At 39.0% G+C, this 119586-nt stretch overlaps 11 protein-coding genes and 1 non-coding gene across 15 annotated transcripts; 8 read left to right on the forward strand and 4 right to left on the reverse strand.

Moving 5' to 3' along the window:
• Window positions 1-9325: 9325 nt before the first annotated feature.
• Window positions 9326-24258, reverse strand: LOC122657756. Its single transcript, XM_043852553.1, has 2 exons — window positions 24078-24258; window positions 9326-9668 (listed from the first exon to the last, which is right to left on the reverse strand). The coding sequence occupies exons 1-2, from the start codon at window positions 24185-24187 to the stop codon at window positions 9461-9463; spliced, it is 318 nt and encodes a 105-aa protein (XP_043708488.1). The 5' UTR covers window positions 24188-24258; the 3' UTR covers window positions 9326-9460.
• An 8999-nt stretch (window positions 24259-33257) lies between these two features.
• LOC122658297 (phosphoprotein ECPP44-like) lies at window positions 33258-34004 on the forward strand (the record flags this gene model as incomplete). The annotated part of the gene is made up of 2 exons (XM_043853219.1): window positions 33258-33455; window positions 33567-34004. Coding segments are annotated over 2 exons (636 nt in total), but the record flags the coding sequence as incomplete, so codon positions are not given.
• A 3538-nt stretch (window positions 34005-37542) lies between these two features.
• Window positions 37543-37614, forward strand: TRNAT-UGU. The gene has a single exon. It is a non-coding gene; the product is annotated as a tRNA-Thr (tRNA).
• Window positions 37615-37974: 360 nt separating this feature from the next.
• On the reverse strand, window positions 37975-40396 carry LOC122659723. Its single transcript, XM_043854834.1, has 3 exons — window positions 39892-40396; window positions 39507-39692; window positions 37975-38296 (listed from the first exon to the last, which is right to left on the reverse strand). The coding sequence occupies exons 1-3, from the start codon at window positions 40321-40323 to the stop codon at window positions 38009-38011; spliced, it is 906 nt and encodes a 301-aa protein (XP_043710769.1). The 5' UTR covers window positions 40324-40396; the 3' UTR covers window positions 37975-38008.
• A 2382-nt stretch (window positions 40397-42778) lies between these two features.
• Window positions 42779-46024, reverse strand: LOC122658822 (alcohol dehydrogenase-like 7). The gene is made up of 10 exons (XM_043853947.1): window positions 45903-46024; window positions 45671-45807; window positions 45532-45578; window positions 45093-45421; window positions 44896-44978; window positions 44682-44757; window positions 44512-44576; window positions 43384-43479; window positions 43124-43288; window positions 42779-42995 (listed from the first exon to the last, which is right to left on the reverse strand). The coding sequence occupies exons 1-10, from the start codon at window positions 45976-45978 to the stop codon at window positions 42864-42866; spliced, it is 1206 nt and encodes a 401-aa protein (XP_043709882.1). The 5' UTR covers window positions 45979-46024; the 3' UTR covers window positions 42779-42863.
• A 6210-nt stretch (window positions 46025-52234) lies between these two features.
• On the reverse strand, window positions 52235-55233 carry LOC122658298 (alcohol dehydrogenase-like 7). Its single transcript, XM_043853221.1, has 10 exons — window positions 55182-55233; window positions 54954-55090; window positions 54794-54840; window positions 54272-54597; window positions 54062-54144; window positions 53869-53944; window positions 53690-53754; window positions 52799-52894; window positions 52533-52697; window positions 52235-52390 (listed from the first exon to the last, which is right to left on the reverse strand). The coding sequence occupies exons 1-10, from the start codon at window positions 55231-55233 to the stop codon at window positions 52256-52258; spliced, it is 1182 nt and encodes a 393-aa protein (XP_043709156.1). The 3' UTR covers window positions 52235-52255.
• A 2864-nt stretch (window positions 55234-58097) lies between these two features.
• Window positions 58098-71889, forward strand: LOC122658535 (ubiquitin-like domain-containing protein CIP73). 2 transcript variants are annotated; one of them, XM_043853543.1, is made up of 20 exons: window positions 58098-58210; window positions 58757-58803; window positions 58852-58937; window positions 62091-62208; window positions 62354-62461; window positions 62559-62677; window positions 62821-62904; window positions 63001-63189; window positions 63272-63341; window positions 63432-63583; window positions 66344-66508; window positions 66605-66676; window positions 67119-67239; window positions 67331-67729; window positions 67803-67945; window positions 68180-68452; window positions 69103-69488; window positions 69797-70052; window positions 71232-71387; window positions 71603-71889. In XM_043853543.1, exons 2-20 carry the CDS (start codon window positions 58761-58763, stop codon window positions 71669-71671), a joined length of 3009 nt encoding a protein of 1002 aa, XP_043709478.1. In that variant the 5' UTR covers window positions 58098-58210; window positions 58757-58760; the 3' UTR covers window positions 71672-71889. The 2 variants fall into 2 exon arrangements, with proteins under 2 accessions (XP_043709478.1, XP_043709477.1); XM_043853542.1 differs by lacking the exon at window positions 69797-70052 and having other exon boundaries at window positions 69103-69744.
• Window positions 71890-75057: 3168 nt separating this feature from the next.
• On the forward strand, window positions 75058-80732 carry LOC122657572. Its single transcript, XM_043852315.1, has 3 exons — window positions 75058-75462; window positions 80000-80009; window positions 80455-80732. The coding sequence occupies exon 1, from the start codon at window positions 75125-75127 to the stop codon at window positions 75443-75445; it is 321 nt and encodes a 106-aa protein (XP_043708250.1). The 5' UTR covers window positions 75058-75124; the 3' UTR covers window positions 75446-75462; window positions 80000-80009; window positions 80455-80732.
• A 3477-nt stretch (window positions 80733-84209) lies between these two features.
• LOC122658299 (cation/H(+) antiporter 1) lies at window positions 84210-87770 on the forward strand. Its single transcript, XM_043853222.1, has 3 exons — window positions 84210-84372; window positions 85437-86498; window positions 86534-87770. The coding sequence occupies exons 1-3, from the start codon at window positions 84214-84216 to the stop codon at window positions 87755-87757; spliced, it is 2445 nt and encodes an 814-aa protein (XP_043709157.1). The 5' UTR covers window positions 84210-84213; the 3' UTR covers window positions 87758-87770.
• A 5107-nt stretch (window positions 87771-92877) lies between these two features.
• LOC122660494 (L-ascorbate oxidase homolog) lies at window positions 92878-96339 on the forward strand. The gene is made up of 8 exons (XM_043855825.1): window positions 92878-93042; window positions 93173-93282; window positions 93906-94176; window positions 94291-94393; window positions 94467-94812; window positions 94903-95268; window positions 95889-95967; window positions 96101-96339. The coding sequence occupies exons 1-8, from the start codon at window positions 92893-92895 to the stop codon at window positions 96311-96313; spliced, it is 1638 nt and encodes a 545-aa protein (XP_043711760.1). The 5' UTR covers window positions 92878-92892; the 3' UTR covers window positions 96314-96339.
• A 3868-nt stretch (window positions 96340-100207) lies between these two features.
• On the forward strand, window positions 100208-103795 carry LOC122657620 (MDIS1-interacting receptor like kinase 2-like). Of its 2 annotated transcripts, XM_043852381.1 has the most exons (3): window positions 100208-100627; window positions 100844-102655; window positions 103401-103795. In XM_043852381.1, exons 1-3 carry the CDS (start codon window positions 100291-100293, stop codon window positions 103781-103783), a joined length of 2532 nt encoding a protein of 843 aa, XP_043708316.1. In that variant the 5' UTR covers window positions 100208-100290; the 3' UTR covers window positions 103784-103795. The 2 variants fall into 2 exon arrangements, with proteins under 2 accessions (XP_043708316.1, XP_043708315.1); XM_043852380.1 differs by having other exon boundaries at window positions 100208-102655.
• A 1908-nt stretch (window positions 103796-105703) lies between these two features.
• LOC122658698 (T-complex protein 1 subunit beta) lies at window positions 105704-118513 on the forward strand. 2 transcript variants are annotated; one of them, XM_043853773.1, is made up of 12 exons: window positions 105704-105730; window positions 106262-106355; window positions 106446-106502; window positions 107419-107484; window positions 107596-107707; window positions 108084-108212; window positions 110112-110183; window positions 112775-112890; window positions 114625-114701; window positions 115715-116200; window positions 117427-117742; window positions 118214-118513. In XM_043853773.1, the coding sequence occupies exons 2-12, from the start codon at window positions 106350-106352 to the stop codon at window positions 118358-118360; spliced, it is 1584 nt and encodes a 527-aa protein (XP_043709708.1). In that variant the 5' UTR covers window positions 105704-105730; window positions 106262-106349; the 3' UTR covers window positions 118361-118513. The 2 variants fall into 2 exon arrangements, with proteins under 2 accessions (XP_043709708.1, XP_043709709.1); XM_043853774.1 differs by having other exon boundaries at window positions 105709-105730; window positions 106268-106355.
• The last annotated feature ends 1073 nt before the right edge of the window (window positions 118514-119586 follow it).

Raw genomic sequence — 119586 nt, forward strand, 5'->3', positions numbered from 1 at the left:
GTGGGAAAAGGACTCTTTTTGGGAGTGGCGAATTGATCACTCCACCATTTACCAAAAAAATGAATTGATCACTTCACCCCTATGAAGGTGAAAATCTCACCCATGTTAACGTTCTTCACATGCATGTTCATTGGCTCCCACACTAGTGTATGTGTCACACTTTCAGACAAAGAACTATTTTCCTAATCTTTCAAGAAAAATAATACTATCAAACTATGTTGCATACGCTAATGCCTCGTTTATCAAAAAACCCATACACTAAATGCCTCCATTGACTATCTCTCTTCTCCCTCTTATGTAGTAATATATATGCCCCTATTTTAGGAAGAGAGAGATAGACACAAAGGTGCTAGTATACACAACCTAACCACATTTTTTCTCCCTAATCTTAAAGATTTTGAAGTGTTTTGAAACCCATCCCATCAAATTTAGTAATTCGTCACAAAATCAATTTGAAGAATCATCCCATCATACCTAATAATTTGTCTCGCTCCCAAAACCATCCCATTTACTAATGGAAATTGTTGCTCTTAGAATCTGAATTATAACACTAGGTGGACACCTGTAGACCAAATAATCGAATAGCAAAGGAGGTTGGAGAAGACTCTGAGGAGGATTCTCCGATGTTCAAGTCAATACTCATTGAGCTGGGAACTGAGCAAACATTTAAGGTGAATAAATAAAAGCAGTTGGCAATTAATGAATAATTAAATGATCCATTTACCTCGTATTGGGTCCTTCTATTTATAGGATGGACAATAACGGCAAAGGAGGCCCCTAACCTTTGTGCCGGTGAGTAAGGTGAGATACGAGGTATCATAATGGCAGTTGTGCTCCATCGATTTAGACTTAGATATACTCCACTTGCTTTAAAATAGCCACGTGTTGACTATTCATAGGTTGGATTTATGCATACCACAAACGATCCCATCACAATTAATAATTTGGAGATTTACCCTCCCTCCTACTGCATCCCAATTTGAAATTCCAGCTATTGATGATGAGGTAGGTATTGCTGACTCTTCTTCTCTTCCTTATTTCAGTTATCCTATTTTAATCTGTGCAGGATACCAGAAGTTCAAAGTACTTTCAGCAAGATGATCGGTTGTTTTTTTGCTAGATGGTGGATTCTTTTTGCTTGCGGCAAGCTATATTAAGAATTGTGGTGGCATGGATCCAGGTGTGATTAGTATTAAAACTAGTCTTGATCTTTCAAGAAATCTGGGGTTGAAGTTATAAGAAGTGTGATGCTCAAATCAACAGATCGATGATCTTCTTCCAACTCCAACTTCAAATCCTTGGATCTATTGTGTATACATGACCTACGACCTGATATTTACTATACTACTAAGAGAGACCTTTTTTGTTACACTGTAGCTAGCAACCTTGTTAAGTCAGCTCACTTAACTAAGTCTATGTACATGGTTTCTTTTTAGTTGATTAATATAATTTTATTTTCTCATAAAAAAAATTTCACAATTAATAATTTGTACCAGAACCAGCTCCTAAAATCATCCCATGTAATATGGAATCATCTCGAGACGGTTTCGATTCAATTCAATTTTACACTCTTAATTGGGAATGAGATTTTCATAGTTTGGGAAAATCCATCCCAACAACCAAACCTGGCCTCCTCCTTTCCCCACACCATTAAAGCACCACTAACGAGTAAGTCTCTAACTGTTGTTATTATTATCACATATTTATGAATTAATGGTTAAAACTACTCCCAACTTTTACCAATTTTTATCCATCCAGAGCCATCAAGACCCTGCAAGCCTGCAATGAATGAAGGGATTATCCTTCACCGTGGATGGAGGAATATTGCCCCCCATTAGTGTCACAATAAAGCACCTATTAATGCGTTTAAGCGTGTAAGTCATACAATACTTATCACCTGTGCGGGTCATGGGAAGGATGTGTCACTATCATGGTTTGTAATCTTGGATTGGATTGGATCGGATCGGATCGGTATCTGTCGAGACCAATCCAATACACGGTACTTACAAAGGTAAAAAAGTAAAAAATATTTTTAAAAAAATACCAAGATTAGGAACCATACTCACTATGAAGGTATTCTCCTTCACCATTGGTGGAGGAAAACTGCCCCATTTATGGGTTAAAACGTGTAGTCATACAAAACCTACCACCTGTGCGGGTAGCAGGAAGGATGTGTCACTATCATGGTTCGTAATCTTGGATCGGATCAATCCATATTAGTCATATTGGATGGATCAGATCGAATCAGTATGGGTTGAGACCAATCCCAAGATCAATTCGATACACCTATATAGACCGACTATTGTTAAACATTCATAATAAATATGTGGGTAAATTACACATCACCCTTTGATTTTCAAACGAAACTCAGATCAACCCTTGATTTTTGAAAAAACTCAAATCACTCCTTAGTTTTGACCCCAATATGACAAATTAGTCCGTACCGGTAGTTTTATGGTGTTAACTGATGAAGGAAGAATAGTATTATAAATTTAATTCTAATGTTTTAATACAAAGGTAAAATAGTCCTTTCACGCCAATAACTAACAGTAGACTAACACCATTACTGTAGAGGGGATGATTTGAGTTTTTTCAAAAATTAGGGGATGATCTGAGTTTCGTTTGAAAATCGAGAGTGACGTGTAATTTACCCTAAATATATCACTATCGTATGGAATCAAATCTACAAACACTGAGAATTGTGAAGCATTGAATTATGGTGCACGATCGCCTACGGATTAAGACTTTTTCGTCACTCAGTCCGAGTCACGACCCACTCCAACAAAGCTTTTTCTCTCTATTGTGGAATGATGACGTCTTCAGCCTTTCGTCGTCGATGATCTAACCGTCCGCTAATTAACTCGGTTGGTTCATCCATCCATCCATCCGTCCATCCTCATGGACCTGCATGGGCACTCAGCAGTGGGCACTACTAGGCTGTCATACACCACCCCCTCTCCTCTCCCCTGTCTCTAGTCTTCATCACCAGTAAAAAGCAAGAAAAGAACAAAGTGCAAAGGGAAGAAGAGATTATAAAGTCGTAAAGCATCAAAATATACATAGAAGAAAAAAAAAAGAAGCAAAAGCAGGTTCCGTTGAACGGGTTTGTGACACGGTTTTAAAATACATTGTAATATGTGAAGGTTAATCATCACTTCTATGGATATTTCATGATCAATGCACAATCAACGTGAGACTAAATTTCGTGACATAACATGAATTGAATTGTATTTTAATATATCATATACATATACAAAGTCTCTCTTTCTCTGCGCGCGTGAAAGGTCACTGTAAAGCCGTAGACATTGCTATAACAAAGTAGTCAGCCCCATTATCAAGTTGAAACTCTAATTAGGTAAAATGAATAGATCGGACACTAATTAGTGGACCTGGATTCTTATAATAAAGCCCACTTTATCTTTCTTGTTTTTCTTTTCTCTGTAATGCTACGCTTAGTTGCCTTCCCAGGACCAGGGGGAAAGGAAATCTTGACAGAAAAAAAATGTACGCAAAGGGGTGCCCTATGCTTGTATGGTCTCAATAATTAAGGAAAAAGAAATACGAAAGCAAATACCATGAGAAAACAACTGGGAAAGGGTGGACATGCATATAGGGTTATAAACGGACCGGATTCGACTCGGATAGTGCTATATCGGGATCCGCATCTGATTAGTTATCGGACGGATTCGGATAATGCTAAACAGATACGGACACGGATACGGACACGGATATTTTATCTGTTTACATGTAAATATAGCTTTCCGGATAGCTATAGCCTATCCATATCTGCATCTGCATCCGTTTAGCTTTTGGACGGATTCGGATAGTGCTAAACGGATACGGAAACGGATTTTGACTATTCATTTACACCCATATATGCATATGCATGGTTTGCATTGAGTACAGTTGGATGGGTATTTATTTGAAATGACCAAATAACCCGTTCCCCCTATTAGACAGGTTCAATTGGGGAATCTCTCGTGCACAAGTCTTGTCCCTTTCTTTTTGGCAATAGTTTTTATCAAAGGTCGTACACATGTGCACGACTTGCATTGAGTACAGTTGCATGAACATATATAATTGTCCATCCGAAATGACCAAGGACCCCTGGCCCCTACAAGACAGGCTTTATTGTATAATCAATCCCCTTCATTAGTATGCTAAAAACCCTAGCCTAAAAGGCTATTTAACACTTCAAACTGTGCTAGCTACCCATTGTGAGTGGTTGCAAAAATATATACACTTTGGATCGCGCGAGTTTCCTTCAACCATGGTGGGAGAAAACCTCTTAAGTGACTACATCTAAGTTTTAGATTGGATTGGAGATATAAAATTTTGATCATGTACATTAGAGGGTGAAAGTTGTGGGCAACATTCCAAAAAATTAAATACGATGAATAAAAACTTACCGGAACTACAAACAAACGCAAACGGTCAAGTCAATGATAAACATCATATATAGCATTACGAACCTGAATATAAGAACCTTAAAAAAATCGGTGGGTCTGAGTCATGTCATCGCTCACCTTAAAAATTGAAAAGTAAAAATCCCATCATCATAACAAAACATTTTGAAAATAAATTAAACTAAAGGATACAATGCATGGTATGCATGAAGCCATGGAGAAAACACAAAGGAGAGACAAATCATGGAAACTTAAGAAAGTGAAACCTTCATGTAAGATGGAATATATATATATATATATATATATAACACCAAAAAGAAGGAAATCAAAGCACTAAGATAACCTATAGATGATCTGCAAAATGAGGAACCATATAGATGAAGGAGAATAGAAGAAAGGAAAAAAACTAAAGTCAAAACCATCACTCACAACATGAAAGAAAGGATAATATAGAAATATATAGATAGCATCATTGTAATGGCTTTGAAGCCAATATTGTGTCAGCCACCAATATCTAATGAGGGGTAGAGGTTGTCCACAACTCAGAGAGGGTGTTAGTTAACTTCTCAAAACACTCAAACTCGAGTTTTATATTAGGGTTTCTACTAGCATTACGTACTCTCCAAGGACTTCCAAATTATAGTTCAAAACTAGTTTTAAACATAGGGGAATTAAGGGCTATTTAAAGACCAATTAAGGAGGCTCCTCAACCCTCCTCTCATTGTGAAAGATCAAATTCTACCAAAGCCATTAGAAATATTTTGGGTGAGCTTGAGGTAGTTAGTGGTTGAAGATCAATGGCTCACAAAGGGATAAAAACCTTTGAACCAATTATAAACCAAGATTAAACGTGATAAATCATGTATTGGGACTTTCTTGGGGGCCAAGGAACTAACCTAGACAGGTTTTGGGCTATTCCAAATATTAATGTGAAAGAGAAATTTCGAATCATGATCACACCATTACCAACAATAAATCTCATTCTTGTTCTAATTATGATATTGGTAATCAGGATTTCTTTTACTCTTTCTTTTAATCATCGGTTTTAGCTAAAGACCAACAAAGAGAGAGACTGAAAGAGATACAAACGAGGGTGGAGATATGGTAGATGTGGTATGAATGGATGAATGACTATGTAGGTGGATCAAACATGATCGTCATTTCATCAAGCTGTCTCCGTACCTTAGACAAGGTAAATTCCTCCTAAGCTAAATGATGATGAGATCTTCATCGATAGTTTAAGCTCACTCGATTATGACAGAGCTGTGGATTCTTGCCCTAGCTATTCTTTCTCTCTTCTACTTATATCATTTAGACTTGATTTCCTCCTTTTATTTTCTTCACACCCCCCCCCCTTTGACCTTTGATCATTGTATTTTATTTTATTTTTCTATTTTTCTTCATTTTCCTTTGATTTCCATTGCAGTTTAATTTTTGTTTCCTTCAAATCCCCTTTTACCTCTTGCCCTAATTACTTCTAGTGGTAAGCTAAAGGTAGGGCAAAAGAGGCTCCACAAGAGTAGGCCAAGACTCAAAAGGATGATTAATTAGCAGGTTTTACAAACCTAGGATTATGTGGGATAACTAGTGGCCAAAGATAGCCTCCCTTAATGGATTGAGTAGGATAAGATCTTATCTCATGATTTATCGTCATTGACAATTGATCAGACGTATGAAAAACTCAATACCTTTTATCATTGAAACTTTGATATCTAACTTCATTATTAAAATAATAAAACAAATATAAAATAAAATTTACCCTATCTTTTATAAGCAATGCCATGGTACCACCTACACGGTTGTTTATTTTTTTATTTTATTTTCTTTTAACACCACACACTCTACCAAACTGCACTAAGCAATTGTTCTGGTACACTTAAATCTTATCCTTAAGCCAAAAGGCCGAGAAATGACTTATTGCCTTTCCATGGTTTCCCTAAAGGCTAAAGCTATCTATTTGTTAAACTGGGCATGAGCTCAATTATAGATGCTATAGGGCAGCCCATGTGTAATCGGGTTGGGAGGACATCAGCATTGTACGAACCCTAATAACTTTTTTTCCCCCAAAAGAAGAAGAAAAACTTATCTTATCCTTGGTCAAAAAGGCTGAGAAAGGGTATTAGTGCGTTGCTTGCTTGGCCTAAAGCTATTATTTGTTGCCCTTATTTGTTAAGTGGACATGAATTCAATTATACATGATAAAGAGCAGGTCATGTGTAATCTGATCAGGTAATAAAGAATTTGTTCGCCTTTTCATATTGGGTGGGGGATTTGGTTGACCGTTTGAGAGGACAGTGACATTGTATAAACCACTGACTTGTTTTTTCCCCCTCTAAAAGGAAGAAAGGGGATTTGGAACACCCAATCAAGAAGCTTTTTCTGAAACTAATGGAAGTAAATCTTTTTTTATTATTATTTTTTTTTAAAAAAAAAAGAAGGATTCTTTGAACCACCAGTGTTTCCTATGCCTCTTTACATACGATTTTTTTATTATTATTTGAGAAAAAAAAATGAATAGAAAATTAAGGACTGTCAATAAGAAAATTCTATTAAATAAAAAATCTATTTGAAAACTTTATATCTAGTAAGAGTTTAAGTGTATATATATATATATATAAAAACTTTCATTTCTATTTCAAATTAACTTCACTTCCATCCATATATATATCCCTTTTGATTGCAACTAGATGAAACCTTAGAAAACTAGTGATATCATGATCATCAAATTTATGATCCACAAATACAACTATATATAAATATATAGATAGATAGATAGATAGATACATAGATAGGAGAGAAGTGTTTTTTTTTTTTCTTTTTGATGAGTAATAGATGAATTAAACAAGTAGCAGCACATAACAAAACTAAAAACAAATAACATAAAGGGCGAGGGTTCTTTGAGCAAGCAGGATACTCTTCACCCTCTCACATAAACATTGTTTATTTATTTGTTGAAGGAGAGAGAACAAAACAATTAAAAAATAAATAAAATTTAAGGAAACGCAGTCTACGTCTTAGGCTCAGAGAGCCTATTCCCTAACATAAAATAGAATAGGACAAAAAGTAAAGGGATTTTTTTATCGACACCCCTCAAGGTATCAAATAATTTTTTTTTTATTTTACTTTTTTCTTACAATTGTTTTACAATGAGGGTAATATGATTTCTTCACATTTATATTCGAAAAATGTGCATAACAATAACACATTTTGATAGTAATATAATGATATACCACTTTCAAATTTTTTTTGTTTTCTTGAAAACTTTTTTACATCTATCTTAAAGAACTTTTGGAAATAAGACAGAAAGCAATTAAAAGAAAATGTCTAATTCTAAATACACCTATAGAGGTCTCATTTAAGTACTCCCAAAATTAAAATTAAAATTAAAAATTAAGAATATCCCCCTACTTAGTTAAAGGTCCAAAATATTCCTTACTTCTTAACATTCATCTCATGGCAATTATGGGTCCTAGTGAAGGAATACCTCGTTCGCGGTAGGTGAAACCTCCTGGAGGGTGTGCGTCAACTGTCTCCCATCTGAATTGTATATTCAAAGGAAAATTAGGTTAGAATGGCAGATTGTAAGTATGCCAAATGATTGAGTTTGATACGTAGTAAGACCATCCAAGGCAGAAGCAAAAAAGGAGAGCTAAAACAAAGGATTTCCAAACAATGGAAATCTTCATTTGGATCTACTTTTTATCTTCTCGTTGAAATGTTGAAACAATGGAGGCTACGTGACAAAAACCTATGGAAATCCTTCGTTTTTCTGATATTCACCTGCTTTATGTTCTTTCTTCTCCTATACAATGGAGAGGATGATTCACATAAAAAAATTAAAATAAAATATCCAATAGAGTGGATATGGATTGCAAAATCCATTAAAAATAAAAGAGGGAGCGTTCTCTATCAACAGCATGACCCCTACACATGCACAGGGGCCAATGAGAATGCAAGCACACACATCATGGGGCAGGATTTTCAACTTTCACAAACAGCAAAAATGTACCCATTTGACTTGTTTATAAAGCAGATTGGACTACCCGATTCCAAAAGGTGAAACAATAACACATCAAAATACCAGTTAATGGGTCCGCCAATGCTTCACCACTAGAGGCTCTATGTAACTAACAGCTGATCTTTGCAACTAGACATCTCTCTCCCTCTCTCTATTATGTGCAATTTATATCCATTCTTTAAAAATAATAATAATATTAATAATAAGGGCAAGAGATCGCAGTCTGATCTTGTCTGGTCGGGGTCTGAGTAATGTGGGGGCCAATAAGAGCATGCGCAAGAGCATTTGATTAAATATGATTTTTAAGTTCACTAGGGACTGAACAGTAATTTCACATAGTCGTGTCTGGACACAGGAACCAAGCGACTGGTTAGCATTCTTTTTCCCTAATAATAATCTCTGGATATTACTTCATACTGCAGAAACCTGGTTTCATTGACTTGCACACAACTCAGACGTGCTGGACTCAACACTTTAACTACGACGAGCTGCATACATCAGAAGAAAATAAGGAAACTTGGAACATCAACTGCTAACTCCCTAATACCCAACTAAAGAAAGAGATTATCCAGAACCATTCCTCCAATCTTTCCATGCCCTGCAGATCAATAACAGAAATACCACCATTGACAATGGCCTCATGGGCAGTAGTAAGGATGATATTCACAAATCTTACCCCTGAGATGTGTCTCCCACCCTAATGAAGGTGCTGCAAACAGAGGATTATAGATTTTCTCAACACACAAGTTCTTGCAGACAGTCATACCAATTCCCTACTCCAGTGTTTCCGCTTTACCCTTTTTCTCTCTCTTGATGGGCGTAGGCTGGTTTTGTTACAGCATGAATTGGTGAATGTCCTCTGCAACATTACCCTCTCAAATAATCAATCCGTCTCCCTTTGTTTCAGCAAAAAATAGTATGAATGTAATTTTTTACTCAACTTGATTAGTAAATACATATGCCATGAAAAAAAAATGGACAAACCTTTACACCAAATTTGGACTATATCTTTCAGAAGGCTCTAACTTCCCTACTATTACATGGATAATGGAAGAAGCATTCTTCCTTTCTTCCTGCGGGCCAATCTTACTTGTTTTGTAATTTTCATGCACACAAGCAACATCATTGTGACGCATATTAAGATAAATGCTAATCGCATATACCTAAAATATAAAGAAACTGCTGAAAAAACCAGGAAAGCAAGAATTATGAGTTCCCATACGACATAGATTACACCATCCGCCCTGCATACAAGAAAGCAAGTAGAAGCAGAAGTATTGTCAGGGCTAGTGTTCAAAAACAAAATTTTAATACGCAGAGTGTATACATCTGAAAAAGTGTTGCATTATAGACTTCAGAGTACCGAAAAAGTATACAGGCAATCCAAGTTGAAGGATTAAAATCCTAGATGTTTTAGCAAGTATTTATAAACTAATTTATCTTTTGAATTTTGGGAGCAGTAATGGCATAACAACAGAATTTTTTTTTTCCTTGAAAAACTCAGATTGGGTTAACAATACCATATTACCTTCTCACGGCTTTATATAATTCTCTTTATTTTGATTTCATAAAAACTCTCACAGACAATATATCCCCAGGACCACATTCACAGACCATTTGCCAGTATTTGTTAGCACTAAACTTTGTTGCTTCATGGTGACCCATACAGTCTAGAACTTAAGATAGGCCACTAAGTTTAACATGTGCCTATGTAATGGTGTCAATTGGGACGGTTCCCGGTATTCGGGACGGATCCATACCAGTACCAAAGGTAAGGATGTCAATCGGTATGCTTTTGGGATACCAGTATTGTTTCAGTACGGTACACTGAACATATATGATATACCCATACCGATTCTGTTCTGAATACCGATTTGGTAAAGATATCTCATACCAATACCGTATCAAATCGATTCGGTATTATTCGGTACAGGATCAATATGGTAAGGTGTATTTTCAGTATTATGTCCATACTGATACCGTACTGAACACCGACTCGGATTCGGTACAGATATCTCATACCGACACCATACTGAATTTATTCGGTACGGTTCGGTATAGATAATTCAATACATAAACAGTTTCAGTATTCAGTACACATTGACACCCTTAACCAAAGGTGCCAATCCCAGTACCATCCCATTTAGTAAACAGGATCAAACCAAAGTCCCAATCCTGATTATTAACGGGACCATACTGGTTCCTAGATGGTTCTAAGCCCAATAAAAAAGGAGGGAGAACTTTAATGGTTCTAAGATGGTTCCATTATTAGAAAACAACTTAGAATACAAAGTAACATCTGTGTGGTACTCTCTCTAATGCCAGTATGAGAAGAAAGAGCATCAAACTTTTGCATGTACTCAGATACAATCATGGTCCCTTGGTGTAGGGAGTTGAATTGATCCTGTAACTGGGCTCTGTAATGCCTGGGCAAATATTTCTCTCTCAAGTCATATCTCATTTCACCCCATGTAGTGAGGGCATGACCATCAAGTTCCATGTCCCTTTCTGCAGTTCGACACCATTCTTAGGCAGGACAAACCAGCTTGGTACGTGCTTGTTGAAGTACTGTTCATGCGACACTGTTCACGTGAACAGTGATTTGGTTGATATGTGTATCTTCTATTTTCCTAGTCCTAGTTGGGGTCCTAATTTCTAATTATGTCAAGTCCTAATTCTACTATGAGTTGTTAGTCTTAGTTTCAGTTTGAGTTGTTAGTTCTAGTTCTTTTCCTATTGTAACTTGGAATCCTATCATGATTAGGAATTCCTAATCTGATTAGGAGTTCCCCTTTCTATTTGTAATTTCCCCTCTATTATAAATAGAGGGGCTTTCCTATCAATAAAAACAAGAAGTTATTATTCTCTCATTCTCTCTTTTTTCTCTTCTCTCAAGTTACTGGTTACAGGTCCTAAGTTTTCTACATGGTATCAGAGCTAGGCAACTAGTGATTGATTCTCTCCAAGATTGCTGTTTTGAGAGTCGTTTAGGGTTTCTTGATTTTAGAAAGAAACCCTAGTTCATCGAAGAAGAAGAAGAAGAAGAAGAACTAGGGTTTCGTACATTGAGTTGTTGATTTGATTTGCTCAGATTCTGATCTGCCTTTTATGGAGATCTATTTTCTGCAGTGTGTTTTTTTGGAATCGATTGCTGTTCTGTTTGAAGATTCCTTGGAGATCGATCAAGGTTATTATTGGGAATAACTCTTTTTCCTGGCCAGTTTCAGATCTGGTTCTTGTTTGCCGCTGTTTTTATTCGAGGAGTTTTATTCCTTGTTGGGTATATGATACGCTGCCGCTACTACGATACCACTGCTTCTGCCAGACTCAGTTGCAGGTTTTTTTTCTTCTCCATCTTGCAAGGGTTTCCAATCTGGTTTTTTGAAGAACAGACATCGATTTGCTGAATTGATCTGTTGGAACTTTTGTTTTTGCTGCTTCCCCAACTCTTCCCTACTTTACCATACCGTCGGTTCAAAGACGAAGGTTTCTCGGTTCGACTAGATCCTCTCCTCCTGAGAAGCAAGTGAACAGAGAAGAAGTTGTTCTTCGATTTCTGGTTTCCAGGGTTGATTATTGTTGTGGGAAATTTTATTTGGATCGATTCATCAATTGTCGCTGCTGTTGTTTACTTCGATTGCTATCGAAGGTTTGTTTGTGGAATTAAATTCTGGTTTGCAGCTGAATCGATTTGATGCTATGGTTGCTATCGGTTGATCTTGTTCGATTGCTGAAAGTTCTTCGTTTGCTGGCGGTTCCCCGATCTGGTTTGGATTGATTACTGCTAGGATTGAAGACGTGGTTGAGAATAAGACTAACTAGTTTCCTGCTGGGCTGGTTGCGGTGTTTAGTGCTCTGGTTGTATGGTGTTTGCAGCAGCTATGGTTTTCCTCTTCCCTTTGGACTACTTCTCTTCCTTACGAGATTTTGATGGGTGGCCGTTGCATCCACGACTACCGCCCCTAGTTTCGTGAAGGTGACGATGGGGTCTCGAGGTTAGTGATTTGGGCAGATCCTTTTTTCCACCTTTGTTGGTTTCGTCCTGAGCTTGAAACCGTGGTTGCGTAAAGGTTTCAATCTCCCTGGTTTCTCTGTCGTAAGGTTGAAGACAACCTTCGTAAGTTGGTTTATTTAAAACCTTATTTTATGAGTTCCAATAATACCCTTGTCTTTGTCTCTTATTCTCTTTTATCCATTTTTTACATTCCTTTCCTAGCTTACCCTTTCTACTAGGGAATTAAATTATTTTCCAAATCTGTTCCCTTGCTTCATTATTTTCCAATAACCCCTTGAAAATTTTTGGTTATTTACCAAATTGCCACCCTCCATAGCCATTCACGAAATTTTGGTTATTTTACTCATTGCATCCCATTGCTTTTTGTTTACCAAAACCCCTTGCAAAATTCTGGTTATTTACGGAACTGTCATTACCTTTAAATACATTCCCCTATTTGACTACCCAATTGATCCTTGAAAATTCTGGTTTATTACCAGTTTGCCCTTTGGTTTGGTTTGTATTTAAAAATGGATTTCCACCGAATTATAGCCATGCCATCCTTTTTTTCCAACACCGTTCCCTTTCAATAATTCTAATTCCCTTCATATCCCATACCTTTGGTATTTACCCATAACACCTTTGGAAACTTCTAGTAAATTACAATTTTGCCATTCCTTCCTTTTTTCATACCCATAGCACCTTTGGAGAATTCTGAAAGTTTATACTTTTGCACTATCTCTGACATAATCTCCGTTATTTGTCCACGTGTACTACTACACGTGAGGGGGGGATTATGTACAATACACCTGCAGACATTGCAGAACGCAAAACTTGCAGGAACATTGATGCAAAACATAGAAGATCAGTTTTCTCCACCATTGCCATTGGGTATCCTTCGTTATTGGGTTGAGTTTGTCGTAAGGGGGAGATTGAAGTATTGAAGAGTATTGAAGGTATTTGGTTGTTGCCTATTTGAGGACTTTCAATTGGGTTGATACAGTTTTTTTTCTGCTGCCTGATTTAGTTTGTTTTCGCTGCTTGCTGCTCTAGTTATTTCACGTCAAGATTCTAAGTCACTATGACAATCTGAGATTCATCACTGGATAGCTATTGAAGATCGTTGAAAGGTGCCTTTTTTGGAAGACGTTCCAATCCCAGTTTGCTGATCATGTCTGTCCAAGTTTTGAAGATCTATTTTTTCAAGTTCTTGAAGGTTTATTTGGGAGTTGCATTCATATGTCAAGCTTGATTCTGCCGCACCTTAGTTTTTTTTCCCCATTTTGTTCAAGTTGGGCATTAGTACCTTGTATGCGCCCACTTGAGGGGCAGTGTTTGCATTATTATGGAGTTCTTTTTTTTTTTTTTTTTTTTTTTCCTTTTAGTTCAAGCTGGATCTTCTTTCTTTACTTATTTGTATAATCCAGCTTGAGGGGGAGTATTGAAGTACTGTGCATGTGACACTGTTCACGTGAACAGTGATTTGGTTGATATTTATATCTTCTATTTTCCTAGTCCTAGTTGGAGTCCTAGTTTCTAATTATGTCAAGTCCTAATTCTACTGTGGGTTGTTAGTCTTAGTTTCAGTTTGAGTTGTTAGTTTTAGTTCTTTTCCTATTGTAACTTGGAATCCTATCATGATTAGGAATTCCTAATCTGATTAGGAGTTCCCCTTTCTATTTGTAATTTTCCCTCTATTATAAATAGAGGGTCTTTCCTATAAATAAAAACAACAAGTTATTATTCTCTCATTCTCTCTTTTTTCTCTTCTCTCAAGTTACTGGTTACAGGTCCTAGGTTTTCTACAGTGCTAATTTCATCTTCTGGTCTTCAGGCAAAGCATACCAATCAAATAATCATCAAGGGCAGCAAGCCAATCATAAAATACCTGAGGATCATGGTTCCCATCGAACTCCTTCAACTCGAGCTTAACCTTCTGGGTGTCATACCTTCGATTAGGTACTTCATCTGTAGTAAAGTAGGATCTCAAGTACTCTTCAAAATTAGGCCTCCTAGGCTCTTCTCTGTTTCTGTACACCTGTCTTCTCTATGCCCATCTCTGTCATACCTACGCCTGTCCCTGTGATCTTTGTGATCTCTATGACCTTTGTATTCCCTGTGATCTCTGGACTGATCTCTGTGATCCCTAGATCTATCTCTTCCTAGGGTCCCTTGTACTTTTGATTGAACTTGATATCTGTCCTCTTCTAAAGGATTGTTGTTGTCCCTAACAAGTGTGACCTGTCTTTGCTCAATTATTTGCAACCTTTCAGTGATAGTCCTCTGTTCAGCTCTAATCTCTTCAGATATGGCCTTTTGTTCAGCAGTGAACTTCTGAAACAATTCTAACATTGCAGCCAAAGGATCAGTTGTTGCTAGTAAAGATCTGTCATGCTCATCCATGGCTCTGAGACCACTTAATGTAGTCCTAGATAGATGAGAGATCTACAAGGAGCCAAGTAACCAGGACCTTCCAAACAACTGGCCGATTGGACAGGTTTAAGGACTTAGATCAAAATTAGGGTTAGGTTTTAGGGTAATGGGGTCAAGTCTTATATGATATATGAAGGTTTAATGATATGTGAGTGAAGATTTAAGAATTAGAAAATTAGGGTTTCAGGTTTCGGGTTCAGGGAAGATGATAGTAATGAAATTTAAGGTTTAGGTAAGGAATTTTGGGATAGGCTTGGGGTCAACTGCTAGAGGCAGTGAGGGGATAGTTCGAGCGTACTTTGGAAGGGTTTTGATGGCTGGATTGGTCTAGGTAGGTTTTTAGGGTTTTACTGGAGTTGAGGGGGATTAGGAATTTAACGGTGGGATGGGGCTGTAAGCTGGATCGAGTGTAGGGTGTGGTGAGAGGGGGCTGTGATCCAATTTTGATTGGATTCTGATGGTAGAATAAGGTTGTGGGAGATTAAGGATCTAATGGATCGATGGTTTTTTTTTTTGGAATTGGGAGCTTATATATATATATTACTGGGGGATGGGGGGGGGAGGCCCCAAGGAGAGTTGATCTTATAACCTCTTACTTTTGAGGTGTTGGTCTTTGCTAACTGAGCAACCCCCTTGGGGTATGGATCGATGGTTTTTAATAGGGAATGATACTAAGGATAGATGGGGTTTAGGATGGAGGATTAGAAGAAGGTCGATTTCTGAAACAATAAAATACTTACTTGAACAGGAAATCTTCAATGGCAGCAACTATGAAGATAGAATTTAAGTTCTCCCGATCTACAAGATGCAAGGAGATGAGTAGAAAATCCTCCCGGTCTACAAGACGCAAGGAGTCACTTGGAGATCCACCAGTCCCTTCACCTTGATATTATTCACAAGGCACACTCAGGATGGAGCTAGGCAGCAGCAACAATGCCAGCAAGCAAAAAAACTATTTTTCAAAGTCTGAATTGTGGGGGAGCCTCCCACCATTTATTTATTTATAATTTGGCCTAAGGCCCAAATCCTATTATAAATATGAATCACCCTCTACATAAATCATGGAGGGGTGGGACAACTTAACTTAAAAGCTAAAGCGTATAAGATTCCCTAACTACCAATAGGAAATAAAGCACTTAACAACCAATAGGATTAAATCACTTAACTTGAACCATTGTTTGAACCGGTTCAATTTAAGTTTACAAATTTACTGGAAAATAAACTAAGTATGGAATGCAAACAAACTAAAACTAAAATAACTAAGTATTGAAATAAACTAAGGCTCCAACAGTCGGTCCTAATCTTAGGACTGCTTCTTCTTCTTGCAGATGTTTGGATCTGCATCAACTCTGGTGGATGATATCTGTTTTACATGTTCTTTGTGCCCAGGAACTGACACTGACAAATCAGCAAGGTAGCTGCGGTTGAAATATCCTTCAAATATCATTTAGAGCATTGTATGTGGATTGAGATTCATATTTAAGTTCATAAACTCGACACCTCCCCAATTATAGTCATCAACTCTGAGAATTGATCTAAAACAGACAAGGTCATGGTGCCACTGAGTTTTAAACAGTCAAGTCAGAGTCTCTTTGTTGGAACCCAACTTATAATGGATCACGGAAGGCAATTGCACAGGTAGAGAAAGTCAGAGAGATCCCCAGCCGCTCTAACTGTTTCCTTAGGTCTACCGTTTCCACATGCACCCAGGGTGCATAAGTAGCTAGTCATACAAACCAAGACAAAACCAGTAGCTTCGCGGGAGAAAAACAAAGAAAGAGCTGGCAGGGTTTCTGAGAGGGGTGGTGATGCAGCTCCAAGAAGGAAGAAGAAGAAGAAGAAACCCTAAACTTAGGGTTTAAATAGGGAGCCGTAGGCTAGGATTTCTATTTTTCATACTTAGTTATTTTTCTGTTTTTTAGATTGAACCGGCTTAAATTTGTTGCATCCAATTGGTTCAATTGGTCTAATTTAAGTGAAATGTTCCTATTGGCTAATAGGTTCTTATATCCTATTGGCTAGTATGGAATCTTCACTTAAGTTAATTGTTCTAAGTTAGATTCTTTTATTTTTAAGTTAGTACGGGTAGTTAAGTCATTATACTGTTTTAAGTAATTAATTAGACTTAAACACTAAATATTGTTACACTTTTGAATTAACGGCATTATAATTTCTATAACATCTAAAATCCCTCGGCCACCCTGCCACGTTGCTCCTCACGTTTTGTGAAGGAGAGGCATTTAATTTGTAGTAGGAATTGGCCTATGGCCTTATTATAAATATAAGAGATCGTGGGAGGCTCCCCCACAATTGAAATTTGAATTAAAAGACTGTTTTCTGCTGCTGGCTGACTGCTGCTGCTGCTCCTTGCTCTTCAAGAGTGTTTGCATCCTTGTGAGTACATCAAGGTGGAAGGGTGGGTGGAATCCTGCGACTCCTTACGCCGTGACGGCTGGGAGGGTCTCTCTTCGAAGGTGATTTCATCCTTCATCCCTTAACTTGCTGCCGGTGGAATCCTATGGTAAGTTGAGATTTAAATTTCTGTTTTTAGTTTCCTTCCCTCCCCCATTCGATCCCTCTTGTTTTTCTATTTGAATTTCCAAAACCCTAGATCATCTAGGCATTATCCAGCCATCATCCTACCTCTGTTTTACACCAAAATCAGAGCACAGCCTTCCCATACCATCTCCCCCACTCGACCAGACTTGCTGCCCATTCTGTCCAGCCAAACCCTAAAATCCCTCTTATCCTTTAAACCCTTAAAAACCCTAATTTTCTGCTGGGACATATTCAGCCATCAGAAAACCTCCCTGCTGCAGCCGAACCTTCCCCCTAGTCCCTCTAACACTCGACCTTAAGCCCTGCCCCTGAATCCTACTGTAAACCCTAGTTTTGGCTATTTTCTTAATTTAAAAAACCCTAAATCTGCAGAATTTTGAAACCTAACCAAATCCAGATATTTGTATATCATAATGACCCTCTAAACCTGCAGATTAAAACCCTATAAACCCCATTCCCAAATTCCCATCCTAAACCCTAATTTTGCCCTAAAACAGCCCCTAATCAGCCCTAAACAGCAGGCTTACCCTAAGCTTGGTTCTACTTGGTTCCTAGTGGGATTAATCCCTATTCTAGGACTACATTAGGTGAGGCAGGAGTTGCTGAGGGGGGTGGAAGCAGGGATTGTGAAAGGATGGGAAGAGGAGGCAGGGCGGGGCAGACAGGGGCGAAGGGGAGATGCAGAGGGCAGAGGGCAGAAGGCAGGGTAGGATTGCGGCAGGGCAGCGGTGGGCTGCTTGAGGAATACGGGAGGAGGGAGGTGGGTACCAAGGGTAATCTGGGGTTTTTAAAATACCAGGAGAGACGGAGAGATGGAACTTTGGTTTTCTGGGGGAATCAAAAAAGAAGTTTAGAGTAGGGGGGTTTGACTAAATATATGTTGAGTATAGAGGAGTGATAGTAATTGCCCCTTAAAACATTTTCTGGGCATAATCAATGTCCAACCTTGCCACTGTCACATAACTCATTCAAGCAACCCTAGCACAGGATATCATGATGTTGTTCATATAAAAAAGAGCTGGTTTGAACCATAATATGTGGGTTCTGATGAAACAGTGAACCATTCCCATCGGTTGTCATCAAGATTTGTGCACAACTACAACAACAGACATCTTTTGTTGTTTCTCTCTGTTGAGAGAGAGTGATGCAGTTGCATTAGACATTAATCTCATAAGGAGTCAATGCAGGACCATGGTTGGTGTGGTTAAAGTTGGGTTAGTCTAGTTCAAATCTGGTCTGACAAATTGAGTAATCACCGGTGTCCGGATTCAATGAATCTGGCCAGCTCAGAGTTCAAGTCGTTAGATAATTTACCAGCACTATTTCTTTCAATTTTATTACTGTAATATTACTTGTAAAGACTGAAATAAAATAACATAAATTTGAGATCTGACCTGGATTTAGTTTTCAGTTGTTTGATCTCTTTAGGACACCCAAACAAGGTCTGTGCAAGGAAGAAGTCTTCTTTTTCAGGTTGGTTTTATCTTTTATTTATTAGTCAAGAGTTTGGGTGAGTTTGGATACAATCGCATGTGCAGTTTATGAGTCAGTCTACTCCTATTTTTGTAGCCTGTGATAGGATGAGATTTCCCTTATCTATTTGGGTTAATTTTAGGTAGTTAAGTCAATCCATATTACTCCTATGGTTTCTCACGCATGGGAGTTTTCTTTTCTGTTTTATTTTATTATTTAAAGAAGTGTAAGGCTGTTCAGCCCCCACAACTTGATTGAATGGATATAATTAGCTTATTTTGTTAGTGTGGTGGTTGCCTCCTATATTCTCTCTCTTGTCTCTCCCCTCTCCCTTCCCTCACGTTTTCCCTATATTCCCCCCACCCCCATTCTCTGTTACCAGATCTAATGTAGTCCTAGGTACGTAGGAGACCAACTAGGAGCCAGACAACAGGATCAATAACAAAAGGGGTTGCTGGTTCGAATGGACAGCACTAGAATATAGGTTAATTCTAGGATTAGGGTTGGATATTGGGAAAGGGGTTTATAGGGTATTAATGGGCAGGTCTAGAGGGCTATTATGGTATAAAAAGGTTAGGGTTTGGATGAGTTTTGAAATTCTGCAATTTTGGGCAGAATTGAATTTTAGGTCAAAATTAGGGGTAAGTTAGGTTTAGGTTAGGGTTGTCTTATATGGTAATGATAGGCAGGTGTAGGGAAGTCTAATGGTATAGGTTTTATGATGTTTGAGTGAATGGAAGTAGGTTAGATAAGTTGGACAGCAAGATAAGGTTATTGGAGACAATTCCTAATGGAGGTAGGAGTAAGGGGTTCCAGGGTTTAGGGTGATGGGGGTTTGATGAAACTTGGATCAAGTGTCAATAATGATGTAAGGGATATATGCTGAAAGTTTCGTTTGAAACTAATGGACAGATTTGAAGTTATGAAGGAATCCTAGTTAGGGTAGGAATGAGAAGAAGAAGGTTTAAACAAAGTTCAGATTCAAACTTATTGGGTTTGAAGAGATCTTCAATGGCAGCAGCTTTGAAGATGAACAATGGGGTCTCCCGATCTACAAGATGCAAGGAGATAAGTAGCAGCCCTCCCGATCTTCACAATGCAAGGAGTCGATTGGAGATCCACCAATCCCTTCACCTTGATATTACTCACAAGGCAACCTTGATATTACTCACAAGGCACACTCATGATGGAGCAAAGGCAGCAAGCATAAAGCTGAGTTTTTATTAATCAAATTCGTGTTCAATACTTGGCCCCCTTAGAACCTTATATAAAAGACTCAAAATTAGACTTAGACACTAAAAAGGAATGGCCTAACCCAATCCTTAACCTATTAGCTAACTTAAACTGACTAGGAAACTGAAATAGACTCAAAATAGAGTCCTAATGACTTAAAAACAACTTAAACTACTTAAAATAAAGAAGATTCCCTACTAGCCAATAGGATCACTTCACTTAAATTAGACCAATTGAACCAATTGGATGCAACCAATTTAAACCGGTTCAATTAAAAACACAAAATAAAAACTAAGCATAGAACTAAAATAAACTAAACTAAGGCTCCTATTAAAATCCTAGGCTTAGGGTGGGTTCTTCAATTCGAAGAGGCTAGGATCTGCATCAACCAGATCTGAAACTATTCTATCAGATCTTGCACGTATCAACCATCAAATCAGAATTATTCCCCTCTATCTTTAAAGCAAGCCCATCACTAGCAAATCATCTCTCTGATACAAATTCCTTGGTCAAATCTTCGTTTATTGTTCTGGTTCTTTTTTCACTTTAATCACTGAGTCAATATCCAGGTAGAATTCTTCACTTACTTCAGGCCTTTCATACTCTGTTTCTAATGTAAAAGACCAAGTCACAGTGACCTAGTCCCAAGCAGGATCTCAATAATAATACCCAACAGGTTCTAATTTCAGACTCTCAGTCAATAAAAGAAACCAAAATCAGTTCTGTAAACAGTAGGTATTCAAACCCTAAATAATCGTCACTAGATGGGTTTAATCACCAACTGAAAGTAGACCTCGAAGGGCTGATCAAACCCTGGAAGTCTCAGTCTCTCAGACTAAAGGGGTTACAAGCTGCTGAGATATTGCAAACTAATGAAAGTAGAAACTAGGTTCAGATTAGAAGGTTAAGGAATAGGACTCAAACCATCAAGCAGATCTAACCCAAATTGGGATCAAATGGAGGGGATATTGATAGAAGTTTGTCTTCCAAATATTTCTGGAAAACAATGGAAACAGAAACAAAGCCCAGGCGCAGGTGTGATTTGACTGTCAGATCAGCAACTTTGATAGCAGCACTTGGGAACTTCAATATTGATTTCAGTAGATGATCTCAATTGTGCACAGGAAATAAACTCAGAGTAGGGATCAGAAATCGATGAAGAACTTATAAGAATGCGGATAGGGATAGGAGGGGTTGGCTATCTCAGCCTGGGCAACTCACCCGTCTCATCCTCTCTCAGGACAATGCATTGCAAAACAGCAATATAACTTTATTCATTAAATCGTGGGCTCTCAAGAGCTGATTACAATGTTTATATAGCCTACTGGCTGAGACAAAAAAAAATAATAGAAACTAGAAACTAGACTCTAACTAGGATTCCCAACAAAAATAGAAACTAGACTCTAACTAGGATTCCAAACTATACTAGGATTCGCAATTAGGATTACAACTCAAATAGGGAACTAAATAAAAGTCTAATAAAATAAAACATAACAACTCCTCTAAGGCAGCTGCCCAGGTGGGGCCCATATCACTGTTCATTTGACAGTACCCAGGTACTGCTCTCGTGAACAGTAATTTTGTGAACAGCGTTTTGCCCTTTTCTTCATGCCTTGATCTACATCAGTTTCCCAATTCATATACGCTGTTTTCTTAATTTTTGTGCTCCATTTCTGCTGCCACTGAATTCTGCAGTCATCTTCAGTTGTTCTAATAATTACAGTTTCCATTTTGTTTTCTGAAACCTTGTTATCCAGCACCATCAGATCTGATTCATATTCCCTGTTTAAGAACACATCGACTGCTATTCTGATATCCTGCTTCTGAAACCAGGCAATCAGACCTGTACCCATCATAAGGACTGAGAAATCAGTTCCTATTAAACTTGAAGGTAGAGGGACACCACAGGACCACTCAATCTGGTTTTCTGGTCCAACAGAGTTTGGCTTATAAAGCTCCAGATTTTCTCTAAAATCCCTCGGTTTTTTCTCAGTTTTCTTGCGCTTTCAGCTTCAGATTTCTTTAAACTCTGCTATATCCAATTCATGTTTCTGTTTATGTCTAATCTTCACATCAATTTATTCTACCTTCTGCCCTAAGCCCTAGCAGAATTTCATACCCTAAAATCCTAATAAGGGATAGGGTTTTGGTTTGTGCATTACCTTGTCACCATCTTAACCTGCTGTCCATTCCCCACCCCTGAGAAGAAAAAAAGTGGGGTTGAGGAAGATAGCCATGTACAATCAACATGAGGATACAGCACATACCAATTACTTCTCAAGACAACACAAGTCATTTTGGGTGAAGAGAAGGATCCTCATAACTGAGTTGTGTGGTTGTTCTTCTCAATACTACCTTTTCTTTTTTTAAATTCGAGGGATGACTTCAAGGGTCGTAGAAAAGCAGACTACACAAAAAACATATCTGATCAACCTTGAGGCATAAGTTCTTCTCAGATTGGAAGAGAATGATGAAATTTGAAGAGACATATGTCCATACCACATGATCAGAGGTTAGAAATGAAGAGATGACAAAAACAATGAAAAGCGAATTACTAAACAAAATGGAAAATACTTGATCAGAAGTTAGAAATGAAAGGATAACAAAAACAGTTAAAAAAAAGCAAATTCCCAAAAAAATGAAAAAGTGGCCTGTTTCGACAGTAATGCTGGTTTGGGTGGTTGTATTTGTATAGTGGAAATCAGAAGCATCTACATATACAATGTAATCAGTTTTGGGTATTCAAAGTGCTTAAGGTTATAACAGTAATAGACAATTATGTCTTATATCTCTTAAACTCTCCCCTAATTGGTTAAGAAACCTCAAATGACTAAACAAACAGCATAACATATGACCAACAACGTTCTATCATCCATCCTCAATACTAAAATTCAATATTCCAACTTCCAATGCCTATGCACAAGCATATCAAATCTTCAAAGAGATCAGCATTTTGAATTATCAACAACCCCTGCACTTAACCAGATGGACTCATTAATGATCAAATTTGTTCATGCAAATGGAAACATCACAACTGATGGAAAAATGTGGTCATGTTAGTAGAAACATCAGAAGTGATGATGGTGATAACATCTGCATTCTAAACCATCCGCTCCATGTGACCAATCAATGTATTAGAGCTCCCAGTTCTGAAGTATTATTTTCTAAATTCAGTTGAAAATAAATCCGTTTAAGCTCTTGCTTTAATCAAACAAAGTCCAATTTACTTTTACCAATTCAAAGCTACTTGTCCCTGTATGCTTCTCCCTTTATTAACACAACTACCTCTAGCTGTTTATTATACATGTTACAAAGCTTAAGAAATCTGGCCCTAGAGGGCTGACACTTCCAATAGCTGAATCCCTATTTTCTTCTCTCCTTTTTTTTCTTTCAAAATTTCACACATAATGGTTTAATTTTTAGTTCACAAGACTTAATTCCCTTGATCCAACTCCTAAAGATATTAAAAATAATCTAAGGAGCTAGTTTGATTATTCCCAACCCATCGCCACAAATCAATAAAAAATACCAACCAGTGAGATCTCACGAGAACAAGTACAAGATCAAGATTTCTGCATCATCCTCGAAAACAATGATCTGATTTTATTTAACAATCACGGGATGAGATTCACCGGAGGGTTTAACTACCAAGTTTCAAATGTTTGTTCCTCTTTCTTCACTCTCCCGAGTATTTCAACAATTACTACAGGAAATATCACCCTAAGTAAAATAGTTCCAGTTCATCAAAATACAAAATCATCGGAGGCACAAAATTGAAATTTAGAGGAAGTTTTAAAAGGAAGAAGAAAGAGGCATGCAAAACCATAAGCTAATCTGAGTCGGATGCAGCAACCGGGATGCCCAAAAAGGATTCAAATTTAAAGGTTTAGTGATAAGAAATAATCAAACAGGGCAAAATATGAAACCCTATATTGGGGAAATTATTTGGATCTTGAGTTACCTTGAAATGGGATTTGCAGTAGACGTGAAAAATGAAACAGAAGCCCAGTCGTGCTTAGACCGAATCTGATACTCTCTAAGCTGTTCCGCTAGATTCGAACGCGTGATCATGGCGTTCCCCCGATCAAACTGGAACTCGTCTCGATCAGAAGACTCAGTCCTTGGAAGTCATAGCGAAGGAAAACGCCTCGTCGGCCTGACAGAATGGTTGAAAGTGAAAAAAAAATTGGTAACGAACGGTGTAATAATTTTGAACGACATTAATTTCGCTCCAATATCTATCACGTGACAGATCAGATTAGCACAAATTTCGTGGGCAGCCAGCAGATTGAGCCTAAAATACCATAATCACATGTAAAATACGGTTACAACTTGAAACTACGGGTGAAACAGGGTAGGGTAGGGCCGAGAATTTTAAAATCCTAGCCCAATCCTGAGTTCCTCTTAGTTCAACTCAAGCCCAACCCGATCCTAAGTCAAGCTAAGATATCTTAGTCCGGGTCCAACCCTGTCGGACCCTGATTTTTGTCATTTACATCATCCTATGCATTAAAAAAATGAGACACATATAATTGGGTATTGGTTTGTTTAAACTCAATTGACTATTGGACTTTTCTTTGGGTTAAAAATTGAGCCCAATCTTAAAATTGTAAATACTTTCGTTCAATATATAATTAGTTTTTTTTTTTATAAATCAACATATAATTTATTTTTTTTTGTAGAAAAAAAGGCTATTCATTCATGCGCACCCAACGCCAAACAAAGGATATCCAAATACATAAGATAGATAATGGACATGATAAACACAAGGAATAGATAAACAATATCCAAAACCAAGGAGTGGAAATTGACTCAGTCTCACATGCCATTGATTGGGTCATCCAAGCTAGGGGTCGGTTCACAAACACTTCCCTAGAGAACAAGCTGTAATCACAGCTAAGATTCGACACATGCACTAACGTGCCAAGAAAGGGATCCTCATACGTGCCGAAAAGAACAAATCTACACTGCCCACGCGTGCCGACATACAACCACAACCTACTTTCAAACAGACATGCCGAATAGGCAAAGGTCTGATGGATCGATGAGTGGAACTTCGATTGATGGCAAGAAGACCACCAAAGTTGCTGCCACAACCTACTTTCAAACAAATCTGCCAAGATCTGCTGTATCGGCGAGTGGAGCGACATCTAGCGACAAAAGGTGGTTGGTGAAGACTGAACGGTCGTTGAGTCATCCAAGCCGATGGTAGCCACGGTGCCATCAGCACCAGAATCGGCTTCACCTGCAAACACACACACACAAAACAAAAAGAAAAAAGAAAGACCTCCGAGGTGGTTATCGACAATGGGGATACAAAGCCAGACACTATAGACAAAGTGGGTGCGATGATGCAGGGTAAACATGACGAAAAAGCAAGGCTTGAGATCTGCGTCAATGGCGGTAGAACTCCCAACATCGTCGGCTCCAACCCCCTCTTCTGTACAATCGGACAAACAGAAGCACAAATCTAAACATATCATTAGGCCGATAAATTGAAATGAGATGAGTGATGAGAAAGAGAAGAAAGGGAAAGGGAAAGGTAAGGGAATGGCGAGTGAAAGAAAGGAAAGAAGGTAACGGGGAATACGAAAAAACCAAATCTGGTTCAGATCTGAGAAGAAGGAGAGTAAAAGCGTGATGTCGTTGACGAATACGGCGGAGATCTAAAATAGATCTGAAATAGATCTGAGAAGAAGGAAAGAAGGTAATGGGAAATACGAAAAAACCAGATCTGGTTCAAATCTGAGAAGAAGGAGAGTAAAAGTGTGATGTCGTTGACGGATCTAGCGGAGATCTGAGCTGAGGCGGTGAGAGAGTGTAAAGAAGGGAAAGGAAAAAAAAGAAGAAGAGGACACGCCACTGGGGCGGAAGGAATCACGCCACTATGGCGGAGACAAAACACGCCACAGGGGCAGAAGGGCTACATTTTGAGCCGATCATTCAAATGTCAGTGACCGCTGCAACTCTATGATGAAGCTTCTGTTGTTAAAATTTTCCTATCGAACAATTGACCCATAACTATAACCAACATATAATTAGATACTAAACAAAAAGTGCAAAATTAAAGCAATAAATTGTGAAGCATAACCTAACATAGAGCCGGGCCGGGCTGGGCTCGAGGCCTCAACCCTGGCCCAGCTTGACCCTAACCTAGGGCCTGAAAATTTCAACCCTTTTTTCCTTTTTCCTTAACCCGTCCTTAGGGTTGAAAAATCCAGCCCAGATACTATTTGAGCTCAGTGCAGGCTCAGGTTGACAGGGCCAAATTTACACCTCTAGTTAAAATAAAGTTGTTCGGTGGAAATAAAGCTTCAGAAGTTTCATTGAATAAAAAAGAGTTTTATGACTTTTATCCACGTAGTAAAGGATATGGCGTTACTATAAATCACAAAATAAATCTGAAGCATCCATTTTTTTAAGGTTTTTAAATTTAATCTTTTTGTTTCCACTAGATGGGACTAAGTGTGTCAAACCCAAATCAAAACCTAATCGAATCAAAATCGTCAAACCATTTAATAAATGGTTCGATTTTGATTTCAAATTTGATATCATTTAATTTTGTGAATTAAATCAAATCGAACCTTTAAAACCAACGGTAAACCATTTAAAAATGAATAATATATACGTAGTAAGTTAGGTCATTCAGGGTTAAAATAAATATTATTGTAAGAAAAATCAAATCCCACTTAAATTTTAAGAGGCATTTCAAAAATTTTAAATAAAAAGTTATAACGTATAAAGAATTATAATAACCTTATAATTATTATAAGAAAATATATAATAATAACTAATTCAATTCAATATTAAGTTATGGGAAAAGCTGTTTGTAACCACCTTGGTTACAAGTTATTGTTGTAACCATGTTTTGTTTTCCAGTTATATCCTTCATTTTATATACCATTCTTCGTTTAAAATGGATATGTTTCGCAATTTCCCCCCTCTACCTTCTTTCTTTCCCCTTCTTCTCAATCTCCGGCTCCTCCTTCCTTTCTCCTTCTCCCTCTCCCCGCCCTTGCTTCCCAACCTTGCCCCCACCTCCACCTCCACCTCCACCCTGATCTTGACCCTGCAACCCCACCCCCCGTTGCTCTCTCTCTCTCTCCCATGCCACTGATTTGGTGCAGAAGACGAATACATTACAAATTGTGAAGCAAAAGTTATATCGGTTACTGCTGGGATTATGGACTGCAGGAATCCACTTGCTACTGAGATGGACGAAGCCATGGCCGAAGTTTGGGTTGCAGCGGTAGAAGAAGTATGTCGGTACTCGGTGGTGCCCGTTCGACCCTGATCTCCCTCTATCTCTCTCCCAGTACGAAATTACTTCTTTGGTCTTTTAATATATTGCTGCAACATTTTATAGAGGGCAAAAGAGTCTGGTTATGGAGTCTGTCTCTATAACATGCTACTCATAAGTTATATATTTCAATAAAAGTTAAAAGAGAAACAACTTGTTTGAATAAAACTTTTAAAAATCGTTTAAAAGCATTTAAAACCATTTAAAACTGAAAACCATTGAAACAAAAATGTTTAAAACCGAAACTGGATCATTTAACACCCTTAGATAGAAGTGTGCACAATCCCAATTCCCAAGTCTTGCATCCAAGCCTCCACCAAGAACATTTCTTCTCTTAAGCTTAAACTTGCAAATTGTGAGGCGTTTTCACTACATAAGAAAAAACCGGAATTAGATCTTTGAAATGATCAACTCAAATAGATGCTCATCATAAGTTTTTTTTTTTGCCTCCTCTTCCTATTGATCCGAAGCATCTAGCAGCGCCATGCCAGTAGAAAACCAAAACTCTTAAGGGTCTACAATCATAGGTGATCATAGATCAATTTACTCAAATAGGGGCAAAAGCAAGCCTTTGGCTGGTATACATGCATGAAGGTGGCATTGCGATGTAGGGATTTAAAGATATAACTGCAGAGTTGTTGTGAACATAGATATCCATGGGTTGAACATGGAGTTGATGCCCATGACACAAAGTAATTACGAGTCCATTAAACCGAGGTGGATTAACAAAAGTATGTATTCGTTGGGAGTAAGGGTGTTAATCGGGTTGGTTCCGGTTATTTGGCCCGATTTTATTGTGATTTATATTTTGACAAGTTGGAATCAAAATCGAATCGAATAGGAAAAATTGTTTTGCATTCGTTTTGGTTTCGATTCTTATTCAATTTTCATTATCTAATTTACATGTGGTTTGTATTGTCGATTTTGGAAAATGGTAATGAAGACAACCTTTGCTTTTCAAAGTTCAAACCTTATATATTATCATGTTTCCCCCTTCTTTTCCGAACTCACCCCTATCATATTTCACATGTCTATGTGATTTTAAAAAAACATAAAAACACCCCCTCTTCATTCCTCATGCTTTTTCTTTTGAGTAAATTACACTGCCACCTCTTGAGATTTATGCCAAATATACTGTGATTCCCTGTGTTTTCAAAATATACACCCAATACCCTATAAATGGATGGTGTTAAATATAAAATATAAATGACAATTTTGCCCTTCAATTAGAATAACTCTATTCTAATTTTTTATTTTTCTAACATAAAAAATGGGACCCACCACACTATTTCTTCCTCTTCTTTTTTCTTCTTCTTCTTCAACCACCACCCCACCATTGTAAACCGAGCATATGGTGCAGTATTATCCGGGAATGCTGTCAGGGAGAGAATCATTGGGGCATCTTGGTGGAAGAGCAAAAGATTGTGATGAAGGTATTGAAGATCCAGAAAGCTAAGGAAAAGCAAGCCCTCAGAAGCTGAGATTGTGAGAAGGGAGGAAAAAAATCAAGGAATGATTTTCTGATTTCAGTCTTAAGTCTGTTAGAAGAAAGTGCAAGACAAAAAGAAGAAAAAAAAAACCCCATTAAAGATTTGAGACCATCTTCAGTTCGAATACCCATTACAGGACATCTGAACATGGATGGTAGTTGAGTGGGAAATAAGGGGTTCGCCGGAGTTTTTTAAAGCCATTGACACTGCTCCGCCGCAGAGATCGCAGCTGGGAAATAAGGGGTTCACCGGAATTTTATAGCTGCAGGGTTTTCGGCCGCCGCTCTGTTCTCCTCCCTTTCCACAGGCCAATCTTGTTAAGAAGAGAATCTCTGTAGTTTGTGATCGATGGGCATCATTTCTTGTTAAGAAGAGAATCGATCGAACACATGGGTATGAGCTTGGCCAGTTGGGAACATAAACAAATGCACCCAACCCAGCAACAACAACCACGCACATTCTGGTCATTAGGCTTTGGGATTAGATTCAGAAACCTCATCACCTGGTTCCTCCTCATCCTCTCCTTGCTTTACATCATCTACTCCTCCAATCTCCTCCTAACCAACGAACACCGGAATTTGAATTGCTACGCCACTCATCTCTCCTCTTCTTCTCAATTCCTTCCCATTTCTAATTCCAATTCCAATTCCAATTCCTTTACAACAACATCAACAGCAAAAAAGCCCACGGAGCTCAAATGAGAAGTTGAAATCAGAAAATCATCTTCAGTTCTCTTTGATAAGAAATCAAATGAGAAGTTGAGTGGTAAATAAGTGGTTCGTCGAAGTTTTTTAAAGCCATTGACACTGCTCCGCCACAGAGATCGCAGCTAGGAAATAAGGGGTTCGCCGGAATTTTAAAGCTTCAGGGTTTTCGGCCGCCGCTCTGTTCTCGGTGATGGGCTTGAAGATGGCCTTGAGGAAAGAGGTGTGAAGTTTGGGCGGCCCTATGGGTAAAATGGTAAGCTCACACCTCATTAAGGATATTTTTGTCATTTTAAGACATCAATGGCCAACACATCAGCAACTACCAGGAATACTCTAACGAAATGGGGTTGAATGTAACAATTACCCTACCCTCAGGGGGCAAGGTATATATTTTGAAAACATAGGAGGTTACACTGTTTTTAATACAAACCTCAAGGGTAACAATATAATTTTTTTTTCTTCTCTATTTTCACATAATAAATAAACTATTTCTTCTATAAATACATAGGATTTTGTTAATCCACTTTAAAATGATCTATCATTTTCAATTCATACTCTAAAATATATAGATATTATATAATTAATTTCAAAATATCTTTCTTATTTTATGTTTTTAATATATGTTAGTGGCAGCGGATATGGTATAGCACCAAATACATAACAAAAATTATTGAGAAGGATCTCAATAAACACCACTAAAAAAAATAAATTAACTAAAGAAAACATATTTCTCCATTTGAGAATTTTGAGTAAATATAGGTCGACTGTAGGGAAGGGATAGTAATTGCCAATACCTAAAACCAGACTCATTTGGTCAAAGTCTAAGATTCTTAGTTGGCCCTTTTCTCTGTTTTTGGTATTAAAATAGGCCCTCACGTCAAATCATACCCAATTGGTAAGGTGTTATCCGACATGTGGACGGTGTCCCCATTGTTTAAGAGGCAGGTCAAGACTGCCATTGGCCACAGTAGTTGATGACAACACTTTCACACGTATCCTTTCTTGTATATGGTAGAATAAATATATCATTAATAAGATGCTGACGGGTCGAATTTACTTTCTTAGTACAAAGAAAAGACCGAAAGAGATGATCCTTGATTTTAATTCGGATAGCCACTTGTCCGGACTCAGGAGTCGAGGAGGTGCTTCAAGGAATTAGGGAACTTATCCACATCATCTCCCCTTACGTGGAGAGTAACGTTTCTTTATGGGAAATAGAACGTTATCTGGTCGTGTGTGGCTCCACGCCCACACACAAGACACCTATGGATATAGATAATCGAGCTTCCATTCTAAAGGCCCTCGACCGTTGAGTGACTCTGGTTCATCTATTACATGACTACCCATCTATAGGGTTTCATTTGAACTTTGAATTCAAAAGATTCCCAAAACTCCTATCCAACCATTTATTGAAATATCAAATCTAATTAACAGCTAATTTACAGCTCTAGGATATTGGATCATGGATGGACGGCAAATATGGTGCTTTGATCATTAGTCCGTAGTGCTTAATATGTATTACCATTCATGTGAACAGACTACACAGGATTAATTAAGGCACGCGACAAATATATGATGAGTAACAAGTAAATTAAATTTCACAAAATAATAATTCTTTTTCTCTGATACAATTAAAAGTTCTCGATAATGCTTAATCTTTTAGTGCCTTTGTAGTTCAGATCTGCAAGTCCGACACGTAAAAGATGCTTTATCCAACGATACAGAATTAATCAAGCAAACAAAAGGAAAAGAGTATATGAGAATTTCAAAGGGTATTGCTACAGTAAAATGGGTAAGGTCATGCAAAAGTGATCTCGCATTTCCCCTAATATTTATCTCAAAACTAATTAAACATTCGAGTTTCACCAACTACTTTCAAAACCAAAAGCATACTGCATTGTTTAGGATCGAATGAGACTTTCGTGAAATGAATAAATATCCTGAAACTCATTCATGCATGTACATGCTCTAATATCCATTTAGAACTTCCCAAAGAAAATATCTAAAAAGGGTGTAGTGGCTCCTCCAATGGTTAAATAAAGATAGTGTCGGTACACGCTGAAATACTTAATCATGAAAATTTGGAAACCAAGCCGAAAGACCCACTCCACTGGTCCCCTCCATCCCCCCAAAAAATGTCCTTCTCAATCAAGTTTTAGATTTAACTAGTTGGAGTTTGTGATCATCTCTTTTAACAGTGAAGGCAGATTTAAAGAGAGATAAGATACGGTTCTCGTCAAAAGCCTAAGCCGACATGGACGTAATCATTCAAATCAGCATCAAAAGATTGATAAGGTTGTCAAACGATCAGTTTGCTCTGGTTTGAATCGTTATTTTATATATCAGTTTATAAAAACCAATTTGAACCAATAACTAATGGTTCCATCGGTATCGATTTGTTACCGGTTTTTTCTGGTTTAAAATTTTCATTGATCTATCTACTCAATTTTAATTTTCTAATAATAACTTAAAATCAAATTCATACCAAACATGATAAAGAATTGAATCCAATCAGTTTGGATCAGAACCAGCCGATTATACTTCTTGACCAGAATCGACACTGGCCGATTCGATTCCGTGTTTTTTGAAACCTTGGGCGTGAAGCGTGATTGCCTGACGAACCCTTAAGCATAAACCAACGGCAACTCCCACCCACCACTCTCCGATCTCGAAACACCGACTCTCCAATGCCACCGCCACGTGCCCGTGTATTGATAAGTACGACGTGTCCACACCGACCTTCAAGATTGATCTTCCCGAAGCCGACATGTCATGTCCTTATTGCTTGCTAACCTACTCTCCACGTTATCTTACACCTGTCAACGATTCTATTGGTTGTCGACAGGCTCCGTGGGTCCCGTTCGTCTTGTCTCGTCTCTCGTCTCTTCCTCTTCTTTATTTTTCTTTTTTTTTGTCGGTTACTATGGTCGAATGGCCCACCAGTAGCCCAGTTGTTCTTGGTTTTCATTTTCTTAATAGCGTTAGATCCGCGTAAGCAAGGATCTTATTCCACTCTCCGTCTACTATAAAGGTCCACTCCTAACTCTCTACAGACATCAAAACCACTCTCATAGTCATACTCTCTCATCTGCTAATTGAAGCTTTTCTCATTCGGACAAGTTTTTTAAAACTGCGAATATAATCTCAGTCTCTCGTTTCTGTTTTCTCTATAAATCTAGTTTTTACGTCCTTTCCTGTGTTTCCAAAGGTGATCAGCAATGGCGCAAGAAACCCCGAAAGATACCAACGTGGAGACCACGGAGCGTGGGATGTTCGATTTCCTTTGGAAGAAAACTGAGGAGAAACCACAAATACAGGAAGAGAAGCCACAAATCCATGAAGAGAAACCACAAATACACGAAGAGAAGCCCCAAATCCATGAAGAGAAACCACAAATACAGGAGGAAGAGGTGATCGTCAACGATTTTGAGAAGCTGAAGGTATCGGAACAACCCGAAGAAGAGTCAGAGGAGGGCAAGGTGTACAAGGTGTCGGACCAAAACGAAGATGAGTTTGAGAAGGTAAGGGTGTCGGAAAAACCCAAAGATGAGTTCGAGGAGGGAAAGGTGTTCGATGTGTCGGAACAAACCGGAGATGAGTTTGAGAAGGTGAAGGTGTCGGAACAACCCAAAGATGAGTTTGAGGACGGCCAGGTGTTCAAGGTTTCTGAAGAACCAGAAGACGAGTTTCAGAAGCTCAAGGGGTCGGAACAACCCAGAGACGAGTTTGAGAAAGTGAAGGTGTTGGAACAAACCGAAGAACACAAGGAAGAAGAGGAGGGTAAGAAGAAGCCTGGTCTTCTTGGGAAGCTTCACCGAACTAACAGCAACTCCAGTATCTCGGTAATTAATTTCTCCTTTCCTTTCTCGTTCTTTCAATGCATGAGAATAGAATGGACAGTACTATTTTAGACTTAAAATTTTCTGACGTAATTTCCTGAAATTAATATTCAGTCTAGCGATGAGGAAGAAGTAGAAGAGGGCGGAGAGAAAAAGAAGAAGACGAAGAAAGGATTAAAGGAGCAGATGGCGAGTGACAGGGAACAGGAGAAGAAAGAGGAGCAAGAAAACTACTTGGACACCAGCGTCCACATGGAGAAGAGTGATGACGTCAACCAAGCCCCACCACCACATGTTGAGTTGGTGGCATATCCAGAGGAGAAGAAGGGTTTGCTGGAAAAGATCAAAGAGAAGGTACCTGGGCGACACAAGAAAACCGAAGATGCCAACGCAACTTCGCCTTTACCTTCTCCGGTTAGTCCGGCGGAGTATGCCGGAGAAGGGCATGCTCACGATGGGGAGGGCAAAGAGAAGAAGGGATTATTGGAGAAGATCAAGGGAAAAATTCCTGGGTACCATAAGAATAGTGAGGAGACTACGGGTGGGCACTAAAATTAATTAAGAAGGTAGTCCCTAAAATTGTTACTTGCTTCCTTTGTTTCAAAAAAATAGGATGTTATGTGATCTTTTTCAATCCCGTAAATATATATAAGTGCTTTACGTGCTTATGTATATAAGTTTGTTTCGGATTTTTGATTTAGTTTCTTTCTTCAGTGTGATTATAAGGGGGCGTTTTATCATTTTCTACATTTTCTATATATATATATATGGTTGTTTATTAAACCGTATTTATTTCAATGAAAGTGATTATTACTTCCCTTTTTCTACTTTTGTATGAGGAAATTGATGTTTCTCTCTCTCGCTCTCTCTCTCTCTCTATATATATATATATATATATATATATATATATATATGCTCTTTTTACATATTGCCTTTGCCTGTAATTGAATCGATGCTCCTCATCGAGAGAGAGAGAGAGAGAGAGAGAGAGAAAACTTAAATCTCAACTGGGTCATGTGAAAGTTCATGATGAAGCAAGGAAGAAAAGATTGGCATTTCAATTCCCGATTTACGATCTCACTTTAGTCCTGTGGAGAGTGAATGACGAGGTAGAGCCGAGGGCACGGACCACCAACCAATAAGGCGTTAGAGAATTGCCATTGGTGCGCCTATTGATTGATAATACGAGTACTGCTACAACACGTTGCAAGTTCCAACTTCTGGAGATTCAATCCTCGGAACTAGTGTTTTGGTCAATGGAAACGTCTTCACGGACTAATTGACGAGTTCTTCCTCTCCCCATTGGCTGGGTCTGGATTCAAATCTTCTATGGTGCGAGCTGCCTGTTCTGCTGTACTGCACAGACACAAGGTGGTGTGCATTGATCGTTTTACATTTGTTTGAACAGGGTTAAGGCGATCATTGCACGTAGTCCCATGTCTGCAACATGTCGTAGAAGATCTGTCTTGGTTGGCTCTTGCTTGTACGTGGATTTTTATCTCCTCTAGCTCCCTAACTCGGGCTAATTCTCCAGTTCCTCTAACAAGGGAGAGCTGGAATGATCATACTACCCCTGTCCAAGAATCGTTATCCTTTCCTATTACAGTACGGTGCTGTAACGCATTATGCGGCGTTGCAGAGGCCATGTGGCACAACGAGCTCCACATGGTGTACATGGCCTCTGTAGCTACCGCACGATGCGTTACAGCATCGTGCTATAATAGGAGAGGATAAGAATTCTCTTGTCCAAACACTCTGCCCGAGTGGGATCCACCACCTTCCTGTTAGAGGAATTGGACAACTGGGCCGAACTGGAAATTGAAGGAGATAATTTTCCAGGATGGGGGACCTTTGGGCTGAAAGAATCCTCTAACCTGTCCCGCTAGGTCAATTCCTGACGTGCAACGAGGCCATAATAGTACCATTCAATGTTATAATGATCGAACATTTTATAGAAGTAGAATCCCCATTCCCAAATATCTTTTGGTTTTTTTTCTTATAATGATATTACACAAACTACACATTAATCTCAAAAGGTTAATCAATATTTAGGATTGTGAAATGATGGATATACACACCACACAACATGACCCAAATATCTTCATTGATTGTAACAATCGGTATCGAAGCTTTATTGTATCCAATCTTGTTTACATACAAGATATTTTTTCTTCTGTCCAAATGGTGGTTTATTCGCTAATTCCTGGACCCATATCCTCTTCTATGCGTCTCGCGTGCATCAGGCAGCTGACCACACCTAGCACACATCCCAACACCCATTGAACGGTTGGACGCATGTGACATGCATCTCAACACTGCACAGCCATCCGATGGGCGCTGGACACACTATTACGTTTGAGAGGATCTGGTTCCATTATTGATTTCCTATAAACCCTATAATATTCCTCCAAATTGGAATTGTAGGATTAATTTTGTGATTCTTAGGTACATACTTTAAATATTAAAACGACAAAAAAAAAAAAAAAAAAAAACTCCTTGAGAGCGTAGTGCCTGCACCCAAATAAAAAAAGAGATGAAATGATTGCCCCACCCCTTTGAATGCAAAAAATCTAGGGTTGTAAACGGATCAGATTTGGCTCAGATAGTGCTATATCCGCATCCGCATCCGATTAGCTATCGGACAGATTCGGATAGTGCTATACCGATACGGATACGGATACGGATCGGATATTTTATCCGTTTACATGTAAAGCTTTTCGAATAGCTATAACCTATTCATATCCTCATCCGTTTAGCTTTCGGACGGATTCGGATAGTGCTAAACAGATGCGGAAACGGATTTCGGCTATTCATTTATACCCCTAAAAAAAGCCCGTTGCTCCCATGCACGCCGTGATTGACCCGTGTACCGACGGCCCACGTTGCTAGGGAGAGAACACTGGTTTATCAAAAAACAAGACCACTCTGTTATATTAAAATAATGTTCTTATTGTATGTTTACTATATATAGATTTTAAAATATTAATAACACGACTTGTTAAATGGTGTCATTAGTAAACCAGTTTACCAGAAGAAAAGTCACTATGGGGCGGCAAAGGAAACCATCCAAAGAAGATAAAACAAAGTAAAATATCAGTATCAATAAGCCCAATTAGATCCATTCCTCTTGTACCTTCCAAATCATCCACGTAGCATCAAAAGGGTTTATCTACCTCTCAATGCGTTTGGATGTCAAGCAAAAGACTCAAAAAAAATTAAACTTAAGGAGAGATAGAAATATAAATCAATGATTGCATCAATTTTTGTCACATTATATTTTATCTTTTTTTTTCTTGACATCCAAACACAGCCTTATAATTTGTATTCTTTCCTTGGGGGGTTTTGGGTCGGGCGGCTGGGGACTGCTATATAGCTTTCATGGTATGAAACCTGTTTTTTTCTGGAGGAAAACCTATAAAAATATAGAACGTTAGGCCCACATGAGAAGATATGTATTTTTATGGACACTTGGCTACTGTATAGAGTTTGAATTATGTTTGAAACATCTATTAAAAGCTAGGGAAGTAGTTTTCTGTCGGGATTGTAGTCTAATAATAGTCTATGCCAACACTCTCATGTGTCTATCTCTTTCCTCCTCAAAATAAAAGGGCAAAGATGTCTTTTCATACGCGGAAAAGAGAGATTGACTCCCGGACAGAGTTATTGTTCCCTAAAAGCTAACTTATGTGGAATGGTTTTAAGTCTCAATAAATGTTTATATGATTGGAAGCAAACTGGATTAGTCACCATCTAATTCGAACCCTATTCATCAAGACCTTCGAAATTGGAATTGGAAAGAATTTCATTGAGTTCTATAAGTTTAATATTTAAAAATAGGGAAAATAACCCTGAAAGGCAGCATCGCATCTGCAACTAGACACAGGGACGCGAAATGACTATCCCACTCCCCATAAAAGGCAGCAATCCCACCCCTGTTGATGCAAATGTAGACCCTCTCATTGGCCCTAGAGGCCAAATCAGAGAATCCATTCCTTTAAAAATATAATAATAATAAAATATAAAGATAAAATATAATTATACTTAAATGATTGATAAAATGAAAATTATTTTTCAGCTAAGTATTGTCTCTGCCTCTATAGCTCAGTGGTAGAGCGTCAGTCTTGTAAACTGAAGGTCTGTAGTTCGATCCTGCATGGAGGCAATTTTTTTTTTTTTGGTTTTCTGCCTCAGAAGAACCTGGAGATTTCGTAACGATTCCAATCCCAAAAAAAAAGGCCAAAACTTGTGGTGCCCAACCAGTTTTAGAGAATGAAGAAGCTTGAGAGTTTGACTTTAAGCCCATATCCCATAGGCCCACCATACTGTATGATCAGGGCAATCAAGCTCGGAAGAACATGAGGCCCAAATATTCAGAAATACCAGTAATGCCTTCACCAAACCAAAACACTATGCCGCTAATAAAGTAATAACTAATAACTGGCTAACAGTCAACAAGAAGCATAATTAATGTAAGTATAAACCTAAGGTAATAAACACCTAAGAACTTGAAAATGATTTTGAGAATTGAGAGTTAATTTTTCATTCATAGAGAGAGTTCATTGATAATCACAAGAATGGAGCAAAGAGATGGGCTTGCCGAGTAGGTTGCCTTGCAATGTGACGGCACAACGTATGTTCCGATAGAACTTGGGCCTCACCAGCTTCCCGAGAACATAAGCCCTTGACCTCACTAGGAACGTCAGGTTCAGCGGCACCACCATGCTCTTCAGGTCCTGCTCTCCTCCGTTCACTACCGATACCCCTCCATACAACGGCACTTGGCTTCCCTTCACTGTTACCGTTATCATCCGCTGGCTCTTCCTCGATTGGTAGAACTTCTCCATCTGCAAGTGGCCACGTGTCACTCATTAATTTTATCATCCCACATCATTTTAACTGTAGGGAAAAAGCATGATATCTGGTCGCGTGTGGTCACGGCACCTATGCCAGACATAGGGACACATGAAATGACTCTATACCCCTCAAGAAGTTCCACCTTTCTATGGGGCACAGCGATCATTTCACGTGGCCCTGACCCTGTGTTTGGATAGAGGGGCCACAAGCAGCACATGACCAGGTAACGTTCTCTTTTACCTTAACTTCAAAATCATTTCATTTCATATATTATTTAATGGTTAAGGTTGGGCTCGCCAATTTTATGCCCAGCCGAGTTACCAGCCCATATGTAATGCACAAAGATAAATATGGAAAGGGGAAAAGAACTCTGTTGAGGAGTGGCCTATAAAATTTTTAGCCATATCACCGTATCATATATAATTAGTGGATTAAAAAAGAAAGCTAACCAAGACTTTAGGGCCTGCACATGTATGGTGACCAATGAGGGTGTACAAAGGCATCATGAAGGGGTGGGATTTCTACCTTTCCATGGAAGCGGAGTGGTCACTTTGCACTCACCCAGTGTATGGGGAAAAGGTTCTAGCCGGGTTAGCGTTCTTTTTCCTTTAGTTTTTTTGATTTTTTCAGTAAATTTTTTTTCCTTTAGTTAATTAATGATTAAAATAGCGCCGTGGGTAATTGATCATAAGATCATAGATGGATGAACTACAATCACATTATCGTACAATAATGCAGGGAGCACCACATCAACATCTCAAACATTATCCGACTTACGTTATTTCCTAGGTCTCTAGTGTGGATACTGGACTCGAGAGCTAAAAATTAAAATCAGCTTATGTGGGGACCATTTGATCATTGATATCCCCTAAAAAAAATACCTTTCCTGTATTAGCGCAGAATCTGCACTAATGCAGAGTACAGACAGGAAAAGGCTGCAACCTTATTAAACGTACGCCAAATATATATAAATGCATGGACGGAACGGTACATAGCATCTAAACTAACATCTATGCCCAACGGCCCCACCCCAATACAGAGATGAATCATACCTTTCAAACAGCCAGCGTGACAGCTGGTTCACGATATCGGATCCGATACCATGAACTAAAACTATATCCGTAATCCGCTACCATTTCTCTGTTAAGGTCAATTGTTTAAAGCAAAAAAAACAATCGAGGATGTTTGTGTTTGACTTACATATCCAGCGGCTAGCTTGAGCTGATAGTAGTAGAGTTGGAGTGGGGTGGAAGTGACGTGGATACCGAAGAAGGTAGCTGGATTCCTGAACCAAATCTTGACCGTCGAATTCAATGACATCATATCCGTCGGGACTCCTGAACCGTCCATCCCTGCTTGTATGTTAAAGCTCTCGAACACTATGCTCTGCACATTCCCCCAACACATTTAATTAGGCCGACTCGAGAATGTAGGTTTTAGGGCGAGTCAAGGTCAGAGTGGTCTTTTGTCAACATCCGGCCTATGCCTAAAATGTGAGTTGCCTCGGACGATTTTGGAGTCCACACCGAGTCGCAACTCACAATAACCAGAGAAAAACTAGTTTTTTAAGCTATTAAGCACAAACCTTAATGGAGATTTTGGGTTTGTATGGTTTGCTTGCGCCCCACAAGATCAACGAGAACACCGTGAACAGAACGACGAAGGAGAAAATGAAACAGAGCACATAGAATCTCGCAACCTCGCCTGAACTCCTGCCACCTGCGACGACATCGTCTTCGTCTTCTTCTTCGTTGACATCTCTGTGGATCTTCTTCCATGCGGTGACATTTCTAGGGTTCTTTAGAGAAGCCGAGAATCGGGTGGTGGACGATTCACGGGAATGATGAATGGGAGAACTATGGTAGTGATGTGGAGAACCTATGGGGCTCGATCCGTACGACATCTTCTCCACATCATGCTGCGATGGGCTCTGCACGTAGTAGAGGGGCCGCCGAGGGGACCGTGGCGGCGACGATGCGTCCAGACTCGTAACCTCCGAGTCAGATTTCACGTGCATTGTTTCAGACGAGGCGATAGGACTAAATAGCGAAATCAGTGACTGTTACTGTTACTGTTACAGATGATTAAGGGCGAGAGAGAGAGAGAAACGAAGAAGAGGGAATAGGGTATAGCTTTTCTCTTTGCTTTATAATTTCTGCATTTAAAACACTGAGAAACTCTGAAACTGAAAGTTCGGGATGTATTTGACAGCAAGAACGTTTCTGGCTACTAAGATGAGTTTCCTTCCTGGGTTAAGCTCTCTAAAATGCGCCCATGGTGCTTATTGTACACGCTTTCCTTTCCCTTCTCTTCTTCACTCTTGTAGGCTGTGGGCCTGTGGCTACCAGTTTTCCCTCCTTACCCTTTTCAGGATTGCTCCTGCCTTGTAAGCAAAAGCTGGCTTTAACGGTTTTGGAAATTTTGGTTTGGGGAATCGAAGTGGCCACTGGGTACTTTGGGTAGCGGAAACGACGGTATATAGATGCAGGCGCCAGGCAGTTTCATCTTTTTTTTTTTCCTTTTTTTCTTTCTTTTGGGAGACAGGAGGGGTATCCGACTTTAGGCCGACTAAATCCCCCCGGGCTCGGCTCGTACATGACCCCCGCGCCACGCACGAACCGGGAGCTTCTGGGCCCTAGTAAACCTCAGGGGGGTGGCCCCAAGAAATTATGCAGCGGCGAAGGTTTGATCACGAGACCTCGCTTCTTGAGGCAGAGTCTCATGCCCCCTCCAAGCCAGCTACGCTAACCCCTTGAGGTGCAGTTTCATCTTTTTAATGCTAGACTAGGGTCCTATCTCTCCGTGATCGCTCATTTAGCTAATTGGGCAGGGACTGGCCTGGACGGGCTCGATCGGTCTCAAATTATAATCAGGTATTAGAATCGGGCTTTAACCAGGTGTGGGTATGTTTAACTTTAAATGGTCAAAATGTGTAACCCTAAAATTGATCTCTAAAGTGGGTAGGAGGAAAAAAATAAAAAATGGTTGGCCGTAAATTCCCAATCCGCAATACTCATGGATTTTAAATGGTCTCCCCATGCTCTTGTCATGGACGAATCCGGATCAGCTACCCACATGGGGACAGGTGGGGACAAATTTGACCCCTCCATGGGGTAGGGGTCCCACACCCCCATGGAGGGTTCAGATCTATCCCCACCCGTCCCCATGTGGGTAGCAGATCTGAACTCGTCATGGACTGGGCTCTCATGTCGAAATGAAATCCGATTTCTAATATGTTCTGAAACATTATATAGTGTAACTCTCTTAACAATAATATATAAAAGACAGAGGGCTAATCTCCGTAAAAGGAAAAAATGAATGAGACAACACAAACAAGTGTTAGCATTAATGTCATATCTCATGATCATTGTATACTATTCACAACAGTAAATAACAGTGATGAGCCATCCATCTTTTTTAATTTATTTTAATACATATAAATATTCAGTTCACAAGTAAGTGGTACTCCTTCCCTTTGTTTTCTGATCTTTTCTTAGTGAAAAATGATCGAATCCATTTAAGTTTGAAATTTTTTGAAAATCACTTTTCCCTTTCAAAGAATAATTTAAGATTCATGTTTGGAAGGCTCTTCATGATGGTATTCCGGTCCAGGATATTTTGGCCATGTGGATCTCTTTAGATTCTTCTTGTGTGTTTTGTAATGGTTATAGGAAATCAATTTGGCATGTGTTTTTTATTTTTTTTAAGTTTTCTAAAAGAATATGGGTTACAGGTCCGATGGGTTTAAGAACAGAGTTTCTCTCGGGGCTCTTCAGTCCTATCCATCTTCTTTCTTTTCGAATCCTCCGGTTTGCAGCTTCATGATCTTCAGTGGTTCTACTTTGTTGTTGCTGTTATTCTTTACCTTATTTGGTTTCATTGAAATCAAGTTGATGCTAGTAATGTTAAACCTAATCCTTCTTTGGTCTTGAACAATGTTCATAGATGGATCTTTGACTTATTATTGTCTCCTGCCCCTCCCTTATTGTTTTCCTCTGACGAGATCGTACCTTCTCTAATTGATGCGTCTGATCTGCCCAATTTGAGTATATTGATATGCGCTGGCACAATTAACAGCAATTTGAGTATTTCAGGTTAAGTCTATGGAGTTTTGTTTCAAAGCCATTTTGAGTCTAGGGGTGACTATACCCCGAAAAGTGTTTGGGCAAGTATAGGGTGGTCATTGCACCCCCTTTTGTTAGGGGCACTAGGGAACTAGGCCGGGCAAGGAATTGGAGGACATAAAGATCCAAAGTCAACCTATGTACCTTCTAAGAGTTCTGTGGATATTGTATCTATTTTCAATTAAGGGAGAATGTTCTCTGTGCTTGTGTCCGGGCACATGGGCAACCTGTGCAGGGGGCAGGGTGGTCATTGCGCCCACCCCCATATGCCTGGGCGCAGACTTCGCTGTGCCCCTTCAATTAATTAGGGTTTTTATTGCTTTCAACGAAAAACTACAGATTGCCTCGTGGAAATAGTTAAATATCTCTTATTATCCACACAAATCATACATTTGTATGTGTTATTTAAATGTGGCAAACCATCGTTATCTCATTACATGGGAGGGTTTAACTTGTCCATCCAAATAACACAACGAATGCTCTTTCCGGTGAGGAGTAAATCAAAAGCTTTATTAATGTCCTCAAATTGCACCTCATGTGTAATGTACTCATCCAATCGAAGCTCCTGTCATTACCAAAATAGAGTGTGAATTATCTTCCAACGGTTATAAATTGGAAATCAAAACAGAAGTGAAGGGAGAGGGGTGAGAACTGAGAATATATAGCTCTACTAAGATACAGAAAACATCTAACCTTGTCTAAATAAGATTTTACGAGAAGTGGAATGTCAGTTTTGGGTTTAACATCTCCAAACAGAGAACCTGTTATGGTTTTACCACTGTAAAGAAGTTCATATGAATTGATGCTTAATTGAGAGGTAGGCTTGTCCACACCTAACATAACTGTCTTTCCCCAACCCTGCACAATTGACAAACAAGTGACTTATGCATGTGAAGATTATATAAACACACACAGAGAGAGACAGAGAGACAGAGAGACAGAGAGAGAGAGACCTTCCGACAGCTCGCGAATGCTTGATGCACAACAGAGGTCAAACCAACGCACTCGAAGCAGTAGTCAGCTCCCCCATCTGTCATCTCACCAATCACCTGAGCAACACAAAGCAACCCAAAATACAAAATTCAAAGACTTTGAATCTAGACATCCTGAAGGCCTAATCAACGATGAAATGGTATAAACCTCATTATGCTCCAGTTTCTCCCCAACCCATCAAGAGAGGTGTAATGTGCTTAATGGGACAGGATCTAGTGTATGGGCATTAGATTTGGATCAGTTAGTGTGAGATATGTTAAAGAGTTTGATTTAACTTGTTCCATCAGTTCTGGAGTTTTCGACGTATCGGTCAAATACCTAACATTTGATATTAGAGTTGGGCACCACATAATATGTTTGAGGCACAGAAAGTGCTATCCAGATTCCAGGAGAAGTTTACTTAGAGTAGAGTGAAAGCCGTCAAGAAAGTACTACCTATTCTAGGCAAAACCCTATAGCAAAGTGGAGCCGTTTGGAAATGATAATCTACCGTGAGAGTAAGAGCTGCCTAGAGTGAGAGCCACCGATGACAATGGCTATGGAAGTGTGGTGATCTATTATGTGCCTAATGAAACCCAATTTAGTGTATTGGCATTAAATTGGATCAGTCTAACATGGGATAGGTTGAAGGATTGTTTTTAACGCGTTCCTTCAACTCTAGAGCTTTTGACGTATTAGTTAAGTACCTAACGGAAACCCATAAAATTTTTGTTTTCTCTTCAATTGATAAAAAACAATATTGTAAACCATTTTGCTTAAAAAAAGAAACCCTAAGATCCAAACACCCAAGTAGGCCCGAAAAGAAAGAGGAAAAGAAAAGCCAGTTGGAGCTAAAATCCAGTCCAATCTCATGATTCTTTTTTTACCTTGGATTGGGCTCCTCTCCCGTGCAGCACAGTATGCGCTATTATGTGATTGGGGAGGCCTCGATCCACGCATCAGCACATCAGGACATGTGCTGACATGTAGATCGGAGCTCCTCAATGCACGATGTGTGCTGCAGACCGTGCGGGGCACAAGTGCGCTGGAGAGGAGCCGGATCCTTGCACCTTTAGTTAGAGCTAAATGCAAGAATTGAGAATAAATACCTCGTGGACAGGCTTGTTCGCGCAGTCTGATGGGTTAATGAAATCTGTGACACCAAATTTCTTCCCTGCATGCAACAATAATCCAGTAACTCGTTATCTCAGTATCTCTTTCTTGTGGCCACTATCATACTTTCTTGTACCCAATTAGGGAGGTTGGGTCAAACATTTACCAATCTCAAACTTGTCTGGATTCAAATCCACACCAATAATTTTGGTAGCTCCACGGAGTCTTGCTCCCTCTGCAACCTAATAACACCAAATTATAATCTTTACCTATCAGCTCAACATCACCTTGTGAGCTAATGATTTCTATTTGAAGCCCATAATGCGAATCGGAAAAGATAATACAGAAAAGTAACTTCTTCTTCTTTTTTTCCATCTTACCGCTAAGCCAATAGCTCCTAAGCCAAAAATGGCAACATTGGTCCCTGTTTCCACATTCGCAGTTTTCCATGCTGCTCCAACCCCTGCAATGAGATTTCCATATTACAAATTCTCAATCTCAACTCTGATTGCCTAAAGGAAATCAAGAAGAAGAAGAAGAAGAAGAATGAGAATTTTGGGTTTGATTTTTAGTTTACCAGTTGAAATCCCGCAACCAAGTAAGCATGCTCTGTTAGGAGGAATGGAAGGATCGATCTTGGTTACATTAGCAACGTCCACCACAGTGTATTCGCTGAAACTGGAGACATTTAAAAAATGGTATATCTCCTCTCCTTTGGAGTCAGTGAATCGGGTCATCGTGCCGTCTCTGGGTAAGAATGGAGAGACAATGAAAGGAAATTTGGAGCATTTGTTGCTCTTCTTTGAGTTGCAGTCCTTGCACTCCTGGCACTCTGTTAACAGTGTTGGAATCACTGTGTCTCCTTCCGTCACTTCTTTCACATTTTCCCCAACACTTTCCACAACCCTGGAAAAAAGAATTTGAAATCAGATTCTTATACAGAGAGACTTTCTCTTAATGCTTTATAAATAAAGGATCTATTTTATTTTCTTTTGGGGATGAATAAGTCAGATTACCCGACAGCTTCGTGTCCTAATATTATTGGAAAAATTGCAGGTGGAACCTGTAATGAAACATTAAAAATTTAGAAAAGAAAAAATAATTGATCTGGTAATAATCCATGAAATGATAAAGAAAAATATAGTTTTGCATTACTTCCATCTTCCAGAAGGTAACATCGCTGTAACAAAGTGATGTGCAAATGATCTTAATCCGAACTTCCCAAGCTTTTGGTGGAGCGACTTCCACCTCCTCTATTTGTAAAGGCTCCCCTGCTTTCCTACATATTGCCGCTGCAATTGTGGATCGATCATCATCATTCAGTTAAATGCGAAGCCAAGATTCCATTAAAATTTTGGAAAGGAATTGCATATAAATCATCAACTACCTCTACATCGAATAGGCTTCCTTCCTCCTTTGGGCTTCTGCTCCTCCTCCATGCTCATGCTCATGCTCATGCTCATTCTCTATCTCTCTCTCTCTCTCTCTGCTATGGGAAAGAACTAAGAAGCCAGCGTTTTTATAGGATTGTCACCTACTAGTTGACGAAATCTGTTGTAACCTTAGTTATTTTACTCAATCTGTAGTAGCGTAAGTTATATTTTCTTGTTGGGAAAAGATAATATAACCATATGGCGTTCTTTCTCCTAACGTCACCCGGTCGCTCATTCTGACCGCCGTACCCCGTGGAACACCGGAAATGACCAGGGATGTAGTGGCGGGCCACCAATATGTCTGGCACGACCGTTGAACGGGTAGGGGTGTCATCTGGTCTGGTTCTGAACTATCGGTCCAGTTCTCTAATGGTTCCGGCTCTAAGATGTCAAGATAGGATCTGAACCAATAAGCTCATCAGTTCCAAATTTGAGATCCAGGACCTTAAATAATGGGTGGTCTGGTTTCAGTTCCTAAGCGGGTCCAATCATTATTATAATATAGAGTCCAAAACAAGGACAATAGGAGCTGCCCTAGAAAAACGATAGATGTTCCAATGTGTTTTTTTTTTTTTGGGTACGAAGATGTTCCAATGTGTTAATGTATATATTATCATCTCATGTGAACATATATGTTAGATTTGAACTAATTTTGATGTCTACAACTTTCACATAATTTCTCATATTTAGATTTTGTTTATGCAGAGAAATAGGGGGAGAGAGAGAGAGTTTAGAAATAGCAAACCAGTATAATAATTCGTCATCTGTCATCACCAATTTGGTGATTCGTGAATAAAATTGTTATTGAAATAATAATCTATACATTGCAATTGTTAGGTTGCTATTTTGCCAAAATTTAGGTTGTACTTGCCATTTCAAATAGTTACAGGGGGTGTCCGTGAAATTTGCCCTTTTCTGTATTATGCAGCGCATGGGGCGCAACCCGCAACCAAACACATGGGGTGAGCCGGTGAGGTGAGGCGATCATTTTGCCCACCCCCATGTGTGTGGGTGCATCTAGTAGAGAATATTTTCCTATATGATTGTGCATTGATCACCCAATTTTAGGTAACATTAAATGTTTTTTTGGGATTATGTCATATATTATTAAAGGGAAGCAGTTTTCTGCATAGGAGTGTGGCCTACACCAGCACTCCCATGTGTCTATCTCTCTCCTCCCTCAAACAAGAAGGCAGAGATGTCTTTTCACATGGGGAGGAGAGAGATAGACTCATGGGAGTGCTGGCATAGGCCACACTCCCGGACAGAGATCTTTTTCCCATTATTAAATTATGGGAAGTAGTTTTTTATCCAAGAGTGTGGCTTACACCACTCCCATGTGTCTATTTCTCTCCTTCTTAAAATAAGGGGACAGAGGTGTAGCCCACACTCCCGCACATGTCTTTTTCCCTTAAATTATTTTGATGATTATGAAAATTTTAAAACTTTTACTTAAAAAAAAACCCATCATTCAAATCCATATTTAATGTGATCAATCAATGTTAATTGACTTTATACTAGCACATTGGTCAATTAGCTAGTCTGATTAGCCAACCCATGTTCACTGATAAATTAACTGTTGACCGCAGAAGGTTATCCTATGCGAGGGTTTGTTACGAATTAAATCACAATTGATTTTGAATTCCCAGATGAGGTTTGGTAGTGTGGTCCTCGACCGATCTACTCATGTGCTGTGTTGTCCCGAGTATAAAAATGGAGATTTGGTGAGGAGCTACGGTCCGATGGTTGACAAGCCAATCTAACGGAGGCGACTCGATTGGAGTAATATTTAATGTTATAGGTTTAATGGTGATCGATAGCCATTTGATATATTAATAATCCTTTTTTGCAATTTATTTATTTTTTCAATAGAGCATACTATGGCTTAATATTAGTATTTCTCTATAAAAATGTTCTTTTTCTATTATTATTTATATTGATAATTTTATACTTGGGATTCTATTTTTTTTGGCATTTTTAAATTTTAATTATTTAATTAATTTCCAATCAATTCCTAGCTTATCCGAACTAGTTGGCACTGGTGAGCAAGGTTCGTAACCAAGGTATCAAACTCGGGATCAGTCAAGGCTGATATTGATCCAGATCAATCAAAATCGATTTGAATTAAAAATGATCAAAATCTGGGTTTTACTGGATAGGGCTTGGATTGATAAAAATATTAATTAAATACTAAAACACGGTATGGATCGATCAAAATCTCCAAAATATCGGTTAAAAACCCAAAATAAAATTTTGACAAGTATCACATCTGATCGGCCAATTCGGTCTGAGATTACGAACCATGCGTAGTAAGCAATTGTGTTGTTGATTCCAATTTAAGTCTTATGATTGGAAAGAAAAACACATGCCCCATTCCACCCGGTTCCTCTCCTCTCAGAAAATTATCACCTACCGTTTCTGTCCAGCCTGTAATATGGGGATAGATCCCACCCAAGCAGGGGTAGGGCCTCCTCTGTACTCAACTACTACTCATTGATTTCGAAGTGAGTCATTGCCAACGCCAAACCGGTAAATCTCACATGTGATTGACTGGTTGGGTGATATAATGATTGCCCCACAGCCCAATTTATGGCAATGAGTTACATTTTCTTTTTGGGAGAATGTACCGCAACGTAGGCTGTGTTAAGACACATGGGCCTATCATTGGCGGGTAGGGTGATCATTGCACCCATCTCGTGTCTAGACACAATAGACGCTGCGGCACAAAGAACAGCGCCTTTTTTTGTTTTTTTTGGGTGCAAACAATGAGTTAAAATAAAAACAAATATAATTAAGACTGCTTTATTGACACCTTTGGTCTCGCTGTCGACACCTAGATAGCACTGCAGCAGCGCTCCTCTTTAAATTAGTTCCATTCGCAGCACCTGCATTCGTCCACACTCTGCGCTGCCGACTAACAATAAATAGTCTCGTTTACTAATAGAAATATAGGGCGGTACGGTTTTATTTTTTAATGATTCTAAGTATTTAAAGTCTCAAACAATGAAATATGTAAAAAAATCCTCAAACTACAAATAAATTTATCAAGTATATAAATAATTGAATATATTTTTAAATATAAAATAAACTAACACTCAATTAAATCCAAAATAATAGATAACTCTTAGTTTTTTTTTTATAATTCTTATATAAGCGATAACTATTAAATATTAATTAATCCTAAATAATTAATTTAAGCATGTTAAATAGTCCCTAGTGGGTCTGGTTCTAGCCGGTTTCTTATTGGGCTTCTGATTTTGGATATGTTGAGGAAACCCATTCCACCGTCCTACCACATTTAATAATCAATCCCAAAACTAGTTCTCAAAACCATCTCATTTAGCAATGGGATGGGTTAATTCTAGGTTTTAGCGGGACAATTTTGGGGTGATTTTCAATTCCAAACCCATATTGACATCCTTAGACTCACGTGGTCACAATTCATAGCTCAAACCCAACAAGATAAGGATGATATTGTTGGTTCCCACTTTCAGCCAAGGGTAGGCCAAGAAACATGCGTTGTTGATTCCCACTTTCAGCCAAAGGTGGGCCAAGAAACATGGCCACATGGCTGAAACATGAGAAGGACGGCTGAGATAAAACTGCATAATAGTTGGTTATTGGAAAGGGGCTCACCTCATTAGGAAGCAATTTGAAAAGTAAGAGATGCAATAGTGGGAATTACTTCACAAATGGGTCATGTACAAAATTAGAGACACGTGGCACCGGAACAAGAGGATGGTAGATACATGGATACGGCGATTATAGCAACTACCAAGTGGGAGCCTTTATGTGACCCATCTATAAAAGGTAAAAGTCTCCATTGAAGAAAGGATACCACAATCAACAACACAACACTCTATTATCTTTATTCCTTTTTTTATCTTTCAAGATGTAGTCTTTCATCTTTTCTTGTAATTTTTGCTGGAGTTGGCTTACAGTCACCGATGTCTCATTGGCTTGTATTTTAAGGGGCATTCAAGTCGGTCTTGCTTGGAAAATAACTCCAGTAATCTTGTCTTTTGGCCCGTGTTTCAGAAGGCAACCATCATCATCAAGTTGTAAACTTCATCAGTCCGTGGTTGGCAGAATTGCGGAGACTTCATCAAATCCGTTTTTGGAAGATGCTTGGAGAATAACTCCAGCAATCTTATTTTTTGGCCCGTGTTTCAGAAGACGACCATTAACATCAAATTGCAAGCTCCATCAATCCAAGGCTAGCAGAGTTGTAGAAGCTTCATCAAATCCGTTTTTGGAGAGATTATGCGATTTGATCGTAGAATAGTTGCAGTGTAAATACCAAGTTGTAAACCTCATCAATGTCGGATTTCGCAAGTTGTACTGACTGCAATTGGATACAGACTGCAAGTAAGCAACTTTGATTTTCAATCTCCTTCCTTTGCTTCGTCCATCACAATTTCCTTTCACTCAGAAGACCTTAGAGCTACTCAGGCACGGAAAGATTCTATTTTTGTCCTGGTTAGAAGTCAGAACAGGCCGTTTTCGACCTCTTAGAACAGCCCGTTTTGGCCTGGTTGGAAGTTAGAACGAACCGTTTCATCTTAGAACAGGTCGTTTAGTCATTTAGAACAGGCCGTTTCGTCCTGATCGAAAGTTGGAACAGGCCGTTTCTTCCTGGTTGGAAGCCCGGACAGACCGTTTCCAGTTCCGTTTGAACCTACGTCAAAGGCTCTGGCACACCTGCATTACCTCCACCACATGCGTTGTGCCCTGTGTGTAGGTGTTGGATTTTCCACCAACAGATATATAGGCTCATTAACTACATAAACGATGAAGTTCTCCTTGAATTGTAGAGTAGGGTTCAACCACCTATCTATGGTCATCATCACTCCCCTCTTATTACAAAGTTGATGATATTACCTAACTGTTTTTTTGTACTTTCTCCATACTATCTGACCTTTCGGTCTCCCTTAACTATGAGAGTGGAAAATTTGACTCTATAATAAAATCTTGTTGTAATCAAAGTGGGTGGAAAAGAAATTAGAGTTTAATTCATGGGCAAGAGATCATTCTTTGGTCATATGGCCCCCTTATATCAGCACAAGACCAATGAGAGCGCACGTAGGAGTATTAACATAGATGAGATCTTTTTTTAATTTCACAGGAGAGAGGTTGAGAAGAAGGAACGGGAGGATTTTATTTTTTTGAGGAGCTCAGCACACCTGACCATGAGTATCACCTCTCATTGCTTAGGTGAAGATCTCCGCATGCACTACCTTATCCCTCTATATTTCCTCAGGTTTCTCCTCAAGTTCATTCAACATTTTTGTCTACAAGTCATATTAAAGACAATGAGAGAGTGAAATAAACATATTTATAAAATTAATTCCAAATTCTTTAAGCTGAAAAAAGAAAAACAGATTTTAAGATAAATACAGACTTGGATTATGGCCACACAAGAAGGGTGGCCATTTCATCATCATCCAAGTGGTCAAACTAACACATGTCAGTTAACTTCAAACAATACAACTTAATTGATAGACTAGCATAGAAATGCAAAATAAAAACCCTATCAATGGTCAGAAAACTAAGGCTGCGTTTGGTATACATTCTAGGTCAATTTTACAATCTCATACGATAAAAACAACTATTTTTTATTGCTCAAGAAAGCGAAATTGACCTGGAATGCATTCCACCAAGCACAGCCTAAGTTTGCCAAGATATTGCCATGCTCACACACACAATTGAACAAGGGGTTATCCAGATTTTCAAGAAATTGATCCATTTGATTGGCCTTAGCAAGCCAGTCACCAATTATCTAAGCACCAACCACATCCAAGTTCCATCTTACAACACCCAAAGGTTCTCCATTATCACCCTATATTGGATGATACAGAGATTAATAGGCCTCTTGAGTTTTCAGGAGTCTGAAGTGTCACAGGCACTAGTAAAGTCTCTGAAATATTTCATTACATTCTCTAAGAAAAATCTGTTAAAAGCATATTGACAAGTCTGATTTCAGATATTCCAGATTTTTAAGTTCCAATTTGTTTGAAAGAAATCTTGAGTTAAATTTTTTTTTTGAACTAATAGCAGTTGTACTTTTCCAAGATACTTCTAAGAACTTAAATTCAGAATTCTGGGGGGGTTTTTATTTTATAATTGTTTCAGATTGGTTCAAGATTCAGAACGATGGCTTGCTCTTGCTCACTTATTCAGTTATTTCCCTTCATGGAAACGATGAAACATCTCTTATTAGTTTCTTTTTTATGAAATGAAATACCTCTTATTATACATTCAAATCTGACATTGTGATTTTGACATGCAACAAACAAGTTTTCGCCCATTACACAGGAGGAGGGATATGCTTGTCCATCCAAATTACACAACGAATGCTCTTTCCAGAGAGGAGTAAATCAAAAGCTTTATTAATGTCCTCAAATTGCAGCTCATGTGTAACGAACTCATCCAATTGAAGCTCCTGCCACCAATAGAATGTGAATTATCATATTTCCTTCTAGTAAAGAATAGCAAGGCCAATATCTATATGATTAAATTTATGGTAACTGAGAATTTGAAATGTGAATGAGCTACTAATCAATATGATACTGAAAACAACTAACCTTGTCCAAGTAAGATTTTACGAGAAGTGGAATATCAGTTTTGGGTTTAATATCTCCAAACATAGAACCCATGATGGTTTTGCCATAGTGAAGAACCTCATATGAACTGAAGCTTAATTGAGCACCAGGCATGTCTACACCTACCACAATTGTCTTTCCCCAACCCTGCACCATGACAAACAAGTGACATGATTGTGAAGATAACAATCATACAAATGCTTGCTGCACCATATATATACCATAGAGAGAGAGAGAGATCGAGCGACCTTTCGACAGCTCGCAAATGCTTGCTGCACCACATAGGCCGAACCAACGCACTCAAAGCAGTAGTCAGCTCCCCCATCTGTCATCTCAGCAATCACCTGAATAATACAAAGCCACAAAAAAGGGGTTAATCTCTGCATAACCATGTGTGGTGCGTGGTGACAATAAGTTGTAACCATCTTCGTAGCAAAGAAAAGATAAAACTCTTTTGCGTGTAAGACAAAACACATTAACTAGTCATATACATTAACTACCTAAAATTCTCCTACTATAAAGAGGTTCAAACTGAGATGATGCCAAGCTCTATGTAATTAACCGTAATTACACCAAGGAAAACCCAACGTTCAAAGAATTTGAAACAATACATTCGTTTATCAAGGAATTGGACACCCTAAGGTCTAAACAAAGATGGAAGGGTATAAAGTATAAACCTTACCCTCCATTTGTTTTTTAAGTCCCTCACTCCCTCAGGGAGAAAATAATCCATGCATTGATGTCATAGGTATCAGATATAATAACACTAGAAAACGAATTTTTCTCCTCTCAGGTTCCTGCCCGGTCAGGTTCGTAGGTTCCTCTCATAGGGAGGGCAGAAATGACGACCTCACCCTATGAGAGGAACCTACGACCGGGCAGGGAACTGAGAGGAGTTAAGTCCCTAGAAAACAGCGTCTGATGTATCACTTTATTAGCTACTGAACTTTATCTTGTGGTGTCAACTTAGTAAGTTATAGACCAAAGAGAAGAGATAAGCTTTATTGGGCCATGGCTCTCTCTCTCTAATTAGGTATTTGGATCTAAGAGTATCTCTATTTAATTGACGTGATATACCATTGGTAATGATTCCCTGTTATATTTAGTTAGAGTGAAATGCAAGAGTTGAGAGCAAAGACCTCACTGAATGGCTTGTTCCCGCAGTCTGATGGGTTAATGAAATCTGTGACACCAAATTTCTTCCCTGCAGGCAACAATAACTAGTAACTCGTTAACTCAAAGGTCTCTCTCATGGCAACAATCATACTTTCTTGAATCTAACAGGAAAGGGGTAAGGGACGGTTGGATCAACGTTTACCAATCTCAAACTTGTTTGGGTTCAAATCCACACCAATAATTTTGGCAGCTCCACGAAGTCTTGCTCCCTCTGCAACCTGCCAACACCAGATTTATAATCTTTACGTATCATCTTAAAGTTCTCCCCTTTTTTTTTTTGCTTGTAAATGTTAACATTTGTTACTGCAAGTCGATCAGGAGCTTGTCCATCTTACCGCCAAACCAATAGCTCCTAAGCCAAATATGGCCACGCTGGACCCTGCTTCCACATTCGCAGTTTTCCAGGCTGCCCCAACCCCTGCAATAAAACTTCTATATTACACAATTCTCAATCTGAATTCTGATGGCCTAAAGTAAAGAAGAAGAAATTTTCAATCCGACAGAATAGTGGTTCAAGAGCATTTTGGATTTGATTTTTAGTTTACCAGTTGAAATCCCGCAACCAATTAGGCATGCTCTGTTAGGAGGGATGGAAGGGTCAATCTTGGTCAGATTGGCAACGTCCACCACAGTGTACTCGCTAAAACTGGAGACATATACAAAATGGTATATCACCTCCCCTTTGGAGTCGGTGAAGCAGGTTGTGCCGTCTCTGGGCATCGATGGGGAGACCTTGAAAGGAAATTTGGAGCATTTGTTACTCTTTTTTGATTTGCAATCCCTGCATTCCTGGCACTCTGTTACCAGTGTTGGAATCACAGTGTCTCCTTCCTTCATTTCCTTTACATTTTCTCCAACACTCTCCACAATCCTTTCAAAATCACAGATGATCATTAGGAGAGAAAAATATGTGACAGAGCAGGGGCAGAGAGTGAGAGAACAGAAAAGGAAAAACAACAGTAACAACCAATACAGGGATAAAGGGAAACCTCACAACTAAAGTTTGATGTTAATTATCAAAACAAACAGGGAAGCCTTTTTCTTTGAGAATGAATAAATAATTATACCCAACAGCCTCGTGTCCAAATATTCTTGGAAAAATTGCAGGTGGATCCTATCATGAAACAAGAAAATTATATAAAAATTAGTCTATGAAAAAGCTAGACAAAATAGATAATTGAGAAAAGATAAATCCATGGAAATTAAGATAAAATAGTTTAGGCTTACTTTCATCTTCCAGAAGGTAACATCGCTGTAACACAGTGATGTGCAAATGATCTTAATTCGAACTTCCCAAGCTTTTGGTGGAGCAACCATCACTTCCTCTATTTGTAAAGGCTCCCCTGCTCTCCTACATATCGCAGCTGCAATTGTGGATAGATCACTTTTCAGTTAAATAAGATGGATTTCACTAATTTTTTGAGAAAGGATTGCATATAAAATCATCAACTATACCTCTGCATCGAATAGGTTTCCTTCCGCCTTTACCCTGCTCCTCCCCCTCCATTCTCTTTCTCTCTTTCTCTCTCTCTCTCTCTCTCTCTCTCTCTCCAGAGTGCACACAGATTGTTAAGAGAAACCAAAAGAAGCTTATAACCTCTTTTGTAGGAAAATGATGTGGGAGAGAGCAAAAGAAGCTACCTCGTTTGTAGGAAGATGCTGACCCACATCGTAATTTTTTATTTTTTTTTTGGGTAGAAGTCCCACATCGTAATAACCGAAAACAAAAAAAGGCAACCCAAATGGGTCCTTTAATATTGATTGGTCAAATTGACTCAATAATGAACAATTCTTTAAGAACCGACGTGTAGTCACATCGATAGACCTCAAAACGTTAATATTTTTCTCATCACGCGGTGACTTTCTCGAGTTGGGCTCACGTTCACGTACGTGAGCGTACGATAACGGTTGACAGCCGTCAAGATGTAATTCACCCCTGGACCCATACGGGGTGGATTCCATCTTGACGGCTGTGAGCCATTCTTATACGCTCACGTATTGCACTCGAGTTTCTCGGTTCATAGTCTTCACTCTTCATGCGGTGAGTTTCACGCATGTATGTCGTTTTATACGGTAGATGGGATGCATTTGATACGGATAATCTACAATTAAATAAAATAAAAAAGAAAAGAGAAATATTAAGGAAAAAAAATAACGGATGGGCTTGACTTAATTAGAAAGAAATTGATTCTCTTGTCGTTTTCAATTGAGAAATTTTAAGGAGTCAATTCATATTCATTCATTTCGTATTTATCTATTTAGCTAATTAATAATAATAATAATTGAAATGATAATTGCTAAAATTATCTTAATTATTAAAATAAATACAGCACTTTTCTCCCCCTCTTTGTTAAAAATTAAATTTCTCAGTTTTTTTTATTCAGATGGATCAATATTCTCTATGGGGGAGAGTGACCCATGTGCACGTACAGGGCTAATGAGTGTGCATTGACATCATGGGGGTTAAATTTTCACCTTTCATGGAGGTGGGGTGGTCATTTTGCGCCCTCTTATGACTGGGCATGGGCAGTACACACCATATAGAACTTTCTTCCATAAAAATATATTCATGTACTGTATTTGAATGTAGTTAACAGCGAAGGGCAGACAATAAATTTTTGCATGAAATATAGAAATATCTCTAAGGGAAAAGGTTTTGCACACCGTTAAGATGCCCATCGTTTGTTTATCTCTCTCCCCTCCTTATGGGACAGGACCTCTGTGTGCCACCCATCCCACCTGTTCCATTGGGCAAGGCCACCTACTTGCCTGGAGTGGGCGGCATGTCCAACCCTCTCCCTACATCTAATTATACAAGAGAACTCTCCATTTTATTTTTGGGTGTCAAGATCTACCACCAACCTACAAGAAAACCTCGAACAACTGATTGACAACTGGGGGTTTCGCCATAAGTGATCATAGGGGAAAGATCTTAATTGCTCATTACTGGGTTCGAGCCCATTAAATTTTCTAATATCCTTTAAGGTGAAGCAATAGCTATTTGGTCTGGTGTCCTATGCCTTGCAAGATAGCTTCAAACAACTGATTGTGGAATTGGACAATAAAACATTGATAGCATGTATCAAAGATCACAACAGTCGACCTTCCATTGATGTCCTCTCCATAATAAGAGATATCCAATAGACAAACACTAAAAGAAGCAAGTAGTGCAAGAAAATCGGACTAGGAATTTCATCAATGATCACCTTATTAAGTAAGGCTTAACAAAAAAGCCTTTGCCTCGATTGAGTTGTTGCGTCAGACTCTGCCCTTGCGTCTTGACATAGGGGCGTGCAAAATGACTGTTGCATTATCCTGGAATCCCAAAAATGACCAGGGTGAGGCGGTCCTTTCGCATGTCCTTGTGTCATGGTGCAGCCGTGCAGGACCGTGTGACGTTCTCTTTCCCTTATTATAATAATGCATAGTGGGCGAGCCGTGGAGCAACGGTTAAGTTGCATGTTGGAGCTGATCAAGACTATATTCTTTGGGCTGGGGTTAGGGGTGTCAATTCGTTAGGTTCTTTAGCGGTTCCGGCTCTAAGATGTCAAGACCAGATCCGGACCAATAAGTTCACCAGTTCCAAATCTGAGATCCAGGACCATTAAGTAATGGGTGGTTCGGTTTCTAAGCGGGTCCAAACATTATTATGTAGAACCCAAAACAAAGACAATAGTAGTTGCTCTAAAAATACGGTAGATGTTCAAATGTGTCAATGCATATATTATCATCTCATGCAAACAGATATGCTAGACTTGAACTAATTTTGATATCTACACTTTTACATAATTCCTCATATTTAAACTTTGTTTATGTAGAGAGAGAGAGAGAGAGAGAGAGAGTTTAGAAATAACAAACTATTATAATAATTCGTCATCTGTCATCACCAATTTGGTGGTTCATGAATAAAGATTTTTATTGAAATAATAATCTATACATTACAGTTGTTAGGTATGACTGGTGATAATACAAAAAACACAACTTCAGAAGTTGTTTTTCTTTTGTATGACATCATTCGTCACATTTTATTAGATGATAATCCAATTCTGATCATTTCTTTCGGTTCTAACGGTTCCTAGAACCTGACTAGATCCAGACCAATAACCTATCACTATGACCAGATCCGAACCAATAGGCTATTGGGTGGATCAATTTCGGTTCCTAGCGGAACGGTTCCGGTCCAAAATTAACACCCCTAGTTGGGGAACGAGTAACTGGCCCGACTCTGGGTGGACATCTGGACCAGACCGTTAAGACTGGGTTGACCGGCCCAAGTCCAAAAAATTGAGATGCTCTATTGCGCAGAGCGCAGTGCGCAGTGCTCAAGTACGCGCATTGTAGCACCTAGGAGGAGTTTGCCAGATTGACCAAAAACCGAAGCCCAGAGAGAGAGGTTTCTGCTATCGCTGCCCTCCTTCGTAAGATCACCTTGTGTCCGAAGATTCAGATTTTCTCTCCGAATTACAGGATTTGGATAGCTAGAGGTAAAGTTTTCAATCTGTTTGCTTCTCTTTAGTCCTATAAAATGAAGTTTCCATTGCTTTGTCGTAACCCTAAGACTAACCTTGGGTTTGTTCTGCTCAAACGAGGGCAGTTTGCTCTGAATGTTGACCAACCATGTTTTCCCTTTTTGTCCCTCTATCCTCTGCACCCATACGTTCATACCCCCTTGTTTTCATTTATATCAATCTCTTGGAGCTCTTGAGTTAGATGATAATGGTGAAATTATTAACACTTCCGTAAACTATTGGTCGACAATCCTCATAATCATTTGGGGGCACACTATTGGGTGTCTGGATTTGTCATCGTTGAAGCGCTTATAATCCCTTTAGTTCATGTAAATGGTCGCTGAACTTCCAATGCGGAGGCGAAGGGTTGGTTAGTGAGTATCTTGACAGCATAACCAAAGATGGCGAGTTGTCCACTTTCCTGTTTTATGTTCTTGGTTGATAAATAATCAAATACTTGTATTTTTGGGTTGTGTTGAATTTTTTTTTTTTTCATTGTGTTTTGGCTACTATCATTTTCAGTAGCATGGCCGATGAAAATTCCTCTGAAATTGCAAGTACAAGTGAAGGTACCAGTGGAAGTTCAGAATCAACTGTTGAGCTCAATGTGAGTGAAGGTACCAGTGGAAGTTCAGAATCAACTGTTGAGCTCAATGTGAAGACCCTTGATTCAAAGATATATGCATTCCTTGTCGATAGAAATGTAACGTCTTGCTAACCTTCCTTCATACATATATTTTTTTCCTGAAGCGAGCTGGTAGTTTTAGTGTTCTAGACAATGAATCAATGACAATGGATTGTTTATTCTGCAACCAGACTGCTTCAACTTATGGAATCCTTCAATGTCTATAATGAATGATACAAGAAGTATGTACAACAAGTAAATGAGAAGCTGTTGACGCCAATGAAAGACCTCATGTGCAACACAGTTAAACTTGTGCTGATTTTGTGGGAATGCCCTTCCTTATTGACAAATTAACTTTTACACATAAGATGCATGTGAGAATGTTATTGAATTGCCAAAAATGGCTATATTTTTTATAATTGTTATAATCTTGTGTCTTTTTATCAAACTTTCAATTTGCCAATTGCCACAACAGTTTCATCTCGGTATTAGTGAGTTCTAAAATCTGGGTATGCATTCGCCTAATTTAAATATTTCTCAATATGTTTACACACTATCACAGACTTGTGATTTCCTATGTTCTATTTGAGAACCAAATTTGAGTTATAGGTGATGCAGATTACCAAATGAAGATTGGGGCCTATTCTTATCCTGTGGTTGGTTTGAACCAGTTTTCTGGTTTAACTGAATCTGTGCTCGATTCTTGTTCGAACCTGGGTCGCCCAGCTTGTTTGGCCATAAATTGGCTTTATTTCAAGGCCCCAGTGGGTTATAAGAGCTTTGAGCACTTTATTTTTGGGTTATTTGTTGTAAAAGGGTGTTTTAATTGGTTAATATTACGGGTAACACCAAGGTTCACGGGATTGGGGCCTAGTTTCTGATTTCTAGTACTTTCTATTTTTTTTTTTTTATTTTGCTTTAGTTTACAACATATTATATAAGTATGTAAGGGTCTCCCAGCCTAGAACGATTTTATGAATGAGTGAAGATGGCTTTTGCCAATTGTTCTGTGGTGATTCAGAACTTGGTATGTGGTGGGTCAGTTCCAGCTTTCTTGTGGTGATTCATCAGGTTGATTGCTGGTGATTCCAATTGGCCTTTGGTGGTGATACGACTAAAATTGAATTGAACTCTACCTCCTATGCAATCTCCTCAGAGTAAAACACAATAAGAATAAAAGAAATAAAGATTACAAGATAACTCTAAATAAATAAATAAACCCTACCAACCTGTGTTAGACCAAAAACCTAGGCTGAACCAGTTCCATTTGGGTTTCCAAAGTGGGTCATGTTGGTCCAACCACGCTAGCGCCACTGCATCATTATGATTTATACATGATTCCCCCTTTATTTCTCCCATTTAGGTGGTATATTTGCATTTTTCTGCAGGGTGTAAATATGATCTATTAATGGTTTTCAAGTCAACTAAGGTTTAGGTATTGGAATCCAGGAAGAGATCTATAACTACAGGTAAGGATTAATAGGTCAAACTGGAGAAAACCACATAATCAAGTCAAAATTGATCAGATCTGGTCCAAACCCTGGTCGAGTGGTCTAGGAGGGATGAGGAACTATTCATCAACCTTTGATTCAAGTCTGGTGGTCAGATCTTGAGATATCATGAAGCCACAGTTATAGCAGGTAACAAAATAGGAAGTCCAAATTTAGTGACTAAAACTCCAAAAGTAGCCCCTGATTCCTGCTGGTTTTAAGTGAACCAGAAAACACCCACGCACTGAGTTAACTCCGTAACAGCACTGAGTTAAGACTGAGTCAAGTCCTGTCATGTTCTTCTTCTTCCTTCTTTGGAACCTTTCAGAGTACCGTCCTTGGTTCTGATATGCATCAAGTAGACTCCAAACCCAACTAATGTCTCATTTGCTTCCTTCACGGATAGGATCAACGACATTCATCTGCGATGGCAAGACTGCCTATATCCCTACCATTTTCTTTTCTATTAATGAACTTTATATTCAAATGCATTCTGGATTTATATCTAGCTCAGTGAAAATGGCTTTGTAGATTTGGACTATGTTTCCAAGACATGGCAAAAGGGTACAAATTGGATGCAGCAAAGATTCCTTTTCTATCACTCTCATTGGCTTAGATAAAGTGTGAGACATGGGTAAAGCTCATAATTTAAAGTGTCAAGGTGGGAGGTTGATGTAGCCCTGGACCTGGACCATGCCGCCACCTCACACCCTAAGGTTCTTCGAAGATCGGTCCAGGTCAAGGAGAGGCATGCCAGGCAAGGCCAGCACCTGCAGGGATAGACCATCCACTCCTTATCTTCCCAATAATTTTAAGGAAAGAAGTTGCATCTAAAAGAGGGAAGATTTGGACTGATTTGGGATTATCTCAGTTTCTAAATAAATTATGCCTAAATAAATAAAGGATCAATCAGCTAGCTAGTATATTGGGTTGATTGAAGATTTGATTGAAGATTGGAATGAAGAGTGGATTTCTGATTGAGAGTATTTTGGGTAGATTGAAGAGAAGGTGGGATTCTGATTGGAAGAATATGGGGCTGATTGAAGATTGGAGATTGGAATCTTATTTTCTTTCTTTTCTTCATTACACTTGCTCAATTCTAAGTCTATATGTAATCTTTCATGAGAATGTAGAAAGTAGATTATGAAGTTAAATGAAATTGCTCTATTTTGAGCTTTGAACTCGGTTGGAGTTCTTGCAAGTCCCATTCTCTCTTTGTTCGATTGATCAACTCCCGGTCACGTAGGGAACGTGATTTCGACTCTCCCGATCCTTAGCTTCCAATGAGGCTGCACCATTTGGTTATCAGAGCCTAGGATTGCAAGAGCGGAAGACTGTAATGGCGCCCCGACAAGCTACCTGTACAGTCCCCGTCGAGGATATCAATGGTTAAGAGAACGATTCTCTTCCAATAGTTCTTTGATGGTCATGTTCTACCACTGTTAAGGTTAACAGTCCTCTACTTCTCTCGTTCTCCAAGTTTGTATGGTTTTTTTTATAGCGTGTCTTCTATTATGCACATGCTATCAAATTATCCTGCATCATCTTATGCTATCAATGACACGTGGACTATAAAATTGATAGGGGTATTTTGTTAAACAATAATACATTTCGTGATTTATTCTATTTGAGTAAGTATTTCTCATTAATTCACCAGATTTGTTCTTCTAACAACGAAATGTAGTCCATTGTAGATGGTTTATGCCTAAATTTGACATGTTTTTATTTTGAACATTTTCAGATATCTGTTCCATTGTTCAAGGAGAAAATAGCAAATGCAATTGGTGTCCCAGTTGAGCAGCAACGACTAATTTTTAGGGGAAAGGTCTTAAAAGATGATCACCTCCTCTCTGAGTACCGTATCCTATTATTTTGTACACATGTAATGACTTTGTGACTAGACATAATTTCATCTCTGTTGGAGGGAGGGAGGGAGGGTTTACTGTTTATTGTATAATGTTCCTTTTTACTGTTTATTATATAATGTTCCTTGACCATACATAGACCTGGAAGATGGGCACACACTGCATTTAGTAGCAAGACAGCCTGCCCAGTCACAGCCTTCCCCTGGAACAGGCTCTGGAGAAACCAATGGGAATAGTGACATTCATGGTATTAATTCTTCCTTTACAGATACTGAATATCAAATGCATAGCATATGATATTAATAGCTTGCCTTTTATTTAGGACATTTTATTTTGTTTTTCAGGAAATGATGGCAATGCTGGCGCTCCACGTAACCAGGTTGGACAAGTTTCACATAGTGTAGTTCTCGGAACCTTCAATCTTGGGGACCAAGGTGATGGAGTTGTTCCTGACCTTACTCGGGTATGCTCTTTTGGGTTTTTGGTTGGTTGGTGCCCTTCTTGTGTCTGAGCTGCACTTAATGCTGAATGTCATTATTGGTGGGCTTATGCTCATCAATCTGCAAGAGAATACTGTATGGTTCTGATTTATTGCTTCACTTTTAGATTGTTGGGGCAGTGCTGAGCTCTATTGGACTTGGGAACCAGACTCTCACTGCTGGGACTAACAATGTGCTGCCCAATATACCAGTGAGTAACTCCTCCTCCCTTCTCTTTCTCTTTTCAGAGGCTGTACGTTCACTTATGTCCAGCCTAATTCTAATGTTGCTATTTGTATTTCTTTAGTCTGATGCTTCTGGTCAGGCCTCCCAAGGTGTTGAAACAGAAGGAACAAATACTTTAGGTGCCAGGAGCCAGACAAGAAATCAAGTCCCTTCTATGCAGACATCTTTGAATCACTCATTCCCATCTCTGCCTCAATCTTTGCAATTCCCTATGACAGGGGGCCCCTTACCTCTTCCTTCACTTCGTGTGGTAGTATCCATTCACCCCTCATGTTTCTTTTACCTTCTAAATGGCTTCTTCTAATTCTTTCTATGGGTTTTCTGTCTTTCAGCCAATTCCTGATTCATTGATCACTCTTTGTGAGTTTATGAACCGCATGGAGCAGGCATTATCACTCAATGGTGAAACTTTCAAATGTTTTACCCAGTTAGGATGATATAATTATGAATATTTGTTTATTTTTTAATCTTATCTTGCTATGATTTATGCAGTATATCAATCAAATCTTTCACCTTCCTATGTTGGAGATCCACTGAGGGAGGTACCATCTGATACGAGGGGATTGCCAACTCCCCAAGCATTAGCTATTGTTGTTCGACGAGCACAACAACTTCTCAGTGGTCATGCTACGTCTGCACTTGCTGTATGTACTGTACTTTCTTAACCCATGTCCATAATGATATACTTTTGTTCCTCGTGCAAATCTGTATGTGTATGTTTATACTTTTGTTCCTCATGCAAATCTGTCTCTGTGTATATTTGCATACTTGTTTTGTTTGACATGTAAATTGGAGCTTTTAGTAGCTTTCATCTAACTGTCAGTGATCTCCTCCAGTAATCATAGTTCAAAAACTCACCGAAATCTAGGTGAGATCTCGAATATCTCGAGAATCTTGAGCTCCTCTAGACAAGATGACATACAAGACACAAAACATGCACAGTTTCGAATAACTCGACCGGAATTTTGAATATTTTGAAAATCTCAGAGAAATCCTAGATAAATTTCAAATATTTCAAGAATCTCGACCTCCTCAGTACTCATAGAGTCATAGTATAATACTATTTGTACTTGGGTGTCTATTTAATATGCATTGTTCACTGTACTTTGTATTTTTTTACTTTAAGTCCTTAACTATTTCTTAAATAATTATTCAATATTATGTGTCTTCATCCATTATGGCATAATTTGTTTGTTTTACTTGTCAATTATGTCTCATATCATTCAAACAATAAGTAGAATAGGCAATATTACATTAAGGGTTCGACCTTTACTGCCCACCAAGGGTGCAAATCCAAAACACCAAATTGGGTTTTTTTTTTTTAAAAAAAAAAAAAAAAAAAAAAAAAAAATCAATTTGAAGATTTAAATATGTTTATAAAGCCTAAAGCAAGCTTCCCTTAAAGTTTCCGGAAAAAAAAAAAATAAAAAAAAAATTAATGCACTGTCTTGCCGAGATCTCACCCAGATCTCAAGAATCTCGACCTGGTCGAGATGACTGTTCTAGACGAGTTTTCAAACTATGCATGTCTTTCCTCACCACTTCTCCTAAGGTCATTTTAGGTCTGCCCCTGGCTCTTTTGGTTCCTTCAATCTGAATCAAATCAGTCCTCCGTACTGGAGCATCCAAAGGCCTCCGTTGAACATGGCTATGCCACATCAAATGACTTTCTCGTAGCTTATCATGTATCAGAGCTACTCCCAAACCTGCTCTAATATGATCATTCCTAACTTTATCCTTCCTAGTTTTTACACTCATCATCTCAACATCCTCATGTCCGCTACACTGAGTTTATCTAATGTTGTTCTTAACTGCCCAACATTCCGCACCGTAGATCATAGCCGGTCGTATGACCATCCGTGACAATGGCGAGCATTGCTTTATTAGCATCAAAGCTTTACACATATTCTGATGTTGTTGAAAGAGTTGTTGCCAACTTGGTTTGGATGATCCATCCAAAATTAGGCTCACATATCACAATTGTTAGTCTCAGCAGCTTAAACCCCAACCAGTTGAGTACTAGGGTGGAGCATTTATCAGACATGTTGGTCCACTACAGTCAGGTATGTCATCACTTGGAACCTGATTCATTTTTACGGTTTTCATGTCCTTTCATTTTAGGTAACCTCGTGTTCTCTCTCTTTCTCTTTATCACTTTACATGAGTTGCAGCAAGCCAAAACCGATTACGCCTGTTAACTGACCGACAGATCCTTTTTGGTCTCGGTTTTGGGCTTTGCAGACTAATTATCTAATTGATCGGTGTCGATCTTAGGGATCAGCTATGTATGATTGGTTAAAGCCCGACTGAGACCTACCATTTGACACCCCTACTCAGATGAGTCATAAAAGATAAATATTAATATATTATCTGAACTCAATTTTATTTAATAAAAAACAACTGCTCCTTTGTCAATTTAATGTGCTCATTTAGAATGATTAACTTAAATGTCGAAGAAAGACAAATTGAAGTACCAAAGAAAAGTTCATACAAGCGGGGCTGCTTGGCAGATGCTTCATTTTTGCCATGTGGAAGAGTGATGTGTGAATGTTGACTTTTGGATATCTAGGGAATGGTTTTGATTGGCCTCATGTCAAATTTCATAGCCTAATTCAATTAAACTCCCTCCCATGTATTGGCGTGTGTTCCCATGTATGTCCGATTGTCCATGCACACCTACTGTTACTCCGACCACTATTGTGCATTTTTCCATGATCTTGGATTTTTGAAAGCTTTATTTTGCCCCTTGGCAAATTCTGATTGCATTGAAACTTTACATGTGAGCAGGAGACCTTAAGGTTTACCTGTCCACAAAATTTGAATCCCACCTGAACTGCCACATGGATATATTTAAGACCCACCAAGAGATCTCTTTCCGGGCTAGCCGCTTGAAAAATCTCTTCCCAAATCTTAATTATATGATTCCATCATAGAGACCTTGTGATTTTTCTCGGCTGGAGATGCAAATCTTTTCCTGTGAGGGGCAATATGTTTTGGTGCTCATGCTTTGACTTGTTCTTCAGTGTATTGTTCACCAAAAACTGTCATGATGGTAATATGGGATTTTCTGGTCCCTAAGAATAATTCTAGATCAAGGAGTAAGACCAAGGAGTACAAATTATTAATTGCATACTTCTATTGTCATATGAAAGGTTTTTTTTTTTGCCTGGGTTGGGGGAGGGGTTGCTTGAGTTTGGTTATCATCCTGTAATTTATGTATCTTCTGTACTGATTCTGTGTTATTGGTACTTTGTTGCCTCCTAATGGTGTATGGAAGTCATTACTGAGGAAAAATACTAGGAAATTCCTCAGTTTGCCAATCACTTAAATTGATGATTCTAGATCCTTAACTATCATTTTTAGTATCAGATTATGTGTTAATTGTAATTGCGGCAATTCTGTAGCATATTGCAGGACGTTTGGAAGGAGAACGAGCTTCTGCTGATCCTGCCATACGCAGCCAAATTCAGACAGAGTCGGTGCAAGTAGGACTAGCAATGCAACATTTAGGTGCTCTGCTTTTAGAACTTGGTCGCACAATGCTGACACTGCGTATGGGGCAGTCACCTGTATGATCTCTCTCTCTCTCTCTCTCTCTCTCTCTTTCTCTCTCTTTATAAATTAGGACTTGTTATATTTTATGAATAATTTTCTACTAACTGCAGGCTGAATCAGTTGTGAATGCTGGCCCTGCAGTTTATATATCTCCATCCGGGCCAAATCCTATAATGGTTCAGGTTAGTTAAAAGCCAACTACAGGTGCATATTTATGTCAAAATTTTAATCCCCCCTACAATCTGGTAGTGATGCATAATGAAATATGGTACACATGCAGATGCAGCAAAAATTAATATCAACCTTTAGTGGATCTCATCCATGAGATCTCCTAATTGGCAAATCAATCTGATTATAACCCTCTTAACTGTAATTTATTTTTCTGACTTCTTTGGACAAAAAAAGTTTGGATTCTGACTATTGATGGAACTTGATAAATCTCTTGACATTGGAATTGTTTTATGTGAGCTTGGAATTGTTTTACCTGATCCCTGAGTGTACCTCCCTTTTGTATCTATTCAAATTCGAGCCATAATCCTGTAGCATTTTTTCCTTTTTCAAATTTTATGTGCTTTTTCTTTGTTGAATGTGGTTTAATTTAGCTTTTTTCATTTTTCTTCCCAGCCGTTTCCTTTTCAAACCAGCTCCCTTTTTGCTGTTCCTGCTACTTCTGCAAATCAAGGAAACCTAGGGACGTTTGGTCCTGGAGATGCCCCCAGAAACGTAAACATTCATATACATGCTGGTGAGGAAATTGCACTTCTTAGGTGTATATGATCTTTTACTTTTTTTTTCCTTCATAAAAACTGATATTTTCCACTTTATATGATAAACAGGTGCAGCGCTTGCACCTGGTGCTTTATCAGTTGCTACCAGGGCATCCACTGGGGAACGCAATCAAGGAGAACGTCCTAATGGGACAGGCTCAGGTGATTCAGGTCCTGCACGGGTACTGCCTGTGAGAAATATTGTTGCAGCAGCTGTTCCATCCGGTCATGTTCTAAACGTTTTCGACCCAATTCATGCAAGATCTCAGCAGGCAAACCCTGTTGTTTCAGCTCCTGGACAAGGTTCTGGTGTGAGAGTATCTAATGCAGCACATGCTGCTGGTTCAGGCCTTTCTGTTTCACAGCCACCTCCTGAATCACTATCCCTCACTAATGCTGTGGGTGAAATAAATGCACACGTTAGAAATCTTGTTGATAATATGAGGAGTGAAAATCAAGCTCCATCAGGTAACTTGTAATCCAGTACTAATAAATGCAGCAATTTGCAAAGTGGTAGATATTAATCTCTTCATGTAGCCAGGCCAATCAGAAGCTTCGACAATTGAGGGTTCATGCAGTGGATCTGGTGCAGGAGATTGTCCGCAGGAATGCATGGTTGCTGATGAAGCTCATCAGGCCAATGTATCTGGACGTGATAGCATTTCTGAAGCAGAAGGGCAGCCGGTACTTTTCTGCATGGACTTTACCTTGCACTCTTGAGAAATAATTGTTTTAGATTATGCGGGTTTGCAGTTATGGTTGATCTCATGCTAAGTTTCCAGTCTTTGATGGAGTCTTCAATATTTTGTTTAGTTCAACAACTGCTGGAATTCATGCTGAAACCTAGATTTAAAACCTTGGTGACAGATGCCTACTCTATTTTCATTTCTTTATTTTGGTTGTTGTTTCCAACTGCAGATAAAAGCTGAGAAATTTGATGACTACCATCACCAACTTGAGTGCCGCCATTCCAGTAACAAGGATGGTAGTAGTGGTGGTTTGAGTTCCAAAGAAGCACCAGGGACCAGGTCTGTAGGAGGTTCTTCATGCTGCCCAAGCGGAGAATCAACAGTTCCCTTCACATCGGAACTTGTTTCAGAGAATGTGACAGGATCAAGCCAGAGACATGATCCTACTAAGGGTGCTGAACCTGTTCCTTTGGGATTAGGTCTTGGGGGTTTGAGACCCAAGGTGAGGTCCATAGGATTTTTTTTTTGGTTGGGTGGCGGTTGTAAATCATTACTTAAATATTTTGGAAGGCTGAGAATCTTACATCTTTCGACATTAGACCTCTTAGCAGTCTTTCTGACTTATGACAGACACGTGGTGTCTGTACCAGCCAAACATTAGTTTGAGCTAAGCCAAATTGGAACAGTGCTTTTGGATTTTCCCCTTTAATGGGATTATCCAGATATTAATCTCTTGATTGTCACAATAATTGTAGTTATTAGAGCTAGTTCTAAACATTAGTGCATGGGCCAAGTACAAATTTTTTTTTGATAGGTAGGCCCCAAGGAGAGTTGAAGTCATAACCCCTTAATTTTGAGGTGTTGGTTCTTGCCAACTGAGCTAAATTGTTGTGCCTCTGCATTATCCTATGCTATTTACCTTTTCAAAAAATCTGAATCCTTTTTTTTTAATGTTTGACCTAGTTTTGACATGTTTCTTTGAGCTGGTAACAATTCTGAATCCCTAATTAGGCCCGGGCAACTGGCACTAGGCTGTCCAGATTGATGAGCACATTTATCACACAGAAGGGGGCCCAGATCTCTCCTTTTCATTCTATATGTATATTTGGTTGTTGTGGCTTCTTATAAATTGAAGTGCCTATATGTGCTCAGAGACGAAGCAGGATGGTAAAATCACAAGGGAAGGATGCTGGGGGAACATCTAGTGCACCTCCTCTCAATCAGAATCAAGAAACAATTGCCAGTGGGCAACAACTGTTGCAGTCTCTTCTGTCCCGGGGCTCGAATGCAAATAGGTCTGGCACTACTGGTACTTCTGTGGGACAGCTGCCTTCTGTACTAGGACAGATTATGGGGAGTATGCCATTAGAAGGGCAAGGTTCCAATGGCCAAGTAGATGCAACTAGTGCGATGTCTCAGGTTCTCAACAGTCCGGCTCTAAATAGTTTATTGGCTGGGGTGTCGGAACAAGCAGGGATTGGTTCACCTGGGGGCTTGAGAAATATGTTGGAGCAGTTCACTCAGAATCCAGCAATGAGGAATACACTTGATCAGATTGCCCAACAGATTGAAAGCCAAGATATTGGCAACATGTTTTCAGGGTCGGGTACTGGCCAAGGTGGTGGCATGGATTTGTCAAGGATGCTTCAACAGATGATGCCAATTGTGTCCCAGGCTCTTACTGGGAGTTCAACCCGGCCAGAATCTTTACGCTCTGTCAACCCTGAACAGCAGCCACAGTGTAACGAGCGGAGGTCATCTAGTGATGGCAGATCAAATGATTGGAGTTCTGAGGTTTGTCTTTTCTAATATCTTTAATTTTCTCCTCTCTTTGCTCGAGGCATAGGAATACACTTAATCAGATTGCCCAACAGGTTGAAAGCCAAGATATTGGCAACATGTTTTCAGGGTCGGGTACTGGCCAAGGTGGTGGCATGGATTTGTCAAGGATGCTTCAACAGATGATGCCAATTGTGTCCCAGGCTCTGACTGGGAGTTCAACCCGGCCAGAATCTTTACGCTCTGTCAACCCTGAACAGCAGCCACAGTGTAATGAGCGGAGGTCATCTAGTGATGGTAGATCAAATGATTGGAGTTCTGAGGTCCGTCTTTTCTGATTTCTTTGATTTTCTCTTCTCTTTGCTCGAGGCATAGAAATCTGAGTTCCTGGAGATAAGATCCTATGTGACAGTGGATAAGGTTTAGCCCTACAAGCCCAGTCATGGAGGGCCAAAACATGCAAATGGTGTATGATGCATATACCCTGCATATAAGCCTTCCCCCCTGCCCAACCCCAGGGACTCCTCCCTCCTGATTTGGACCTTAGTGATCTTTCTAAGCCATGGATTGGTTATTATACACCAATCTCTCTTTAACAAGTGACTTCCATGAACATAAATTCAAATTCTAGGATATTGTGGGATCTTGACAAATTTTACGAGGACTCTGTTACTTGTTCCTTCTATTATTTATCTGTTTATATATTTTATTGCCTTTTTCTTGTTTGGTTTATCGTTTTGTTCATTGCACGATTTAATGTGTGGTCACTCTCTGTAATTTGGCCCTCCAGTGTTTAGATGTGGCTTAATGTCTGAGATGGCCACGTTGTGCAAAAAATGCTTAAATGGTGGGACCATCTCCACTCCACACCACCTAGCAGCCTGCAAAAAGTGGGGCTCATACGGTCTAATGGCCCTTTCTTTTTTTGCTCTGTAATCTTTGATGATAGTGGTAGAAATACTGAGCTGAATCCCCTGTCTTAGGAATTATTTTGGGACTATTGAGCATCTTGTACTCAAGTCTAGGATGCTTTAGTTTAGTATAAACTAGTAGTAGCTGAAATATTGTTGAAGTTCTTTGCAGATAACCACAATTTTATTTTGCTTGTTTACTAATTATTGATGGAGTTGGTAGTGCCTTTATTGGATTTTTTATATATTGTTATTTCTATTGTACTTTTAATTTTTATCTTATACCTACCCCAAATCCACCGAGCATATAGAAAGTCTGGAATTCTTGTAATCACGTTTATACTATTAAGGAATTAATTTATGATTGGATTCTCTGAATGCCAAAATGACCGTTTGCAATCTATTTCGTTGATGGTTTGTAGTGGGACCAGTAAATGAATGGTACCAGGGTTTACCAAAATCCTTAACTTGATTCTTTTTTCTTTTTTTTTTTCATGGATAAGAAATGGGAAAAGAACTATCCTTCTTGTTGGTGATGTTTTTTCATATTACTAGTTTTGGATTAGACTGGTTTCTTGTAATGTTTTGCAGATTGACCTCCAGCAGGCTGCACTGAGGATTGAGCACAGTGATCCATCTGCAGATGTCTTCCATTCTGTGGTTGAAAATGCTGTCCGGATGTATAGCAATGGAAATGATTGTGAAGATCTTGTAGAAGAACTTTGCAGCAACAGCGATCTAGCTAATGTACGCATGTTTCTTTTTTCTGCTTTTCTACCCATTTGTATGGGATAGCTTACAGTACTGCATCAGGTCATTGTCAATTGGTTGCATCATGTATGCTGCTGCATGTGTTAAAATAGTTTTGATTCTGATTATCATGTAAAATTACCCATTTATTTTCTTAAATGCCATTTTTCTGGTCATTGAGCTCAGAAGTGTGAAATGTCTTTCTTATTCAGGAATTTATGGAGATGCTACACCGCAGCATCAGTCGGCGACTTCAGTTGGATTCTGGATCTGCAGACTAACCACCTTGTCTATATGGTATAGGTGTCAGTTGCTAATACTTTAAGCTGCAACCATTATTGTGAAACTCTTGGACTCCTTTTTTTTCCTGTGTTTTTTATTTTGATATGCACCCTCTCAGTTGAACAGCAACTGTGAGTTCCCCCTTACAAGGCCATAGTGTATGAGATAAAATATCAGACAGATTATCCCCAAAATGTAAGGGTAGTGGAGGAAAGAAAGGGGGTTGGGCAGGAGCAAAAGCTAGGAGGTGAGACGTTTTTTGATAGAAAGCTGAAATGTACTTAATAGCATTTTTTTTTTACCTTAGAGGTCTTTTCATTCTGTCATGCATTTCTTCGCTCCTTCAGGTCCTTTGTCTGTAATGAATTGTGATGTTTTAAAATCAAAATATATTGCAAGATAAAAGGATGCAGTTTGGTTTCATTCACAGGGGCTCTGGATCCTAGGATCGGACTCCTCTACTTCCATCGATTGTACTTCCATCCTACTATGACATCCAAGTGCGCCACCTAGCCTGACATGCATCCAACGGTTGTCATTAAAAAAATTCGAAACTTTTTGAAAACCTCATGACACCCTGATTGAACCACCTTAACCCCAAACAAAACCCACCCATCGGTTCAAACTCATCCAAACTAAATCCACCCACACTCAAACCTATTTCTTTCTACCAAATCATTTAGGAAACCCTAAAAATCACTAAAATGATGGAAGTAACCTCCATCGAACTGAACTCTTCTCCTCTTCTTCCAAAAAACTTAGAGGCAATGCCATTGAACTGAACTCTTCTCCGCTTCTTCTGAAAAACTCAGAAGCAAGACCATAAGACATCCATGGCGCCATTGAATTGAACTCTTCTCTCTGGTAGAAAAGTAAAACAGAGCAGGTCTTCAACTCTTCATGGCATTTGAGCCCTTTACACTGATCTAGAATCATCATTAACATGTTAAAAGAAAATAGCAAAATTAGGGTTAAGAGATAACACCCCCCCCCCACCCCTAACCCCAAAATAAAGTATTTTACCTTCATTCTTAGCAATTGCTTCTTTTTGCAAATGCACTTCTTCTGTGGTTGCCAAGTATTTGAGCTTCTTTTACAAAATTCAGAGTTATTTCAAAATCTTCATTAAAGATTCCGGACTCTATCAGCTTACATGTTTAGTTTATATCAAAATAAGAATTTGAGATCTTATTGCCCACTGGAGCCAAGTAAATGTTGATTTTCATGGTTTATCAGTTAATTTTCATTTTTTTCTTCACAAATTGTAAATCTGTCATCAGATTGAGTGTTTTTAATAATAATTTTTTTTTTAACCTGAGCCTCTGTTTGCTTTTGGGCTCTTTGCCTGTTCTAGTATTTGGAGCTTTGACCCTTTCTCCTCTTTCTTCTAATTAACAAATTTCTTCTGCTTAAAAAAAGAGGGGTTCATGAGAAAGAGCTGCTCTAAATTCTAGTAAAACAAAAAAGGAAATTGCTACAACCGTAGCTTCTTTTCTTTGTTGCATTAAAAAGAGGAGAAGAATTCAGTTCGACGGAGAGGTTACTTCCATCGTTTTGGGGATTTTTAGGGTTTCCTAATCGATTTGGTAGAAAGGAATAGGTTTGAGTGTGGGTGGGTTTGGTTTGGATGAGTTTGAATCGGTGGGTGCGTTTGGTTTGGGGGTTAAGGTGGTTCAAATAGGGATGTAATAAGGTTTTCAAAAAGTTTTGAATTTTTTTAATGACAATCGGTGGATGCATGTCAGGCCAGGTGGTGGACTGAGATGTCATGGAAGTAGGATGGAAGTAAAAGAGACGGTAGTCCACTTGAGGGTAGTATTTGCAGTGTTCGACCCACTCCATGTGACAGAAAATCTCTAGGTCTCAACCCATCACTTTTCGGCTTCATTTCCTTTGGTGCCACTTTTCCTAGTTCTGAAGAATTTTTAAGTCACTGTTGTAGCTGTGCTGCTGGAATATTTCCATTGGAGAGCCATATGAGACTGACAATAGTAGGAATAGTTAGACTCGGTGAGACTTTTGTAGAATGGCCTATATCATTCAAAAGGTTGAGACAGACAAAAACAAATGGCTTGTAAAGAGATCCAAAATTTTACCCCAAAAAAAATCCAAATTTTGTAGAACATTAAACTTATCAAATAATTATTTCGTGTTTGAAAAATATAGGTGTGATGAGAAGGCTTCTAGGTTATGGAGCCATTGGAACATTTTTTTTGTCCAAAATATTGTGTGGTTCGTCTTATCAAGTAGTGAAGAGACCGTTTGCAAGATCCGTTTGGTGTGGTAGTGTCGTGTCCTTCACTGTTCCTCCGTCTAGCTGCCTTAAGCTCCATGAATGGCAGTGCCCTGTCGTTCACTAGACTCCTGTGCCAGATACAAGGCCATGCAAATGATCATTGTGCTTCCATGAAAAAGCAAAAATCTCTTGGGGTGCGACGGTCATTTTGTGCAGTATTGTGTTTGGGCACAGGGGCCGCATACTGCACACAACAAGGTAGTGTTCTCTCTCGTTTTGTTATTTTTTTTTTATTTTTTATGTAATAAATAGACTAGAAGATAGGAAATACAAGGTTATTATTATTATGGGGGATCTTTTTTTTATAGGGGAGCGTAGGGTCCACACACACATACTGGCATCTTAGGGGTGGGAGTTCCACCTTTAGAGGGGTAGGGTGGTCATTTTGCCCCCTCCCCACTGTGTCTAGGTGTGGCCCCAGTGTCCCCTACAAAGAACTTTTTCTCATTAGAGAGAAAGGATGCTACTTGGGCACGTGCAATGCGGTGCCATGTACCCAAACACAAGGGAGGCGAAATGACCATCGTGCCTCCATAGAAAGGTTGAATTTCTGGGGAACACAGTAGTTATTTCGCCCAATCCTGTGTTTAGGTGCAGGAGTAGCATACCGCATGCACCTAGGTAGCGTTCTTTGTCCTTTTTTTTTTTTGAATAAAAAAAAAAATTTATATTAAATAAAAAATATATATATACACTGTCCTTTGGGTATTGAGTATTCTTATGATCTATAATTGCCTGATGAGCAACATTGGTCAACCAAAAAATTACTGTTTTGTCTAATTTTGTAAACTAAACTTGTTTTTGTTTATTTTTGTTAACTCAAACATAAAGTGGACTGTTTTGTAAATGAAAACCCAAAAATAGCTAATCATGTAATTTTCCCTATTATTATTAGCCTTATTATTATTAGTTTATTACATAGCTGATGTCTTGCTCAATAGGGTTTTGTGCTTCCCACGTCCTGTGTTAGGCTCACATAGGGCCGTGATGTTTAACAGATCGAATAGAAAACTCTCACGTGGAAGATGGTACAGCATTTTTTTTAGGGTGCTCGGCCCAAAGTGTATAGTCGCAGAAACAAAGTCCCATTTCCAAGAGTGACCGGGGAGAGCCGGAGAGGGGAAAAGTGGTTCGCTGGCTCTGAACTTCTAATTCCATGGCGTCTGCGTCGTCAAGCTCCACGGGGAGCGTCCAAAACCCTAAAAAACTGGGGCTAATGGCAAACGCCATGAAAAGGAAAGACAGCTTTATCCAGCTTTTCGCCATGACGGGAATCTTTCTACTGAGCATGAGATCTCTAGGCCAGAAGTACCGCATCAATGATCTCCAGGAAGACACTTCCGCCCTAAGAGAAGAGCATGAAACCCTTACCGAAAGGATGAAGAACATCAAACGTGGGCTTTTCGACGAAGCAGCTCTCGATTCCACCGGTCACTTCGCTTCCAGGCTGCGTCTCCTTTTTGCTGACGACGAGTGATCAACAACAGTATGTCACTCTCCCCATTTTACATCAATCAGCCTAGGGTTTAGTTTATCATTTCTATTTAAAGTTAAAGGGAGTCATCATCATTTAGTGAATGAATGTAGTAGAAAAACTGAAATTTATTCTCATTCTATGAGAGAAATTTTATTCATCCTCCAATAAACTTTTACTTGATCCAGATACATGGTTTGGAAAGGTTGGTATGTGAATTGGTTTTGCACAACAGCCCACTTCATGCTCTGAGTAGTTATAATTACTTGGTCGTAACTCTCTATTCTTTATTTTCCCTTCTGAGACGACGGATAACACTGTTTCTGCGTTGCTAACTTCGCCATTTGTGGAGCTCTTGTACAGATAAATAATGTAAAACTCTGGATTTAAAACAGACTGATAATTTCTATTATAGTCATTTAAGAATATAACTGCATTTTCTGTTTTCTCCTTTGGGATGACAATACAGCGTTTAAGCATGGGTTTTTTTTCCCGAATTCAAGACTAATCGCATTTGAAGCAATCGCATTTCGCTTCAAATGCTTAATTCTCATTTTTTTTGTTCTAATTCAAGCAAAGAAAGTTTCAGAATCCGTGTAAAAGGGTTTGACTAAGGTTTATTCCGATCCCTGTGCCGACCTGATGCACCAACCCTCCTCCTTTATTTGGGCTTGGACCAGCAGCAAACGCTGGCAGAATTTTTTTTCTATTTTTCTAATTCAAGGATACAATTTCTTTTATCACATTCTGCCTCAGTTGCGGTATGAGTTATCTGATTTTTGCATCTCCATGGTTGTACTCTTTACTTATATACGTTGAAACCATCGATTGGAGGAATAACCGAAGGACTTCCTTTAATCCATGGTTGAACTAGTTTTTGGTGGTGTATGTTTTGAGAATTATTTCATCACTCTTTTCAAGGGTTGCGCTGTCTTATTTCATAACTCTTCTCAAGGGTTGCTCTGTATCTCCTTCTCCCCTCCCCCCCCCCCCCCCTCCTCTCTCTCTCTCTCTCTCTCTCTCTCTCTCAATTTGGCTAGAAACTTAAGAAAATTTATAGGTAATTTAAGTTTTACTTGGTGTCTGATAAATCTCATAATTTTGAGTTTGTTATATGAATTCTTTAGACTACAAAATTTACTAGCATTGTAATTATTTTTGGTTAGGCTGGTTCTTCTGGTTTGAGCTACCCTTCCTTGATTATTATTTTGGTCACTTTCTTGTCCTGTGTAATAAACTGTACTATGTCCTAGCTGAATCCATTGTAGTTGATGCATTCTCTACTGATGGCCCGTTATCACTATGTAGATTGTTGAGGATTCACTAGGATTGTATGACATGCAGCAAAAAGTAGAATGGATGACTACAGAAGCTTGACTAAAATTTCTCAGGAACCAAAATTTTATTGAAGGATGAGAATTTTGCCATTAAAATATTGTCCTAGAGGAACCAAAACTCTTTGAAGGAGGATGAGAACTCATCAAGCTGAGATTAAAGAAGTTTTTGGGATGAGATCCATGAATTTCTGTGAAATTAGTAAATATTTAGGAACATATTTACCTTGGAAACCCATCCTTGTAGTTTTGCATTTTTTTGAACTACACGCAACCAATTTTCTGTTTTATTTGTACGGACCAGTTTGTTTTAAGTTTCTAGACTAACAATTTAAATAATTTGTTATTTACCAATATAATTGGTACAAATAGAAGGAAATTTCATTGTGGCACAATGCTTGGATCTTACTGAATTGGACTCTTAAGGTCATGACAGATTGCAAGCTGAAAAATGTGGTAAAGTGGAACCCAAATAGGTGCAACTAGATTCAGATGACTTAGGACCAGTCTGGGTGATAGAGCTTCCGGATGACAAATACTGAAACTTTCTTTGTTCACTATGCCCATCCACAACATGGAGTTCATTTTATAGAAGGGCAAGAGAAAAAAAGACATGAGAAACTACACTTAGAGGACATAGAGGACAGGAAAGTAATACCCTTACCCTTTAGATTTGAAATGTAATTCAAAATGAAGAGAAACCATAAGCAAGGCCTGTAGACAATACATGATTAGAAGCACAATAAAGAGACTGATTGAAAATTCCTGATATTTTTGAAAGCGGGATATTGTTCATGGCTTTGTTCTGGTTCTCTCAGACTGTAACAGGGTAGTGCGTTTATGCCCCCCTTATATGAGTCTTGACAGATTTGTCATGTATGGATCTTCAGAACCAACCAAAGGATCCCTACGACAAATAGCCTAGGTTAAAAATAACCTCAAGAAGATGATGTTAACCTAAATATATATTTAATGCCTAGGTTAAAAAATAACTTTAAGAAGATGTGTGCCACGGTGAGTGGGAATCCATTCGCTGTGTGCTGAAGGATGGGCGTGAGTTGGAATCGGGATGGTACTTTGGGAAATATACTAAAACTTATATGGGTTTGTGAACCCCTAGATGCATTACTAATGTTAATTTTGCCCCTTCTACCCAAAATAACGAAAAGAAAAAAAAAACTATATAAACTGTTTTGCGTTTTTGCTCAGAACTTTGCCAAGAAAATAGTGCAGTCAGATCTTTACTTGATTCAGTTACGGTGCAACATTAGGGCCCACTTTGATAGTACTTGGTTATGGGGCTTTCTTTTTAAATGTTTCATTTGTGATGGGCTTAATTATATGGCCCAAATTTTAGGTCCATAGGGGATACACAAAATTTGTTTTTCAATTCAGTAGTTAGTACTAGTAGTTGGCCCATTAGCTATTTAGTTAGGAAGTTATCTTGTTAGATAAAGTTTATCCTATTTGTGGGACCTAGTTTGTAGGAGATAAGGTTAGTTTTGAGTTACCTTAGGACTCTTTTCAAAGCATCTGCGTATGGAAGTGTTTCCTCTTCAGCTAGGTCTTTTATTTCTCTTGTTATTAAGCTATTTGATTAGTTAGGTACTCCTCCAACAGTGACCAACGATTGGAGAGAGAGAGATAGAGAGAGATGTAGAAGGGGTTCAACTAAGAACCACTCTATAGTAGGATCTATGACAGGTTGCAACAGAACATCATAGTAGCAATAAAACCAGAATTAGTAACTTAGGAGGTAGAGATCAAACCAGCCCGTAGAACAGTGTCAAACTTAGGTCGAGTGAAGATAGAGGTGAAGGGATGCTACACTCCAAATTTCAGCCAATTCCGACGTCTAAAGACTGAGTTACGAAGATAACGCAAAATTAGAAGGTTATGGAATATCGTTCAAACCTGCATGGGGCTTGGGCTCCAAAGTGGATTGAGTATCAGCCTTGATGAGATGAAACTTTACTGCAAGTTTGGTTCAGTTCTGATGGTCAGAAGTGGAGATCTGAGTAGGTCTTGAAAATAGAAGGTAGGACTCAGAATTAGAAGGTGATGGCCTGCAGAGCAATCCAGCCAACATCAGGGGCTGGAATTGGGATTGAGTGGAACCCAACAGTAGTGAAGAACTCCTCCAATTTTTAGCCTGTTCTGATCACTGGTTGTGGAGATATGAGATACAGACGCTGCAGCACTAAATCAGATCGCAGGGAGTAGCAGCAGTCTTCAATCAATGGGTAATAGCAACAACAGCCTTTGGAATTGATTGGAGATGATTGGAGCCTTCAAGGATCTTCACGGCAGTTGCAGTAATCACAATATAACAGATTTACAGCAACACAAGGGAATCGATTGGGATAAGAAGAGAAGATAGGAGAAGAAAGGAAAAGGGATAAGGAGATTCGGCTCTCTCAGCCCTTCATGGGTTTCGGCTCTCACCAGCCAGGCTCCCTGCCCTTCATCCTCACAACAGGATAATCAAAACTTACACAAAGCAATCTAAGCAACTTCATTAATTCATAAAATCGTGGGGTGCCTCTATGGGCAGGTTACAATATATAAAGGCCCAAGGATTGAGCTCCAAAATAAAAACTAAAAATTAGAAAGTCCCTTATAAGGCTGAGACTTGGGTTACAAGTAATGAAACTAAAATAAAAACTCTAAGTTGCAAGGTTCAAAATAGATACTAAGTCTAATTAAAAATAGAAACTTGAGCCCACTTTCTAAATCTGAAATTAGAAACTAAACTAAACTTCTAAATCCCCACGCATAAAGCACCATGCAATCTGATCTTGGGCCACACAGAATCTTCTAATAATATTCTCACAAAGGCCAAATAAGGGGCGGTGACACTGATCACATGAATAGTGTTTTGGTTTCTTTTTCTTCATATTTCGATCTACACCAGAGAGAGAGAGAGAGAGAGAGAGAGTAGTCTTTGATTTTTTTTTTACAGCTTTATAAATAATGTAATGCTTAGTCAGCCCCCACTACTTGATTAATGGATTGATTTAATTTGTTTTGAAAGTTTGGTTGTTGCCTCTTTTCCCTCTGTTCTCTCTCCTTCGTATCTGTGGCATCCGTACCAGCAGGGTTATTTCTCTTTCTTGTGCCCATCTCCAGCAGATCCTTCTTTCCGATCTGCATCACTCCTACTCAAAGTTCCACTTGTTTCATTATAGATGTCTGGTATTCAATGATGATGGTGAATCCAATCAGACGCTTTCTGATTCTCTATGAAATTGCTGAAGCTGTGTGACTTCAATATTGTCTTGGTTTGCAAGATTATGATAATTTATCTGTCTACAGTGGTGGAACAGAAGCTATAGCATGATCCACCTCAATCTTGTTACTGTTTCAATTGCAGAAAGATGCAATGCTTACTTTCTGTTTTTTTTTTTTCCCCAATAATTTGGAATGGCTAGGACACCTTCAAATATATTTGCAAACTTGACGTTCATTTTTTTGTTCTTAATCAAGAACTTGTCGTACATTATTAGAATGCTGAATATCTTCGTAAAATCCCTCCTGAAATAGTGAGTTTCTTGGTCAGGTTTTGCTTCTTCAGAATGTCCACTGCTTACCAATGAGTCTATTGCTATTGATATCGTTGATGCAATGGACAAAAGCTAATACTTAATCTCCTGTTGGAGTTTTCACTCTTTGATTCTAATGGCCTCTTTATTTCATCAAAAAGAAGCTGAAGTTTCAGACCTTTTTCAGCTTGCGACTAGCCAAAGAATAGGATTTAGGAGAATCAAGGCTGAATCCGATTCTAAAGTTATTGAAGCTATTCTAACAGAGGGATGGGAGTCTCATTGATGAATTTAGGAGGAATTCAAGTCATTTCCAGTTTCCTTTCTTTCTTTAACTCCGAGAAACTTTAATTATCCAACTCCTGGTTTTGCTAGATTTGCTCTTGGTTAATAGACACTGTTTTTTGGCATTTATGTTTCCTCCATCTGGTTAAACAATATGCTTTAGTTTGGTTAGAAGCTTTCCCCTGGTGTTCACTAAGGTAAAAAATGTTTTGGGAGTGCCTCAATTTTACTTGTTAGACATTTTTCCAATGTATGTTTGTAGGATGTAAAATATGCTTGGTAAATGCGTTGTGAAACTCTTCTTGCTCAACAGATATTGGGTGTCAATTATTTTTATCAGTTGTTAGGACTTGGGGATCCAGTGGCAATATAGTGCCTTTTGTAATGCCTTTAGGTTTTTATCAAATCTCAGTTAGGCTGTGTCTACTTGGAAGTCAAGGGAAATGGAAATGGGGAAAAGTTTTTGGGAGTTTTTCCGGGCGCAAGAGAGGAAATTTTTTGACGACACACCTCATTTGTGTTTCGAGGAAAGCTAATATTACAATTCCAAACCTTCGGTATATGGAGTGGATTGGATTGGATTAGCCACATGTTGATTCCACATACTCTCCCATGATTGTCCATTTATCCTTGTATTTTTGAGTCATTTGTGTATTGGCATGCATTGTCCTATAGTCTTGAATTTCCAAATTCTTTGACATTAGGCCTTTTCCATTGGAGTTGAAACTTGACTTCTGGATGGGAAACTTAGGAATTACTTGTCCACAAATTTTGAGCCCCATTTAAGCTGCCACATTGTTGATATTTGAACCACTTGGAAAGCTTTTTTTTTATGATAAAGTTAGATTCATCTTGTGAATTTCCCCAGGGTTCTAAAACTTAGAATCTGGTCTAAGATTGGAATCGGCTCAACTTAATTGGACTGAAAATCTGAATTAATCAAAATTGGTGTTAGATTTTTTTAATTTTTTAATAGAAAAACTAAATTAATTAAAGCTAGGGAAACTTAGAATAGACATTGATGCAGTCCTACTCCTAGCTACCTAGCTAAAATTCCCGATCCAATTTTAATACCTGCAATGAATTCGCAACTTCAGTGAAATCTGATTGATCCAATCATCTTGTGATCTTCCTACTCTGGCAAACTCAGATTGTTTTCCCCAATGCCTAAAACCTTTAAACAACCCCTAAACTGTATAAAACTTAAGCCGTGAAATGGGAAAATAAATCTAGAACACTCCCCCAATGGACAAACTCTGCTATGAATGGTCACTGGAGATAGAAATCATTATGAATACTAATCGTTAGGGGTGGGGGGGAAATGTTGGGTTTTTAGAATCACGAAAGTTGTAGTTGTTTACTAGAGTTATAGAGTTGCTGGATGAGTAGGGAACGCATTGCAGGTGGAGGAGGCTGGATTTGCAATACCGCCGGATAAGGAATAAGAAGGGAGAAATAGGTCCTAGAATAGGGTGGGCCTCAGGGCTAAGGTTGGTCCATAGCAATTTTGTAGTCGTGGGTTCGTGTCAGGAAACAGCCTCTCCTCAAAACGAAGGTAAAGCTGTGTATATTATTATCCTCTCCGGATCCTGAAGTGGTGGGAGTCTTGTGCACTAGGTGTATCCTTTTGAAGAGATCTTAGAAAGGACAATATGTCATTCATGTGGTCATCTGATTCGATAGGGCAGATGTAAATCAACTGTATCTTTTGCCTTACATTAATGAATGGGAAAGGTTCTTTGAGCGGGTAGGGTACTTTGGTACAACTCTCTCAAGTAACTTCACGGCCTTCTTTTTACCAAAAAAAACTCCACTAATCATGTACATTTGCATCTCATAGGTGTGCTCCTCTACGCGTCTTGCTCATTGAAGGAAAATTATCTCGTCCAGTTCTCTGTCCAGCTCTCTCTCTCTCTCTCTCCCTCTCTCCCTTATAAAGTAACTTCACGGCCTTCTTTACCCCCCCGCGCCCCAAAAAAAAAAACCTCTACTACCTTCTCATGTACAGTTGCATCTCATTGGTATGCTCCTCTACGTGGCTTGCTCATTGAAGGAAAATTTTCTCTTCCAGTTCTCTACCCAGCTCAGTTCCCCCAGTGCCTGTAATAAGGGTGGGTGGGAGTTGGACCCCATCTGGGCAAAGTGTTTGTGCAGGGATAGGGTGATCATTGTGCCCCCCCTTATCACATGCACTGGGGGAACTGTTCGGGCAGGGAAATGGAAGGGACAAAGATCCCTCATTGAACCCATTCTAATTAATTAAGGGAAAAGGATGTACATCGGTGTGTACATTGCTCCTCCTAAGAGTCTCTCCTCTTCAAGGTTTTAGGAATCGGTATTGACTATGGTATTAGTCTCAGCCAATATCGATCAGGATTGGCTCGTATCAGTCCGAGTCAGACATTTTTACCCCTGTTTTTCAATAAAAATGCTTTTTTTTAGTATCATTTTACCTTTGATCCGTATAGTGGATTGGTATCGGTCTCTACTGATACTGATACGAATTGGCCGATTTGAAATCGATTCCTAAAACCATCTTCCTTTCTAACTTTGTGGCCCTCCTTTACACGCGAGGCATTCCTTTCTGAGCCCCTTGGCTTGGCGTGGGAGATGCCATTATATGTAAGTTGTGTACCTCCATTAATTAATTACTTAATAGGAAAAGTCTCTCCAAGCAAGCCGCATAGCCTGCACCTCTTTACGTAGGGGTGATACATAGGGGTGATGCAAGGTTAAAAAAATAATAAAATAATTCTTAGGAGACGATGCAGGCCACATTTTCAAATTAGGAACCGGATCGGTGAAAATCGGCCCTAATCAATCTTGATTCCGGCGTAATTGACACAATCAATTCATGCCAAGAAACCCTAGAATCACCAAGTTTTCAGATGTTGAGGGATATTTCTAGGGTTCTTGGGACAGATTTCGGTCGATTCCTTCCAGATCAGAATTGACTGAAACTGATTCAATTCCCAATTCAATGTTTTTGAGACGCTGGTGCTGGTTAACCCGCTTGCCGAGATACTTCTCTCACTTGATAAATCATTATCATTTTTTTTTTAGGGAAAAGGAAAGCTTATCCCGATCGGGTGGATCCAGCGTCTAGATATAGGAGCACACAAAAGACCGATCCGCCCCAATGAAAATTGAAAATCTTATTCAAACCCATGCTTTTGTGCACACTCCTCATTCGGTACACGCTGGTGCAGGGGCTAAAAGACCGGGTAGCGTTCTCGTGCCTTTTTCTTTTGGGAGATTATCCACATAAACAGTAAAAACAAATGACCTCGAAAGCAACGGATGTCCATTAAAGGTAAAAAGTGGAAGGTTAAGAGAAACAGCCCAACCAGCATCCCGTTTCCAATCCATTCCCTATGAGAGAAACGGGAAAAAAGTAGACAAGTAGGAGACAGAAAGGGAGGCGCGGCAGAGGGGGTGGCCGGAGACAGAGAGGTAAAAACGCCAGAAGGGGTGGCAAGAGACAAAAGACTTAAACACCGTCGCCACCACCACCATCCTAAGTACATCGCATACAGTGGAGCATAAGGAGAAGTTCCTCCGCTTCTTCTTCATTCAAACATTTGAAGAGATCGATCTAATAAGATTGGAAATGGTGACCGCCCCATCACATGCAGCAGAGTGCCATGGGGCTGAGCTATCTTACTTATTCATTTTGGCGTCCGTGCTTATCTGCATTCTTCTTCTGTCCTATTTCTTTCAATTCTTCCTCAAACCCCTTGGCCAGCCTGGACCCATCGCTCAAATACTTGTACGTATACATTGGTACATGTCTCTTTATATTCTGTAAGCACTCAAGTTTCCTTTTTTTTTTTTTTTTTTTTTTTTTTTTTTTTTAATGCTCACTCACATTTATCTTGCAAATATAAATACAGGAAAATTTTTGAAATAGCAGGAATGTTCCTGTTACATGGCTGGCAGTCAAGGAAATAGAATAATTTACTTCTCCTTTGGGTTCATAAATATCCTCCTAGGTTCTTGTATTTTTTAAAATACCTTCTAGGATCCCATCTCCTTGGCTGCTAGCCTTGTAGCAACAAAATTCCGTCCCTAAATACATGGGCAAGAGTTCTCTGTGGGAGCGTGGCCCCTATATGTCTGGGAACCAATGGGAACACACGCGGTGAATCAACTGGGCAATCATTATCATCTTTCATGGGGCCGGGGTGGTCATTTTGCCTCCTCTGTGTTTTGGCACATGGCGTACACTCCCCCATAGAGAACTTTCGAGTTCGGTTCCTCTGCACATACGTGCAGGTGCACATACATGTGAGAGGCAACCGCATGTCCTATTTTTGCCATTTACAAGGGGGAGGAGGGGTATTCATGGAAACAAAATAAACATATGATTGGTTTAGAGGTGTACGTTCACCTAAACGTAAGTGCAGATGATCCATTCTCAGAACTTTCTCCCTTATAAATACATTTACAGAGAAAGAAAACGCTACCTGGTCGCATACAGTGCATAGTTCCTACACCTAGACACAGGGTCGCACGAAATGACCGTCGTACTCTAGGGATTTTCGCCTTTCCATGGGGGTGCGACAGTCATTTCGCACAACCCAACCCTATGTCTAGGCGCATGGGCCGCATACCGCACACGACAGATAGCATCCTTTCTCCCATACATATATCATGGGGGTAAAAGAATGCTACCCCTCACATGGGCACCTCACCCCTTCCCTTCCCTTGGAACTATCTATACATATTTCATAGGGTAAAAGCGTGTCATTCTAAGTAGATATTGATGTCAAGTGCATTTTCGGGGAAAAATTTACCAATGGTATTGTTTACGTGTTTGAGTGGCTGGAACAGGCCGGGCTGGTGCTAGGCTGGTCAGGATTGAACCAGATCCAATATGTAAGAGGATCAATGTTCCCGTATCTGGCGGAGGTTCAATACAGGGATTTGTCAATCTTAAGCCGTACCATCTTCATGTTCCTTATCGGCCTCGAGATGGATGTTCCTTACACACTGCGTTCTCTAAGGCTATCATCGACCGTCGCATTTTGTGGGACCTTACTCTGCAGCATCCTGACCGTCCCCGTCTCTCAACTCATATATCCTTACTACATCCACGCCAACCACAACCTAGACAACAGGTCCAACTTCACTCTCACTCTCATGCTCCTCGCCGCTAGTGCCTCCTCCCCACTCGCCATCAAGATCGCTGACGAGATGAAGCTCTCCACATCCGATGTTGGCCGCCTTGCCATCACTACCTCACTGTTGAACTACATTTCTTGTTTGTCTTGGGCGGCATTAAGGATTACGCTATGGAGAATGGGAATCATGGGGGTTTGGAAGGGCTTCGTCGGTGCTGCGTTTTGCTTGGCCCTCCTCGTTGTGGCCATCTTGCTGAACAAGGCCCTGGTCAGGTGGTTGAACCGGAGGCACCTGCACCTTCAATACCTCAAGAATATGGAGGTAGTTTACATCTTGGTGGTCCTTATTGGCATGGCCGTGTTCTTGGAATGGATGGATTACGTTGCTGATGCGGCTTGCTTCTTCCTTGGGGTAATGTTCCCTAGGGAAGGGAAAGCCGCCAGAACTGTGATTCATAAATTAGGGTTTCCCGTCTACAATATCATATTCCCGTTGTATTTTGGGTACATGGGGTTTCAGGCCGATTTAACTCGGCTGAAACACTTGCCTGACTTCATCATGGTCCTCATCCTCCTCTCCTTGAACATCGTCGGCAAGATGGGCGGAACCCTAATTGCAGCTTGTCATTTCTTCAAGATCCCATTCAACGAGGGCCTTCTGCTCGCCTTCTTGCTCAGCTTAAATGGAAATCTTGAACTTTTACTCCTCAACTCGAAATTCAATAAGAAAGTAAGTTTTTCTCATTTTCTCTTCAACTCAATTCAATTCCTCGCAAACCATAACGAATCTGTAATTCTGATCTATAGCAGAAATGGAACGCAGCGTTTTCAAATGCGCTAAAGGTGACGATGGTGATCAATACGCTATTAGTCGGTCCCACCTTGGCTTTCCTGGTGAGGAGAGAAAGAAGAGCAACGACATTCAAGCATGTGGGATTAGAGTGGCAGAAACCATACAGCGAGCTCCGAATCCTGGCCTGCGTTCATGGTCCTCGTCATGTATCCACCATGGCTTGGATCATCGCTGCGTCAATTGGGCCCAACAACGCTATTACCCCTTACTTGATGCACCTAGTTGAGCTCACCGGCAGGAACAAAGCGTACGTGTTGTATCACACTCGAGATGAGAGCGACGCTGGCAACGACGATCATTACGGTGGTAACGATGCGGTGGAGATCAGTCACAACATCGATACCTTCACAGCGGAGATGGGCATCACAGTCCACTTGGTCACGGCGGTGTCACCCTACGACACAATGCACGAGGACGTGTGTTTGGGTGCAGAGGATTTGCATGCTTCCATAATACTCCTCCCTTTCCACAAATACCAGCAGGTGGATGGGAAAATGGAGATCGACAAGGAAGGGATCAGGACCACCAACCAGAAGGTGCTCCGTCACGCCCCGTGCTCCGTGGGAATCCTCGTGGACAGGGGTCTCTACGTGGCAACAGCTGGGCCCAACATGGAGGGTACCAAAAGGCAACACATTGCCGGTTTGTTCTTCGGTGGGCCCGACGATCGAGAGGCCTTGATCTACAGCGGACGGATCGCCACGCATCCCCAGGTAGACCTCACCGTCTTCAGATTTCGGCTCACCGACAGGAAAAACCAATTGCAGACACAGAGCCAGATTTTATCCAGCTTCAGCAGCAACACCGAAGGGGAAGTCGTAATGTCGATTCCAATCCAAGAGACCGAGAACGACGCAGACCAGGCTTTCCTCTCCTCTTTCTACAAGAGGTACGTGACGACGGGAGAAGTGGAGTATGTAGAGAAGTATGTGGGAAACGCGCAAGAGACAGTAGCGACTCTAAGCGCCATGGCGGACATGTTCGCTCTTTTCATAGTAGGGAAAGGAAGGAGAGGGCTCTGCCCATTAACCGCAGGATTGAGCGAGTGGGAAGAGTGCCCGGAGCTTGGGGAGATTGGGAATCTATTGGCTTCTGCGGATTTTTCAGTTACCGGTTCCATTTTGGTCATCCAACAGCACAGAGAACCCAGGAAAGACGAAGAGTTCACCATAAGCTAAGCTACCATCTCTTCTTATCGTCATTGGTCCAGTTTCATGTGATGTGACCCTTTTGCCCCAGACATCTTCCAAGGATGGAGAATGATTTCACTAAACGGTGTCCACATCGCAGGACTAGCCTATAAATCTATTCGGGTTGGAATTTCTCTGTCCCGGACTCCCAATCCAGCTACAACCGAACTCTTTGACTTCTTGTGAACTCTAAACAGGAAAAAGTTGGGAATGTCAAGCTGATACCCATCAGTTTGTGTATGATTTTTTGCACCTGACTCATATGATGGAATATGAATGCCAAGAAGATATTGTAGGAATTTTTTTTTAAGTTATATATAGGTGAGTCTCACGGTTTTAAAACACATTATACTCAGTAAGAAAGACCACAACATATATGTGTATTTCATGACACATTTTAGACAATGTAGGATTTTTTATGATTTACAGTAGCAAAGGCCCACATATATGTCTGACTCTGACCTCTTATGTCTAAACAGATTTGAAGAAGACTAATTATGTAACGAAGGATATTTGGGAACACAAGAAATGGATAGAAAAGAAAAGACATAATAAGACCTCCCCCCCTTCTTACCCACCAAACTTAACCTAGAGATTCTACTGTAAGATGTGTATATCACTGATTCTTTGTATCTTTTCCTACTTTTGATCCATACATAGTATTACATTGATAGAGGATGGGCCAGGAATCATTATCGGCAAGCCGATTCCTTGAAACAATGGGGGTAAGGGCTTCTTCCATATGTTTAAAATAAAGAATTTCCTTTTTCTTTTTCACTTAATTCGTGCTCTAAATTCAAAATCATTACTCACGAGGAAAAGACTTGGTTGTACAAATTATTTTAAAACAATTGCTAGTTTTAATTTGGTTCATACTCATTCAGCTACTCTATTCATGGAAACGTTATGAAATAGGATTTTAATATAATTTTTCATAATGTTGAAATTTTAGCATGTTCTTTTAACTTTCAAAATTGCAATCTTCTTTTTGACTGTTAGTTGTTTTGTACTTCAAAGTTTCTTTGAATGGGGATTAAAAAAAATTTGGGGGAGGATTTTCAATGGTGTCAATGTGGGAAGGAATTTGCAAGCATGTCACACATAATTAATGTTTTTAGTTTGAATAAGGTATCATCCATGTATAACCAAAATTTTTAAATGGAGTCAAAAAAAAAAAAAAAAAGGAGAAAAGTTCTCCATGGGGGAGTGTCCCATCCACGCCCAGACACAGAGGGGGCAAAATGATCACCCCACCTCCATGAAAGGCGAAAATCCCACCCCCAAATGTACAACTCACGCGCTCACATTGGCCCCCGCGCATGGAGGAGCCACACATCCCCACAGAGAATGTTCATCTAAAATAAAAATATGGGCAAGAGAACTCTACTTGGTCGCATGGTCTCTACACAAGCGTATGAGTTTATGGGGGAGCACGCCTAGGTATCTACTCAGGGGGCAGAGGTGTCATTTCACGGTGCGCATGGGAAACACCACCAAGTAGAGATCTTTTCCCCTAAAAATATATATGTGGGGCTCTCACTTTTTATGAGAGGGTGTACAAAAAGAATCAAACTGACATTGTGAAGATCTTTTCCCTAAAATGGTTTTCAAAATAATCTAAAAATATTTTACCTTTATGTAATTCTCAAGAATTGTTTGTTAGAATTCTATTTAGAATAGAATTAATAATCCTATTGTGGACTAAAATTAAATAACTTAAAACTCAGGCTAATTATAGTATTGGTTTAATTAAGGGGTTCATTGGGTTATATTAGGAATCCTATGTGGACTGGCTTTAGTGTGAGCAGATGGATTCTTATTCAGACTATGATGAGTGAGGCCCTCTAGGAATTACTATATAAAGAAAGCTAGGTCCTTCCTCTCTACCCATCACAACTATTAGTTCTCAATCTCTGTTGAGGAGTGCACTCTAGAAAGAGAGGGAGATATTCAGTGTTCATCATCCCTATGCATTCGGTATTCTCATCAAACCAGTTACTTTGGGAATAGAGGGGAAACACTTAGATCTTTGGTCTTTATTTTTCGCTGCAATCATCATCACTATAGATGTAAAACAAGGTTAGTGGTTCTATCCCTATTTTTTATTATTTATTTGATTGTGTTCTTGAACACCCTATGGAGATCTTGACTTTTATGATTTTGTCCTTATTCGGATCAAACTATTCTCACATTGTTATTATCTTGCAATCTTTTCGAGTATGCACTTATGCATGATTTTATCCTTATTAAAAGAAAAAGGAAATGTTACAACAAAGGCTTTGTTTGTTTCTGCGTAAAATTTTACCTGAAAAACTTTTCGTGGTAAATATTACTTCGTAATTGTAAAATTTTACATGTTAAAAAGTTTTCCAATGCTTATTTTCATAAAAAAAAATACAAACATTGAAAAACTTTTATACATGCAAAGTTTTTATAAGTCAATTTTAAAAAAAAAAAAAATGAGTTGTAACAGTTTAAACTTTAAACGTGAAAAGCCAACCCATTTTAGTACTATTATGTCGAACTTCATATGATGAATTTTAAATGTTTATATATTCAATGTGCTGTCTTGAATGTGGTCTTGCGTGGAACTTCTTCATATATATGAGAGAAGAGAGGAATTTGAGTCAGATGACATTATGATCTCTCTTGGTGACATTATGCACTAGATCTGTTTCTTTCAGTACCAAAAAATATCGATATTCAATGATCCTTTCCGTTTTTGAATTCTGAAGGTGTTTTAGTTTTAAATTTGAAATTTTGGGGATTAATTTTGTTTTATAGTGCAAATGTGGTGGGGGAGGGGGAATCAATAATTATAGTTGTCGCGTTAATGGCTCTACAAACTTCTTAACACAATTCAAATAAAAGGCTAGCGATACAACTATAGGCCGCAATTTACAATCATTATCATAACACGGGATTTTTACCAACTCGTTTGTCCAGTGAGTAAGCTGGCAATACTTTGGACCACTAAAACTGTCCAACTCGCTTGACCGTTGGATGTCCGACCACCACCTAATACTGTCACACTGCACAGTTGTAGGAATTGGAGAGAATTAAAATTGCGATAAGGATTTACTTGTACTTATATTTTTAGGTAAGAGGTTTGCTTGTACTTGACTATTTGGTAGACTTAAAGAGACCTAGCGCAGTGGTAATCTAAAAACAGCGTACACAATTACTTCTTTTTTTTTTTGAGAAAATTTCATGGACACCCCTATAATTTTATCGTATATCGATCAAGGACATCCCAAAAACTATCAAAATCTAAAAAATGTCCGTGATATTTTGATAGTGTTTGGGGTGTCCTTTTTTTTTGGGTAAAGCTAGACGATTACTTCACGTTGACGTAAGTCGCAACCTTTTATATCATGGCACACAAATAAAATCATGTCATTTTCTTCATCTGCATTACTAAAGTAGTATAGATGTGAATGTATGTATTTGGATTTGGCATTCTTACTTCTTACAAGTTTCATTTCTTACGGCTCAATTTCTCTTTTGGAAAGTTTTGGAAGTGGATCATGATTTTAGGTATTAATATGTAATTGTTGTACTGGTGTCAATTGTGATGGTATCATCGATGATGTTTAGGTGTAAATTTTTTGAGATGTAAAATATTTGAGTCAACTTGATACAGCAATGAACAGCGGTTAGTTTGGTTGGTTGGACGTTTTACATCATATTATGGTGTTTTTGAATATTTCTTACTTTTATCATTATGTGTACACGATTTGTCACACAATATTCAAATTTATATAAAAACAAATGAGATGACATGAGTTCCTTTTGGTAGAAATAAAGGAGGGGACCCTGATCTCCTACGGCACGCTGCAATTAGAGAACTTCCAAATAACAGCTCAAGCAATTACACTCGGGGAATCAAGAAACAAATAAGTGTAATGAAGTCCTAAACTCCTTGCCAAGAGTAATCCAACTATAATGGCATCCGCCTCCATAGGTGCTGCAGATGAACTAAAGCCAACCCTGCACTTTGTTGCAACAAAGAACTTCTCGTGATTGACTTTTCTAGTTTAATAATTAACAATGTAGACCCCTAATACTACAAGCACCGTCGTGTTGATCATACGATAATGGTACGGAAAATTATCTTATCTTGTTCCCTGTCGGGCCCGGTTCCTCAGTTCCTCTAATAGGGGGTGGTGGATTCCATCCAGACAGATTGTTCGAGCAAGGGTAGGGCAGTCATTTTAGTCCCTCCTGTTAGAGGAATTGCGGAGCTCACCGGACAGGGAACTCGAGGAAATAAAGATCCATTATGGTACTCGATAATGAAAATTTAAGGCAGAGACTGTCTTTTAACAGCTACCAGAGATTGATGGTTCCTCATTACGCTTGGCATGCCGTTGATTACTTCATTATCAATACGGCACGGGTTTGAAAGAACTTCCAATAATCAAGGGTTACACACTGTCACGCAGTCACGCTTTTCTTATTTGACGTTACTTTTTGGTTCGTTACTATTCCCGGCACTTTCGTCTGGCAGTTCTGGAAAGAATGAAAGTGTAGAATACGCAAACACGATATCCACCATAAGATTGGCATATTCTACCTTAAGATCTTGTGGATGGGTCCCAAAGATCTTAACGAAGTAAATCAGGACATGTAATCTCCGCGAGTAGCGCTAGCAATCACTGGTCAAGTAAACGAATCAAAAGAACTATCGGAGTATCACTAATACAGAAAAACATCAAACAATTGATGTGAGGAACACGATTTGTTTGTTAGTCCAAAGGTGCGTGTGGAGGAAGGTGGACTTCTACCACCGCATCACATATATCACACACACATCACATGACACTCTTCAACCGACACCCAAAGTGCCCAATTTTGCGCATTTTTCTTTACTTTACTCCTTTACGGCTATATCACCTCACCTGCTTCTGTAACGCACTTGAATATCCAAATCTCATCATTCACTTCTCACGCCCACATCACAAGAAGTAATACACAAATTACTCCCTCCCATCTCCTTTTTAAAATCCACCACTTCTTTTGGAAACTAAAATAGAGCAGCAGGAAACCCTCTCTTCTCTGATTCATCTTTCTCCAATCCTCCCTCTCCTCCGTCTCGATTCATCTGCATTTCTTTCTATAAAATGTGGATAAGTTTAAGGGATGGTACAAAGCGCGCCATCTTCTTCGTCGTCGCCGGTCTTATCTCTGTGGTTAATTCCGAAGATCCTTACAGGTTCTTCACCTGGAATGTTACTTACGGCGACATTTATCCTCTAGGTGTTCGACAACAGGTTTGTGTATTTCACATTTCCAGTCAATTATCAAGATCTCGTAACTTCTTTCTCTCTCTGCGATTCTCTTTGAGCTTGTGGTTTTGACTGCTCTGGCATTGATGTATATGATGTGGCTTTGCGAATGTAGGGGATACTCATCAATGGTCAATTTCCGGGTCCAGATATAAATTCCGTCACGAATGACAATCTCATCGTAAACGTCTACAACAGCTTGCCGGAGCCCTTCCTCATCTCTTGGTGAGTCTCATCACTTTTTGAACTACGATTCATCACATTCCATGTCATTTCTTAACCACAATTGGATCGATCATGTGCTAATTATGGATCTCTGTATCTCATGCATATGGCTTGTTCTTCTTTTTCTTTATCTATTTAGTTCTTGGATTAAATTTTTTTCCCGCTAAGATTTGAGATATTAGATCCATAATATCGGCTTTTTGTGGATTTTTTTACACGTTAAAGATACTAATTTTTTCTTTTCGTTGGGAGTGTAAACACCGTTAATGTTGCTAACAGGACTAACAGGAAGGAAACGTGGCTTATATAAGAAAACAAGTGTAAATGATAGTACCATGGTTATGCCATGTATGAGTACAGATGTTGGTGGCCCCTTTTTCCTTTCTTTTTTACATATAAAATTCAAAAAAAAATAAAAATAAATAAATAAAGGAAAAAGGAAAGAAAACAAATGAACATGAAGTAGGGCCAGACTGTCAGTAAGTGGGTCTTTATTTTGAAATAAAGCATTTTCACGGGTCTACTGCACTCTTTTTGCCATATTAAATTTGAACTTAAATTCCAGTGTATAAATGCGTGTATCTGATTATGATTTGGGTTTTTAATCCGAGAAAATAAAACAGGAACGGAATTCAACAGAGGAGGAATTCATGGGAAGACGGAGTTTACGGAACCAACTGTCCCATCCCGCCGGGAAAGAACTTTACGTACGTGATGCAGGTGAAGGACCAGATTGGCAGCTTCTTCTACTTCCCCTCACTCGCCTTCCATAAAGCTGCCGGTGGTTTTGGAGGTATCAAGATCCTCAGCCGTCCCTTAATTCCCGTCCCTTTTCCTGACCCCTCCGGCGATTACACTGTTCTTATTGGAGATTGGTACAAGGCCAACCACTCGGTAAATCAACTCATCACCGCCTCTCTCTCTCTCTCTCTCTCTCTCTCTCTCTCTCTATACTAATAATCTCCTTTCCCCGGTGACCATTAAGTAGAATTTTCCTTTGTGTTTCAGACCCTGAAGATTATCCTGGATCGTGGTCATAAGTTACCTTTTCCAGATGGAATTCTCATCAACGGTCGCGGACCCAAGGGTATATCTTTCACAGTGGAACAAGGTACTACCGGCGCATCCCATGTTGGGTTTTGAGAGATTTCTGAAAAATAATGGAGACTCCTTTTGATGTGCAGGGAAAACTTACAGGTTTCGGATATCAAACGTGGGGCTGCAAAATTCACTCAATTTCAGGATTCAAGGGCACAAGTTGAAGCTGGTCGAAGTTGAGGGAACACACACTATGCAGACCACCTATTCCTCCCTTGATGTCCATGTTGGACAATCCTACTCAGTTCTTGTGACTGCTGATCAGCCTGCTCAAGATTATTACATTGTTGCGTCCACCCGTTTCACCACTTCTATCCTCACCGGCACTGCCATTCTCCGGTACAGTATTTCCGCCGGTCCTGTAAAGGGCCCACCCCCAGGTGGACCTACTATCCAAATCGATTGGTCCCTTAACCAGGCTCGCTCTATCAGGTAAAGTCAGCATAGATCCATCTCGTTTGACTGACTGAGCTAGTTTGTCAATTTGATCAATGATATCTGTATCTTTCCATGAATCTTCAGGACTAATCTCACGGCAAGTGGGCCAAGGCCAAACCCTCAAGGCTCATACCATTATGGCCTCATCAACACCACACGAACCATCATTCTGGGCAACTCTGCAGGTACTGTCAACGGCAAGCAGAGATATGCAGTGAATAGTGTGTCATTCATCCCGGCTGACACACCCTTAAAGCTCGCCGATCACTTCAAAATTGGAGGCGTATTCCGCCTTGGAAGCATCTCCGATAAACCACCCCATCGAAGTATGTACCTGGACACATCTGTTATGGCCGCTGATTTCCATGCATTCGTTGAAATTGTGTTCCACAACAAGGAGAACATTGTCCAGAGCTGGCACTTTGATGGCCACTCTTTCTTCGTTGTCGGGTAAGAGTCGCATTAGGATCCATTACAAAATTCAGTTCAAAGGGCAAAAACCCTGAAGGTGCATGGTGGTCTATTATGTGTCTAATGGGCCCACACTTTAGTGTATGGGCATTAGATTGGATCTGGTTCTCCTCCAGTAGTGATCGGACCAGAGCTGGAGGATCCAGCTCAGCAAAAACAAAAAACAGGGGGTATGGTCATTTGAGCCACTTGGGTCCCAACTGTGAAATGATCAAAACCACCCTTGTTTTTTGGGTGTTTTTGCTAGGTTGGACCCTCCTGCTCCCGCCACGGTTGGAGAAAAGCCAAATTACACTAGATTGGACTTGGGTTTCCTCCAACCGTGGTGGTGGGAGCTAGAGGATCCAGTCCAGTAAAAACAGGGGGTTTGATCATTTCATAGGAGACCCACACCCAGCTGGAGGAGAGCCAAATTGCACTAGATTGGGCAGCCTTGAATGAAATGGGTTAAAACCTTTGGTTTAAGGCGTTCGTGGAACGTATGGGTCAAACACCTAACAACGTCCTTGTTTGAAAATTAGAATAATATTTATTTAATTGTCCTTAAAAGATTTTTTATTTTTTATTTTGGTAGATTGTTATGCTACTTTGTGTTGCAGAATGGATGGAGGAGAGTGGACACCGGCTCGTAGGGGGCAGTACAATCTCAAAGATGCAGTTGCACGCTGCACCATCCAGGTGAGATGAATTGGTGTATAATTTAGTCCACTAGATACAATTTAAACCTACCAATCTATAATCAGTAATCTCAAAGCAAAATATACAATAATGTGAATTGAAACCTTTTAGAGAAGTGGTGTTATGTTAACAGGTATATCCCAGGTCATGGACGGCTATTTATGTTGGACTCGATAACGTGGGGATGTGGAACTTGAGGTCCGAGTTTTGGGCACGTCAGTACCTTGGGCAGCAATTTTATATGCGAGTCTACACACCTGTGGAGTCTACTAGAGACGAGAACCCTATTCCAGGGAATGCACTTCTCTGCGGCAGGGCCAGTGGAGGACATACTCGACCACTCTAAATTGATCAAGGGTGAATGGGAGTAATTCCCATTTTGGCTAAGCTAAACACTCCTATATATTCTGATATCTTGTTGCTTACTCAGCAAAAGTTGGAAGAAGGAGAAATTACCCCTATTAGAAAGTCTAAATTAATGACCCCAACTCGAGGTCTTAATATTCTTTTTTTCTGTAACAATGTTGTAGTTTCATGTCTTAACTCTTATGTGATTATTATTTTCAAATATTCATCAATTGGAATAAATGATCTCAAATCACATGGTCTATTATTTCGTTCCACAGAAAATCTGTTTTTTTTTTCCTGTTTCTTTGGTAAATGTCCTTCTATGAGAGGAATGGGGTCATTTTTTTTTTTTTTTTTTGGGTTAATTATATATTATATTTATTTAAGTACGTGTTAAAATGGATAATTTAACAAAATTCTTCTTGGTAATAGAAGAAATAGTTTGTTCATCATGTGTGAGTGGAGAAGGAAAAAAATGAAAAAACAAAAGAATAGGAAACTGTCTTAACTCTTATGTGATTATTATTTTCAAATATTCATCAATTGGAATAAATGATCTCAAATCACATGGTCTGTTATTTAGTTCCGCAGAAAATCTTTTTTTTTTTTCCTGTTTCTTTGGTAAAGGTCCTTCTATGAGAGGAATGGGGTCATTTTTTTTTTTCTTTGGGTTAATTATATATTATATTTATTTAAGTACGAATTGAAAATAATAGATGATGTTAAAATGGATAATTAACAAAATTCTTCTTGGTAATAGAAGAAATAGTGTGTTCATCATGTGTGAGTGGAGAAGGAAAAAAATGAAAAAACAAAAGAATAGGAAAAAAAATACTGGTGAAGATGGGAAGTTTTTCAAAATGGGGAAGCACGGGAATATAAAGGCTTTGAAAATTGAGGTTGTCTTCATTACTGTTTCCCAAAATAGACACTACACAATCCGCATGTAAACTAGTTGTGAATCAGATAACGAAAACTGAATACAAACCAGTAAAATTAGATCGTATACAAAACGATTTTGATTTTGACTAATTCCTATTCGGTTCGATTTTGATTTCACCCTATCAAAATTTAAATCGTACCGCAGCCGAATCGAATAACCCGAACCGCACCGATTGACACCCTTATCTTGAAAGAGATCAACTACCTCCCAACAAACCAGATGCTAAGCTTCGTCGGTAAAATCCCTCTATTTTCTCTCCTATCTTCTCTCTCCACCGTTAATTTTTTTTTTTCCTATTTTTTTCTCTCTTTCCCTATTAAAATTTTTTTTTTCTAGATTATCTTACACGTAGCACAATATTGGTCCAAAATCCGAAGTTTGGATTGTGTTTGCGGCCCAAACCGCCTGGGTCTGGTTTGGTTGGGCCAGGAGCGGGCCATCAGCGTGGGGCCAAAGTCGTAAGAGAAGTGTAGAGAAGTGGTTGCGCCCTGGCGATTAGAGGGTGGCCCACGTGGCTAAGGTGCAGGCAGTGCAAGGCACAGGTCTGTGTCTCACAGGGAACGAGGTTGATGGCAATATTGGTGGGGCCCGCCACTGCTGCAGCAGTTGGAGTGAGAGCAGGGGTTGATGGCCTGCGTGGCAGCTTGTGATTGGAGCTCAAATGAGATGGGCCGAATGGAGTGGTTTTGGAGGGAACGGCTGCGCAAGCTGATAACTTCTGAGGCTTATCTATATAAGGAAGAAGGCTTATCCGTGCGAAAGGACACACAAACATTTGACAACCAGCAAACTTCTTTATTTCGTTTACTCCATTTGTTTATTGCTTTGTTTGTTGCATTTTTTTATTGGTGCTTATTATCATTTGAGATCAAAGAGAAATACGGTCACATACTAGGAGCCGCAAGAGTGAACTCATGCAGCCCACACTTGTATCTGGTATGATTGATTGATATAATTTCCATTTTGTCTCATTATTGTTTGTGTCTCAAGTTGCTTTTTGATTATTCTAAGATCTGTGGCATTTCGGGCTGTACTCCGTAATCGTTGGCTTAACCCAAAAAACCTTAGAGCTACTCAGGCAGGAGGGAAACCTACTAGTCTGGTAAGGAGTCAGATTAGGTTGTTTTCGGACTCATTTGAACCTATGCAAAGGTTCTGGCACGCCCGCATTATTCGCACTACGAGTGTAACCCCGCATGTGAGTACTTGAGAGTTTTATCACCAACAGATTGTCTTAGCCATTCTGGCAGTGACAAATATCTATAATCCACCATTGAAGAACTGATAAACATGCGTGTATACGAAGTTTGGATGGTCTTTGTCATCCATGAATATATATAGAATTACTTTTAAGTGGAATGTGAAATTCCAAAGAAAATTATGCTCTACCGTACAAGGAAGAGGAGAGGAAGAAGGTTGGGAAATTATTTAGTGGAGAAGCATTATTGAATGTAAGAAGAAGAAATCTGAAGAGACAGTTGTTTCAATGTTTAACGCGTCAGAGAAAAAATGGTCATGATTAATTGATGGTGTTAGAATTCATTAAGGTTGAACTAGTCTAGCTTTACTTGATTAGACACGGTTCAAGAAAGTCGTAAAGGGATTCACCTTCACTGTGGTTTAAGAAAAATTCGATCATTGACTTGAATTAAAATCGAAGGAAGAAACAATGCTAACCGGGTGTGTGCGAAATGACTGTGACCCCCTCATGAAAAGACGGAGAATTTCAAAGACACGACAGTCATTTCGCTCATCAATGTCTGAAGCATGCAACCAGGTAGGTTGAACTTGAACTGTTGAAAAATGAAAGAAAAAAAATTGGTCATGATACAATGATGGTATTAGAATCAGACTAAGTCATTAAGGTTGAGCTTGGACTGTTGAAGAATGGAAGAGGTGGACTCTAGCTTTTCTTGGTTAGACACGGTTCAATTAATAAGAAAGTCGAAAAGGAATTCCCTTTCACTGTGGTTTAAGGAAAACTTAGTCTATTGACTTGAATTAAAATTAAACAGAAAAAAAATGTTACCTGGGTGCGTGCGTTACGCTGTCCCTGTGCCCAAATACAGGGATGTACGAAATGACCATCGCACCCCATGAAAAGATAGAAATTCTCGAAGATACGACAGTCATTTCGCGTGCCTCATTGTCTGGAACATGCACCCAGGTTGGTAGCATTCTCTTTCCCAAAATCAAATATGCCCGATCAAGACTCAAGACACAATTGACTTGAAAAGTACTGAACAAGAAAAAGATTCCATTTGTTGGAAACAAAACACCCCTATATTTCTCAGACGTAAATTAGTCTTTGGACCACAATATTCTACGCCTTAATTTTCTCCCTTATTGTTGAAGTATTGTTGCTCTAGTTAATGATTCTGTAAGAGTGATCAGATTGGATCTAACAGCTTGGAATTCCATACCAAAAAAGAAAAAATCTCTCCTTCCTTACCCATCTTCCTAGAATTTTATTATAAATATCCTTAACCACCCCTTTCATATGCTCACAACTACCTAATAGAAACCATTGCATAAACCCCCAAAGCATGACTTGCTCTTCTCCCGTTGCCTTCATGAGAACCCCTTTCTTCTCCCTCTCACCTTTTGCTTTCTTCTTAATTGTCTTGTTACTCTGTATTTCACCTGTTAAGACTTCTACTGCTGAACAAGCAGAGGCGTTGTTGAAGTGGAAATCCAGCCTCAACAACAACCAAACCCTCCACTCTGATCTTCTACCTTCTTGGACACTCACCAATTCTTCTTCTCATTCCCATTCCCAACCTTGCAATTGGGTTGGTATTGTTTGCAATCAGCTCGGCGGTGTCTCCCACATAAAACTACGGGATATGGGTTTGCAAGGTACGCTCAAAAGCTTCGACTTTACTTCTTTCCCTGACCTTGTTCATCTCGATCTCACCAACTTTACTCTCATTGGCACCATTCCCTTTCATCAGATAAGTATACTTTCCAAACTGAGATTCCTAGCTCTGACTTACAATCAACTCTATGGTGAAATTCCATCTGAGATCACTATGCTAACAAGTCTTCAATTCTTGTATCTTGGTTCTAATCATCTCAGTGGCTCCATACCATCAGGTATAGGAAAGATGAATCATCTTATAGAACTAGATCTGGGTTACAACAATCTCAGTGGTTCAATCCCACCATCTTTGGGTGATTTGTACAATCTTAGTATTTTATCACTCTCTGTTAATGCACTTTCTGGTTCTATTCCTGTAGAAATCGAAAACTTGAAAAATCTGACTGAGTTATATATGTACAGTAATTCACTAACAGGATCCATCCCCTCCACGTTTGGGAACTTAACCAAGCTGACCATGTTATATCTGTATCAAAATAATCTTTTTGGTCATATTCCTCTGGAAATTGGAAATTTGGCATCCCTTGTAGATTTAGAACTGGCTATAAATCTCCTAACAGGATCCATCCCTTCCACGTTAGGGAATTTAACCAAGCTCAACACCTTATATTTGTATCAAAATAATCTTTCTGGTCCTATTCTTGCAGAAATTGGAAATTTGGCATCCCTTGTAAATTTAGGTTTGTCTACAAATCTCCTAACAGGTTCGATTCCACTCACTTTTGGAAACTTGACCAAGCTTACCTACTTGAGCTTGCTTGAAAATCAATTATCCGGCATCATCCCTACATCTATAGGTGATCTGAAAAATATAGTTCAACTAGAAATCGGTGACAACAATTTCTTTGGCAATTTACCGCAACAATTATGCATTGGTGGATCACTTTCATATTTCACTGCATATAACAATAATTTCACGGGTTCCATCTCGAAAGGCTTGAGAAATTGCACAAGCTTCGTGAGACTCCGACTAGAAAACAACCGGTTGAAGGGAAATATATCAGAAGTTTTTGGTTCGTTGCCACACTTGTCTTACATTGATCTGAGCAATAACAAATTCTATGGTGAGATCTCATCAAATTGGGGAAAGTGCCCAAATCTTACAAGCCTACGGATGTCAAGAAATGAGATTACTGGTAAGATACCTTCAGAGCTTGGGAAGTCATCTCTATTGCAAAGACTTGACCTTTCTTCCAACCATTTAATTGGAGAGATTCCAAAGGAATTATGGAAAATAGAGACTTTGTCAAGCCTAAATTTGAGCCATAACCAGCTTTCAGGTAGTTTGCCATTGGAAATTGGAAAGTTGTCTAACTTAGAAGATCTTGACTTGTCAGCCAACAATCTAACTGGACCTATTCCGGTGCAGCTTGGAAATTGCTTCAAAATGATTTACCTACACTTGGGTATGAACAAATTTAATGGAAGCATTCCAAAACAAATTGGTAACCTGATTTCGCTACAACGTCTAATGGATCTTAGTCATAATCAACTCCTGGGAGAGATACCATCACAAATTGGGCAATTGCATAGTTTGGAAACTTTAAATCTCTCACACAATATGCTCTCTGGACCCATTCCCTTATCACTGGAAGAGATGTTGAGTTTGACATCCATTGACATATCATATAATGAGTTGGAAGGTCCGATTCCCAAAATTAAAGCCTTCGAAGATGCTCCTAGAGAGGCTTTCACAAATAATAAAGCATTGTGTGGCAATGCTGCAAAAGGCTTGCCCTCTTGCAATTCTTCAATTATAGAAAAGAGGAATACAGGAAAAAAGAAGCACATGTTCATCAGTTATATATTACTTCCTATTTTGAGTGCAATGCTTCTATTATCTATACTTATAGGAATTGCTTGGGTTTTTCAAAGAAAATCAAAGAAAAAGATAGAAATGGGACAAACGGGAATTGATCAGGGAGATCTATTCGCAATATGTAACTATGATGGTAGAATTGTATATGAAAATATCATTGAAGCCACAGAGAACTTTGATGACAGACATTGCATTGGGAGTGGAGGATTTGGAAGTGTTTACAAAGCAACTTTATCAACTGGTCAAGTAGTAGCTGTGAAGAAGCTTCACACATTACAAGAAGATGCTGACATGGTCAACAAAATACATTTTACAAATGAAGTTCGTGCATTAACTGAAATACGACACCGAAATATTGTGAAATTTTATGGTTTCTGTTCACATGTACGACACTCATTTTTGGTTTATGAGTATTTGGAAAGGGGAAGTTTGGTGAAGATATTAGGAGATGTGGAGAGGGCAACAGAGTTAGATTGGATCAGGAGAATAAGTGTAATTAAAGGTGTGGCCAATGCACTATCTTACATGCATCATGATTGCTCACCACCAATAATTCATAGAGATATATCAAGTAGCAATATTTTGTTGGATTTGGAGTATGAGGCTCATGTGTCAGACTTCGGCATTGCAAGGCTTCTAATGCCCGATTCAAGTAATTGGACTTCTCTTGCAGGCACTTATGGCTATCTTGCTCCAGGTAATGTCTTTCTATATTTCTCAATAATGCTAACTTAATTAATAGTATTATAGTTGGATTCTTTGGTTTTCTTTATTAAGGTTACCATAATTTGTTTGATTTTGCAAATGACTTTTATTTTTATTTTGTCTGTGCCAATATTTTTATAGAGAAATTTTAGTAGTAATATGTTATAATACATTTTTTTTTGAAGAACTTTTAGTTTTTTATTTTTATTTTGGGGAAAAAGATCTCTGTCAAAGAGTCTGGTCTACGCCAGCACTCCCATGAGTCTATCTCTCTCCTCCCCATGTGAAAAGTCACCTCTATCCCCTTGTTTTAAGGAGGAGAGAGATAGACACATGGGAGTGCTAGCGTAGGCCACATTCCCATACAGAAAACTGCTTCTCTTTATTTTTTTTTGTATAAATGTTTTGCTTGAGAAATTTTGGCATTTATATGTTGTAATACCTTTTTTTTTCCAGTACAAATTTTTTTTATAGAAAATTTCTACCATTGATTTATTATAATACAATAAAAAAAAAAACTTTTGAGTGTTATTATGATATAAGATATCTCGTATTTGCTATAGCTTAGTTTCAAAGGGTTCGTCGATGTATTACAAGTCTAACAAATGTGACTCTAGTTCAATCATTTATTCCAAGTCATCAATAATTAATGTACTCTCCATAAATGTATTTTACAATTCAAATATAGTGTTTAAGCAACATCGATAGCAAAGATTGACTAACTTTATTTTTCACAGAGTTTGCTTATACAATGAGAGTGACAGAAAAGTGTGATGTGTATAGCTTTGGTGTGTTAACAATAGAAACATTAATGGGAAGGCACCCTGGTGAGCTCCTTTCATCTTTATCAGAATCATCGTTGGCATCATCATCAGCTGTGCAGACCATGATGTTGAAAGATGTTTTAGATCTACGACTTCCTCCTCCCCTACCTGAAGTTTATGGAGCGATGGTTTCTATAATGAAAATGGCATTTACATGCTTGAATGTTAATCCCCAATCTCGGCCAACCATGAAACATGTGTCTCAAGAGGTATCATCTCACAAGGCATTTTCTGTCGAGTCATTTCACACAGTAACATTAGGAAAATTCTTGCAAGGAGGAAGAGTACTCAAATAGATGCAAGCTTGTTTGCCTTGGTCCAATATGTGAATAATATATCATATATATTCTGAGTTATTTTTCTTTCAGTTTTGTCCAAATAATCTTAGAATTTTTTTTCAAGATGAAATTATGTGCAGAGTGAATTTAAGTTCTTGTTGTTTTTACATACTACTATACTAGTGATTAAAAAGTGGCAATCTCTTTTAATGTCTTTTATATCCATTCTTTTTTTTTTTTTTGCCTCTTCTCATATTGTTTATTGACTTTATTCATATCATTGAAGTCTTTCTATTTCTAGTATTTCTATTTTTGTTTGTTATTGGACTTTGGGAGTTGTCAATTGGCAAGGAGAAAAAAAAATCTTCTTTGCCATCTCCTCAATTTGGATTGAGAGTGTTGGAAAATGCAATGGCTAATGCTTTCCGAGGCTATGTCTTGGCCTCCTTTAGAATATCAGTTTGAAAATTTTGTGCTGCTAGGTAAGGTGAAATATAGAGAGTTTGATGGTAAGGATCTACATATGTTACAAGTAGGGGAACTGTATAGGTATATACTTGGCACACTAGTCTCTACACAATTTTTGTAGGAAAGGTCCAAACTTAGCCTGGTTTTTGGGCCTCTAGGCATACTTAATGCCTTGAGACTTTTTCCTAATCACTCTCTTTGCACTCCACACCCCCCCCCTCTCTTGAACAAACAATGCTAACAACAACTCATGATGGGAACTGACCTTATTTAAACAAACTATTCTAACATGTTATGATGGGAAGTGGGAGCAAAGATACGGTGAGTGCCTTACCATATAATTATCACCTCCAATTCGCGGGCACGTTCAATTTCTCCAATTCCTCTAATAGGGATTAGGGGGGAGTGGACCTCACCTTGGGCAGTGTTTTCAGGTAGGGATTAAGGTGATCATTTCCATCCCTATGTGAGGAATTAGAGGAATTGAAAAGGGCATCGAATTAGAGGAGACAACAATTCGTGCCTTACCATCCACTCAATAGTTGAAGCTACTTGGCAAGTGAAACATTTTCTAAGAATATTAGCATAAGCGTTGTGCCCAACACCATGTCTACTCTCTCTCTTCCCTTCATGGAAACGTCCCCCAATCCATCCCATCCTAGACCCCCCTTTGGTTGAGCCGCTAGCTCCTTAAAAACTAATAGCGTGCCTAAACTCCACTCTATATATAAATTTTTTTTTCTTTTCTCATCACTTATTTTGGCACTTGTTAGAATTGTAGGCCGATGATTGCTATCATATACATAATATATTATACCGATTCTACTCATTTTATGTTGGTGGAGAGTATATGACTTTTGTCTAGGTTTTGCAAATTTTTTTGACTCACCCAAATCAAAACATGATTTTCTATATATGTGTTCTACATGGTTTTACTATAAATAACAGGAATCGGCTGATTTTCATCGAAATTGGTTAACATCGATCCAATTTCCACCACTCCTAATCATTGTTTCCTGAATAATCAGATCGGCCAATTTCTAGTCAGTTTCTTTATGATCCATCTTGATTTCGACCGATTCTCAACTTAGATTTCCGATTCCTGAACCGATTCAGATCGGAATCCCTCTCTACCGATTTAGGGTCCATCATTTACAATAGCCGAATCAGAAGCGTTCGATATTACTTCGAATATTTAAACGATGTTTGGCCCGACTCTACGGATCGGAATTGCGCCATGGGGCTCATGGAAACCCACATCGTTCATCAACTATGAATCAAGACCGACGGATTGTGGTGTAGTCCATAGGGTATGATAAACCTTATGAGCATATATATCATCAATATTATCCATCACCTTATGTCCGTGACAGAAAACACTTGCGGAGCCATTTGTGGAAAAAAAAAAAGAAAAATTCAAAACCCTAGCAACCGTGCTGGTCGTCACCTTCGAGCTTCGACTTGCAACTTCGTCTCGCCTTCTTTCTGTGAACTCAGATAATGTTGAGGGTTGCACCGAGTTGCTTTTGGCTTTCAGAGGTCACTGCATCTCAATCTCTATAGTTGAACCTCCATGACTCCCTCTTGATTAGTTTGTCCCTCTTTTAAGAATTTAGAGTATTTTGGGTTTGGCTCTTGCCTCGCCTTACAGCTAAGATAAAGAGAAAATATAGGTCGATTCATTTCTGCTTTCCTCTGCAAACTTTCTGGATCAGTTATCTCTCTCAGGTGTTTCTCTTACTAAATGTGGCTTGTAGATCTTGTTATCCCGATTGCAATGGTATAGTTATTAGTTATCTTCATTTCTTCGTGATCTCTGTAGTGTTTCAGTACTTATTGATAGAAAAGAGGGCGGGTGATCCATATATAAGTTCAGTAATGTTATCTAACTGGCTTGCATTTGGTGAACCTTGATACCTCGGGAATTCTTAGTACTGGCGTGTTACTTTTTGGAATTCCAGAATTCATTGCATGCCTGTGTTTGAATGTACAGCTCTTGACTTATTGGTATCTTGTTGTATGTATTATCTTCAGATTATTCAGTTAAAGGTGGGGTCTCCTTATCGGGGATAATTTTAGCTGTTGCGTTCAGGCTAACTCTGTTTCCTTCTTTGTCATGGCGGTATGTTTCAGCTTGATAATTGTCTTGCTGTAGTTTGAGGATTTCCTTACAATGTTCAATTGAATTGATTTACTCTGGTGGCTGGTGCAGATCGACAGGCTGTTTAAAGATGAAGCTACTGAAGAGAAAGGGGAGCGTGCCAGAATGGTAAGCTTCCTACACCCATTATTAATTTTGTATTTTTACAAAATGCTCTACATTTATGGGCACAAAGATCTTACGTGGGCTAATATGCTTTCCTCTTATATGTTTGTCCTTAAATTTAATCCCCTTATTTGCCTTTTTCCGATTCAGTTTATGCTTGATATTTTTATTTTGCTTATTTACTTGATAGTGTTATGTGTAATGGCATGGGCCTATTACTTCTTTAGCTGACACCTGTTACTCCCGGAATGCAGTGAGATGAATTCAATGATTAATTGGTTTGATGGAACTCTCATATCCCTATCTCTTCTATTATAAAGAAGGGAATCATTTTACACCCAATGATACTTACCCTCTATGCTCAAGTAAACCCTTTTTTTCAAGGATATCAAATATTTTTTTAGCAGAATTCTCATTGGTTACTGCATGTTCAGATTTTTTCCCCCTTCCAATATATCAAACCCTTGGGTTTAGGAAACTTCATAAACAGTTTCTCACATCTTTCTATTTCTGCCTTTTCTCTCCATGTGTGTGTGTTTGTGTGCATGTTTCTTCTTTGTGAGATGTCAATGCTTCTTATTAGAAGAGGAATAGATCCTTATGCATATGCTATCCAATGCTTTGGCTGTGCTGAGATGCTTCTGCTTTTGCTAAAATGTTCTTAATTTGAGCTTTTTTAGTCCTCTAATTAAGTGTTTGTTGCGGTATAATGGATGAAATCATTTCTGGTGATCTTTTAATATAAGAGCCATGAGGCGTTTCTGTATTCTTTAATACTAAGGAAGTTGCTTTGCTGTTCAAACTTCAAATATAAGTAGGATCCTCAATGCATTAGACATGGAGACTTGTGTTCTCATCTAATTTCAAGGTTTGTTCTTGCTTTTGCATCACGATTTATCACTTCATGTTTTTGATGTAGGCATCTTTTGTTGGTGCTATGGCAATTGCTGATGTTGTGAAGACCACTTTGGGGCCTAAAGGGATGGTAGAATTTCTCTTGCCCTCTTTTCTTTTTTCAGTTTAAATATGTATTGATGTTGAGATTCTGTTTATGCTATGATCAACATTACTTCTTGATAATATGTTTTCTGCGAAGGATAAAATCCTACAATCAACAGGCCGGGGCCGCAGCGTGACTGTTACTAATGATGGTGCAACCATTCTGAAGTCCCTTCATATTGACAACCCAGCTGCCAAAGTGCTTATTGGTATCCTTTTCTGCTTAACATTTAACTTGTTCCATCAACTATTCCTTTCAGATTCAGGCCCTGATTTTCCTCCAATACTAAACCTAGATATGTTGTTCTGGGGGCTGAAAGTTGTATGAATTTTAATGTTTCTGCCCCTTGTTTATTAGGTTGCGTTAATGTTTCTTGTGTGGATTATAAGTAGTTTGACTGCTATTCAGTTGACTAGTCTGTGCCTGGTGAAAAGACTCTCTGTGAGACAATGGTTTTTGGGGAATTTGATTTCAAGAGTGATCATTCGGCGATCTTTAAAAAATGATCAAAATACTCCAAATTTAGAAGTATTAAATGCTCTTGTATGGTGTCATTGATGATACTCCTTAATTAAGGTTGCTAGATATCTCAAAAGTTCAGGATGATGAAGTTGGTGATGGGACAACATCTGTCGTCGTTTTAGCTGGAGAGCTTCTAAGGGAGGCAGAAAAGTTGGTTGCTGTAAAGATCCATCCAATGACAATAATTTCAGGTTTCTTTTGTCTCTCCCTAACCCACTACTTTGCATTCCAACTTCCCGTTTTTGATGAATGGATTGTGTTATCTTCCTGAATTGATACATTATTTAGGTTTCTGGATCAGATTTTGAAGTTGTTTCGTTTAGGCTCCGTGTTTCAATGTAAAATATTACATATAAGACATTTAACTAGGAAACTTTACATGGAAAAAGTTTTCCGATGTTTGCGTCACTGTAAGATTTTCCAATGATTGTTTGCCATTTATTTTACATAGCAAAATCATTTGAAATAATTATATAAAATGTCATTATCACCAATTTTGAATTATGCGACCCTATCATATGGTTGGGAGAACTGAGAACCATGTGGGTGGGCCGGTGGGTCCAATTAATAGTTGTCAAGGTGTCGACTAGGCGTCCAGGCGGATTTTTTGGGGTCTAGACAATTGTCGCCTTAGTGGTACCAGGTTTGACCCTTATTTATGCTAAATATCATTTAAGTAATTGTTTAAGTAAGATATTATTCATAAAGAAGCAAATAGCCCCCTATTTGAATCCAATAAAAATAGTTAAAAAAATAAAATTCCAAAAAGGATAAAATGTCAACCCCTAGTTCAAAAACAAAAATTGGATTTCCGGCGGTATGTGAAATTTTCAACTTTCTTATGTTTTTTTTTTTTTCAAATCTAAAAATTCCATAAATCTTAATTTGGTAAAAACATTTGTTTTGTTATCTAAAAAAATATTTTCATTCAGAGCCAATTTTGACAGCATTCGCGTACAGTCGATCACACAGCACTCCGAACGCACTTCTCCACTTTACCCATCCCACTGTAATTCTCTATGACACTACATCCTCTGTCACCTTCTTTGCTTATGATTGGCTCCAAATATCTAAAATAATCACTTTGCGGTGTCTTTCTCTCTCTCTCATCAATTTTCACCATTTCATTATCTGTCTTAGTGTTGCTAAAGTTAATGTATGTGTACTTTATCTTAATGATTAATTACATGGATTTAGCATGGGTTGGGGGGGGGGGGGAATGAGAGGAAGGAGGATTTGTTAGCTCTTTTTGTCTGATATTTAAAATGGAAGAGCTAGAATCACTGTCATCAAAATATTGTGATTTTCGCCGCCATTTAAATCCTTTTGATTTAGAATTTCAATTGTTCAAGTTAAACATTAACCTTAGATTTTGAGTTTCATGTTGCGTTTTTGCTTAATTTTAAACACATTATTGTCAGTGTCTGCAGTTGATTATATACATTCTCTGGTGTAGTATTTCACATTAAAGGCAGACTCTTTTTTTTTTTAATTTGTAATGCATTATACATGATTCGCTCAGTATTTTCAATGATGTTCAAACAAAAAAAGGGGAAAATAAAGGTTATAGTCAAGGGTGCAGCATGTTAGGTATGGTGGCTGAGCCTTGGATGAACGTCAGATTAATTTGTTGGACATTGTCTGCATCTCTTCTTGAAATCTTAATCCTCTAGTTCAGTGTCTCAGTATTCTTTTGTTATTAGAATATATGTATGTCTTTATATAGAATTGAGTAGCAAAACATGATTCATCTAGCTGTCAACATTTAGTTGGGATAAAGGTGAGTTGCGTTAGAGGGTGGACCTTGGCGCAACGATAAGGTTTCTCCATTGCGACCTAGTGGTCACGGGTTTGAGTCGGGAAACAGCCTCTCCACGAATCAGGGTGAAGGCTGCGTAGATTATGAACCTCCCTAGACCTTGCAGAGGCGGGGAGCCTCATGCACTGGGTACACCTTTTTTTAAAGTTGAGTTGCATTAACTATTGGAAGCAATGCAGCTTTCTGCACTTCATTTTTTGTTTCAGAAAACGGTAGTGGAAGTATACTTTTTGTTTGGATTCATTCTGAATGTTTTTGTTTGACCTACTAGGTTATAGGATGGCTGCTGAATGCGCACGCGATGCTTTGTTGAAGAAGGTCATGGATAATAAAGAGGATGCAGGTAATGGCTGTTAGGCCACATGTGGAATATCATGCCCCAATGTTTTATTTCAACCACCGTTTCCTTTGCTACCATTTAATTTTATTTATCCGTTTGTTCTCGGATGTTGTATTCTTTTTGAGTATTACAGAAATGTCTAGTGCACATTGTACTTGGAGCTCTTATTTTCATGAAAATTTTTTCTGTAGGGGCTGATCTATGATGTGGTAGTTTCAGGGAATTGGAAGTCTTAGGCTGTGTTATACTTTATAAATTGGTGGCTTTAGCTTTGATGGAAGTTCCTCACCAATCTAGATTGTATATATTTTTGTTTTGATTTCCAAATTTTCTGCCAAGATTTCAGTACCGGTCCCTGAACTGGTAAACAGGGCTCCCTAATTTTCTGTTTAAGTTTTACCGTCTTCTTTGGAAATTTGGGTAAATTTTCACTTGAAACCCCTGAAATCTCCCATTGGTCAGCTGTACAATCCAACAATCAAATTTAAAATATAGGTATCTGGTATCATCTCGGAAGGATGATTTAAGAGACGTATTGTATTGTATAGGAAAGGTGCAACACATATGGAAATAGTTAACAAACGTATGAAGTGTTTAGGACATATACAAAATATAGTTTTGAAGCACAAAACACTATAAATAAGTAATATGTAAAATATATTATGTATAAAAGCGAGAACAAATTTTGATGAGACAAGTGCTTTCAATTCATTATGTATAAAGGATGAGGTTTCTTACATTTACTAATACCTATCGTTGGTACCTTAAAGATACAATACTTATTGGTTAGTATCAATGGATATGGTAGGATACTTAAAACCGTATGCAGCACTATGGGTTTGATGCTTCACTCAGGTGGAGCGATTTCCAGTTGGGATGGACAGGGGTGTAGGCCGTCGGTAATTATCAAGAAGGTAGGTTTATAACAGGACAAATTTGAGAAAGAATCAGAGGAGATTGGAAGAGATGTAGAAAGAAGAGATACTTTACCTAGCCTTCCTCATACAGAGCTCTTGCTGTCGAAACATAATTTCTGAACAGTTCATCAGGAAACCACATGTTGGGTTTACAGTATATATGAATAGATTCTAAATGAAAAAAAAATGACATAATTGGTTTAAGCAACTCAGGACAAACACTATAATTGAAAAACCTGAATGGAAACTCCTAATACTGAAGAATGATTATGAAAGTACCTGTGTAGGCTCAAAATACCTCAAAGAAAACTAATTTTCGATTAAACTCTCTTTCCTCCACTTATTGACCTACAATAATCCAGATATCGCCTTTACTCCACCTTAAATTTAGGTTTCCAGGGCTGCTTCAGTAACTCACTTCTGAAGTGCTGTGAAGTATCGGTATCGGCTATTGTATTGAAAAGGTGATTTTAAGAGACGTATCATATCGTATCGAATGGATGCAAGATACGCTAAAGATACAATGATAATGCTTAAGATACACGTGAAATATAATTTTGAAGCATAAAACACTATAAATAAGTACTATGTAAAATATATCATGTATAACTAGGAGAACAAAGTACGACGAAACAAGTGCATTCAATTGATTATGTATAAAAGATGATGTTTTCAACACATACTAAAACAAAAAAATTGTCTTTTTCAGTTTTTTGGGGAAGATTTAGGTTTTTGATGCATTCATCATTGCCTAAAAAAACTTAGTTTGATGCAATCATTCAGGTTTTTTTTAACTAATCTAGTGATCCATTACAAAAAAATGCCACTAAAAATCAATATTCGGGCAAAAAAAGTCAAAGTTTTGATAGAAAAATGTCCTAGCGCAAATCTGGTTTCAATCCTTGATTGCAGGTTGTTTATTCACCAAAATCTACATTACTAAAGTCGCTTTTTCCAGGAGAAGCAAGGAATCAAGTTGATTTTGTCAAAACAAAATTGATTAGAATGCCTTACAGGAGCTCTTGGTAAGTGTTTTACAGTGTTATATAGTTTATAAGAGATGTATCGAGCATTTCAATAAGTTTCAACTATATGGGGTCACGTATTGACCCCAAGGAACGAGAACTCGTCTCGAGTACAGGTTTCGACCTGCCAAATTTTCGAGTTGGGATAATTTTTTTTTCCAACTCGAAGGCTGGTTTCAGTGGGTTTTAGACCTAGTTTGGGTCTGAAACTTGGTACTCAGCCTATTTTAGGCCATTTAAACACAATGCCACTATCAAATTTTGCAAAAACAAAGTCCAAATAGGAGTTTCACTTTGGACCCTAGGGTGGTAGGCAACGACGTACTAAAATACCCTACTATTACACATAATTTAGTAATAGAAAGCAATCAAAGCATTCAATTAATGTAAATCAACTTAAATAAGCATAAGAAATGTTAAAGTGTACAATACATCAATCTGTTTAACATATTACATCTATGATCTATCATCGCATAAAATGTGATGCATTCACTCATTCAAAATGAGTTCCCATGTCTGGCACCGAAATGGGCACTGAAATGGAATTTACAACTAAGATTTTCTTAGATTCTGGTGCTACCTTCTTGATGGTTGGATTTTTATAGAATGTCTTGATATTTCTAATGCGTGATATTGCCCTTTTGTAATGCAGAGAAATTTAAATCGGATTTGATGAAGATTGCAATGACGACTTTGAGTTCAAAAATTCTCTCTCAGGACAAGGAACACTTCGCAAAACTTGCTGTGGATGCTGTTATGAGGCTTAAGGTAGAAACTACCTTTCTGTATTCCAAATTATGTGCTCAACACAGATGTTCGGATCCTTCTGAATCTGGCTACAAGCCAGACCTAGTTGTCTCTAGTTTGGCCTATTTATGCCCCCCCCCCCCATTTTCCTTTTAATGTTCTGTTAATATATTCAAAAGTGGTTGAGACCCACGAGGGGTACTGTGAAAAGTACTTTGAAGACAATAGAATTGGCTCCTTTACTTGACTCTTTTAACTAACGGGAAGGTGGTAGATGCATGAACCTATTGTTAAGTGTCGCAACAAGTCCTACTTAATACCTACCACTTTGCAATACACCTGGCCCTCAAATCTGGTGCCCAAATGGACCCCGCTACCCCCGATGCACATATAAAATTTCTGCCCATTACAGATTCTATACATGCTGTAAGAGGTCAGAATATGGTTAGAAAGTCAAAAGATGAGCCGAAATTACGAGCCATCCAAAATACGCAGGAATAAGTGAATACAGGTTGAACTTATGACTTTGATTACAAAATTTGACGTGGCTATCCATACAGTTGGAAGTTCCCATATCATCACCCACATGGCCAAAACCAATTGAGACATGTTGTTAAGCATGGAAACACGTGTGTGCTGCCACATTTTTTCCGAATGGAACTAAAGGAATGATTGTAGTTGACATGGAACCGATCATAAGTTCCAGGTGGCAGATCAAGTGTGGTTAAAGTTGCCTAAGTAGGGGTTAAAGAGTACCAACCTCCCCAGTGCTGGAAGGAGAAGTGTTATAAGCTTTGAATGGAATCCCGGTAAACGACGACAATAACTCTTACTGTCCTAAGGTAGCGAATTCCTTGTCGCTTAAGTAGCGACCAGCTCGGAAGGTGTAACGACTGCCTCGGTGTCTTCGATATGGACCCGGTGAAATTGAATTTTCCATAAAGATGCGGAGTACCAACGACTAGACAGTAAGGCCCCATGCACCTTGACTATAGCTTGCTTAAAGCACTAATCCATGCACTTCCAACCAGATTTCTTCTTCAGATTCCCCTCAAAGGAAGATTGAAAAGTCGCTAAAGGCGTAACACAAGATGCAGTTCCTGCGTGAGGGTTTCTTACTCTAGATGTACTCGGAAAAAAAATTCATGTAATAATAAGATTGAAGAAGAATGCTGACTTAAAGGGTATGATCCTTTTTGCTGGAATTAAATCAGAATTTAGCCGTGAACCTGCCCCATCAATTCATTGAATCGAAAACCTACTTGTCCTGCGTCAGTGCACTTGCGACATTGGTGTTACCTCAGAATTAAGCTTCTGTTTGTGTTTGAAGTTTGAACAGCAAGCTTACATTGCCTTAGTTGAAATGTCTTTTAGGATCCTATCCTTGCTTTGTCCTCCTTTCTCTTCTGGATTTCAGATCAGTCTTGTCCAGCTGACTTCTTGTTTCTCTCTCGTCTGTAGCGCCACTCGATATATATTATTAAAAAGGTGCCAAAATGTTTCACAGAGAGTGTCTATCTACCAATATACACTTGCTTGTTTGATTTCTTTTTTGGTTGCTCTTGGATGAGAATGAACCCTGGACCAAGTGGTTACCTGGTCATTGCTCTTGTACTCTCTTGCCCCTGTGGTGGTAGGTTGCTCTGGTATTTGCTTGAATGGCTCACATGGGGGCTTAGTGATTCTTGTTTGGTATTCTTATGCTTGGTTTTTGAGTCATATTTTTTGTTGATTAATTCTGTTCTGATATTGCAGGGCAGTACAAACTTAGAGTCCATCCAAATCATTAAGAAGCCAGGAGGATCTTTAAGGGATTCATTTCTAGATGAAGGGTAGGTTATCAACTTGAAATTTTCAAAGATTTGGATTATACCCATGAAATTTCTTGGTGTCCCATGTTATCTCTTCTTTATGTGTAGTATTACTTTACATTGTCTGGTCAGTTGTCACAATGAATACTGACTTGTAGTTTCATTTTGTTGTAATGCCTGATTGTGTTGTCAAGGTGGCGATGTGGTGCCAAGGCAAGAAAATGAATTTTACTTGCTATAGTGCATGTACACCCAACCTCTACTACTTATGAGCCAAATGAGAAGTGAAAAGACTTGCTAGTTAATATCCATAGAGCATCTTTGTCATCTGTGCATATGTAGGTTATTTTTGTCATCTTGGCGTCGAGTTTGTATTTCCAGTCTTATGCTTGAGACTTATTTTCTTGGGTATAGCACTATGTCATTGCCCTTGGGGGGGAGTGTTGTTAATCTTTTACATTTGGTTGAGTTCTTATGTGATGAAAATTCAAGGTAATTTCTGTAGTCTGGGTTGCCTGTGATTGTATGTTTTGAAATGTTAACAGAGCGTTCAAGTCTTCATTAAAGTGGGATGATGCTTCCAGAGGAAATAAGAAAGCTATGTTCCTGTTGGACAAACTATAGGCATACAACCTTCTTGGTGTAGGCCAAGATAAGATTTCTAGAAGACACTCAACAGATTTCTTAAGTAATCCCTCGAAAAGTTTATTGCACAAATCTTTTCAGCCTTAATTTCTGAAGTCTTAATGAATGTATGCAGCAAAACAGTGGATCATTATCTTGAAACCCTCCCTCCAAACTCGCCCCCGGGCCGAGGGTGGGCAGGGCATTTCTGGAATTTTGAAGAGGCTCAGCAGTTTTTTGCTGTATACCAATTCTATGCTGGAGATTCTGTGTGTGTGTGTGAATTGTTATTTTTCCTCAACATTGGGGTGAATAGGAGAATTTTGCCATCTATGCTTAATTATCATCGTCCTATTTTCTTTGTTCCTACTACAATGTATTTTTGGTCATTCTTAGTTTTTCTTGTGTAGGTTTATTCTTGACAAGAAAATAGGCATTGGCCAACCAAAACGTATAGAAAATGCAAAGATTTTGGTTGCAAACACTGCAATGGACACTGATAAAGTGAAGATCTATGGAGCACGTGTACGTGTTGATTCAATGTCAAGGGTTGCTGAGATTGAAGGGGCTGAAAAGGAGAAAATGAGAGAGAAGGTGCAAAAGATTATAGCTCATGGGATTAACTGCTTTGTGAATAGACAGCTGATTTACAACTTCCCAGAGGAACTCTTTGCAGATGCTGGAATCCTTGCAATTGAGCATGCTGATTTTGATGGGATAGAGCGTTTGGCTTTGGTAACTGGTGGTGAAATTGCTTCAACTTTTGACAATCCAGAGTCGGTTAAACTTGGGCATTGCAAGCTTATTGAAGAAATCATGATTGGTGAAGACAGGTTGATTCACTTCTCTGGGGTTGAGATGGGCCAAGCGTGTACCATAGTATTAAGAGGTGCTAGGTGTGATTTCTGACTTCTACTTCTTTTCTTTTTTTGGAATTTTTCCCATTAATTTTGATTCTTAGCCTCTTGTTCAACCTGTTGGATACATTTTTGGATTGTATTTTTACTGTGACATTGTCTGTTATCTGATAATTATTTTCTAGAGCATCTGGTCAGCCAAATATTGATCAATATTTGGCTTTGGAGAATTGACATGCCATACAAAGTATTGTGGCACTTAAAAATCCAGACTTCAGTCTGGATATGAGGAACACTGACAATTACTTTCTAGAGCATCTGGTCGGCCAAATATCAATGTTAGGCTTTGTAGAACTGTCGTGCCATACAAAGGATTGTGGCACTTGAAAATTCAGACTTCTGGGTGTATCTTAGTGTGTTCCTTGATCCTAATTTTGAGACTTGGTTATTCTGAGGGTAACCTGCGAATGACATGGAGAATACAGGGCTTTATGATCACTTGGTTATTCTGAGGGTAACCTGCGAATGACACGGAGAATACAGGGCTTTATGATCTAGGGAATGCTAGGCAGATAAGAAAGTATAATGTGTGTTTGTGTCCCACGGAAAATAGAGGATATTCAGGATTACATCTTTTATTTGGATAATATGGGTTCATTGAGGGAACAGAAGTGTTGGTGTTTGGTACAGATACAAGAATGTTGAAAAAATTGACCTGGTCATGCTGGGGAAGTAGAATCATCTCCTAATGGCTGTCTCCAAGAAGTAATTAATCTTTAGTTGTACAAATTGAGACATAATTGCGAATGCTGAAGGAAATAAGTTGGCAGAAAATCTTCTGTCAGGTTCTTAGAGATTGTACAGATAGGTAGTTTTTTATTGATAGTTCATCCTAGTGCGGCAGCATCTACCATATGTCGTACTGCTGTGCATGATTCCATTTTTTTACTGCAATGCTTAGGCAGTTTCTTATCAGCACTTGATGATAGTGCCTATCATATAGTGCGCTGCAAGGCATGGTTCTAAATGCTGATTGGAGCATCCATCTATTCTTCTTCTTCCCCATTTTTGTATGACTGTTTCAACTGAGGACTGGTTAGCCATTTTCTTTGATCTTTACCTGTTGGTTTGTGTTTGATTGTTTTTGCAGATGTAGCATTTATGATTTAAGTCTTCTTCAACAGTTGAAAATTCTGAGTTGGTGGTGGTTGTGTGTTTAATGGAGCTGTCAGATGGTAGTATTGATGGTCCTTTTATTTTTGCAGTTTTCACGTGCTCGATGAGGCTGAAAGATCTCTGCACGATGCCTTGTGTGTGCTGTCACAAACAGTCACTGATAGCAGGGTTTTGCTCGGAGGTGGGTGGCCTGAGATGTTGATGGCAAAGGAAGTGGATGAGTTGGCACGCAAGACTCCTGGTAAGAGGTCTCATGCTATAGAGGCTTTTTCCCGGGCCCTCCAGGCCATTCCTACAATCATTGCAGACAACGCAGGTTTGGATAGTGCAGAGTTGATTGCTCAACTCCGTGCAGAGCATCACAAGGAGGGGAGCACCGCTGGCATTGATGTGATCTCTGGAGCTGTAAGTCTTCTTATATTAGCAATGGAAGGAATAACACAAGAGACCTAAAAGTACAGATCTAGAACTGATAACTGTAACTATGCCTTATGATCTAAAGAGTAACTGTGACATACTCTGCTGTCAGTGCTGTGTTGGTGATCTTGTAGGCCAACTATCACTATTTCCCCTGGAGCTGATCATCCCACTAATTTTTAACTATTGCACTTCTTTTGGAAGTTGGCATTTTAAGTATACCATGGACAAAACGGGCTGGTATCCTAGCTTTCATGTTCTATGGAGATTCAGTTTTATGAGACCTTATTTACACAGCAATCTCCCCCCCCCCCCCCTCGTCTTTTTTTTTTGGGATAACACAGCAGTCCCTTTCTAGGTTTTATAGGCTGGTATTAAGGTTTTCTCATTCGATCTTCAGCTATATTGCTTGTATGTTGTGATTTTGGCTGTTTTGTGACAGTGACTGGTTTTCTATAGGTGGGAGACATGGAGAAGCTCGGGATATCAGAGGCATTTAAAGTGAAACAAGCTGTACTGCTCTCTGCAACAGAAGCTGCCGAGATGATACTCAGAGTTGATGAGATTATTACTTGTGCCCCTCGGAGAAGAGAGGATCATATGTAATGGTGGGGAGCGATTTTGTTGAAATCTAATGTAAGAACCTGTTTGCTAGAATGAATTGCTTACAAAAGTGATTTTGAATTGAAGAGGATTAGTGGTCATTTAGTTACTTGGATCATGTCAAGGAAAGAGTAGCTTTCATGTTTTGGTTTGAGGGTTGGTTCTGTGTTGGTAACTAGGGGCAGTTCCCCTTGGAAATGATGGTCCAACTGCGTAAAGAATTTTGAGATTATACAAATGAAGAAAGTTTTTCTTCACCCATGCCGAAGTGTCCACTGACAAAATCAATGTGGACCTCAGCCTATCCACCACAAACAGTTCTCAAAATATTGTTTTAAATTTATTTGAAAGCGTATCAAATACTGCTTTATAGTTCTCCATGGATATCAAATCTTTAATTATCCCCCATTACTGATCCCTCTATTATCTTCTATTTCTTCTAAGTTGTATGCTGGTCTCACAGACTTGTGTATCACGAATTACATTTTGATTGCCTTTGTGGGGTACCTACAATCCTGTTACTAAGAAAGGCAGGTTGGTCATGTGTCATTTCTCAAAGTCAGTTTATAATTGTTAGCATTGATTTATGTTAGGCATGAAGTGGGATCGAGGTCGAAGTCAGGGGACTTTCTAAGGGATCAAAGGTGCAGTGTTGCTGGGTTGCACGCCCATAAAAGTTTGGTTAAGATCTGATCAATTCACCTGCCTGCTTCCAAAGTCTGATGAGGTGGTATGACCGTGGGACTGTTGACATGTTATTTCATATTGACTGCTTTATTAAGGAATGTGATGTATTTGTACTTAAGAAACAATTGGGATTGGTTGTTCATTTAGTTCAATATTTCACTAGGAGAGCTAGGGGTGAGAGTTTGTCTACTTGTCAATTGGGTAGGACGGATGAGGCATCTTGTTGATTGTCTACTCGTCAACTTTATGGTTCATTTCAACTACCACATGTAATAATGACGTATCATGAATGCTTTGATTCATTTCTACTATATATGATAATAATTATCTATCATGCATGGAGCATGCTGAATGTGGGGTATAAAAAAGGGAATGTGGGTTTTAAAAAAGAGAAAATCTTGTTGTAATTAAATTGCTAAAGAGAAGTTGTAATGGTATTTTTGTCTTTTTAGTATTACATGGTTCTTCTTTCAACTAATGTAAAATCCTACTTTTGCCACTAGAGTGCATGCGCAACATGCCCCTAAGAGGTCAAGAGATCG

The sequence above is a fragment of the Telopea speciosissima genome, chromosome 4 (assembly GCF_018873765.1).
Source record: "Telopea speciosissima isolate NSW1024214 ecotype Mountain lineage chromosome 4, Tspe_v1, whole genome shotgun sequence".
NCBI classification, from domain to species: Eukaryota; Viridiplantae; Streptophyta; class Magnoliopsida; order Proteales; family Proteaceae; genus Telopea; species Telopea speciosissima.

Bases quoted from the DNA above. Each gene is read 5' to 3' on its own strand.
- LOC122657756 (XM_043852553.1), bottom strand. From the start codon at position 24,187: ATGATCACGCGTTCGAATCTAGCGGAACAGCTTAGAGAGTATCAGATT. The intron at 9,669-24,077 runs GTAACTCAAGAT...TCTTGTATGCAG, and splicing joins ACTGCAAATCCCATTTCAAG to GGCGGATGGTGTAATCTATG.
- LOC122659723 (XM_043854834.1), bottom strand. From the start codon at position 40,323: ATGCACGTGAAATCTGACTCGGAGGTTACGAGTCTGGACGCATCGTCG. The intron at 39,693-39,891 runs GTTTGTGCTTAA...GGGAATGTGCAG, and splicing joins AACCCAAAATCTCCATTAAG to AGCATAGTGTTCGAGAGCTT. The intron at 38,297-39,506 runs GTAAGTCAAACA...GGCCACTTGCAG, and splicing joins TCAAGCTAGCCGCTGGATAT to ATGGAGAAGTTCTACCAATC.
- LOC122658822 (XM_043853947.1), bottom strand. From the start codon at position 45,978: ATGAGCATGAGCATGAGCATGAGCATGGAGGAGGAGCAGAAGCCCAAA. The intron at 44,758-44,895 runs GTAAGATGGAAA...TGGTGTTATTAG, and splicing joins TAGGAGCTATTGGCTTAGCG to GTTGCAGAGGGAGCAAGACT. The intron at 43,289-43,383 runs GTCTCTCTCTCT...TCAATTGTGCAG, and splicing joins CATTCGCGAGCTGTCGGAAG to GGTTGGGGAAAGACAGTTAT.
- LOC122658298 (XM_043853221.1), bottom strand. From the start codon at position 55,233: ATGGAGGGGGAGGAGCAGGGTAAAGGCGGAAGGAAACCTATTCGATGC. The intron at 53,945-54,061 runs GTAAGATGGACA...TGGTGTTGGCAG, and splicing joins TAGGAGCTATTGGTTTGGCG to GTTGCAGAGGGAGCAAGACT. The intron at 53,755-53,868 runs GTAAACGTTGAT...TGTTGCCTGCAG, and splicing joins CCCAAACAAGTTTGAGATTG to GGAAGAAATTTGGTGTCACA.
- LOC122658535 (XM_043853542.1), top strand. From the start codon at position 58,761: ATGGCCGATGAAAATTCCTCTGAAATTGCAAGTACAAGTGAAG. The intron at 63,342-63,431 runs GTGAAACTTTCA...TGATTTATGCAG, and splicing joins GCAGGCATTATCACTCAATG to TATATCAATCAAATCTTTCA. The intron at 69,745-71,231 runs GTTTGTCTTTTC...AATGTTTTGCAG, and splicing joins CAAATGATTGGAGTTCTGAG to ATTGACCTCCAGCAGGCTGC.
- LOC122657572 (XM_043852315.1), top strand. From the start codon at position 75,125: ATGGCGTCTGCGTCGTCAAGCTCCACGGGGAGCGTCCAAAACCCTAAA.
- LOC122658299 (XM_043853222.1), top strand. From the start codon at position 84,214: ATGGTGACCGCCCCATCACATGCAGCAGAGTGCCATGGGGCTGAGCTA. The intron at 84,373-85,436 runs GTACGTATACAT...TGGCTGGAACAG, and splicing joins GACCCATCGCTCAAATACTT to GCCGGGCTGGTGCTAGGCTG. The intron at 86,499-86,533 runs GCAAACCATAAC...TCTGATCTATAG, and splicing joins TCAACTCAATTCAATTCCTC to CAGAAATGGAACGCAGCGTT.
- LOC122660494 (XM_043855825.1), top strand. From the start codon at position 92,893: ATGTGGATAAGTTTAAGGGATGGTACAAAGCGCGCCATCTTCTTCGTC. The intron at 93,043-93,172 runs GTTTGTGTATTT...TTGCGAATGTAG, and splicing joins CTCTAGGTGTTCGACAACAG to GGGATACTCATCAATGGTCA. The intron at 95,968-96,100 runs GTGAGATGAATT...TTATGTTAACAG, and splicing joins TTGCACGCTGCACCATCCAG to GTATATCCCAGGTCATGGAC.
- LOC122657620 (XM_043852380.1), top strand. From the start codon at position 100,291: ATGCTAACAAGTCTTCAATTCTTGTATCTTGGTTCTAATCATCTCAGT. The intron at 102,656-103,400 runs GTAATGTCTTTC...TATTTTTCACAG, and splicing joins TTATGGCTATCTTGCTCCAG to AGTTTGCTTATACAATGAGA.
- LOC122658698 (XM_043853773.1), top strand. The intron at 114,702-115,714 runs GTAGGTTATCAA...TTTCTTGTGTAG, and splicing joins GATTCATTTCTAGATGAAGG to GTTTATTCTTGACAAGAAAA. The intron at 116,201-117,426 runs GTGTGATTTCTG...TTATTTTTGCAG, and splicing joins ATAGTATTAAGAGGTGCTAG to TTTTCACGTGCTCGATGAGG.